The sequence below is a fragment of the Sorghum bicolor genome, chromosome 8 (genome assembly GCF_000003195.3).
Source record: "Sorghum bicolor cultivar BTx623 chromosome 8, Sorghum_bicolor_NCBIv3, whole genome shotgun sequence".
Taxonomy (NCBI): domain Eukaryota; kingdom Viridiplantae; phylum Streptophyta; class Magnoliopsida; order Poales; family Poaceae; genus Sorghum; species Sorghum bicolor.
In genome coordinates, this window is record NC_012877.2 from 5282137 (window position 1) to 5412660 (window position 130524).

At 44.9% G+C, this 130524-nt stretch overlaps 6 protein-coding genes and 3 pseudogenes across 9 annotated transcripts; 4 read left to right on the forward strand and 5 right to left on the reverse strand.

Annotated features, from left to right (window-relative positions):
- Positions 6780 to 8457, forward strand: LOC8079877 (annotated as a pseudogene).
- On the forward strand, positions 22530 to 26699 carry LOC8079879 (annotated as a pseudogene).
- On the forward strand, positions 31193 to 37984 carry LOC8079880 (putative wall-associated receptor kinase-like 16). Of its 3 annotated transcripts, XM_021446352.1 has the most exons (5): positions 31419 to 32000; positions 32107 to 33009; positions 34435 to 34908; positions 36245 to 36292; positions 36373 to 37984. In XM_021446352.1, exons 2-5 carry the CDS (start codon positions 32139 to 32141, stop codon positions 37620 to 37622), a joined length of 2643 nt encoding a protein of 880 aa, XP_021302027.1. In that variant the 5' UTR covers positions 31419 to 32000; positions 32107 to 32138; the 3' UTR covers positions 37623 to 37984. The 3 variants fall into 3 exon arrangements, with proteins under 3 accessions (XP_021302029.1, XP_021302027.1, XP_021302028.1); XM_021446354.1 differs by lacking the exon at positions 34435 to 34908 and having other exon boundaries at positions 31193 to 32000; XM_021446353.1 differs by having other exon boundaries at positions 31419 to 33009.
- LOC8079881 (CBS domain-containing protein CBSCBSPB3) lies at positions 41919 to 62297 on the reverse strand. The gene is made up of 14 exons (XM_002442845.2): positions 62012 to 62297; positions 61741 to 61900; positions 60963 to 61095; positions 54796 to 54966; positions 54212 to 54290; positions 54016 to 54129; positions 53869 to 53935; positions 53658 to 53763; positions 53513 to 53571; positions 43440 to 43549; positions 43231 to 43358; positions 43055 to 43137; positions 42640 to 42729; positions 41919 to 42534 (listed from the first exon to the last, which is right to left on the reverse strand). The coding sequence occupies exons 1-14, from the start codon at positions 62179 to 62181 to the stop codon at positions 42355 to 42357; spliced, it is 1650 nt and encodes a 549-aa protein (XP_002442890.1). The 5' UTR covers positions 62182 to 62297; the 3' UTR covers positions 41919 to 42354.
- Positions 74499 to 84421, reverse strand: LOC8058869 (annotated as a pseudogene).
- Positions 92890 to 94879, reverse strand: LOC8076279 (fructose-bisphosphate aldolase, chloroplastic). Its single transcript, XM_002442848.2, has 3 exons — positions 94513 to 94879; positions 93956 to 94426; positions 92890 to 93812 (listed from the first exon to the last, which is right to left on the reverse strand). Exons 1-3 carry the CDS (start codon positions 94660 to 94662, stop codon positions 93264 to 93266), a joined length of 1170 nt encoding a protein of 389 aa, XP_002442893.1. The 5' UTR covers positions 94663 to 94879; the 3' UTR covers positions 92890 to 93263.
- Positions 96216 to 100606, reverse strand: LOC8076280 (calcium-dependent protein kinase 28). The gene is made up of 7 exons (XM_002442849.2): positions 99371 to 100606; positions 98761 to 98904; positions 98515 to 98667; positions 98300 to 98415; positions 97240 to 97407; positions 96902 to 97126; positions 96216 to 96797 (listed from the first exon to the last, which is right to left on the reverse strand). Exons 1-7 carry the CDS (start codon positions 99978 to 99980, stop codon positions 96666 to 96668), a joined length of 1548 nt encoding a protein of 515 aa, XP_002442894.1. The 5' UTR covers positions 99981 to 100606; the 3' UTR covers positions 96216 to 96665.
- Positions 109673 to 116696, reverse strand: LOC8076281 (probable sodium/metabolite cotransporter BASS1, chloroplastic). Of its 2 annotated transcripts, XR_002446752.1 has the most exons (8): positions 115947 to 116696; positions 115711 to 115851; positions 115201 to 115356; positions 115009 to 115130; positions 114791 to 114928; positions 114619 to 114679; positions 110075 to 110262; positions 109673 to 109989 (listed from the first exon to the last, which is right to left on the reverse strand). XR_002446752.1 is itself a non-coding variant. In XM_002442850.2 (7 exons), exons 1-7 carry the CDS (start codon positions 116439 to 116441, stop codon positions 113995 to 113997), a joined length of 1302 nt encoding a protein of 433 aa, XP_002442895.2. In that variant the 5' UTR covers positions 116442 to 116696; the 3' UTR covers positions 113818 to 113994. The 2 variants fall into 2 exon arrangements, 1 of the variants encoding a protein (XP_002442895.2); XM_002442850.2 differs by lacking the exons at positions 109673 to 109989; positions 110075 to 110262 and adding an exon at positions 113818 to 114183.
- LOC8076283 (alpha-(1,4)-fucosyltransferase) lies at positions 122443 to 125687 on the forward strand. Its single transcript, XM_021466158.1, has 4 exons — positions 122443 to 123180; positions 123988 to 124161; positions 124648 to 125224; positions 125311 to 125687. The coding sequence occupies exons 1-3, from the start codon at positions 122602 to 122604 to the stop codon at positions 125215 to 125217; spliced, it is 1323 nt and encodes a 440-aa protein (XP_021321833.1). The 5' UTR covers positions 122443 to 122601; the 3' UTR covers positions 125218 to 125224; positions 125311 to 125687.

Below are 130524 nucleotides of genomic sequence, written 5' to 3' on the forward strand. Positions count from 1 at the left end.
TGTCTCAAGTGAAGGATAAGGTGGTTTGCTGGATGCGAAGCTTCAAGACGAACGCGACGATGCCAACTGATGTTCATGAGATTTGAGTAGTGTGTTCAGACTGTGTTTGGTCTGCTCTTTGTTTCTTTTAGTGCTTTGTTTGACACTGGATACCCCAGTTTGTACCCAAACTGTTTGCTTTCTTAAAAGCAGAGGTTTCCCCTCTTTTTTTAAAAAAAAAAATCATCTCGTAAATTACAGGCAAACTGTGTAATTAGTTATTTTTTATCTATATTTAATGTCCATGCATGTGCCGCAATATTGATATAACGGGTAATCTTGAAAAGTTTTTGGCTTTCGGAACAAACCAAGGCCTTAGATGCATTTAAAAACCCAAAAGTTTATAATATTCTTCATTACATTGAATCTTGCGGCACATGCATAGAGCATTAAATATAAATAAAAAATAACTAATTGTAGAGTTTAATTGTAAATCCCAAAATTAATATTTTAAACTTAATTACTTCATAGTAGACATGTATGTTAAATGAAAACAAAAGTGTTACCGTGACCTTATGCGATAGCCAGCAAAGGCACCGAGAACGAATGAAAGAAACGGACGAAACAACGCCACACTTTCGAGTCCGAGAATAATCTAGACCGTGCAAAGTTGAAGTGTACTACAAAGGTGAGGACTATGGCCTTGTTTATATCTAATTTTTTTTTGGATTTTAACACTGTAGTATTTTTATTTTTATTTGACAAACATTATCCAATCATAAAGTAACTAGGCTTAAAAGATCTGTCTCGTGATTTACAGGTAAATTATACAATTAGTTATCTTTTTTATCTATATTTAATGTTCTATGCATATACCAGAAGATTCGATCTGACGGAAAATCTTATAAAGTTTTGGATTTTTTGGTGCATCTAAACAAGCCGTGAGAACTTTGAGAGTCGTTTCGCAACATGCATCTCTACCGCTTTCTCTGTTTGACATGGGCCTAAAGACTAGTAGTGTAATTGTGAAAATACTGTTTGCTGATTAAAAAATTACAAAATATTGTTCGCTGATTTATTGTAAAAAAAATACTATTGGCTGGCAGAAAAAATACGATTTATAACACAAGCGAACGGGCTCTTTGTGACATTCTACGTGTTAGAACGTATAATCAGCTGAGAAAATATTGGTTGTTACTTTAGCTTATAAAAAAATGATTTCCACAACCTAAACTGGAAAACTGATACGGCTGGAAGACTTTTTTTTTATGAAAATTAAAGCATTCTTTATAGGCGTAAAGCACATTTTCCATGGAGCCAAAGAATCAATTTCTGAAAGCAGATCCTCCTCTATCCTGCACGATATCAGTGGCTTCTAACGCCGTTTGCTTCCTTAGAAAAAAACTACTATTTTCAAGACAAATACACTTCTAGAATTGTTTGGGAATGCTAATGCTAATAGAGATATTACATTTCTACCCCTACAAAAAAGTGTTGGTGTCCCCTGTTCTGATAGAAAGTAATGTTTGTTAATTTGTTAAAGAGAAAAATACTACTGAATTGCTGACAGATTCGGCTAATAAGCTCAAACGAACATGCTTTGGATAAAATAAAAAATTCTATTGAAACTAAGTGATCTTGTAATTTTTTTTGAAACGATCGGCAAGAGCTCTACTGAACTTGTATTGATATATAGAAGGAAATTAAATAAAGCACTGTACAAAACAATAACACAAAACAGCAAAGGAAATGAACCAAAACTAAGCTGAAGCAAGGAAGGTAGAAATGATCTCACAAAGTTTTTAGCTCCCGTTGCACACCAGAGTTTAGTCTCTTTCCTTTATCTTGCCAATGAGTGCTTCCATTGTGTTATGGCGCCGCTCCAATACTTTCATATTTCTCTCTTTCTAAATCTCCCATGCTATTAAAATGGTTAGCGTATGCACCGTCTTTGTCAGCAAGACTAGCGATGTGTCAATTGCTTGCCACCAATGATCTATAGAACGAGGATCGCTCCAGCGTGAAGTGGATGACAAGTTGCCACCTGTCCAAGTACGCACAACATTCCAAACTCGGAGGCTATAGCGGCAATGTGGAAGTATGTGAATGGTAGATTCATCCGCACTATGACAGAGGGGGCAGACCTGTTGATTAGGACAACTGCGTTTTGGAGTTGATCTGAAGTTCAAAGGTGATTTTGGAAAGGAAGTTAGGCCAAGAATTTACATCTAGGAGGGGCCCAAGTGCACCATATGAGCTTGTCGTGGTCGGTGAAAATGGATCCCAAGAATTGAGTCAAGTACGGCGAGTGTGTTGAGTATTCACCAAGTGATCTGGTCCTATAAATTTAGGTTAAGGTGAGTAAAATGGACCTTCTCCTAGAGGCTCACAAACCGGAAGATTTGGAGAACAGAGTTTATGTGTATCACATTCAAGTCTTGAATCCAAACATTTCCAGCTGCTTGTTGAACTGTTCTGCTCTTTTTCTTGCTCAAGGCAAAAATTGTGGGTGCCAGGTCATTTGGATAAATCCCATATAACCATGCAGAACGCCAAAATAAGACCTTTGCTCCATTTTCAATTGTAACTTGGTTGTTGTAATGAAAAGCCTTCTATCTGTTTTGGTGTAGGGGATCTCCATCCTAACTGAAGGCTTATTTTCAGACTTCAACTGCAAGGCATGTGAAAATTTATAGATATCTAGCACCCTAAGACCACCGAATTTTGTTGGTCGGTGCACCTGCTCTAAGCCACTTTGCATTTCCCTCCAGCTAGTCGTGTTCCATCTGTCCGTAGGAAGCAACATTGTTTGGCATTCAAACATGCACTTATTATAAATAAAATTTAAATGTTAGAAATACATTTATTTTGGGACGGTGGAAGCGTATCTTAAAAATTCTTCTCATGGGGATGAAATGGTAATCTAAGCACCAACTGAGAACTTCTTGTAACATCTCTAGCTCCAAACAAGCTAGAGCGTTACGAGCTTGTGTTGGTCGTATTTATCTTAATCTATATGTATTAAAGTAGAATAAGATAAAAAATTGTTAATTTTATATCTCATTACATGTAAGTTGAGATGAATATGAGTACACAGCTAGATGAATATGAGTACAGCTAAATAAGTCGTAATCATTTGCCTGCCGGTTAGTGTAGTGTATGTGTATCCTAGCTGACGCACTGTACCATTACAAATCTAATCATGCAGCACCAATTGCCCCATTATTATGCGCTGACGATAGTACTTGTCCAGTGTACGTGCGACCATGTTGATGGTATACGGTAGTCGGTAGGACCTTTAAGAGTGCCTGTCTCCATTTGTTAATTTGTCAAATTTAACTACAAACAATGGGGGGAAAAGCATGATCTTCATGGCTACCTACAAAAGTAGTTATATACTGTTTCAAAATAAATACGCATCTCACATTTAAAGAAGTCAACATCTTAAGCAGTTATATACTATTTTAAAATAAGTGTTAATCTGGTATCAGGAGAAGTCAACAAATCTTAAGTTTCATTAAGTTTATATAAAATTGTGATATATTTGTATTTCTTTATTATGAAAATGTATGATGTGATTAATCCAATGATATATATTTGTATCATAAAGCTTAGTGTTCTTTTTTATATGGATTTGATCAAATTAAAAATGTTTGTTCTACTTGAAGTGTGAGATGCATATTTATTTTACGACGGAGGAAGTACTAATTTAGTAATACTAATATGCTATGTCCATCCTTAAAAAAGTGTTTTTTACTTTTACAATAAATCAAACCATCCATTGATTTCTGCATAAGGAATAATTGTAGTACTAATATCGTTAGATTTATTATCAAACATATTTTTATAATAGTGTAAATTTATTTGAGATCCTATATAAGTTCATTTCTGTAAACATATTTAATCTATTATTAGAAAAGGCAAAAAAGCTAACGAGAGAAAAGGAGATAATCTTACACGCAACTGATGCATCTACCCTCTGCACACCTCATATTTCCATGCGCTATCAAGATTAATATAAATCAAATGTTTTTACTTCGTATTGGGTTTTTCTTTTGTATCTTGCTCTATGCTATCTACTTTCTCTGTTTCAAATTATAAGTCATTCTAAAAATCTTGGAGAGTCAAAACATCTTAAGTTTGACCAAAATTATAAAGAGAATTATAAAAACTTACGACAATAATTAAATAGGTATACTATGAACATATAGTTGATGAAGAATATAATGATATTTAATTGATATCAAAATGTTATTATATTTTTATATAAACTTAGTCAAACTTAAGATGTTTTGACTCTTCAAGATTTTTATAATGACTTATAATTAGGAATGGAGAGAGTAAATCTTTTTGCTAACAAGCTTGATGGATGGAAGAGACTAGGAAGGGAAAGAATCAGGGTGTTGTGAGAAATTTAAGGGCCTCAGAGTGAAATTCGAAATAGGGCCTCGTGTTGTGCCGGTCCGTCAAGTACACCGTGCCGTGCTGGCCTATGGCCCATCAAGCCGACAACAACTCATTTTCATCAACGTTTTCATCAAATATTAAAACATTTCATTATTTTCACTAATTATTCATTATTTTCACCAGTATAACAATTGACGTCGCATATATACAAGTCACAACTACACCAACAGTTAATTTTCATCAGGCCGACTGTTGGAATGGGTCGTGCCCCTGTGCCATGCCGCGTGCCTAGATGGCGGCCCATGCACGGCCTAGTCCCTTGGGCCGTGTGGCCTAGGCTCGGTGGCCACCGGGCCAGGCCATGCTCGGGCCGAGACAAATCGTCAGGCCATGGGCCGAGCCACCGAGTCGTGGGCTGCATGGCCATGTATACATGTGTGCCTTTGATTTGCCCATCCCAAGAGCCAAGAAACACAGGTAGAGCCAAGATTTGAGGCTTTGAGCGTAAGGGAGGCCAGCCGACAACAATCATGTGTGACAAAATGCATATACGATAATAGCATAGATAAGATATAAATAAAGTTTATTTTATGATGTATGTAAAAGCTAAAAAACCCTGTGAATATTACAAAGAAAAAGAGAACAAATTTTAATTAGCACTACAACGTTTCAACTTTGCATTATTTTATGGTATACATCAAAGTTGAAGTACTCGACAAGATCTACAGCTTTGCAATTAACAACTTTTTTTATTCGTGATCATTTTGAGTGTCAAATATACAATATAAGATTCAAAATAGTGTAGTTAAAAGAATAGCGTCAGATATATAGTCACATGCGTCGTGTAGCTCTGCTGGTTTGTTAACATTGAGGTGAGAAACACATATTTTCTGTGTTTTTTTACCACTTACCACTACTGGTTCTAAACCTAATAGTGACATGACTAGTTTCTTGTTGGCTCTATGGATAGAATGTGTATTTGAGCTTTGAACTCTCTTAGCTATTCCTACTGGTGACTACACTCCTTGGAGCTCAAGAACACACTCCACTCACATAAGCATACTTGATATTGCGATTTGGTGAGATTATAAGTGATCTAGTGCATTTGCATTGAGAGTTTGCATCTAGTGGCATACAAAGGATCATTATTGAAGCGAATTTCTTATTACTCTTGGTGGTTGCCACCTCTTAGACCGCTTGGAGCAGCAATGCACTATTGAGCACTGCTTGATGACTGTATGGGGGCTCTGATGGAGAAGATTGTGAAGGGTTCTCGTGCTTATGTCCCTGAGAAATGGTTAAGAACCTAGTAGAATCGAGGCTTGTTGGCGCATCTTATTGATAGACTGGTTCAAAGGTGAGCTCCTACTCATCAATTTACCAAGGTTGATGGAAAAAAAAATCTTCGCACCATGAATGGCCAGAAAGAAAAAAATGTGATCCACCAGAGGAGACTCCCCTTGGGTATTGGACTAAGCAGATACCGCACTTCTAAACCGGGCCGGCCAGGGGTTTAGTGACCACCCCTGGAGTTCAACGCTCTAACCGGTTGCACAACGAGAAGACTGTGTTTTTTGTGATTACTAAAATATTAGATATTTGTATGGTAGTTTTTTTCTATTGAAATATGAGATGAGTAGTCTATTGAAGATACTCTCACCAAGATACTTGGACATTGCAAAGACGGCTGTTCCCTTCAAGCACACTAATCAATTACGAGTACAACTCCCATTCTGTTTAACTGGTCCCATATATGGGTCATATATATAGCTCGTGTGTCGTTGTCACCTTACAATCTTTGGTATATAGCTTCCTGCTCATCATCCGTATCCAATAATCCTGGCTAGGTACATATGTACTATACCTATGTATCAGATTCTATATATAGGTACATATGTACCTAGATATCATTCATGTGCAGTGTGTAGAACTGATTGAGGCATGCCAGCATGACTTAGGCCTTGTTTAGTTCACCCCAAAAATCAAAAACTTTTCAAGATTCTACGTCACATCGAATTTTACGGAGCACTAAATATAGATGAAAACAATAACTAATTGCACAGTTTATCTGTAAATCGTGAGACAAATCTTTTAAACCTAGTTACTCCATGATTGGACAATGTTTGTCAAATAAAAAAAATACTACAGTATCAAAATCTAAAAAATTTTCAGATCTAAACAAAATAGCTATAATGCAATTCGAGCAATTGACGATAGGAGGTAGTCCAGCGTCGTACACGTACGTTGCCACACCAAGCTGATGATGCTATCTACGCCTAATTTACGCCATATTGTATTGTCATGTGAAGAAAAGGTCATCTCTACTATAATTGAAATCTTCTCTAGGCAAATCTCACCTGTAAGATCAACGACTCACAGCACATGTCCTACAGATGACGGCTCAGATTAAAAGTATCATCACAACCTTACATCCGCCCTCAAGCGTCGCCTCGCGTCATCTCCGTATCGCAACACTCGCCAAACTCCCGTGAAAAACTCCGTAACTCCGTATTCGCAGAAAACCGCGTCGGGCTGCTGCCGCAACTTGCCCATCCCGGCCGTGGAGGAAGGGTGACCGCAACTTGCCGATCCCGGCCGTGGAGGAAGGCCCAACACTCGCCAAACTCCGTATCGCGTCGGGCCGCCGAGTACGACGTCGCCGCCAACGCGTTCCGCCCGCTCTCCATCTTCACCGACACCTGGTGCTCCTCGGCCACCGTCGCCCCCGACGGCACGCTCGTCCAGACCGGCGGCTAGAACGACAGGTTCCGCAACGCGCGCACCATGCCCGCGTGCGGCGGCACCAGGGACGACAAGAGCTGCCACTGGTCCGAGAAGCAGGACGCGCTCGCCGCCAACCGATGGTACGCCACCAACCAGATCCTCCACGATGGCCGCGCGTTCATCGTCAGTGGCCGGAGGCAGTTCAACTACGAGTTCTACCCGAAGGCTGGCCCGTCGGATACGTCCATCGTCCAAATGTCATTTTTGGCACGGACGAAGGATCCCGAGGAGAACAATCTTTATCCGTTCGTGCACCTCAACATAGATGGCAACCTTTTCATCTTCTCCAACAACCGCGCCGTCCTCCTGGACTACAAGAGCAACAGGATCGTGCGGACGTACCCTGTGATGGGCGACGGCGACCCGCGGAACTACCCCAGCTCGGGCTCCTCGGTGCTGCTGCCGCTGAAACCCAACCCCAACGAGGCCGAGGTGCTGGTCTGCGGCGGCGCGTCGGCGGGCTCCTACAACTCCACCAAGGGCGGCGCCGGCACCTTCGTCCCGGCGCTGACGACGTGCGGGCGGATCAAGATCACCGACGCGGCGCCGGCGTGAGTCATCGAGACAATGTCGTCGCCGCGGGTGATGGGCGACATGATCCTGCTGCCCAACGGCGTGGAGGTGGCGATCATCAACGGCGCCGCGGACGGCACCGCCGACACCGGGTGGGAGTCCGCCAAGACCCCCGCGTACGCGCCCGTCGTCTACCGTCCCGACCACTCGCCGGGGGACCGGTTCGAGGAGCAGACCGCGACGGGCGTCGCGCGGCTGTACCACTCCTCGGTGGTGCTCCTCCGCGACGGCCGCCTGCTGGTGGGCGGCAGCAACCCGCACACCTACTACAACTTCAGCAACGTGCAGTTCCCCACCGACCTCGGCCTGGAAGCCTTCTCGCCGGAGTACCTCGACGCGTCCAACGACAAGCTCCGGCTGAGGATCCTCGACCCGTCCCCGACCGGCGCGCCGACGAGCGTGGCCTACGGGGCGACGATGACGCTCCAGTTCTCGGTCCCGGCATCGGCACGGAGGAGGCGTGGCGGGGCCGCGGGCCTCGGTGACGTGTCAGTGACAATGGTGGTGCCGTCGTTCACGACGCACTCGTTCGCGATGAACCAGCGGCTGCTGTTCCTTGACGTGACCAAGAATGTGGCGGTGCGTGGTCGAGCCGGCACGTTCAATGCGTCGGTGACGATGCCGGTGACGGCGGTGCTGGCGCCACCGGAGTACTACATGGTATTCGTGGTGAACGAGCACATCCCCAGCGAGGGGATCTGGGTCCAAATATAGACACAGCAGTGACAGCGTGCGACGGGGGAAGGGTTATAGATTTCATCCATTTTGTTTCGTTGTGCCATTCAAACTCTTCTTGCCTTGTTTAGTTGGCAAAATTTTGGTTTTTTGGCTACTGTAGTACTTTCGTTTTTATTTGACAAACATTATCCAATCACGGAGTAACTAGGCTCAAAAGATTCATCTTACAAATTTCAGGTAAACTGTGTAATTAGTTTTTATTTTTATCTTTATTTAATGCTCCATGCATGTGACCAAATTTTTAATGTGACGGAGTGTGGGGGTATAAACCCCTATACCCTCATGGGCCTATATGGGCCGCACCATCAGAGGTGGCTCAACCCACAAGATGAAGACATGCGGCGCACGACTGATCGGCGTGCACCGCAAGGCTACAAGATATTGTACCAAATAGGATACTTCGCTTGTAACTCTGTCCCTTCAGGATATATAAGGAGGGGCAGAGGTCCCCTAGAGGACAGAGCATACAAATTATCTCTGAACACAATCCAATACAACCAGACGCAGGACGTAGGTATTACGCCAACTCGGCGGCCGAACCTGGATAAAAAGCTTGTCCGTGTCTTGCGTCACCATCGAGTTCGTAGTTTGCGCACCGTCTACCGATAAACTACTACCGTGGGTATACCCCAAGGTAGACTGCCGACCAGCTTTCGTCGACAGTGGCGCGCCAGGTAGGGGGTGTGCGTACAGCTCTCCCGACGAACAAGATGGCCATCATCCCCGACTTCGCGGCCATGGCGGGCGACTTCACGTTCACCGTCAGCTTCAACAACTTCACCGCCATGACCAAGGAGTCTGCGCCAACCACTTCTTCATCGACGTCGGCGGCGGCTTCAACCACGCTGGCTACGGTTTCGACCACACCAGCAGCGTCTCCGACCACGCCGACAACGCGTCGCCGCTTCTCTGCTACAAAGGGAGGCAGATCGACGACACCGACCTGCTCAACCAAGTTGTTTGGCCTACTTGCTCTGACCACGAGTCGCAATAATAATCGCCGCGAAGAACGGCGCTACGACAACCGCGACCACCGTCACGATAACAAGTCCAAAAGCTCGAGGGGCAAACAATTTTGTTGTCACCGACCAGACTTTCATCCAAAGATAAGTACACTTCTAATATCTTATTTATTTTTAGCATAATATTTTTTATTATCCTTCAAAAACAACTTTTTGTTTAGCCACACTAGTTTTTTCTCCTACACGAGCTTTCCAGAGCCGGTACTGTCTCCGACTCCTCCCTACACGTGCACGAGATCCGCCCTCTGCGTTCCGGGTGGTCGGCAGTAGCTCTCTGGCGAGGCTGGCAATCCCACGCGTGTCTAGGTTTCGCACCTCATGCTGATTGTTGGCTAGACCAGAGCTGGTACAAGCTCTAGGATGAATTAACTACTTGTGCTAATTTTATAACAAAAAATCTAAAACTTATCTCAGTACTGATTTTTATCTAAAGTTTATTTATACATCATGTACTACCTATTCTTTATATTTATTTTTCAGGGGTTTGGCCCAGTCGACAAGCTACGCTCGGGGACTCGTCGACTATTCCCTACGCTGTGCCCGGGGACTGCTCCGACCACCGAGCACGTTTACGTTCCCAACCACGCTCGGGGACTTGTCGACTACTCTCTATGCTGTGCTCGAAGACTGTGCCGACCACCGAGCACGTTTACGTTCCCAACCACGCTCGGGGACTTGTCCACCGGTCCCTACGCCGTGCTCGGGGACTGTGCCGACCACCGAGCACTATACGCTCGGGGACTGGTCGACCACCTCACCAATTTAAGAACTTGGGGACTGCACCGACCACCGAGCACTTGATGCTCGGGGACTGGTCGCCCAGTCTATTAACTCGGATGTGAAGGACTGCACCGACCACCGAGCACTTGATGCTCGGGGACTGGTCGCCCAGTCTATCAGCCCGGAACTTCGAAAATTCCGGTGACCACTGAACGCTCGATGCCCGGGGACTGGTCGCCCAATATAGCAACTCAGAATTCTAAGGAGTGCGCTTGGTGCTTGGGGCCTGGTTGTCATACTTTTGTACACCCGGGGACTGGTCGATTAGTCTATTCAATTGCAGACGAGCATGATATGCTCGGGGACTGGTAAATTCAATTTTTTAGACCTTGCTACAAGGCTCATACTTCGCCTTCCAGCAAGCTCGGGGACTACATCGGTACGATGCATCTGGCGATGCATCTCAGTTACAGAATTTCTTTGAGGACTTTTATTTTGACCCTGGCACCACGTGCCTACGTCACCTACTACCAGGCTCGGGGACTAAGTGGGCACACTTCACCTTGCGGTGAATATGCTTGCTTTTTTGAGGTTATACTTTTCAGAAAAGTAAAGTGGGCACACTTCACCAGGAAAGAAATCTTTTTTAATTAAGAGCACCATGCATTCTTCGAACAACCTGCTTCTTCGATGTCAATGTTGATCAACTGTCTTTTGAGTTGGTCAAAATACCGTTGCAACTGTTTGGGCGACTTTCCTACTTATTGAAGACGTCAAGCCTCACTGATCGAAGAAGCTCAAGACGGCGTGTTACATCACAATACATGGTGCTCGGGGACTAGCTGTGGGGGTATAAACCCTTATACCCTCATGGGCCTATATGGGCCGCACCATCAGAGGTGGCTCAACCCACAAGATGAAGACATGCGGCGCACGACTGATCGGCGTGCACCGCAAGGCTACAAGATATTGTACCAAATAGGATACTTCGCTTGTAACTCTGTCCCTTCAGGATATATAAGGAGGGGCAGAGGTCCCCTAGAGGACAGAGCATACAGATTATCTCTGAACACAATCCAATACAACCAGACGCAAGACGTAGGTATTACGCCAACTCGGCGGCCGAACCTGGATAAAAAGCTTGTCCGTGTCTTGCGTCACCATCGAGTTCGTAGTTTGCGCACCGTCTACCGATAAACTACTACCGTGGGTATACCCCAAGGTAGACTGCCGACCAGCTTTCGTCGACACGGAGAATCTTGAAAATTTTTGCGAACTAAACAAGGCCTAATTTACAGTACTTACTCCAAAGGTGTACGTAAAAGAGAAAAAAACTCTGGTAAAAGGGTGTAAAATGCATGGTAGCGTTGACAGTCACTGACTGGACACTGTGTGTTGCTGTCGTCGACATGAGATGAGATTAGAAAGAACGAGAGGATGTCTGTAAAGCTGGTATCGGAGAGGATGGAATTTTTGGCGAACATTTTGACGAGCAAAGCAAACGAATGTTTCGACAACATTCATGAAGATGTCCAATACATGATTAAAGAATTAGACAAAATGTAACATAGATGCTCATAATACGACAAATAGCTCTATTATGCCTTGTTACATGAAAAAAATATTTTCGAACTATAATTTTTGTTTTTAGAAACATTCCAAAATTAAACCGTAGCGTTAGCACGGGCATTATACTAGTTTTCTAAAAAAAAAGAGAATGTTGTCACTCGAAGGTGCAATTATATGTCGTATGTTTAATGAGAAAGTTCATCAGATTAATTCTAAAAAAAAGGTTGATCAGATCACATCATTATTGGCGTATCCAAGATTTAGCTTTCAAGCTACAGCCTAGCTAGTACCGAAGGTGGTAGTAGTTGGAAAGAAGTACCAACAAGATTCCAACCGAAGTTTATCCAGCTAGGCCGAGGAAGATTATAACGAACTGACCACACCTCCCAACTAAAAGGCTAAACAGATCCACTACTAGCAGTAGCACGTGATGATCATAATGACTTGAACAACACACCATTCCTATTTAATTTTCCGATCAAAGCAACCATATAATAAAAAATCCAGGAGACACAATTAATCAATCTAGTTAACAGAGATTGCCATTTCAGGCGTCGCCTCTAAAATAACGAGGGAGGTCTAGGCAAATCATATATGTAAATAGTTGATTAATAGATACGGTCGTCTTAGAATGTGGTGGCCTTAGACAACGGGTTTTCTTGTTACTTTTGATAATTGCCGCCATCTAGATGGATTAGGTTAGCGAATACTCTGCGAAACACTCAATTGGATATGTGATATGCTCCGGAGGTGATTGTTAGGGGCTATTAGGTTCATTCCTGTCGCAGAGGCGAAGAACCACTTTAGTGGATATGAGGCTTGGAGAAGCACCTCGTGATCTAACCAACTGATAGACAAGAGGTCATGTTGGAGCCAACCTTGATGACTTTGTCGAGCTTGTAGAGGAGTGCGGTGATTCTTGGGCTTGCCTCAACATATATGTAGGTGATAAGCATGTCATCGAACCATAGAAGTTATATATATATATATATATATATATATATATAGTGTCATCCTCTAGAGTGGTCTGCTTACTTTGTGTTTTTACCTGTGTTCTTACAATCTTTAGTAGGACTTGTCTTATCAAGGTGTTTGTGTAGCTAGTTTGCAAGTAACTTTTAGATTTAGTTGCTTTTTTTTAGGAAGCCTTTAGCTTTAGTTGGTTATCCAACTAGTGGATTGTGCGCGCCCTGGCGCGCAAGAGCAAGCGATACAACGGTGCTTTGAGCAATGCTAAAATAAATAATGATATATGTTGAAAATATTAAATATTATAGTCATGCTTATTAACAATTATCGAGTTTGTCAACGGTATGTAGAAAGAACATGGAAGGATAAGTTATAGATTTAGAGTACTAAACATACTTGTAAGTACGAATGATCTAGAAGGATAATAGACCTTGTTTAGTTCCCAAAATATTTTATAAAATTTTTCGCATTCCCATCACATTGAATCTTGCGGCACATGCATGAAGCACTAAATATGGATAAAAGAAATAACTAATTACACAGTTTACCTATAATTTGCGAGACGAATCTTTTGAGTCTAGTTAGTCCATGATTGGACAATAGATGTCAAATACAAACGAAAGTGCTACTGTTCATATTTTGCAAAAAAATTTGGAACTAAACAAGGCCTATGTTATAAAAGTATTTTACATATGTGAACTAATATATGATATGGCATAAGGTAGAGCGGTCATCGGTTGGCTAAAAACATAGCGTTTATTTTGTGTTTCTTTTTAAGCTGCATAGAAGGATGATCAGTAATTCATGCTATGGTCGGATTCTCAGCCGCATTCATGTTCGCTTGAGTTCCGCACCGGTGAAAATCATTCTTTATCTAAAAAATATGAAACTATTTAGGAAATCTAATTGTATGATCTTACTTTTTTTTATGTCTGGGTTAGGGAGTTTGTAATACGTGCCACTTACATGTAGGCTTTGAGTATTGGTGGATAGTTTGGAAGAAGAAAGCATAGATTTAACAAGAATAAAGCTAAATAAATCTATAACTAAGTTATACCTGATCCAATGGGTACGAAACTTTTATCATAGTTTAAACATATAATAATGAGCCCACTATAAAAATTTTACCACAAATGAACAATATGAGCTACATATATGAATTATTCTTATTAATTATAGAAAAACATAGATTTAAAGCTACAACAAAAAGTTTGTACTAAGGCCTTGTTTAGTTCACCCCAAAAACAAAAAACTATTCAAGATTCTCTGTCACATCGAATCTTGCGGCACATGCATGCAGCATAAATATAGATGAAAACAAAAATTAATTGTACAGTTTACCTGTAAATCGTGAGACGAATCTTTTAAACCCAGTTACTCTATAATTGGATAATGTTTGTCAAGTAAAAACGAAAGTGCTACAGTGTTAAAATCCTAAAAAATTTTAGATCTAAACAAGGCCTAAAGTATACCATATTATATATATCAATTATGTAGATCTACTCATCAGGACCCCCAACAAAATTAAATTTTATTTTATGATTTTTCTATGATTTATTATAATTTTTAAAATATTCAGCAGAAATAAATAAATAAAAAGACAAAACTATCCTCTAAAACCACTATAAGGGGTTATTTAACCGGTTTTCAAAGTTCAGGGTGTAGAATATCCAGTTTTATAGTTTTTGTTCCACCCTAAATAGTTTGAGGGGTTATTTACTCCCTGCGTCCCATAAATAAATGCATTTCTTTGACTTCTATGATTTATGTTTGACCGTTTGTCTTATTCAAAAATTATAATAAATATTATTTATTTATGACTTGTTTTCTTGTTAGATATATTTTTATAATGATTTATTTATTTTATTATTTGCACAAAAAATTTAAATAAGGCAAATAGTCAAACATGTAGCAGTCAAAGAAATGCATTTATTTGTGGAACGGAGGGAGTAGACTTTTTATTTTTTTGTCTTTTTTTCCTCTAACCACCGCTTTGACCACCGAGAGGTTAGAAGATACCAGAAACACTCTTTTCTTTTTTTTCTATCCAAATACACATCACAGAGAGCAGCACAACGCAACATGAAAAAAAATGTAGGTGGACACGTGTGCCAATCAAACATTTGAGGTGACGTGTCCCATCTACTTTGCGTCCTTCAACCTGGCCATTGTAGAGAGTAATTATAAAATTGTGTAGTAAGTCTTTGCTTGTCACCCTAGGCTCGTAAGATCATATAGCTGGCTTAGGACACTCACAATGCAAGACTCTATTATAGAGTCCAAGACAATTAATTACATATTATTTATGGTATTTTACTGATATGACAACATATTTATTAAGAAAGAGGTAGCAAAAATAAGACTCCAAGTCTTATTTAGACTCTAAGTCCACATTGTTCGAGGTAATAAATAACTTTAGACTCTATGATAGAGTCTGCATTGTGAGTGCTCTTATTAAGTTCGAGAACTGTGTATTACGTCTATCACCCTAGGGCCTAGGCTTGTAAGATCATAGCTAGGCCTTGTTTAGTTCCGAAAAGATTTCGAATTTCGATACTGTAGTATTTTTGTTTTTATTTGACAAATATTATCAATCATGGACTAACTAGGCTCAAAAGATTCATCTCGTGATTTACAGTCAAACTGTGTGATTAGTTTTTGTTTTTGTCTATATTTAATGTTTTATGCATATGCCGCAAGATTCGATGTGACAGGAAATCTTGAAAACTTTTTGAATTTCGGGGTGAACTAAACAAGGCCCTAGTGTAGGAACCTTGTTATCTATTGGGCCATTCATCCCACTCAAGCCATCATTAAATCCTTTCACCTTTGCGCATTTTGACAAAACTAGGAACCCGGTTTGAAAACCAGCCGCGTAGCAGAGAACTTTAGTTGTCGAGGTGAATTATTTTTCCCATATAATTCGTGAAGAAAGTTTATATCTTTCAACTGTTAAGATAGACGACGGTGTAGGCACTAGGTGACACATTGGCTGTCCCTAGCTATAACCTCACCCAATTACAATTGCAGCCCCAATTCATCAGCTTAGCAGCTGAGGCCTTGTTTAGTTCCGAAAAGATTTCGGATTTCGCTACTGTAGCACTTTCGTTTGTTTGTGACAAATATTATTCAATTATGGACTAACTAGGATCAAAATATTCGTCTCGTGATTTCCAGCTAAACTATGTAATTAGTTTTTGATTTCGTCTATATTTAATGCTTTATACATGTGCCGCAAGATTCGATGTGACGGAGAATCTTTAAAACTTTTTGCTTTTTGGATGAACTAAACAAGGCCTGATCGACAAAGCAGCTTGACATGGCACCACAATATCCAATGATTCTATATATAGCGCAACTGCATTATTGGCTGGGACTTAGGAGTAGGAAGTACTACATCATTGCTTGGTTCCCATAAATGCCTAATAACATCTCCATTATCATGTTTTTGTTCAGAAAAGAAAAGCACTTGCCTACCTATTTGCCATTTATTTATAGTAAAAGATAAACGAACACTGAGTTAACGCATAGTTATTAATTAGAGCACTTTGCACTTATCATTTCCCGCAGGAATGACACTTGTTTCCTTCCTATAAGAAATTTAACAATGAGTGTTCAAGCATCGAAAGAAAAAGGACGTTGCTGCGATCCATGGGAGCAACACATATATGTAGGTATGAAAAAGTCTAGCATCATCATCATCATCATCATCATCATCATCATCATCATTGCGGCGTATATATTATCCAAGAATAATTGGCTTCCAAGCTACAGAAGTGATAGTTGGGCGTGGACAGCAAAGTACAGTGAAACTAGCTATATAGCCTATAGGCAGGAGAAAGTGCATGCAAAGATTCTAATCCAAGCCATGCTCCACCGAGTCGTCATCAACTCATGATAGCTCAGATGCATCCCAACACACAATTTTTTTTTTGTGGACCAATTGGGCTGACAAAGTCCTTCGGCCCATTTCGAGAACCTAAACCCGCTGGGCAACAGAGACAGCCCATTTCCCATGGAGATTTTCCTACACGGCAGCACCCACGGGGCCGAGACTCTGAGGGAGTTAAAATGTTTTGACTCTCTAAGGTTGGAAACAGATGGAGTATTAATAAAAAGATTAAAAGTAGATTTCAATGAAAGATCCAAACGGCCCCTTATACAGGAATTTCTGGCCCGGCCGTAGCCATTGGGCCCAATGTTTCGAGTCAGGAGTGTCTCCATCCCCGTCGCCCGGCAACTCCGTGGTTCTACGCTCGCCCGTCGCCCATCGCTTGTCGGAGTGGTGTAACACCTGGCCTATATCAAATAGGAACTGGCTGGCTTCAATAGTGGGCCGATGTGTTACCAGACAGAGCCCATGGCCCAAGTCCTCATCTCTACATAAGTAGGAACAGGAGCACGAGATGGACATCGAACAAAATATACAGAAACAAACACGGACAGAAGGAAGGAAGGAAGGAAGCGATTCTTCCTCCTCCGTATCGAGATCATCCTTCTCAGATTATCCCTGTGATTGCTCACGTCGCCGATTTGATCTCGTCGGCGGCCACGGGTGTGACACGGAGGCGCCGCTTGGCTGGCGAGCGGCGAGCTCGTGACCCGGCAAATGGCACGTACAGGTGCCAGCCAGCAGGACCGACCGTAGTCCGGCATCTCCTCGCTCCGCTGGGTGTACGAGGCTCTGAGCACTGGTAAATTCCGGTTCCCCGTTCTCCTGTCCATTCTCTCTTAAGAGGCTCTTGATTGATGTGGACTATGTACGTGTTTGGTCTGGACTTAATTCAATTACATGATTTCTATCTCACATAACTTTTCCAAGCCTGTGAAACATGGTTCTAAACTTGATGTTAACTTCATGCTTGTTGTCTTTAATTTACTCCAATTTCTTAGTGTGATATTTTTTAATGCTTCTTATTCTGGCAAGTGAGCCCTTCTCTGGTAATAATTAAATTACCTTTAGTTTCCTAACTTCATTCATGTCTCATTTTTTTTAACCAACTGTGACTTGAGAATGCAAATTGATTCTTGGGTTTCACTCTCCTAACAAATGGACCAAGTTATTTAAATCGTCTTTAGCTATTTACTTTAATTTTTTTGTAATTGTGGATGCCTATTGCAATGCTCATGGATATGAACAGGGTTCTCATTTATCTAGCTTGGGATAGCATATCTTATCTAATCACACTACGAATGTGGATCACATTCCAATTCCAAAGGAAAAAAACTTCTTGCCACCAAACATAATATTGATATTGATTAATTTATTTGGTCCTACACTACTTAATAATTTTTTCTCCAGTAAGTATATTCCCCCAACATATCAGAACTCGGAAGCAAATGCTCCAATGGACCTGTCTGAGGCTCCAGTTCTTACATCTGAATGCAATCCAAAGGTATTTTTTCCTTTGCAGTTCTGATCATAGCAGAAGTAAGTTCTCTCAAAACTTAGAGGCAGGATTACCTCATATCATAATTGAATATACCTTAGTTAACTACCGCCATATCTGAAAAAAAGTTGTTGGCGAATAGTTTCCTTGTATTACATATATACAAGTAAGAGATGTTTTTTACCTGCCATTTCTGCTTTATATATATGTATTATTATAGCTAGAATATTTGAACCATGTTTGGTGGACCAAAGTAAATTTATATTTAATTTGTGCACTATGACCTGGAATGTGACAGAGCTAAATCAATTTTCACATTTTATAGTTTGTACATATACTGATTTCATATGATATATGCGGTTTCATATATGCCTTCCATCAGTTTTGTACATTAGTTCGCTGGTATACTAACTACTGCATTCTTCAAGTTAAATTTAAGCTATGTACTATTACATAGTCAAGGTTCAATCTATTCCTGGATTTCAGTTTTTATAGCATAAAAAAGCTATGGGTTCTAAACGAACCAGGCCTGAATAGTTTTGTCGTCTTTGGTGGGTGGGTGGGGGGTTTAGGCACCAAAGAAGGAACTTCCATACATTTGTTACATCTACTTGATAATGTTTGCTCTTTTCTTGAGAAGATTCTAGGTTTTCTCTACTTATTAATTTTTTACCTTCTACATCACACAGCTTGTCTCTTTGCACCTTGTTATGGAGGTGGGTCCCTTGCGGGACCGTCATTTCTAGATCAGAATCGAATTTTTCTGGAGGCGTCAACTACATGCTCGGCCTGCGGCTATTCCACAATGTAGGCTGCAGTCGTTTTTTTAGCATTACATTTCTAGGTTACAGCACTTCTATTTTTCCTTGCATTTACATATCTCTCTCTTTTGCATGATAGGATGCAAACATAGATAATATAATAGCTAGCTGCTAGCAAAAGGTCAAAGTCCATGCAACTGGTCATCGATATGGAGTTACAAACCTTTTATTTTCACTTTCAGTTCTCCATGTGTTTTCCACCTTCACACTGTGTGTTAGCTTCGTCTTTCTTTATGGTTAAAAAAGTCCCTTTTGTTTATACAATTACCATGCCAGTAAGCTAGAAAGTTTTGCATGACATTTTGTTGCTCCAATGTAGATTCTGATGGCCATGCTTATACATAGTTGCATTTGTTCTGATGTAGTACATGGTTTCCGTCTTTTGGAAAGAAAAAAAAGGAATGTTTAATTTCTAGACCATCTTCCCATACATATGGAGCTATGATCTGTTTCTTTTAGTGACATACTTTTAAGATTAATACTTGGAGTGCAATATAGCCACGTATCTAGGTATACTGAATTATGTTACCTCTAGAATAAAAAAAATTAGGTGCTAAATACATTTACAATGCATTTTGTTGCTCCAATGTAGGTTCCGATGGCCATGCTTGTAAGACTGTCTCCAACAGCTTACCTATTACGGTACCTAAACCCAAATATGCGTCCTCGATGTTGCTTTAGGTGAAGAAGTGAGGGTCTAACAGACTACCCAAACCAAAGACACAATTTGCATCGCGGTGGAGTTGGAACCCAAATATGCATCTCTCTCTCCTCGGCCCAATTCTCTGCCACAACCGATGGTGGCCGTGAGCACTGACCGCCAACAAACCTAGCATCGCGAGGGCGAGCTCCATCGGGACCTCCATTGGACCGGCGGTGAACTTCATCGGGCGAACTCCGCACACGAGCGTTGCATCGCGAGGGCGACCTCCGTCAACGGGTCCGCGAGCGTCCGCGAGGGCGGCCGGGAGTTCCGCGCGCATGCTCTGACGGCAGCCGTGAGATCCGCTCGAGCTCGGCATTCGCTCGAGGTGGAGCCACTCCTCACGGCGGCTCACGAGCTCGGCCTCGGTGACCTTCAGGGGCGGGGCGGTGATGCAGGACGCCTTGCACACGGTGGCCTCAGCCTTGGCAAGGCGGCTGGTCTACGCATGCTGGTCGTGACGGGTGGGGACGATGGAATCTGCCGGCCATGCAGCTCCGTGCTCGGGGGCTTTTTTCCTTCCCTGTTGGAGGGATAAAGTTTTAGGTCCCTCGTTCTTTCACTGTGCAGGACCTAAATCATGAAATAGGTATTGTGTTTAGGTATCTTCTGTTGGGGATAGTCTAAGTACTTACATTTATAGTGATGCATATGGCCACCGTCTTTGCGAAAGAAAAAAAAAAGGTAGGTTTAATTCCTAGGCTATCTTCCCATAAATATGGAGTTAGAGCCTGTTTCTTTTAGTGATACTTTCTAGATTAATACTTGGAGTGCAAGAAAGCCACATATCTAGGTATACTTTGAATTATGCTACCTCTAGAATAAAAACTAATGCCTTTTTTGTTCAAAATAGAGGTAAAATAGTTTACCCATTCCTTACACCGTAACATGCTAATGCTTTTTTGTTCACACAAATATATTACACAGAAATTTTGGGGTTGCTCCGTTATGATCCCTTTTCATCGTAGTTGCTACTTGCCTTTTTTTAGGTACAAAGATTTATGTAATTCCAACAATGGGTACATGTACATCCCTTGCTTCTGGCTTTCCGTGGTGTGATATTGCAGACAATGGCTCCTCAAGAAACATCTAACATATATTTGTTGCTAGGATAGGTGAATCTCTGCAGGTTACATTGGATCTGCTACCAGTAATATTTCACATTGAAATATCTTAATAAGTGCAGGGTGCAGTACCAAGATGGCAGGCAAAGCAACTTTCCAATTCTCCAGGATGTGCACAAAAGGCAGCCTCCCGAAGTCCCAGTTATGTAGTTAGGCACAACACAATACATACCGTGCGTTTGGTTTACAGCTTTTATCGGACATTCTTTTGGTAGTACTAGAGTTTTCACTTTATAAGACATGTCCAATTATTAACTGAAATTTGTAAGGCCAAATTGTTCATAAAATGATCAAACCCTGTGGATTTGTAATTCCTGCTGTATGAATATCACATTTAATTGAATCTTGTTATTCCATATATGCACAAACTGCAAAGATGTACCAACACCGACACTGCATATAACTGCTTGGGACTTTCTCCATGTCTAACTTTTCATGTCACTACAGATGCGCGCGATGGCGCGCGGACTGCACTAGTTCTATTATGTATGACGCCTGAGCCTGGCCTGACCAAACATGTAAGCGTCCATCCACCCAATCTAGATTAACATAATTTCCTCGGATTTTTGGTATCATCGTTGTGGGTTAGTGGATGGATTCATATCGTAGATTATTGCACATAAGCTATACTTTTACATGCATAAAAGTTATGCATGTGTCTTGGTCTGTCTTAGAATACTGTAAAACTCTGCTGATATAAATCTGACATGGCAGATGCCACTGCACGTATGCTTTACTAGTTCACTTTAGGTGAGTGAATGTTGTACATTGTGGATCAGTTGATTCATAAAGATGGAACCATGTGTATGCCCTTCCACTACTTTTATATTTTTCATCCAGTTCGTTGTTGGTTATTCATTTTATTTGTCACTTTTGTTACCAATTGGTACATAAACCGGTGCTGGTGGTGATTCATGCATTTAGATAGTGGCCTTAGGAGTCAAAATCAACCAGCTCTGCTACTGTAAATTGGAATGCGGGGGAGTATATAGAAATTCTTGGAAAATGGTACAGCTGAACAAGATGTGCGTATCTAGGACGCCTCAAAGTCAGGACTGAAAATCCCTTTTCAGTAACTATACTAAGGCCTTGTTTAGTTCCAAAATATTTTACAAAATCGGTAGTGTAGCTCTTTCGTTTGTATTTGACAAATATTGTCCAATCATGGACTAACTAGGCTTAAAAGATTCGTCTCGTCAATTTCGACCAAACTGTGCAATTAGTTTGTATTTTTGTCTATATTTAATACTTTATGCATGTGTCTAAAGATTCGATGTGACGGGGAATCTGAAAAATTTTGCAAAATTTTTTGGGAACTAAACAAGGCCTAATAAAACTTTCAAGTTTTAATCATTCACAACCACTTCCCAAAATGCCAACTTTAGTTTCCACATAGCATCTAGTGCACGATGGGTACAAACTGTTGATCAAATAGTGTTTCAGTGAGGTGTGAGGACTTCATTTCCTTCTGAAATGACGTGAGAACCTAATTTCCTTATGAAATGATGTGAGAACTTTATTCTCCAATATCTCTACTGGCGTGTACCCAAAGCTTGTGGCATTGGCCATAGTGCCATTCCACCATCAAACATGGAACTCGCCACTTGTGCGTCCAAACTCTGTTTCCTGTGCTTGCAACTTAGGTTGACCAGTGGTCAAGTCTTTGGATGGATATTACTTAAAAAACTCCCATTGCTTGCACACTTTTGCTGCTAATTAATGCACTACACTATACTGCACCCCAAACATGGCATCACTTAGTTTTTCAGTTTGCATATCCATATTATTGTTGCTGATCATCTCCACCTCCACAACCGTCGTCGCCGCAGCTTCTTCACGTTCAGGCCACCCGAGCAAGCGAAATGGCAGCAGCAGCAGTGACCTCGCTGCGCTGCTAGCTTTCAAGGCGCAGCTCTCCGACCCCGCCGGCATCCTCGGCAGCAACTGGACGGCCAGCACGTCGTTCTGCCAATGGGTGGGCGTCTCCTGCGGTGGTGGTCGCGGGCGGCGGCGGCAGCGTGTGGCTGCCATCGAGCTGGCCGACGTCCCTCTCCAGGGAGAGCTCAGCCCTCACCTCGGTAACCTCTCTTTCCTCTCCGTGCTCAACCTCACCAACGCCAGCCTCGCCGGCGCAATCCCAGGCGAGATCGGCAGGCTGCGTCGCCTCAAGCTGCTCGATCTTGGCCACAACGCTCTCTCCGGTGGCATCCCGGCCGCCATAGGCAACCTCACCAGGCTCCAGCTTGTTCACCTCCAGTTCAACCACCTCTCCGGCCTGATCCCACCGGAGCTCCGGCGCCTGCGTGAGCTCCGCGCCATGAATTTCCAGAGAAACTACCTCACTGGCTCCATACCGAACGACCTGTTCAACAACACTCCTCTGCTAACTCACCTCGCCATGGGCAACAACAGCCTTTCAGGGCTGGTACCACCTTGCATCGGCTCGTTGCCACTGCTCCAGTACCTCAGCTTGCAGGTGAACAATCTCTCTGGGCCCGTGCCACCGGGCATCTTCAACATGTCTGCCTTGTGTGTTCTAAGCCTGGCCATCAACGGATTGTCCGGGGCCATACCGGGAGGTCCGCGACCAGGCAACATGAGTTTCAGTCTGCCTGCTGTGGAGTTCTTTTCAGTCTATCAGAATCGGTTCAGCGGCCCAATCCCATCCGGGTTTGCAGCTTGCCGGCGCCTCCAAAGCCTCGACCTGTCCATGAATTCGTTTCAGGGCATCGTCCCTGCATGGCTCGGCAAGCTGATGGCTGTCCAAGTCATCAGCCTGTTTGAGAATCACTTCGACGCAGCTCCAATCCCTGCTGCACTCAGCAACCTCACCATGCTATGTCTTCTAGACCTTCACTCATGTAACCTTACAGGACCCATTCCACCAGAGCTTGGACAGCTACGCCAACTTTCAGGGTTGGGTCTCTACAGCAACCTGCTGACTGGACCTATCCCTGCTTCTCTTGGTAACCTGTCTAGCATGGAATACCTGGAACTGGGACAGAACATGTTGGACGGACCATTGCCGCCAACGATTGGCAACATGAACTCGTTGACGGAGCTCTTGATCAGAGAAAACCGCCTGCAGGGGGATCTCGTCGAATTCCTGTCTGTTCTTTCAAACTGCAGGATGCTTTCAGCTCTTCAATTTCACACGAATTGTTTCACCGGACCCCTCCCAGACCACGTCGGGAACCTTTCAAGCTATCTGCAAGTATTCGACGCATCCGACAACATGATAGCTGGTAGTCTTCCAGCTTCGATATCTAACTTGACTGGTCTTGAGATTCTAGATCTCGCCAGAAACCAGTTTCAAAATCCAATTCCACAGTCGATCATGATGATGGATAGTATCCAGTGGCTTGACCTCAGTGGGAACAGGCTGTCTGGCACCATTGCCTCAAATGCTGCAATCCTCAAGAATGTTGAAATAATATACCTTAACAGTAACGAATTTTCTGGATCCATACCGAACGGCATCGGTAATCTCACCAAGCTAGAGATCCTAATATTGTGTGATAACCAGTTCACATCTACTGTACCACCGAGCTTGTTTCACCTTGATAGGCTCCTTGGCGTAGATCTATATATCTCGAAACTTGTTAAGTGGTGCATTACCAGTTGATATAAGTTTGAAGCAAATGAACATGATGGATTTGTCTAGCAACTACTTAATTGGTAGCCTGCCAGATTCACTTGGACAGCTTCAGATGATGAGCTACCTGAACCTATCACTCAATTCGTTTCATGACCCGATTCCATCCTCTTTTGAGAAGCTGATTAGCTTACAAACTTTGGACCTGTCCCATAACAATATTTCCGGGGCCATCCCGAAGTACCTGGCTAATCTTACCATACTCACTAGTTTGAACTTGTCGTTCAATAAGCTTCAAGGTCAGATACCAGAAGGAGGTGTCTTCTCAAATATCACACGACGATCCTTGGAGGGGAACCCAGGGCTCTGTGGTGATTTACGCTTAGGGTTTTCTCCATGCCCAAGCAAATCATTTACTCATCGTGGCTATGCTCACATTCTAAAATATTTACTCCCCACAATCATCATATCTGTTGGAGCTGTAGCTTCCTGCCTATGTGTAATGCTTAAGAAAGTTAAGAAGGGTCAAGGCGATTCTGCTGGTATGGTTGACATGGTTAATCATCAATTAGTCTCCTACCATGAGCTTGCTCGTGCTACCGAAAATTTCAGTGATGCCAACATGTTGGGGTCTGGAAGCTTTGGGAAAGTTTTTAAGGGCCAGCTCAGCAATGGTCTGGTGGTTGCCATAAAAGTTATACACATGCATTTGGACCAAGCTATTGCAAGGTTTGATGCAGAGTGTTGTGTGCTTCGAATGGCTCGACATCGCAACCTGATAAAGATATTGAACACCTGCTCTAATCTAGACTTCAGAGCACTGGTGCTTGAGTACATGCCCAATGGGAGCTTAGAGGAGTTCTTACACTCCAACAGAGGAATGCAACTGGGGTTCATAGAGAGGCTGGACATCATGCTAGATGTGTCGATGGCGATGGAATATCTACACCATGAGCATTGTGAGGTGGTCCTACACTGTGACTTGAAGCCTAGCAACGTGCTATTTGACGAGGACATGACTGCACATGTGGCGGATTTTGGCATTGCAAGGATTTTGCTTGGTGATGAAAATTCCATGATCTCCGCAAGCATGCCTGGAACAATTGGATACATGGCACCAGGTACGCTAGTACCTATTCTACTCCTTTTACATGTGGAATTTCATTCTGCTTGCTGTGTCAAAGGGACTAGTTACCAAATTTCTATATTAAGTGGACTAAATGCCCAATTAGTAGAAACAATAACATAGCCAAGTAAGAGAAATATAAACTTCCAGCTTGCACAGATCCTGTTGTTAATTCTCCATCCTATATGATAGCCTTCTCTAACATATGAATTGCTCCAATAGCTAAGGATGCCATTCCTTACATTGAAGTAAGAACAAAAAATGCAACCAATTGAAGCCCATGAAGAGGCCACCTGCAAGGGAAGACAACGCCATTTCATTTCAACCATAAAACTCAACATAGAATAGTATCAAACAGAAAAAATGTTTTTTACTAACCTACATCAATTCCTATTGGCCAATTCCCAAACAGAAGGAAAATACTACTCTACCTCTTCCACAGCTGTTGAATCCAGTTGATTAATCAATAATAACCATCCAGCATTAAGTTGTCTCACTATTTAATCATGTGGCATATAAGTGATGCTATTGTTCCATTCTTTTATTTATCTTTTGTGTGTATGAATTTCATGAATAGAGTATGGCTCTGTTGGAAAAGCTTCACGGAAGAGCGACGTGTTTAGCTATGGGATCATGCTCCTTGAAGTCTTTACTGGAAAGAGACCCACAGATGCTATATTTGTTGGTGAACTGAGCCTCCGGCATTGGGTCCATCAGGCATTTCCTGAAGGGCTTGTCCAGGTCATGGATGGTCGTATTCTCCTTGGTGATGCTTCTGCTACTAGCAGCATGAATGGCTTTCTTGTGGCAGTGATAGAGCTGGGTTTGCTCTGCTCGGCTGACTCGCCGGACCAAAGAATGACAATGAAGGATGTGGTGGTGACACTAAAGAAGGTCAAGAAGGATTACATCAAGATGGTTGCAATGACGCCGAGTGCTAGCTATCCACCAGCACCCAGCAGTGATCGATTGACTAGTCATTGCTTATGAAGAATGAGCACGTTGAAATGTTCTCTGTCTGCACCGTGAATTAAATTAGAATAGCATAAAGAGGATTGTCTAGTTTGGTGAACATTCACTTTTCTGTTATAGAGTGAAGGTTTTCCAAACTGAAATTAGGGGATTGCTAATTTGCCAATAAGTCCTTAGTGGGTCAAAATCAAATGTATAGCTGGATGGTGCAAAATAGACCAACTATTATGATTATTTATTTACTGTTTTTTCAATGTCTCTTTAGTACTTTTACAATGTGGAAAACGGAGTTTCAATAGATCAACTATTGGTAAAATAAGTAAATGTTTGTGTTAATTTTACAAAGGGAGTGTTTGCATGAAGCTAAGAGCTCATCATCAGTCAAGTACTGAGACAGCACGTGCCTCTCCTTTATGAATTTTAGTCACCACGTTACTCGCACGCATGAGTCGATCTGCTTCTACTTCAAGCGAACGAGAGCACAGCAGCTCAGTATTAGGCATTTTGACCTAGTCACGTAAAAAAGCTGGATGTCATAATAAATGTCATAGAACTATTCTAATTTCATACTATGATAATAGTCACTATGTCATGAGGACTAATTTATAAATATAAAAAAATTGATATAGGTTGGATGTCAAAAAAATATTTTTAGAAATATTTAAAATACTCTTGTCCATGTTGACATGTCTAATTTCCACATGGTAGTTTTTTTTTTCTCTATTTTTTTCTCAGCCTAATTTTTTGTTGCTTTTGATTTGGGCCACGCGCCTGTGCCATTCCATAAAAAATAACGTCTTAGTTAATACTGTACAGAAAAGATGTCTTAGTAAAAGATGTAACTTAAAAGCATAAAATTAAATCAACGTTGGTCAGAATTAATTATGAACTTAAATCTCCAATTAAATTTCCGGTTGGTTCCATTTAATTAGAGAACATCTTAAAAGTACAGGGTGGATCTTAAATAATTTTCAGTGAACAAATATATGTAAAACATAAACTTATAACAGAATTAAACTAATCATAAAATTACTTAACATATAAAATTTTGATGGAAATAACAAAAGAAAATAAATTCTGGAAAAAATAAAAGCTGAATTCGTCACTGGCTAAAACGGCCCAGCAACGCTCCACTAAGAAGGGTTTAGGGTTTAGGCTGCTGGCCTGGGAGGCCTGCCCAACTCCCCTCAGAGCCCAAAAGCCGGCCCATCAAGGAGCAAACCCTAGCACAGGCTCATCTCATCCGTCCAAATAAAATCGATAGTCACGATTCATTGAGACAGAAAATTCCCATATAAATAGGGTGAAACCCTAAATTTCTATCCTCAGTCTCACTTTTCTCTCCCCTTTCTCAGCCGTCAGTTTATACACAAAGAGAGAGCACGGCGCCTATCGCGAGCCGCCGTAGCTCGGCACACTGGGGCCTGCGTGCGCGTGTGACGCGGCGGCGGGGCGGCACGGCGTCAGCCCACGCGTGGCGGCCTGCGTGGGGCGCGACGGGCCCCTTCTGCGGACGCGGTGCGCTGCTCGAGCGAGCGTCTCCCTCACGCGCGGTCGCGGGCGATAGGCGCACGGCGCAGCAGCGAGCGTGGTCACGCCCGCACCCGAGGGCTCTGCAGCTGGCTAGCATGCTGCTCGCTGACCGCACCCGAGGGCTCTACGGGCCAAAATTGATTTTATGACATTTATTTTTCTGTGCCATGTCATCGTCAGGTCAGCTTTTCATCTTACGTGGCAATTTGCCATGTGGCGAGGTCTCAGATATTATGACAAATAACCAATGTCATACCTTATTTATGACAAAAAATATACAGATGTCACATGATTCATTTATGACAGTGATTTTTTGACATATAGTTTTTTTATCAACTAATTGTCACAACTCTTATGTTATGACATTATTTTCATATGTAATGACATAAATAGAAAGTCAAAAAATCACAGCGATATGTAATGACATATGCAATTTGCCATGTGGCGAGATGGAGATTGCACTCGAGGCCAGGGCGCGGGCGAGGCGTTGATCTCGCTCCAGGCCGGGGCTCGGGCGAGACGTTGATTGCACTCAAGGCCAGGGCTCGGGCGAGACAGAGATTACGCTCGAGGCCAGGGGCCCGGGCGAGTCGTAGGCTGAGGGTTTTTTCCTTCAGTTCCTTTTTGCCGCTTTTTCTCTTCTTGGTTAGAGTATCCTGGTTTATGGTACCCAACACAATGTGTTGGGCTATATGGTCTGTCAGAAATGATGTTGTTCTCAGGAACATTCAACCTTCCATTCCCCTTTGCAAGACAATTTTCAAAAGAGAGTTTGCTCAAGGTACCCTTAGAGCAAAAAGAAGTTTAGTTCCTTTGTTAACCCAATGGCTAGAAGGCTATGTGTAATTTTGTAGATCTTCTTTATTTCTTTCTTTGTTTCATGATCTTATTTGTAAAAGCTCTGTACTGTTTTGTTTATTTCAATAAAAGCACAGTAGGGGGCTCCCCCTCCCGTTTCCCTAAAAAGACATAAAACCAAGTCGAATTCAACATGTATTACGTGGAATCGCATAAGAGAAAACATGTTACCTCTTTCTTTAAGTTTAACTAAATTTATAGAAAATATTAGGAATATTTATATATCTAAATAAGTTTATTATGAAAATAAATTCAACGATATATCTAATAGTACCAATCATAAATATTAATATTTTATTATATATATTTGATCAAAGTTAAAAATATTTGTTTTCTCGCGAAGCGAGAACAATACTTATTTTGGGACGGAGTGAGTAGTCCATTAGTTATACTCAATTATCAAAACTCAAAGATGTCTTTTAATGTCTGACATAACAGCTGAGACGTTTCGTACTGTAGTAGGTAGTAAACATACAAATAAATAAATATTTAAATAGCTAGCTAATTGCAATTAAATAAATATTCAAGTAGTTTCTAAAGTTGCATATATATTTTCAAGAAAAATCTAATGCATTCCTTCTAGATGTAGAAACAATTGTAATAATTTTGTTCTTCGATTATGTCTTCAAATCAATCAATTAAATGGTATTCATAAGTCAATATCGAATAACTATCATACCAACCTCCTGAGTTCTGACCCTCCCTATTTTTTTGCTTTGCCATGACCTAAACGTCATTTAGACGCTTGCATAGGGTGCCGGGATATATACGTTTCAGTCTCCTTTAATCGTGACGTTTACACCGTCTTTTGACCACCGTTAACCGTTTAAATAGCCTTGAAGTCATCCTTTCGATTATTTGGAGCCCTAACTACATGCCAGAGCTTAAGTAAGCACACGTGTAGATGTATATATATATATGGCTCTAGAGACCAATGGAGGCATATTGGTCTACATACCAGCTAGCCGGCGATTCCACAGTTTCATTATCAGGCATCACTGCCCGATGCAATCATGCAATTGTGTGTGGTCTGGAAGGCTGGGAAAAGTAATAGCGGAAATTGACTGATGAGACATAGGCGTAAATTGGCCGTAGGTTAGTCTCAATGCATAGTTTTATGGCACAGTTACAAGACTATAAACTAGGTAACCGAGCTATAAGAGTTTTATGGGGATGAAACTCTTCTCTCATCTGATGAAACTCCTTCATTTAATGACCCTGCCAAGTCAGCAATTTTGCTTATGTAAGACGCTATTTAATGTTCATGAAACATACATTGAGACTGGCCTAAGAGGCTCTTTCATGGACAATTTCATCGATCCTAACGACTGCAGTGAAATGAGTATATACAAATACAAAAAATAGAAATACTTAAACCAGATAATATAGTAAGCTTTCGAAAAAATAAAAGAGATAGAAATATAGTACTCTTCTTTTATTAAGAATAGAAATACTTAAACCAGATAATATAGTAAGCTTTTGAAAAAATAAAAGAGATAGAAATATAGTACTATTCTTACTCTATTATTTTCGAAAGATCAATAGACTATAAATATCTTAAAAATCTAACCATTCTTTTGTCTCGTTTCCCTCTAAGTAGACAATTATACATCATTGTTCTTTCCCACTCTTTGACAAATGATTCTTTTATCTTGTTGCTCACTTTTTTTCATTTTGAGAACATTGTTCTTATTTTCCTTGATTATCGGATACAATACACTTCTTTGAGTGTCTTTATTCAAAAAAGGAAAAGAAAAAGAAAAAAGAGAGCCTCTGGTATATGAAATAATAATCTAAGTAAGTGATAATTGCCCCCCCTATAACATAGTTTACTAAGGCCAATCTTAATAGAGTTTTATAGATATTAAGTACTCCCTCCGTATCCTGTTTAGAATACGTCCTGGAGTCACACCCGGTTGCACATTTAGTAGACGTTCGGGACTACGAGGCTGAAGATGGACGCGTTTGCCCCTCCACGCGAATCGCGACTCCTCGCCCGGCTTCCCTCGCACGCCGCCTTGTCTTTAACACACGCATGGCCGCATGCAAAATAAAAAAAATTGTGGCCACCAGGGATCGACCCCGCAACCTTGATGTCTAGGACCAACTCCTCACTACAATAGCCAATCGAACTCAATTTGTTTCACATCTAGTATCCACCCACAGCTCTATTTAATAAGAGCAAAGAAGGAAAAATACCCTCCAACTAATGACTCCTTGGTAATCACACTTATGTCTTAAACGTCCTCTAATTTAGATACGGAGGAGGTATACTGATATGACACCATATTAATGAAGAGAAAGACGATAAGAGTTTCATATGAGTAGAGTTTCATGGAGATGGAACTCTTTTGCACTGTTTCCAAAATTTAGATGTGTTACAAACTGAGTCATGAAACCTCCATTGAGAATAGTCTCTGGCCTCATTTAGTGGAGCTTCAGCCTATACTGTGGCAAGAAATCATTTGTATATCTTTCTCAAGATAATTAAACTAGAAGCCTTTGAACCGATTTTTTTTTTTGCTTTACTTATTCCGGCTCCTCCATACATTGTAGCAATAACCTAGGGCCCCCGAACCAAGTCATTCGAAACGTCCATTAATCAAAAAAATAACAGAGTTCATTGGATGTGTGATGCTGCAACAAACTTTCATTCCCTTTGTTCATTGTGCCACATAAGAAAAACAAAGCATACCTACTGGATGCGAATATATAATAAAAGATTAAAAAATGGAAATGACTAATCCCTCCATTCCAAACTGTAAGACATTTTGATAGTTCTAGATACATAAATTTGCTATGCATATATCTAGATACATAGTAAAATCAACACCTTTGCTATGCATCTAGATATACACTTATGTTTTGATACATAGTAAAATCAACGTATCTAGAAAAAGCCAAAATATCTTATAATTTGGAATGGATGGAGTATAAGGATATGCACAAAGGTCCGGCACATTATCACCTTTTGGATACTTGTGGATCTCAACAAAGGCGTGCAGACTTGTCATCGCACCAACCGAAGACGAAGACGACGACGATGACCCTGTGGTCTCTTCCCGTTCCCATCTGGACAATAAAGCAGAGCAAGACCATTGCTAATTCTTTTCTGAAGTAAATATTACCTTCATCTTCTCTTTTGTAGTTCTGTGTACTAATACGAGTCCTTTGTTTGTCCAAGTACTTCCACAATACCAGCTTGCTTTTCCTTTTTCTAAAGTTTCAGAAGTTAAGAACTCTTTACTGGTGGAAATGAGGCTGCTGCTCAATTCTCTGTTGTATGTTGTGCTTGTCTTCACTGTGATTCCATCTGAGCAAGCTTCTGGTGTCGTCGTAACAAGTCAAAGTACCAGCAACACTCCTCCCGGTTGCCCCAGAAGATGTGGCAACCTCACCTTCGACTACCCATTCGGCATCGGCTCCAACTGTTTCAGGTCTTCCGACTTCAGTCTCACCTGCGACAACACCATGCAACCTCCCAGACTCTACCTTCATGACGGTACCACGGAGATTGTTGATGATATTGATGTTAGTTCTTATGGAAACACCTGGCTACTGACCAGCCTTTCCCAGGTCATGCCCATGGTTCAGGGTGTCAGCACCTACAACATGTCCTGGGAAGCTGGAGGAGCTTTCACTCTGTACGCCAAGCTAAACATCACAGGCTGTGACTTTGACATATACAGACTTCACCAAGATACAAATGAGTCCGTGAAGCTCTCTACAGTTACCTGCAGTCCTCATGCAGAGATCACGGACGAGGTGGCCAGGCAGAACTGCAATGGAACCGGATGTTACTCCATCAGGTTGAGTCGTGTTGAAGCCTTCCAGCTACAGTTTGTCCTTCACAACAGCAGGGAACTTGGCACGCACACAAACCGAAGCTCCCTATGGGAGAGCATCAATGTAACTTCAGCCTATGCAGAAATCTTGTGGAGTATTGTGGATCAGCCGACGTGTGCCAGCGCCATGGATGACAGCGACAGGGTAAACTATGCCTGTGTAAGTAACCATAGCATGTGCTATGATGGCTATGGCACACAGGATCTTGGATATATCTGCAGTTGCGATGATGGTTATGGGGGCAATCCATATATACCCAATGGCTGCTCACGTGATAAAGGTAAATCCATGCAATCAATAAATTAAAGGTTACTTTTCTACTACTCAATCTAAATATTTTCTCAATCTGACCATAGTAGAGGGTTTAGGTCCACATTTCAGTTAGATAACCCATGGTAAAAAGGAGATACAAATCTGAAATGTCAGTGCTAAAGACAAAAAAGTAATCCTAAAAATATGATGTTTTCAGATAGGTAGGCATATGGATGTCTAGACTGCATTTATGCAAATAACATGCATATATGTAGAGTGGCCATGAAGGGTACTCCGTTTCATGGCCAATCTCGATATGCAGCTCTATGTTTGCATCATCATTAAATGCCACTAGTAGACAAACTGACATGCGGTTGATCCCACCTTGTCCGTGACACTTTGATGGATTTTGCAAATACTGAATGTTATACAGATGAGAAAATAGGATTTTTGCCAGCCGAAACAGTGGGCTTCACAGATTTGCCATCCCAACCATTGGTTTCGCAGATATGCCAGCCAAAACATATGCTTCTTTCACATTTTCTCTATTTCTCTCCTTTTTCCTTTTTATCCTCGTCTGAGCCACTAGAAAGGACAAATGTGCAGGAACATCAACGTACCTAGTACCTGGAACTGAATCGACAACCATCGGCTATTCTATTCCTCTCATCGCTGCCTTCGTCAAGAGTCGAGACGCTTCGTCTCCCGCTACTTGCCCAGAAGGTTGCCGACCTCCCAACCCCATGGAGCCCACTGTTTCCGCTGGAAAAATTCCAATTTTTTTGAACTAATGAAGAATGATGTTGTGTCCTTGTTTGTTAAAAGGGAAGTGTTACATATGGAACTAGTCCAAAAAACTGCATAAAATATTCACAAACCTCTTAGGCAGATGTAGCCAAGCACTCCAAAAGGCCTTGAGATTTATTGAAATGGCTTGTAACGATTAGAAGATATGCTAGCTGATTTGAATCTTAAAAACTGTTCTAATCTCAAGGCATGTCTTACAAGATATACTGGTTAAGCACCAGTCCAGAGTTCTTTTTCATGAATCCAACTCAATGCAATGTTCTTTGAAATTAATAGAAGCTTTCATTGTCGAAGAAAATAACTGCACACATAGGTAAAAGAATATTGATAAAAAAAAAACTTTGCATGTACTCTACTTCGTCAGTCAGGTTGTGAGCGAGCTCTTCTATATGCTTTTGTAAGCTGATAACCCCAGTAGGATGTATCAAACCTATTTCCTTTCTACAAAATCCAGAACAATCCTTGATAAAGATGTACTTCTTCAGTCTTTCTGCCTACTTCATCAGCCATGATGTTTGTGAGCATCATATAGATTAGTTGTATTGCATCACCATGATTGCTCAAATGCCTAAACTTTCTTAGATGCTGAAGAATTTGAATATTCTCCAAACATTGATGACTTTTGAATTTCTTTTGTCAAAATTAGGATACAATCCAATTGAACAAAAGGAGAACTGCCAGCGATCATGCGGTAACATCAGTGTCCCATTCCCTTTTGGCATTGAAGAAGGTTGTTTTGCAAGAAAGCTATTTCAGCTCAACTGCACAAATGCAACGTCTTCCAGTCTCCAGTTTGATGACAAACATCTGGTGACATATATAGATATCAATGAGGGGCTTGTGGGCATTAAGTACACCTTAATTTACGAACAGGAGATGTTTAGGGTGTATGTATCTAAGGAACCTGGACTCTACATTAGTTCAGGGGAATCGTCCTCTGTGCAATGGGCTGTTGCCAATCTGACCTGCCAGGAGGCAATGCAGAACAAGTCGGGATATGCATGTGTAAGCATCAGTAGCACATGTTTGGGTGTCAACTCAACAGATGGTTACATTGGTTATCGATGCCAATGTCTGCACGGATTTCAGGGGAATCCATACATACACAATGGCTGCCAAGGTCTCCCTCCCCCCCTCCCTCCTCTCCGCCTTACCCTTTTTGCAATCCTACTGTTTGGTTGAAAACTGATTGCATTCTGGAGAGTACACACATGAAACAAGCACGCACCACAAATACATTTGATGCTTTTGAGATCCTAACCACATTGGTTCAACAAGGGATTGCATTTTGGAGATTACTTATAACTAAAACAGCAGTGGGTGATTTGTTTGTCTATTAATTGTTGTAATTGTAAGGCACCTCTTTCTACTCTGTTTCGTCTAATATATAAGCACTAGGGGGTAACCCCTCCTGCCATACCCCAAAAAAGAACAACTAAAACAGCAGGGAGCGATAGAGATACTCCAGTTCAGTTTCAGTTGTCAACAACAGATACATATATGTTTTCGATCTATGAAATTTTATGCTCTAAGTTGTAATTCAGATATTTTCTAGTGGCTAGTTTTATATTGTTTAAATGGAAACTATGGTTTATGCTGCATAAATTAACCAATTCTGACATCCATACCTGAAAAATACATAACCCTTCTGAAGAGATTATAATCAACACTCTCTGATTACAAACCAGAACTTTGAATCTTTTAGGCTCTCTACTGTCCAGAGAGCAGAGTGCTCCTCTGTATTCTGATTTTTGGCAGTGAACAACAATGTCTGGAAACCATAACAGGCTACACATTTTTTTCAAAAACATAACAGGCAACACATAGATAGCACTAACCAGAGTACCAGACTAAAGTCAATAGACTGGTGACCATAACTTTAAATATTAACAGGTGATTAATGTCTTTGCCACATTATGGTGTTCTCATCTTGTTGCGTTACTGTTAGAATGTATGCGCGTATATAAGGGGCTGGGCCAGGTATAGCCGGCTGGCCCTCTCTGTTTTGGTTAGAGAGATATGAGATCTCGGTTTGGTCCTGTTTCTATAAACCATGAAATCTCCTCATCCCTATATATATGTACATAGGTCTCTCAATCAATCTAAGCATTATTTCCACGCAATCCCTAATTCCCTATTGCTTTCAGTTACTAGCTTTGAGTTAGGATTTGCCTCAGCATTTTAAAGACACAACTCTGTGATAAAAACTGAAATTCACTCGATTACAGGTGAAAACAAAACTTTCCACAAATCACATTCTTGTATAAAGATGATCTTAGTGCTCCAATACGTGGGATCTTCAATATCCTTCTTTGTTTTTCAAGAATGAAATCCAACAGTCAGATTTTTCCAGATTACAATATTGTTCTGGGAATCTACCTATATCTGATCTAAGCTCAGTTGGAATAGAAAATTCTAACTCTCTTCTACTCTCCAATTAACATGGACATTTGCAGCTTTACCAATTAATGGAGCAAGTATGAAAAAGCAAAATCTTCTATTAGGTGAGCTTTGTACAGTAGTATTTGACAACTAACAAGGAGAAGATAAAGCAGAACCAGACTAAGGAACATAACTATCGCAGGTATTGTGATTGGGCTTAGCAGTGGCTTCGGGATTTTACTTCTCGGCTTAAGTGCAACAGTGCTTCTTCGCAAATGGAAAAAGGACATCCAAAAGCAACAACGAAAAAAATATTTTCAGAAAAATAAAGGCCTTCTGTTGGAACAACTGATATCATCCGATGAAAATGCAAGTGAAAAAACAAAGATTTTCACTTTGGAAGACCTCGAAAAGGCAACAAACAATTTTGATCCGACACGGATCCTTGGCCGTGGAGGGCATGGCATGGTGTATAAGGGTATCTTATCTGACCAACGTGTGGTGGCAATAAAAAGATCTAAGGACACTGAGGAAAGTGAGATCAGTCAATTCATTAATGAGGTAGCAATTCTCTCTCAAATAAATCATCGAAATATAGTGAAGCTTTTTGGGTGTTGTCTTGAAACTGAGGTTCCCCTCTTGGTGTATGACTTCATTTCAAATGGTTCATTATTCGAAATTCTGCATTCTAGTTCAAGCAGTGGTTTGTCTTTGTCATGGGATGACTGCCTAAGAATTGCTGCAGAAGCTGCAGGAGCTCTCTATTATCTACACTCAGCAGCTTCAGTATCAATCTTCCATCGAGATGTGAAGTCCTCTAACATACTCCTAGATTCAAACTACACTGCAAAAGTTTCAGACTTTGGTGCTTCTAGATCGGTTCCTATTGACCAAACACATGTTGTGACAAATGTCCAAGGTACATTTGGGTACTTAGACCCGGAGTATTACCATACTGGGCAGCTAAATGAGAAGAGTGATGTATATAGTTTCGGTGTTGTACTTGTGGAACTACTCCTGAGAAGGCAGCCTATCCTTACAAGCGATACAGGGTCAAAGCAGAACTTGTCTAATTACTTTCTCTGGGAGCTGAAGACAAGGCCAATAAAAGAGATAGTGGCTACTCAGGTCTGGGAGGAAGCAACTGAGGAAGAGATTAACAGCATTGCATCTCTTGCGAAGATGTGTTTGAGACTCAACAGTGGGGAGAGACCTACCATGAAGCAAATCGAGATGAACTTGCAGTTCTTGAGAACAAAAAGGTCAGAGTCATGCCGTGTTGATCAAGATAATGCTGAAGAGATACAACCATTGCTTTGTACAAGAGCTGAATCTAGATATGAGACGTTTTCCATTAGCTTGGGTGGAAGTTCTAATTCAGATTCTCAGTACAGCCAAAGAATCAATAGCTTGGAGCATGATTTTGAACCATCTCTTGGGGTGCCACGCTAAGGGCCTCTTTGAAGTGTCAGAATCCCACCAGAGCATCAAGAGGACAAGAAGTTTTTATGGGGTGGATATCTGCAAGTCCTACCAAAAATACTGTGTTGAGCATGAACATCTTAAGGTCATCCATATTTCTATCTGCGGAAGATGATGAACTGTCCTTTACTCTCTTGTTTTCTACATTATCATACATAAGTATGTTGTACTTATTTCCCTGCAAATTGGACTTACTCTTATCTATTGTTTTGTACCTTGATTCTCTTATCTATTGTTTGTACTTGGATCCTTGCGGTCCATACTCCATACAATGATACAATGGATATACATGTTTAAATTTTTATATCATCTTGGATAAATTAAGTTATTTATGTATAGTGTATTTAGGTACAAAAATTCATAGAACAGAACAAACACAACATTTGTTTCTCCTCTGTTTTTCAGATTCCTCATGAAACAATGTCTCTTGGAAAATTGACAACATGCCAGCATTTTTACTGGGCACTAGATTTCTGTAGCCCATGAAAAGTTCCCCCAAGCAGGAGACTATACATGTTCTATGCTATTAATTTGTTATCGCCGTTCTTGTTAAAAAAAATATATATGTTATCAGTTATCACCCTTCACCCATGATGCACATTTGTAACCACATTTTCTACACCATGATACATCATTATTATCCTATTTGAGGCAGAGAATCAGGGATGATCATACCTATACCCGAGCCATGAAGAGAAGGAAAGGCGCATGCCCAAGGGCCATGGCCACATCACACCATACAGATGCAGATTAGCAGATGCAACCCGTGGACGATGGTGGCGTTCAGTCACCTCCCCGCATGACTGAAGAGTTTAATCTGCAACTTCGCCACCAGAGAGCGACAAACCAACACATATTCGTTCTAAGAAAACGACGCACTCTCGAAGACGACCTACCGACCAAAATGGGGAGCAGCTCGGCAGGGGGCAGCGGCCTGCACTGTGCCGGCGGCGGGCGTGGAGACTCCGACTAAGGAACAATGTCCGCGGGAGTGACGGAGCGGAAACGCGGCGGCGGAGCGGTGAGGACTGGGAGCTGAGCAGCGACGGCGCCGGGGAGGTGAATCTCTCCTGGTTATAGTAGAGCAACCGACATTGGGGCTGGAGCTTTGGAGTACTTCTTTGTTCTCTCTACTTCTCAGCGCTACATTTCAGCAAAACGAATTGAAATACGATCGTAGCATGTTTTTTTCTCTTTAACTCAAAAACCAAATATCCTTTTTTTTCTTATAAAAATTTCAGCATAAGCGTTTTGAACGAATCCTGTATATACGCGGAAAGGTTTTGAACCAAATATCCTTTTTTTTCTTATATATAAAAATTTCAGCAAAACGAATTGAAATACGATCCTGTATATACGCGGAAAGGTTTTGAACCAAAGAAAAAAAATATTTCTAAGAGCATCTCCAAAAATCTCTCTGACTATCTCAAGAAAAAAGTTGTATCCAACTTGCTGTTTCTTTTTTAGGTAACGCACAAGAATTCTAATCTCCAATATAGACTAGTTAACGCCATCACTATTCTATTTGACGTGCTATCTTGTGAGAGTAAGAACAGTGACGGAGCTTGATGGGGCCATCAGCATAATTTCTTATTTAATTTGGAGTACTGTTATAAAGTATAGATCAATAGAATATGGAGTGTGAGATATGGTTAGTAATTTGATGGAGTGTGCTGAATTATATAGAGAAATTTTATGGCCTTGTTTAGATGCAAAAAATTTTTGGATTTCGCTATTGTAGCACTTTCGTTTGTTTGTGGTAAATATTGCCAATCATAGACTAACTAGAGTCAAAAGATTCGTCTCGTGATTTACAGGCAAACTGTGTAATTAGTTTTTGTTTTTATCTATATTTAGTACTTCATGCATATTCCGAAAGGTTCGATGTGACGGAGAATCTTGAAAACTTTTTAAATTTTGGTGGGAACTAAACAAGGCCTATATGGAGTGGCTACCCAAAAAAGAAGATATGAGTGTGGAATTGAGAATGTCTCTTAGAGATGCTCTTAGACTTTGTTTGGTAGAGCTCCTTCTTTATTCACTAAAAAACGGCTTCTCCTACTAAACTGTTTGGCAGGGATTCTTGACAAGAGCCGAAGCCAAGATAGGAGCCCTAGCGAACGGGGTCTCAAATTTATTCTCTAAATCATCATTTGAATAGTCACTTGAATAAAATTGTTCTCCATATTTTTGTACCCTTCAACAGGTTGTCTATATCTTATATGTGCACTCTAAGCTAATCCTACTCAATATCTTTGGTTAGAGAGAAGTTCGGATTAGAGGATGTCTCCATTTTAAAATCTACTTAAAGGACGTGTTGGATTGTTATTTTTTTCAACTGAAATCTGTACTACAAGAAATTAGAAAGGAGATAAAGAGACTTTTGGAGTTCCTCTAATCAATACATAGAGATACACTGCAAAGTTTCTTTTTTGCCTCCAAAATTTTCCTAAAAAAAGGTTTTGCTCAAAAAAATAACATCAATTTAAGCAGTGTTTAGTTCCCTACTATTTAAAAAATTATAGGTTTTGGTCCATCATTTTGTATAATAAAACTAAACAACATACAAATGTTTGGCAAAAAAGGTGGTTATTCTCCATTTTGAATTTTGGTCACAAGAGTAAAAAAAATCCCAAAAGAACCTTAAGAAGCCCTCATGAGGATAATAAATTCTATATTTTGGATCAAACTAAATGTAATCCTGAAAATTTTGGCATTTTATATTCTATTATTCCAAAGTAGTTGATATTTTGCATTTTTTAAACTAAATATCCCTTAGAGCAACTCCAACAGAGTTGGTAAAAATAGATGGTTAAACTCATGATTTAGCTAACCTTTAAAATAGAAACTCGAGCAAAAAAAAACATAAAACTCCAACGGCCTTTCCAATAAGATGAAGTTAATGGCTAGCGGCACATGCAAGCTATATCTAGCATGCAAGAATTCCGAAATACATGACTTGCTATTTTAGAAAGTCAGATATTGGATTCTCTCTTTTTTCCAAAATAGCCAAATATAAATTACACACCGTGAATAGCTCTTCTTTTGGATATGCTCTTAGTATAAAAAAAATGTGTATAAATAGTAGTCCCGATGGTGGAAGGAAGGAAATCATCCGCCATGGATGATGAAGGAAATCATCCGCAACGAACGGCATGCATTCCAAGTACGTGCTGCCCCTCAACCGGCGGGCGCGCATGGAACCCGGACAAGGGACAAAGGCACTCAGTCAATCAGTAACCGCCCGCCCGATCGCGCCGCATCTGCATCCATCGTCGCTCCGTCCGATCCGGAGGCCGGCTATAAATCCAACCGCACAGGCAAGACGCAAAGGCAGCCCATGCCGCCGCAAGGAAGGCGAGCGAGCATGGAGCTCACTACCACGTAGCTCGACCGAGGAGCAGTCTGCGCCTCGACGAGCACTACAACGGAGACGAAGTCGCCGCCGCCGCCGTCCACGTCCACCGGCAAGGACAGCCCAGGGAGGACACGGCGCCGCCCCTCCTCCGTCCCTGGGAGGGCGTGGCAAAGGCCGGGACAGCCACTACTCATCTCGCGCGCGCGAGCTTGACGACGACTCCACCACGCCCATGGGGGTCCGATGAACGGAGCTCCGTGGCGCCGCCTTTGGCCGGCCGCCAATGCTTTTTTTCCCCGGAATATTGGTCTAAGACTCTCGCTGCTCGTGGAAGAACGGATGAGAGCACCCACCCCTGCTTTTCCTTCTTTGCTTCTTCCTAACCCCTCCAGTCCAACTCTTCTAGTCTAGTCTAGTTCTAAAAACTTGGTACATCTGTCAGAGTCGGTTATCTGTTAGTTTTCTTTATGATCTTTATATTGTGTGAAATAAAGGGGCATTATAACATTCTGAATCTTGTCATTTGTCAGTGCACTGGTTTTCGTGATTTTACGTTATATCATTATCTGCAAAAATGATGATGCGCATGCAGCATCCCCTGTGTGAAATTCAGTCAAGTGGTATCAGATCATCAGGTCCACTCTAGACCTTCAGGCCTGTTTGCTTTAGCTTATCTTCTAAATCTGCCAGTCATTAAATATTGTTTTTCTCTTATAAAAAAACCATCGACAAACAGTACTTTCAGTCATGATTTTTTAGATAAGCAAACAGGCTCTCAATTTAGATATGTGACAGGCATCTCCTTTTCTTTCTAGGCGTTTATGTTACCTGCTGGAAACATGCTCTGCACACGTCAGCTCAGCTGATGTAGTTGTCACACGGAGTTGCATAATGCAGTTTTACCAAACTAAACATAAACGCCTGATAGATGAATCAGTATTAACCTCTGAAACAATAGTGTCATCTGAAACGAGTTTACTTCATCTGTTTATATCTACAAACAAGTAAATAAGTATGAACAGGGAACATATATGTAATGTTTACATATATTACACCATAGTCGTGAAACTGTCCACGTTCGTGTAGACTGAACAAAGATAGGCAGGGCGTCCTGCCCAGAAATTCACCTACTCCAAAAATCAACGAGCTTGTCCACTTGTATGAACCTTCTGTTCATCAACAGATCACAGATGTGATCTTGATTTCAGTACTTCCCGTCAGTTCTTAGCTTGTAAATGGCACCGAGTGAAGGCAAAGTTTCAGAATGCATTAGCTGATGGTAATGCTTGTCTCAGATGCCACCAATCCCACTCAAAAAAGAAGGCCATCCTCTGGTTTTGCAGATCACACCTGAGATCGTTTCAAGTAAACCATCACTGCTGCGCCACTGAGAGCGACTACGCCGGCCGTTAACCCAACATGAACCAGCGATATCCCACTACTGTGGGGAGGTAGTGCCAGATCCTGTGACGGTTTTGTCACTTCGGTATTCAAACTGGGATCTTCTATGTGCAACTTCAGCACCTGAATGGTGAACATTTGTTTTAGTCAGGTGGATTGAGCAAGTAATTGTAGCCCTGCAACCCGCACTTGGAATAGATAATCACAGAAGGCGAGAAAAAGAGTCACCTTCAACCCAGATGATTTGGCATGCAGCACTGCACCGGTAAGATCAGAATCTGTTGTCAGCAGGACTCGGTCACCTTCATCATCTTCATACTACAATAGAACAAGATCAAGTTGGTTAGTTCAGGCAAATACAAACCATCTTTTAGTTGGTGGAATGATGAATGAAACCATTTATACCATCACCCATGGTGATGCAAAGACATGGTCACATGGATGAGTTCACACTCTTGAAGTATAATGAACACAGTTAATTTTTCATCAACAGAGTAAGGGAAACTTTGGCTTTTGCTATCAGATATTGGGCACCTAATCTCTATCCTATTGGACCTTTGTAATGTTCAGAAGTTAAATGCTTATATGCCTACTAAACCATAGGACCATTCTGATGCTGAAGTACTTGATCAGTCGATCTTACCAAGAGTTGCACTGCTTCTTTTTCATCAGCAATACTCAATCTTTGTCTTACAGAAGACACAAGCTCGTCCAAGCACTCTGAGCCTGCAGTAGTGAATTGAAAAATTAACATTCAGTTATATTTGATGATGCAGCCATATCTTACATCTGCAGGTAAACTATGGAACAAGTAAATACCACAAGTGAATCTGTGCACACGGCCTTTTCGATCATGAAGCTTAAAGGAAAATGAATTGCCAATCACAGGGGGATAAACACTACTCTTCCCATCTCCAGCCTCTGACTGCAGGAGTAAGGATACCTCACTGAACAATACAAGGAGAGTTGTATTATAGCCTCATATGAGAACAGAAGAGAAATAATCCTCAAAAGACCCATCAACAAACCTACGGCTATCAAATTCCTCATCTGGAGGCTCCAATGCAAGAGCAGAGTCCCAGAACCTCTGCATTACCGAGTTTGCGACATCATTTACAGTTCCATTCCCTCCTTCAACCTACAAGTAGAGAATTAGATAGACAAATTCATGTATGGACCATATGTTGGAGTATGTGTGTAACAGGCCCATGTATCCCTAATTATATGGCACCCTAGTTAGGGTTAGCCCAACTAATGAGAAACCCTAATTCTAACATGGTATCAGACTAGGTTTTCCTTCTCCCAGCCGCCTGCAGGCAAGCAGCCGCCGCCGCCGGCCGGCCAGCTGCCTGGGCGCCGCCGCCGCCGCCATGGCAGGCCGGGAACCTCCTCCCCCTCCTCTTCCCTACTTCCAGCAGTTTCCGGCGCTCCCCTACCCGTCCTGGGCCCGAGCCGCCGCGGGTGGCCAGCCCCGCCCTCCCCTGCAGCAGCCAGCGGGCGCGGACGCCGCGGCGCGCGGGGAGGCCGCGATGCACGCGAACGCGCAGCCAGCGGACGCGGCCCGCCCTTCCCTCCTCCTGGCGGCCGTCGCGGGCGCCGAACCGGCCGCCGCCGCCGCCGCCGCGGGTGGCCAACCCCGCCCTCCCCTGCAGCAGCCAGCGGGCGCGGACGCCGCGGCGCGCGGGGAGGCCGCGATGCACGCGGACGCGGCTGCGCGCGCGGCAGCAGCGCGCGGGGCGCACCAGGACCGCGCCCCTGCGGACGGAACGCGTGCAGACGCCGCCGAGGACGCCGCGGCCGCCTCTGAGCTCCAGCTGGGCACCAACGACGACGCCGCAGCAGCAGCCTACGCCCGGGGAGCGGCTGCCGCCATTGCTGCAGGCCTTGGCATGCCCCTGGACATGACCGATCTGCCCAGGACGCTGCTCACAGCCGGGGGCGCCCTGTCCAGGGGGCTTGCTGCCGGCCCGCGTGCAGCTGTGGGCGCAGCCCCCTTCCCTGCACCGCCTCCGCCGCCTGTGATGCATCGTCCGGACTCCACACTCATCGCTGCTCTCGTCACTGCTCGGGCTGCGGCTGCGGAGGGCCGGGCCCGCGTGCGTGAGGCCGCTCTCGCTTGGGAACGCGAGCGCGACGCGGCCGACGCCTTGGCCCGCCAGATCGCCGACGCCGAGCAGTTCCTCGGCCTTCCAGCCTCGCCTGACGTTGGGACCACGTCCTCGGGATCGGCTTCGGTCGTCTGGCACGATCCGGCCGACCCCCACGTGGTGCAGCTCCACTACCAGGCAGGGGGCGTCCAGAACATCCGCCTCCTCGTCCCGGTCGTCCTCGAGCCCGAGTCGCCCTCCTACGCTCGCTGGAGGGACTTGGTCCTCCTCACCCTCCGCCGCTACGCCCTCGACGACCACGTCCTCCTCGACACCGCGGGGGCGGTCCCGACCCCCTCGTGGCTTCGCCTCGACAGCGTCGTCCTCTCCTGGATTCTGGGGACGATCTCCCTGGACCTCCACGACCTCGTCCGCAACACCCCGAGCGCTCGCGGGGCCTGGCTAGCACTCGAGGGCCAGTTCCTGGGCAACGCCGAAGCCCGGGCTCTGCGGCTCGACGCGAGCTTCCGCACCTTCGTCCAGGGCGACCTCTCCGTCAGCGAGTACTGCCGCCAGATGAAGGGTATGGCGGACTCCCTCGGCGACCTCGGCTGGCCCGTGGAGGACCGCATCTTGGTCCTCAACGTTCTCCGCGGGCTCAGTGACCGCTACTCCTACCTCCGGACGTGGATCACCCGGCAACGGCCCTTCCCCACCTTCCTGCAGGTCCGTGACGACCTTGTCATGGAGGAGCTTACTCAGGGCCTACAGCCTGGGTCCACCTCCGCTTCGGGGTCCTCGTCGTCCTCCTCGACTGCTCTCGCTGCCACTCCTCCACCTCGTCCCGCCGCCCCACCACAGTCGTCACTTCTGGGTCCTCTTCCCCCCGGGCCGAGCGGGGGTGGGGGCGGGCCGTGGCGGTCGCCGTCGTCATGGTGGGGGACGTGGAGCAGGTCGTGGGGGCAACACGACGCCGCTGCCACCTCCACGAGGTGCACCCTGGCCATCCTACAACCACCCATGGTCAGGGCGCATCTCCCTGTGGCCGTTCCAGGCTTCCGGTGGCGAGCCTCGTCCTCCGGCGGCCATGCTCGCGGGTGCTCCCTCGGGGTTCCCCTCAGTGACCCCGTGGGCGGCCCCGTTCCCCGCGTCCTCGTGGGCTACTCCACCGACGCCCTTGCCCGGGTCTGCCGGCTGGGACCAGGCGGCCTTGGCGCACTCCTTCAGCACCACGGCCCTGACACCTCCAGTCGGGCCGGAGTGGGTCGCCGACTCTGGGGCTACTTACCACACCACTCCTAACCCCGGTATACTTTCTTCTGTTCGCCCTCCTTCTCCATCTCTCCCTTCGTCCATTATGGTCGCTAATGGGTCTTGTCTTCCTGTCACCTCTGTGGGTGCTGCCGGCACCCATGGTTCCTGTAACATCCCTGATGTTACGGTTACTAAAAACGGATCATGTCATCATAAGCATTGTAAAGCATAATTGTTAAAGCACATTAGTATGCATCAACTTAAAATAAGTTTACTTTGATTGCTTGAGCTTAGGGAAGTAGACTGTGCTTTTGCTTGTGTGGTTGCTAAAACCCTAGGGTGGAAGCTTTCCGATAGGCAAAAGGGGGGAAAAACCCTGATTTCTGGATCCTAGATTTGCCCCTTTTTGTATAATTTAAAAACTAAGCAAAATTTGAGGTTGAGTTCAAAAGCAAAGTTGTAGCTCTTGGCAAGATGTACAACTTTGGTGTTTTGAGTTTTTGAAGTTTCAATACAAAATTTAAAGTAATTTTGAAAATACAGATTTCCAGAAAGTGTCCCCTTTTCCAACTTAAAACCCCAATTCAAAATCCATTTGGAATTTTGAAAAGTGGTCAACATGAAAGTTGTAGAGCACAAAAAGTTGAGCAACTTTCATGTTGGGAGTTTTTCAAGTTGTTATACAAAATCAAAAGTAATTTTGGAAATTCTGTTTTGCCCCAATTCAAAATTTTAGAATTTCTTTGATTTGAGTTTGATTTTCAAACTGTTTGGCCAAATTCACCCTGTTACACTCAAAATCGGTTCTGGACTCTTAAATATGTTTTGTAGCTTATAAAATTTGGCACAATTTTTGTTTTGGTGGAATTTGGACTTTAGTTCAAATTTTGGCTGATTTTCGCAAGGGGACAAAAGAGAGGAGATAAGGGAGAGCTACAGTGATCCAGGGGATCACGAGCTCGTCCACCCCGGTTGCAAGGCGGGCAGGCGCCGCCTCCGCGCGCGACGCCACGCAGCTGGCCACGCAGCTGCTTGCTGCTGTGCTTCGCGCGGACGGCCTCATCCACATCCCCTGTTCCGCCGCCTGGATAAAGCCTCGGACGGCCGGAGTGCTTCTTTTTCCTCCTTTGAACCTCACCGCCGACCACCACCATCCGCCGCCAAAATTCGTCCTCCTCGTTGCCTTTCCACGCGATTTGAGCACCCCAGCGACTCCGCCTTGAGCTCCGCCACCGGTTGCGCCCCCAAGCGCAAGCGCTAACCCACCAGAGCCCTTTCCCGAGCCGCTCTTCTCCAGCTCCGGCCAAAGCGCCGCCGCAAGCATCCCACCGTGGCCAGCATCGCTCAAAGCCTCTCCGCGGCTGTTTGTTGCTCGGTTGAAGTCGTGGTGAGCCTCTGTCGCTTTTGCGCTACTCTCTTCGCGCTCTACTCAAGTGTAGTGGCCGGTGTTTGCCCGGCCGAGGCGGCCGTCCGCCGTGTCCGTGGTCGCGGGGGTTAGGGGAGAAGAAAGGGGGTGAGAAGGGTATCCAGAGGTGCGCCTAGGAATGGAGAACGCGACCAGCAGGTTACGGGAAGCAGAGGAGGCACGGATGGCTCGGTCGCGGCATTGATTCGGCCGGCCGGAGGTGGAAGACGGAGCTGACAGCGAGGGCCCGCTGTCAGCGACGTCCTGAGGGGAGGCGAGGGCGCGAACGCGCACAGCGCGGGTGCGGGCCGCGCGCGTGTGGGCCGGCCTGCGGCCCAGTTTCCAGGCAGCCCGCTGCGCTGTGTTTTTTTTTCTTTTTCCTTTTTGATTAAAATTGCTTGATGTTTGAATTTATGTTATAAATTTTGTATTAATCCAAAAATGATGAAAATTTTTGTATAAACTCTTTAAAATATGTAGGATCCAAGAAAAATACTAGGTTCTGATTTCTAATAGTTTGCAAGGATACAAAAATTAGCCCTTTTAATTAGCAAATAAAACTTGTATGATTTTTAATAATTTATTTGTATGTTCAAAAATCACCAAAAATTGTGGGGAGCCTCTAATTATTATTCCCTGGCTCCACACAAAATTTGGTGGCATTTGGGTATTGTTAGATTAGAATACTAATAAACCCTTATTTAATACTTAAATAATAATTCCAAAACCATTAATCAATAATTAATTAAGTTCTCATGATTAAGGTTGAATGATTTTGGAATTGTGTGATGACCTGAGGTCATTAACCCTAATGACCTCTGGCAATTAATTATTATTTAGCCTTAATGCTTAATTGCTGTCATTAGTAATTAATTAAGAATTAATTAAGGTAAATAGGTTTAATAATTACTTAATTTAAGATAATTATGAATTAAGTAAAGTCTTAGTTTACAGATTGCAACCTCTTGGGTAAAAACATTAAGTTATTAAGCAACTTTACTTATTGATTGTTCCGTATTGCATTAAAAAGGCAAATCGTACTTAATTCGGTCCATCTTGCATAATTGCCATACGCATATCATAAGCATTCATCATCTTGCGTATAGCGTCCGTGACCGAAGGAGCGCCCGTTGAACCGAACCTCGAGGTCGGTGCTCCGTTCGAGGAAGTCGGATCCGAGACTTGGGAAGTCTCCGAGGGTCCCTCTCTGCCCTGCAACCAAGGCAAGCCCCGGATGCATTAACCCCTCCTTGGATGTTTTAAATCTTTTATCACTTATGAATTGAAAATGCTGCATTAGGTAGTTGAGAATTGGGTTAACCTACTTGCTGCATTTACTACCTTGATATCTGTATCCTGTCCTTGACACCTGTTTTATTTTAAAACTGCGTAGCGATGCTTAGCCCTGCTACTAGACAGGTTTTCAAACAAGAAAGTTTGAAGGGTTGTTGTGGGATACACTTATGATCAATGATGTTTCAATTTGAGACCGGTCGGTGGACTTGCTCTAAGAATGGAGTCTTAAAGTAGTGTCTCCGACTGTGTTGATTAAGGACCGTTCCGTTGATGGCCTGCTGGGTTGAGAATTTATAGTACTAGCCACTTACCTACGGTAAGCCCAGTCTTGTGATCCCTCGACGCGAACAGCTACTCGCGCACTGGGAGTGGAAAGATGGCGAGAGTAGTGTGTACCCACCTTACGGATCTGAGATGACCGGAAAACATCTAGATCGGCTGTAGGATGGTGGAGTACTGTGCTCTCGGGTGCCGCGAACCTGGTCAAATTTGGGGAGAGCTTGATTTGGGTTGACATATGCAAGATTTGGTTCTACATATGTCGGGTGGTTAGGAACTCCAGCTGGATTGCTAAGCGATTCGAATCGTCGTTGCTCCCCGATTGGGAGACTCAATTCCTTCGACCCTCATCGTAGCTAAATATGCAACTAAGTGATATAATGAGAAAGGGGAAAATGTCTCATGAGGTTCGGATCCCAATTCCCGGACTCATAGCGACATGAAGCTATGGCCATCAATAAATAATACTTAATGATAGGACTAGGAACTCACGGATTCGTCTGTGGGGAACAAACAGATAGACTATCCTCGAATTCCTCTGCCTCTGTGAGGGAGGAAATCGGGGTAAAACTTGAAAATAAGGATGCACTACTAGTAAGCTTTTACGCAAAACACTTTGGCTCCTTGCTCGGCCACCCCTTGTCTACCCTAAGCCTGCATCCCTAAATTCTCCTCTTTTCCCGTCGGATAAGTCTTGTTGAGTACTCCCGTACTCAGGGTTTCAATACCCCTGTTGCAGGTGAAGCACAGGAGCCGACTTGTTTCGGACCCTGTTGTGTGACCGTCGTCGAGGTTGACGACGAAGAAGAGTGAGCGTGACCCATGGGCAGGGTCTGTAAATTTGTTCTGTCTGTACTAAAGTTTCAGTTGCTCCGCTGGACCAGGCTTGTAATAACACTCTACTATTTGGAAGAACTCTTTTTGTAAATTAAGTTATGTAATACTTCCGCTGTTTCACTCTGAAATATTATTTTGGTCTTGTGTCGTTAAGTTACTGCTTTATCTTCGCAACGAATGATCCTGGTGTTAAGGTGGCCACTTGCTATCCTGTAAGGGCGAGAAGAAACAGTTCTCGTTGTTTGACCATTACCAGTGGTCAGGACGAGCCAGCTTGGTACGCCACAGGTAGCAGTGGAATGAGCGTCCAGCAATGCTCATCGGACTTCTAAAGTGGGAGGACTCCCGGCATCACCGTCAGAGGTCCTTAGGACAATGGCAGGTGTCGGTGGGCCCAAACACTTAGGAGGTTCTGCCACAGTTCCTTTCGTCTTTCTGATGTTCTTGTTGCTCCTTCTATGGTTCACAATCTTCTTTCTATTCGTCGTTTTACAGCTGACAACTCTTGTTCTGTGGAGTTTGACTCTTCTGGTCTTACTGTGAAGGATTTGGCTTCCCGGCGTCCTCTGCTCCGATGTGACAGCACGGGGCCCCTTTACACTCTTCGCTTTCCGGCTTCTGCCTCGCCTCCTTCGCCAGTTTTGTCAGCTGCCTTCGCCACCACTACCTCCAGTACTTGGCACCGGCGTCTCGGCCATCCTGGACGTGATGCTTTGATGCAGCTTAGTCGTAGTTCCAATATTCGATGTACTCGGGCTCACGATGAGCATTTGTGTCATGCGTGCCAACTGGGCCGTCATGTTCGTCTTCCTTTTTCTAGTTCTTCTTCTCATGCGGCCCGCATTTTTGATCTTGTACATTGTGACTTATGGACCTCTCCTGTCATCAGTATTTCTGGATACAAGTACTATCTTGTGGTGGTGGATGATTATTCTCATTATTCCTGGACTTTTCCTTTACGTGCAAAGTCTGATGCTTTCCCCGCGCTTGTCCACTTTTTCGCTTGGGTGTCCACACAGTTCGGCCTCACTATCAAGGCTGTCCAGTGTGACAATGGTCGGGAGTTCGACAACTCCACCTCCCGCGCCTTCTTTCTCTCTCACGGTGTCCAGTTGCGCATGTCTTGCCCGTATACCTCCTCTCAAAACGGCAAGGCTGAGCGCATGATTCGCACCACCAACGACACCGTGCGCACTCTCCTGCTCCAGGCCTCTCTTCCTGCTCGCTTCTGGGCCGAGAGCTTGCACACCTCCACTTACCTCCTTAACCGCCTTCCTTCCGCTGCTTGTCCAGCTCCCACACCCCACCACGCTCTCTTTGGTACCCCTCCTCGCTATGATCACCTTCGAGTCTTTGGGTGTGCGTGTTACCCCAACACCACCGCCACCGCTCCTCACAAGCTGGCACCCCGTTCGACTCTCTGTGTCTTCCTTGGGTACTCCCCGGATCACAAGGGGTACCGATGCTACGACCTTACCTCTCGTCGAGTCCTCATATCTCGCCATGTGGTGTTCGACGAGTCGATCTTCCCCTTTTCCACCACTACCACTTCTACTTCCACCTCGGAGCATGACCTCTCCTCTGTGTTTCCTACTGACCCGGTGGTCGAGCCACCTTTTCCGGTGTTTCCTGCAGGTACTGCTACGTCGCCTGTCGTCCGTGACACCTCGGGGCCTCTACCCTGCCCGGGTCCCGAGGTGTCACCTTCCGGCCCGGCCCCTGCGCCTGACGCGGGTCCCGGGTCGGCACCTTCGACACCGGCCCCACCGGTACGCTTCGCCCAGCCGGTGCGTGTCTACCAGCGACGTGCTCCCGACGTGGGGTCGGTACCTTCGACACCGGCCCCACCGGCACGTTTCGCCCAGCCGGTGCGCGTCTACCAGCGGCGTGCCCGGCTGGCGCCGCTGCCTCCGGCGGTGCTGGTGGCCCCCTCTTCGCCAGGGTCCCCTGCGCCATCGGCGACGTCTTCCCCACCGGCGACACCGACCCCACCGGCGACACCGACCCCACCGCCGCAGCACCCAGCTACTCGGGCCGTGACGCCGGTGTACCACCCACCGCTCCTTCACCGACACCCGCGTCATGTTCACCCGATGGTGACGCGACACGCGGCTGGGACCCTGCAGCCCCGGGCTCTTGCGGCGATGCCTGGGGACTCGCAGGTCTCACCGGTACCCTCTTCCGTCCGTGAGGCCTTGCTGGACCCTCACTGGCGCCGCGCGATGGAAGAGGAGTACGCGGCACTCCTCGCCAACCAGACATGGGATCTAGTGCCACGACCGCCGGGCTCCAACATCGTCACCGGCAAGTGGATCTGAACCCACAAGCGTCGGGCTGACGGCACCCTTGAGCGGTACAAGGCTCGCTGGGTTCTCCGGGGCTTCACTCAGCGGCCCGGTGTCGACTACGACGAGACTTTCAGCCCGGTGGTGAAGCCGGCCACCGTCCGCACGGTGCTCTCGCTGGCTCTCACGCGCGGGTGGCCCGTGCATCAGCTGGACGTCAAGAATGCTTTCCTGCATGGCGTTCTTACTGAGACAGTCTACTGCAGTCAGCCGGCGGGGTTTGTTGACTCTTCTTGTCCAGACATGGTGTGTCGGCTCAAGAAGTCTCTCTACGGCCTCAAGCAGGCCCCCCGGGCGTGGAACCATCGATTTGCTGCTTTTCTGCTGACTCTGGGGTTTGTGGAGGCCAAGTCAGACACCTCTTTGTTCATCTATCACTATGGGGCTGAGACTGCATATCTGTTACTCTATGTTGATGACATTGTCCTTACAGCCTCCAGTGAGTCCCTCCTTCGACGGATCATTGCATCACTTCAGCAGGAGTTCGCTATGAAGGATCTGGGTCGGCTCCACCACTTCCTCGGGGTCACTGTTGAGCCTCACCCTGCTGGATTACTCCTTCACCAGCGGCAGTACACTCTTGACATCCTGGAGAGAGCTGGGATGACTGACTGCAAGCCCTGCTCCACTCCGGTTGACACACAGGGCAAGCTATCGGAGGCTGAGGGTACCCCAGTGACAGATCCCACTGCATATCGGAGTCTTGCCGGGGCACTTCAGTACCTCACCTTCACCCGGCCGGATATCACCTATGCAGTTCAGCAGATCTGTCTTCATATGCATGATCCCCGGGAGCCACACCTCACCGCTCTCAAGCGGATCCTTCGCTACCTCCGCGGCTCCGTCGACTTCGGTCTCCTCCTCCACCGACGGTCGTCCTCCACCGAGCTCGTCGTCTACACTGACGCCGACTGGGCCGGGTGTCCGGACACCCGCCGCTCCACCTCCGGCTACGCCGTCTTCCTAGGGGGCAACCTGGTGTCTTGGTCGTCCAAGCGCCAGCCGGTCGTCTCCCGCTCCAGTGCCGAGGCGGAGTACCGCGCTGTCGCCAACGGCGTGGCTGAGGCTTCCTGGCTCCGGCAGCTCCTCGCCGAGCTCCACAGCCTTCTCTCCCGGAGCGCACTGGTCTACTGCGACAACGTCAGTGCGGTGTACCTCTCCACCAACCCTGTGCAGCACCAGAGGACCAAGCATGTGGAGATCGATCTACACTTCGTTCGGGACCGGGTCGCTGTCGGCGATGTTCGGGTCCTCCATGTCCCGACCACCTCCCAGTTCGCCGACATCTTCACCAAGGGCCTCCCGTCCTCGACCTTCGCCGAGTTTCGCTCCAGCCTCAACATCACCAGTGGCTAGTTGTGTCTGTGGGGGGGCTCGTGTGTGTGATTCTTTTCGAGTCCAGTCTGCAACTCCGCTGCGCCGGTAGTTCAGACTGCGGGGGGGTGTTGGAGTATGTGTGTAACAGGCCCATGTGGCTAGGCCCATGAGGCCCATGTATCCCTAATTATATGGCACCCTGGTTAGGGTTAGCCCAACTAATGAGAAACCCTAATTCTAACACCATAAGAGAGCTCAAGGAGTATGGAGTTAGGGATTACCAATTGAATAGTTGCATGGGTAAGTTGCAGGACATCCAGGCAAGCAGCAATCTGTCCATCTGTTCACAATAATGAAGACTTTAAACATGTAGCATACAAAGTAGCAGTATGATATTCAAAGATTGAGACAGAAATCAGGTGGCACCTTTGTCAATAACAGGAATATGCAAGAATTTGCCATCATGCATTATATGTAATGCATCGAGAATTGTTGTTTCTAACGTGGCACAATCTGGGTTGGCAGTCATCACCTGAAAATGTTATAATGAAGTAATGAGCACAGGTAGTGTAAAAGCAACTGGACAACTTAGACAATGAGAAAAAAAATTAGTAAATATAATGGAATATTGGAATACCTTTTCTACTAGAGTCAAGTCAGGGGAAATATTTTGTGACACAACACGCATAAGTATATCTTTTGAGCTGCGTAACATAATCATACAACATCAACAATTAGCAAGGGAATCATGGACAATACTGTTTTACTAATATAGAATGCTTACGTAAAGATCCCCTGCAATGTGTTTCCTGTAGCAACAACCACTGAATTAACCCGAAACTCTCGCATTTTTTGTGCTGCTACATACACAGGATCTGTAGGCGAGACAATTGCTACTCTGCAAGATAGCAGAGTAAGCTCAGTGTCCTTTCTATTGCTAATCATTGAAATAAAGTAGTCAGAGAAAATCAATGATATACTTTGTATTCTCTGTAACGATGGTTGACAAAGAAGGTTTGAACATCCTCTCCCTTAGAGTTTCAATGAGAGCAGAAGGAACTGTAACCACAGAAAATTACTAACTTTAAATGACTTGTAACATGATACAACGTAAAAAATGGTTTTTAAAATGTAGTTACAACAAACAAGATATAAAATATTGTTAGACAGAGGGTGCCACAGCCCTAATGGGCCTATACATCCTATTGGGCCTAGTGCCTATATGGTTAGGACAGATAGATTGATATCTATTTGGCAAGGATGCCTGCTGGTTCTGTTTCTATAAACCTAGGTCATCGTTGCCTACATATGTGTAACCTCATATCCCTGATAATAAATCTACTATCTTGTGTCTAATCTCACAAATATAAACATTTAAAGTAGAGCAGAATATGATATACCTAGCAAATTGGTATGATATGAAGTTCACTTGGATTTAGAATGATAAGGCGTTAGCATGATTACTATTTCATAAAATATACCTTATGGATTAAATCAATTTACTCATATGACCCAAATGGTTTTTGAATTGAGAATTTTGAGATATTATATGTAATGCAGAAACCTGAAAAGTTGCCTCCTAATTGACATTCGACCCCTTCAACAGCAGCTGCTATTGCACTTCCTTGTTCTGCAGCCTTTTCCAGTCTTGATATTGCGTCATAAAGGCATTTTGCAATGTCCAGCATAGCAATAACCTCACCATTCTCTACAACAGGAAGGTGTCTAAATTTCCCTAAAATATGAGAGAAAAAAATGGAAAATCTGATGTTAGTGAAGAAGGAAGCACATATCCAACTAAGTGTTGACTAAGGGTTTCTGTGCAAGGACATGAGAAAAAACAGCTTACACAGTATATACACATATATTATCATTGAAATCATGACAGAAACTCTGCATCATGACAAACAAATCCTACAAATTTAACCATACCCATGAAGAAATATTCATTTGCTACTGAGATATTGAGGACTGTGATACAATACAGCTCCCAAAAATTGTATTGTCATTGCACTTACAAAACTAGCGAGTTCAGCTGGATTGACAATGACTGATGAAATAGTATACATCACATGATACAATACATTTTTTTTCTTTTCCAACATATTAGAGAATAGTCAAAAGACTTAATAATGATTACAGGGGTGATTACACATATATATAGCAGATAGAGGCAGCCCAAAGGGCCTGCGCAGCCAGAGGTGGCGCATAGGGACTAGGAGTACAATAAATACATAATTAATTCTAACACCCCCCCGCAAGCTGATCGTCGGTAGAGCGGACGTTCAGATTGGAGCGAAAGTCGGTGAAGACGGAGGATGGAAGACCCTTGGTGAAGACATCAGCGAACTGCGACGTGGTGGGCACATGGAGGACACGAACAGCGCCAATGGCCACCCGTTCACGGACAAAGTGAAGATCGATCTCCACGTGCTTGGTGCGCTGATGTTGGACGGGGTTGGAGGAGAGGTAGACGGCGCTGACATTGTCGCAGTAGACAAGGGATGCAGTCTTCAGAGGGTGGTGGAGCTCCTGCAGAAGTTGTTGCAGCCACGAAATTTCAGCGACTCCGTTAGCGACGGCGCGGTACTCAGCCTCGGCGCTTGACCGAGAGACTGTTGGCTGCCGCTTGGATGACCAAGAGACAAGGCTGCCACCAAGGAAAACAGCATATCCGGAGGTGGAGCGGCGAGTGTCGGGGCAGCCAGCCCAGTCGGCATCGGTATACACAATGAGCTGTGTGGGTGCAGAACGGGATATGATCAAACCATAGCCAATAGTGCCCTGAAGGTACCGAAGAATCCTCTTAGCAGCAGTAAGGTGAACCTCCCGGGGGTCATGCATATGAAGGCAAATCTGTTGGACAACATAGGCAATGTCGGGCCTTGTGAAGGTTAAGTACTGTAGGGCACCTGCAAGGCTGCGGTAGGCAGTGGGGTCAGCCACAGGGGAACCAGCAGCAGCAGGGACTTTGGCACAAGTGTCAACCGGGGTCGAGCAAGGTTTGCAGTCACTCATGCCATGACGGGCAAGGATGTCCAGAATGTATTGCCGCTGAGAGAGGAAAAGAGTGTCCTTGGTGCGGTGAACAGCCACGCCAAGGAAATGGTGCAGAGGGCCAAGATCCTTCATAGCAAACTCATTCTTCATAGCTGCAATCACACGGTGGAGGAGCTGCTCGGAGGAAGCTGTGAGGACAATGTCATCCACATATAGAAGCAAGTAAACTGTATCAGTGCTCCGGCGATATATGAACAGAGAAGTGTCTGACTTTGCTTCGGTGAATCCGAGAGACAACAGGAAGGAGGCAAACCGGCTGTACCAAGCACGCGGGGCCTGCTTCAATCCATATAGAGATTTATTGAGTCTGCATACATGATTGGGAAGAGCAGCATCAACAAATCCTGTGGGCTGAGAGCAGTAGACCGTCTCTGACAGGGTGCCATGAAGGAAAGCGTTCTTCACATCAAGTTGGTGAATTGGCCAGTCCCGAGAGTGAGCCAAGGTGAGAACAGTGCGGACAGTAGCGGGCTTCACAACGGGGCTGAACGTCTCATCGTAATCGATGCCAGGGCGTTGAGTGAACCCACGAAGTACCCAACGAGCCTTATACCTGTCCAGAGAACCATCAGCATGAAATTTGTGTTTGAAGATCCATTTCCCGGTGACCACATTTGCCTTAGCTGGCCGGGGAACAAGCTCCTAGGTGCCGTTGTCCATGAGGGCAGCATGTTCTTCCATTGCCTTGCGCCAATGAGGATCGGAGAGAGCATCACGGCAGGAGCGTGGCAGAGGAGACAAAGCCTCAGTGTGCATAGCAAAGCGAGGCTGCCGGTACCCAATCTTCCCGCGGGTTGCCATACCATGAGTGTTGGCAACCGGGGGAATGGTGACAGCTCCAGGTGGAAGAGGTGGACCACTCTTGACGTAGCGCGGCGGAGATGGAACCATGCTGGAGCGACGAGGAGGCGCCCCGGCGGGGGACGGGGGTGGCGGCGGCGTGCTGGGAGCAGGGGCGCGCCGGGAGTAGACATGAACCACTGGTGGTTTTTCAAAGTGAACCACCTGGGACGCCTGCGACGCAGGAGCCTGCTGCGGGGCAGGGGCTTGCTGCGGGGCAGGGGGCGCCTCCATGGGAACCACCGGGGGCGCCTGAGGTGCAGGAGCCTGCTGCGGGGCAGGGGGCACCGCCATGGGCGCCGGATGTGCAGGAGCCTGCTGCGGGGTAGGGGGCACCGCTATGGGCGCCTGAGTCGTCACGGGCACCTGCTGTGGTGCAGGGGGCGCCGGCAGGGGCGCCTGAGCAGGGGACGCCGGGGCCTGCAGAGGCAGGGAGGTGCCCAATGATCTAGGCGCCATGAAGCCAGGAGGGGGTGCCCTTGGTACAGAACCTACAGGGGGTGAGAAAACAGCTGGCAGAGAGTCATCATTAGTGAGGAAATCAAGTTCGTGGGTAGGAGGTGAGGGCCGGCGAAGGCTGAAAGGGAATGTTGTTTCATCGAAAACAACATGGCGAGATATAATGACCCGGTTGGAGGTGAGGTCAAGGCACCTGTAGCCTTTATGATCAGGGGAGTACCCCAGGAACACGCACAGCGAGGAGCGGGGGGCGAGTTTGTGGGGAGTGGTGGCGGTGAGGTTAGGGTAGCATGAGCAGCCGAAGGCTCGAAGATCATGGTAAGAAGGGAGAGTGCCATGAAGGGCGAAGAATGGGGTGCTCATGTTAAGGGTTTTAGTGGGGAGACGGTTGATAAGGTGGGGTGGCGGTGGCGAGAGCGTCGGCCCAGTAGGAGGGTGGCATGGATGCTTGGAAGAGTAGAGTGCGAGTGACGTTGTTGGCGGTGCGAAGCATGCGCTCGGCCTTGCCATTCTGCTGTGAGGTGTAGGGACAAGACATGCGAAGGGATACACCTTTGGCAAGAAAGAAAGTGCGAGACGCAGAGTTGTCAAACTCACGGCCGTTGTCACATTGCACAGCTTTGATGGTGCAACCGAACTGCGTGAGCACGTACGAGAAAAAATTGGAAAGAGTAGTGAAAGTATCAGACTTTAGTTTGAGGAGAAAAGTCCAAACAAAATGCGAACAGTCGTCAATAATGACTAGATAATATTTGAAACCCGATACACTGACAATTGGTGACGTCCACAAGTCACAATGTATCAAGTCAAAATTTTTGGACGCTCTAGAAAATGAAGAAGAAAATGGTAGGCGAACATGGCGTCCGAGCTGGCAAGCATGACACAGGGAGGGATCACCGGGTGTGCTGCTGCAGACAATGGAGGACGTTTTGGCGAGGTGCTGGAGTGTAGATGACCCAGGGTGACCGAGACGGCGGTGCCAAGTGGTTGATGAAGGAGTGGCAACCAGGGCGCAGGGACCGGAAGGTGATGACGGAAGCTGCAGGGTGTACAGAGGGCCCGAGCTGTCACAGCGAAGGAGGAGGTTCCTGGTACGAAGATCCTTCACAGAAACACCAAGTGGGTCAAACTCAACTGAAACAAGATTATCGGAAGTAAATTGACGAACGGACAGAAGATTTTTGATTATGTCGGGGGCGACAAGGACATTGTTGAGGCGGAACGGGCCAGGGAGTGTTGAGTAGCCGGAGCCCACAACATGAAGAGTGGCACCGTTCCCTACAACAATGGAAGAAGGAAAGGAGGAGGTAGGGGACATGGTGACCATACCGGGATTCGCAGCAATGTGCGATGAGGCACCCGAGTCGATGACCCACTCCGAAGGGTTCGGGGGAGGGATGAGGGAGACCGTGCTGAACGCGTTGGCCAGTGACTCCGGGTTCCAGGGCGACCAAGCCGGAGGGGGCGCTTGTGGAGGCGCTGCATAATACGCCCCAGGCGCCGGGGGGTAGAACGTCGGGGGTGCGCCAGCCGCCATAGCTTGATGAGGCGAGCTGCCGACGTGAGGTGGGGGGCCACGCTGACCACCAGGGGTGGAACCGGGCCACATGTGAATGGACCCGGTCCACGGATTGAGGAAGGAGGGCCATGGAGTGGAACCCTGCGTGCTGCCTGGTGGAGCAGGGCTCGAGCCAGAGCCACTGGAGTTTCTCTGGCCGCGCCCGCCGCGGCGACGGCGACCACGGTTGTTGGGAGGCGAGGCCCCCCCGGTCGCCGCGGCTGCCTGAGGAGGACGCGGGAGGACAGGAGCAGACGCCTGCGTGGGAGCGTTGGTCTTGCGGGGCGCCGAAGTGACAAGGGCCGAGGGAGCCGCCGACGAAGGCGTCATGTTCAGCTCAGCCAGGCGCAGGTCAGCGCGGACGTCGGTGAACGAAGGGAACGGCCTCTGGCGGGTGACAAGCTGAGCCATGAACTGGAACCGTACGTTCAGACCACGCAGCACGTTCAAGACGAGCGTGCGATCTGGAACAGGTTCGCCGAGGTCGGCAAGAGCGTCCGCCATACCCTTCATCTTGCGGCAGAAATCGTCGATGGAGAGGGCGCCTTGGGTGAGGGTGCGGAACTCAGCGTCGAGGAGCATGGCACGGGATTCGCGATTGTTCAGAAACTGCTGCTCGATCCCGAGCCATGCCACCCGTGCAGATAGACCGTCGGGCTCATGAACAACGTCCAAGAGATCGGCGGAGATGGTGTTGAAGAGCCACGAGACGACGACGCAGTCCATGCGAGCCCACGCCGGATCATCAGGACGGGCGGCGTCGCTGAGGACGTTGTCCTTCAAAGCGAAGCGGCCGAGGATGAGCAGAATGTAGCCACGCCACTTGGAATAGTTGGAGGAGTTGAGGTCCAGAACAATGGGGATGAGGTTCTTGATGTTCTGGACAGCAGCAGCTTGGCTGTGGAGATGAGTGACGGCAGCAGCTTCAGAGGAGAAGGAGCGGGCGTCGTCCTCTTCATGGTGGTCGTCATCACGGCGGGGCTCGGGGCGAAGCCGTTCCCGGAGGTCCGCGGCCTGCCGCTCGAGGAGGTCCGCCTGGGCGCGCTCCTTTTCCAGGGCGTCGGCGGCAGCACGGACACGGTCTTGGGCCGCGGCGGCGGACTTGAGGAGGTCCGCCTCCGCCTGGAGTTGGAGGCTGCGCTCCATGTTGGAGGAGCGGAGGGAGGTGGCTTCGTCTTCGAGCTTCTGGGCGGCGGCGGCAGCTTCGTCGCGGAGCTTCGTTGCGGCGGCCACAGCAGAGGCGGCCGAGCCTGAGGTGGCGGCCATGGGGGCGCGGCGACGGCCGGGAAGGCGGCGCGCACAGCAGCCGATGGGGCGGGCGTGGCACGAGGCACCGCGCGGACGCGGAGCGAGGCGGGCGCCGAGGGAGCGGAAGGGATCGTGTTTAGATTGATACCATATTAGAGAATAGTCAAAAGACTTAATAATGATTACAGGGGTGATTACACATATATATAGCAGATAGAGGCAGCCCAAAGGGCCTGCGCAGCCAGAGGTGGCGCATAGGGACTAGGAGTACAATAAATACATAATTAATTCTAACACAACACAAGATTACGTTTAAGACAGGAAACAAAGCATAGTGGTTACAGCAAAATATAGGAGTTGCACAAGAACTTCAGGAAGTAGCCTATACTGTTAAGAAAAATGTACATGGATGGTTAGTGCAGTAAAGTACATATATCAGAGAACAGCCCATGGCACAGTTTAGTGAAAGTCACAAGCTGGCTTTCTCTACTTTGTTCCCATATTGTCCGTACAAACATTTACTTAATGAACTCTATCAAATGAAATACCAGAATCACTAGACATACCTTGAACCATCTTCTGCAAAGCCTCAATGGCAGGCGTGTCAGACATCACATAAATAGGATTCCGTGTCATGATCTTGGAAATGATGGTTTGCTCCACCCTAAGCCCCTCAGCAATCACCCTTGTAGCTATATCCTGCACCCCAATTTGAATACAAACAAAAATGAACAAGTCATACTGAAAGCAGCAAAAATAGGCCATCGTCTGCTTGGTTAAAATGCAACTTACAAGGTTTTTTACTTCAAATTACTGAGTAGAAATTATAGAACATAAAAATATGCCATCGTCTGCTTGGTTAAAATGCAACTTACAATGTTCTAGTCTTCTAGATGCCTAACAGAAGTACAGTGCAAACCATCATCATTAACCTGGACTGCTTCGATCGTTTTAGGCATAAACCAACTACTAAAACGAGTGCAACAGCGCCCTTCTGTCCCTATTCCATTTACGCAAAGGGAAAAATATGCATTGGTAAAAGGAAATTCCTATGAGTCGTCCAAGTTTGGTAAAAGAAAAGGCTGATCGAAATCTCGAAATAAAATGGAACTTTGCTTTGACAGAAACTGACAATTGCTAAGCTCAAAGCTCCAAACCAAGAATATAATCCAAACACAGATTTTCCCCACGAAGATATGTACTATGTAGCATCTTGGGCTCCTGTTACATCAAATTAAAAAAAACTCACCCTTTTCCTCATATCTCAATCTCTATAAAAGCGCACTGGAACACATGTAACCATGAAACTGAACCAGAAAATTAAGAGAAGAGAAGAGAAGCCACCTTGTCGGTGACTATGCCGGAGAGGAGGCCATGGGCGTCGGTGAGCAGCACGGCGTCGACCCGCCTCGCCGCCATCCGCCGGCACGCATCCGACACCGTCGTCCCCTCCGGTATCGTCAGCGCCTTGGACAGCCGCAGCTTCTTCACTGTCCTCTCACCCCTGGGCAAGCAAGCCCAAACCAATTCAAAATCCAACCTTTGGCGGTCCCGGCTCGAAACCGAGGCGACGAAACGGAAGGAGAAGATTGACCAAAGCTTTCCGCGCGCTTACGTGAGCTGGTTCGGGGAGGCGGGCTTGGATGCGGCCTTCCCGTTCCCATTCCCGTTGGCGGCGGCGGCGGCAGCGGCGGCCGAGGGGTCGTCAGACTTGCGGGAGGAAGCTGATGGCGGGCGGCTCCTCGTGCGGCGGCTCGGCGGCGCCGCGGAAGCGGCTGAGCTCATGGCGAAATTTGCGGCGGAGCTCCTTGAGGATAGTGACGCGGCGGCGGCGGCGGCCGGCGAGGCAGGAGCAGAAGGTGCGGTCGTGATTCTGCTCCGTTTCAACTCGCAGTCTCTGGTGCTCCTTCGTTAGCGTGTGGGAGTTTTGCGTTTCAGTCACTCCAGTTCTGGGTTATCATGAAAAATTACAGATAGTTTTGGTACTTTTTTGTGCTTTGAACATGTTTTTCACGATTCTTATCGAATTTAGGCCTGATTTATTTTAAAAAATTTAAGCTCATTCACATCGAATCTTTGGATGCATACATAAAGCATTAAATATAAAATAAAGTAAAAATTAATTGCATAGTTTGTATGTAATTTGCGAGACTAATCTTTTGACTCTATTTAGTTCATGATTAGATAAATACAAACGAAAGTACTACAGTAGCCAAAGCCGAAAATTTTCAAGAACTAAACAAAATCTTAATTAAAACTTTTGACCTTGTGCTATGTTAACCGTAATTAGATATACCTTCTATTTCATGAAGTGCACTAAGGGATAGCACAAATGTGTACTTCGCGAGGCAAAATGGAAGAGGAGGAAAGATAAGGCAGTGACACACTTTAAATTATACTTATATTTTCAATACAAGCTATGGTGAATTCTTGTCTTTTTAGAAACGGTGTTTTCTGAAATCTTTTTGCGAGTAACCATGATAGAGAACTTATGTACAATGGCAATTTGTAGTAGTAGTTTACTAAGTTGCAAAAACGCTTTGCTAGCACAATACGAATAAGGCCTTGTTTAGTTCCAAAAAATTCTAGAAAAACGACACTGTAGCACTTTCGTTTTTATTTGACAAACATTATCCAATTATGGAGTAACTAGGTTTAAAATATTCGTCTCGCGATTTACAAACAAACTGCGTAATTAGTTTTTATTTTTATCTATATTTAATGCTTCATGCATATGCCGTAAGGTTCGATGTGACGGGAAATTTTGAAAAGTTTTTGCTTTTTAAGGTGAACTAAACAGTAGCATTTGTTTGTTCCGGAGGAAAATCCTGCTTTTTTTTTATAAAGCCGAGAATAGGTACAATAGTGTTGCTTACTAGAAAGAATGTTGTGATGAAACGGTTGTTATAACACGACAGATGCAGGGCCTGATGGAAACATTTGCCAATCAACCACTACTAGTCGTAATGTCGTACTATTATTTAGTAGCAAAATATACTAATATAATTGCGCAGGCAAACAGCCAATTAAACGCGCCATTGATTGATTGATTCGCAAAGCCGCGTCGCGTGCACCACATGCCCCGCACGGCCGCAACGCCCGTAGGAGCATATACCCACCGTCCCCACAACGACCGCGTGGGCCCGGCCGCCGCAGGCTCGCGCGTCCACTCACGTGACGTGACGGTGCACCCGGGTCCTCGCAGCTTCTCACAATTTTTGAACTTGCGCCCCGCACCCGCGGGACTGGGAGGGACTGGGGAGTAGATGTGGAGTAGAGATGGCAAGGAGTAATTACCGCTGGGTATATGCCACCTATATTCTTACCCACGAGAAAATATTTTACCCGTTAATTTATCATACTTGTGCAAGGGTAAGAGTTTTGGCTCATACCTTTACCCATGCGGGTAACAGGTAACCCATAGGTTATCTTTACCCATGATTCCAAGAATACTTAAAAAAAATAAATACATATTTAAATATTTCAGGCTCCTAATTTCAACCAAAGCATCACAAGTTATTAATAAAATCATCAAATATACAAGCTCCATGAACATCTGATCAAGTAATTACTAGATATCAAGTGCCAAAATTCACAAGTTCCCGTGTTGTGCGGCCGCTGCAAGGAGATAGGGGAAAGGGGAGGGAGCAGATGGGTGAGGGTCTAGAGTTTGACAGCATTATATATAATTTTTATTGGGCTTGGGCTGTGTATGGTCATTTTGGCTCATGATTCTAACTTATTGAATTGGGTTAAAATTACCCATGGGTTAACGGGTATGGACAATGCAGTCTCATACCCTTACCCGCTTTACCCGCTGGGTAAAGATTTTTTCTCATTATCTTAACCATGGGTAAAAAAAATAGCCATACCCTTACTCTAATGAGGTAATGACCCATCGGTTTTGGGTTTCGGATAAAGATTATCATCTTTAACGGGGAGGCAGGGAGGGATGAGCGGCAAGGGCGCAAGGCCCCCTCAAACTTTGGGGTAATTTCGTGCAGGTCCCTCCGGTGGAACGCGCATGTGTGGGGCCATGGCAAGAAACCGGCGGAGGGAGCTGGGTGGCTCGCGGCATGCTATTGCTTGTTGCTGTGTCAGTCAGCAAGCGACAGGGGAGACAAAATTCTTGACGGCCAAGCCACGACACGACACGACAACCAGCTGCAGGAGGAGCACTCGCCGTCGCAGGAGCCATGCCACCTGGCGGCGGATAATCTACTGCGTTGTTTGCTCCTTTTATCCCGGTCTTCAACATTGCTCAGGCCTTGGCCTTGTTTCGTTCAAAAAATTTTAGATTTCGCTACTGTAGTATTTTTGTTTTTATTTGACAAATATTATCTAATCATAAATTAATTAGAATTAAAAGATTCATCTCACGATTTACAAATAAACTGTGTAATTAGTTTTTGTTTTTGTCTATATTTAGGGCCTGTTTGGTACAGCTCACAACAGCTTTGTGAGCTGTTTTTTTTTGCCAAACACTTATTTCCAAAACAGCTTCATGGGTGAAGCTGTTTTCCCCTCCTCTCACAAAAATATAAGTTGGGATGAAGCTGAAAAAAAGTAGCTTATTGCAGCTCTCTCTCTCATTTCTCTCTCTCAACTATGCATGAAGTAGTTTGTGAAGCTATTTTGCCAAACACTTTTTCCAAAACAGCTCAGCTTCATCTAGAAAGTCACTCATAAAGCTATTTTCTAAAAAAACAGCTTTACTAGTGAAGTTGAGCTGTGCCAAACAAGCCCTTAATACTTCATGCATGTGCCGCAAGATTCGATGTGACGGAGAATTTTGAAAACTTTTTGGATTTCGGGGTGAACTAAACAAGGCCCTTGTTTAGACACGAAAAAAATTTGGATTTTGCTACTGTAGCACTTTCGTTTGTTTGTGGTAAATATTGTCCAATCATAGATTAACTAGAATCAAAAGATTCGTCTCGTGATTTACAGGCAAACTGTATAATTAGTTTTAAATCTCCTCCAACTTTCAAGCTCGAGAGAGGTGAATCAGTTACCTAACAATTCAGGGTCCAATATATTTAATTAAAAAATTTGGAAGAACGTTTTTTTTAATAAAAAACAACTTTTTGGAAAGATATGAAACGTGTTTAAGATCTTCTCTCTAAGAGAAAGCTCTTCTTTCTTTGTGTTTTTTAGTAGATGCTCTCTTTATTTTGTTATAATTATTAGTCTACGATGATGACCCAAACTAGGAGCTAAAGTGACTTTGAGAATATTACGACTCCACAAAAGTGTTATGTAACCACCTCATGCTTCATCTTTTTAAGCATCCATGGAGTGTTACAATTTTGTGCTAATACTCTCTTGGCTCTCAAATATATCAACTCCTAAAGTGGTTTTTAAATCAAAATGAGTTCCTTACACAAGCTATACCAAGTTATATTCATATGATTACCGAGGTTGGGGTGGCTCACTATGGGGCGAAGGAGAGGTAAGACGACGTTGGGGACAAGGAATGGGGGCGGGGCTCCTCGAGGTGGCATGGCACTCCTTGAGGTGACGAGGATGAAGGTTGCGGTGCTCGTGGCCGGCGGGAAGGGGGCGTGGCTCCTTGGGGCAACATGGATGAAGACGACGACACTACTAACGGCCGATAGAGACAAAAACGGTGATGATGCTCAACAACGACAAACAATGGAGGAGATGAAATGTTGATGGCTAGGAGATAATGCTAGAGGTGGGGAGGCAAAGTTTTTGTTATGTAGGGAGGCACTTCACTAATGGAAGAGCTGTTTTGCCAAACGGTTTACTAAAATGGCTTTAGCTCCATCAATAGAGTTGTTCAAGGAGCTAAAGCCTTCAAAAACAGCTTCACTGATGAAATAAAGCCGTGCAAAATGGGGCCTATGTGTTTTAATGGTGCAAGAAGAATGCTCATGAAGATAAGGCCACGATTGAAACCAGAGCATGCTGGGGGAGTGAGTCCAGGCACCTTGGTTATTGCAAGAACTGCCCACTTGGTTGTAGGTCTGCTTCATAGTTTTGGATGGTCGTCGGGTTGTCCTTGATCTAGTAGAAAAATTATTTTAATCATGAAAAATTTAAGCTTTTGTTAGATATATTCAATAAATGGTATGAAAATTTTTATAAATTTTATGTTATACATTTTTCTTGGTTGCACGTTATATACCCATGTTTGTATGCAAACTTCAAAGTTTGACTTTCGCATAAATGACCCGTTTGGCACGGCTGGAGCTATTTTGGGGGTTTTAGCTCCATAAACAGCTATATTGGTAGAGCTAGAGCTGTTTTGGTAAATCATTTGGCAAAACAACTTCTTTTTTAAAATATGCTCTCACAAAACGTCATATAGGATGAGGTGAAGTCGGGACAAGCTACTATTTTTTTCTCCTTCATACCTAAAGGCTCTATGAGAGCACGTTTTAGGGGCTTCATCGGTGGAGTCATTTCATTTTACGCCGTTTGGTAGAAAACGGCTCCAAACGACTTTTGAAGCAGAGAAGCCCTGCCAAATGGGGTCAAAGTGTATCTATGTTGTAAATAATGTATATGCTCCATTTATTAAAGCTGTTTAAAAAGTTTACAGCAAGCGTATACACCCAAAATATGCGTGTTTTTTATTTTTTGGGGGGCCGCTTTTAGGTGGTATTAGCATTAATTAGTGGTAATCTGGACACAAAATGTTAAATTATCCTTGTAAACCAATTCATTTTTTATACTCCCTCTACCCCTAAACAAATAGATTTCTAGAGTTGTCATAAGTCAAACTTTTAAAATTTTAGTCGAATTTCTAGAAAAAAACATTAAGATTTATAATTTCAAATTAGTAACATTAGATTTACCATTAAATATATTTTCATAAGGTGCTCATTTTATATCATATATTTTGTTTCTATTTTCTATAAAGTTAGTTAAACTTAAAAAAGTTTGGTTGGTATGGATTCTAGGAATCGATTTATTTGGAGATGGGGGGTATCCGACGAATAATTAAATGAACCATATGGTCTTAAATATAATTTTTTTGTATTTTTTGAATTTTATTGGGTGCATGCAGTTTAATTTTGAATTTTTTTTGATATGCACACACAAAATTACTTTGAACTATAAAAAATAGTGTGTTATTCCAAAAATTTCTAAAACTCGCGGATAATAAAATTAGGATGCAGAGGTTTTATATCATAACAGTAATAGAGACCTTAAAAATATTACATATAGGATAACAAAGACTTTTAGAGAAAAGTTACAACATTCTCCTCACTAGACCAATGTTAGCATCGAAATCTAGAAAAACATTATATTATAGCCAACCCCATGAATATTTATCTAGCATCCAAGTGGCCGAGTGGGGTATCAAAGGTGCAAGAGCATATTGGAGCGGCGGACGAGTCACTAAGGGCGTCCCCAATAACCTTTTTAATAGCTAGTTGACCTGGAGCCCGAAAACAATTAAATAATAAAAAGTAGATAGTGGTAAAGTATGTTAGTGAGTGAAATTTTCTTGAAAAACGTGCGAGCTAAGCTCTTGGTTCATCGCTAGCGAGATGAGTTCTTCGTTTCTCTTTCTTCTAGATTGGGCAGATGTTCCTCCTAGCTAGCTGACTGTACCACCGTTGGGGACGCCCTAATGCCTCTCGCTCAAATGTGACTCCGTCTAATAACTAACCGGATCATGCTAGCATTGCTCCTAGTGCACCCTAGCTTCAGCGTGCCTCTATCTTCATGAACATTCTTCTAGTATCTGTAGTACATCATCTTGTTTTGACTATAAAGAGAAGATGTTTGTGGAGGGATTTCTCCAGAAAAAGAGTTCCTCTCTCACAGAGATCACAGAGATCACGTAGCGTAGTTTGTCCTTGTTTGGTGAAATGAAAAGGATGCCGGCACCAGCGCCATTGATGTTTAAAGACCCATCGAAGAACATTGACCAGTGATCGAAGACATCTGGAGGGGGTGGTGCGTTGAGATCTGTCCATTCTGCGATGAAACGACCAGGGCTTGAGACTTGACGGTTGTTCGACTCTAGAAGTCTAACAAAAATGGACATAGCTCCATAGCCCATTTTACAATCCTGTCGTTGGCGTCCTTGTTGCGCAGGATGTCCCCCAACGGAAAACTCGTGGTAACTAAGACGCGATGGCCATCGAAGTATATAGTGCTTCAGCTTCCTTGAGGAAATTAAGATGGCGTAGATTAATTTTTGTATCTGGGGATACCTAGTCTTAGACTCATTTAGGACTTCGCTTATGAAGTATACTAGTCTCTAGACTTTGTAGATGCGGCCTTGTTCGTCCCGCTCGACCACGAGCACTGTGGAAACGACCCGATCAGTTGCTGCTATATAGAGGAGTAGGTCCTCCTTAGATTGAGGTGCGGTGAGGACGAGTGGTGAGGTGAGGAAAGTTTTGAGCTAGGTGAATGCAGCGTTGGCCTCTTCTGTCCAGGAGAATTTTTTCGATGCTTTTAGAAGTCTAAAGAAGGGAAGCCCTTTTTCCCCAGCCTGGAGATAAACCGGCCGAGAGCAGACATGCACCCCGTGAGCTTTTGAACGTCTTTTACGTTCTTGGGTGGTCGCATATCGAGCACCGCCTTGACTTTTGAGGGGTTTGGCCGTATGCCATCGCGACTGACGACGTTGGCGAGCAGTATACCATAGGGAACCCCAAAGATGCATTTTTTGGGGTTAAGCTTCCACTTTTATTTATTTAGCACTTTAAAAGTGCGGTCTAAGTTGTCGATCAGGGTGCTTGCGTCCTTGGTTTTGACGACAACGTCATCGACGTAAGCCTCGATGAGGTCATCACGTATCTCGTCGTGGAGGCATTGCTGAATAGCGCGTTGATAGGTGGCTCCGGCGTTTTTGAGTCCGAAGGACATGGTGGTGTAGCAATACGCACCGAAAGGAGTGATGAAGGAAGTTTTGATCTGGTCGTCTTCCTTTAGCGAGATCTGGTGATAACTAGAGTAGCAGTCGAGAAAAGAGAGTAGTTCGCATCCAGTCGTTGAATCGACCACCTCGTCTATACGAGGGAGACTGAAAGGATCTTTAGGACAGTGTTTTATTGAGATCAGTGTAATCAACACACATTCTCCATTCATTATTCTTTTTTCTTACAAGGACCGGATTGACGAGCCAATCGGGGTGATACACTTCTTTAATAAACCCGGCTACTAAAAGTCGTGTAATATGTGTCCTAATAGCCTCCTTTTTTCACGAGCGAACCGTCGTAGCTTCTGCTTGATAGGTCTTGCGGTCTTCGAGACATTTAAGGAGTGCTCGATCAGGCTTCATGGGACGCCGGGTATGTCTGCGGGTTTCCTTGTGAAAACGCTCACGTTGTCCGTTAGAAAACATGACGAGCGCGTCTTCCTATTTGGCGTCCAGATTGGCTCCGATGAGAGCCGTCTTCTCTCGGCTGCCGTCGACTAGTTGTACTTCCTTATGCTCCTTGGACTTGGAGCTTTTTCTTGGAGTCTCCTGCTCGGGTAGTTGGAGCTGGTCGGGTGGGATTTCAGTGGCTTGTGCTACAGTTCCTGCCATGCGAATCGAGAGGTCAATTGCCTCGGTGATCTTGAAGCTTTCTTCTTCGCAAGTGTACACGGTGTAGACGTTGCCTCTTACGGTTAAGATGCCCTTCTCGGTCGGCATCTTGAGGACTAGGTATGAGTAGTGTGGAACTGCCATGAACTTGGTAAGCGAAGGACGACCTAGGATTGCGTGGTAGGTCCCATCCAAGTCGGCGACCACAAAGTTGACGAACTCTGTACGGAAGTGGTCTGGCGTTCCGAACTGGACGGGCAGCGTTATCTGGCCAAGGGGTACTGAACTTTGACCCGGCAAGCCGCCCCGGAACTAAGCGTCATACGGTTTCAGCTACGCCGGAGTTAGCTTGAGAGCAGGCAAGCTGTTGCGGAACAGGATATCGATGGAGCTACCCCCGTCAACGAGCACACGCTCGAACCTGACGCTGTTGATGCACGGGTCCAGGATCAACGGGAAGCGCCCTGGTTCTAGGATGGCGGCCCACTGGTCCTGCCTGTTGAAGGAAATCTCTCAGTGCAACCAGGGAGGGAATTTAGGATCGGCGATCAAACCATCAGCGCTGTCCACATTAAGGCATGCCCGCTTCAAGAGCTTTCTTTCTCGTTTTGACTCAATGGAGACTTTGTCTCCAAAGATGGAGTGTACCACGTCGGTGGGACTGACATATTGGTGCCGTGGGTCCCTATCCTGGTCATCGTCTTCGTCTTCCTGACTCCGTCTGTCCTGTTTCCCGTTTTTCTTGGCGGCATCTCCCTATGTGGTCCGCTGTGTGTAGATGCTTTTGAGGACACAACATTCTTCCATCGTGTGGTTGGACTTTGGATGGAGTTGTCACGGTCCTTTCAGCATCTTGTTGTAGTCTTCCCGGTAGTCTCGTCGTCCATTGGGACACTTGACTATGTTCACCTCGTGATCGTTGTCGCAAGGTCGCTTGCCTCTGAAATCGTCACGATTTTCACGACGCCTGTCCCACCCTTCTCGGTGGTCGCGGTTGTCACCGCGGCGAGGATTCCGGTTGTCAAAATGCCCACGGCTGTCGTCTCGGCGGGGAGGCTGCTCGGCTCCTCTTACATCTTCTCGGATGAGCTTTTCTGCGTCGTCGGCGTCGGCGTAGTTTTTGGCCGTGGTGAGGAGCTCGGCGACCGTGGTCGGCCTTTTGCGCAGTAGCTTGCTTCTTAATGCTTCGTGGAAGCGTAGGCCCTTGATGAAGACCGATATGGCCTCGTCATGAGAAATCTTCGGAATCTTGAGGCGCATATCCGAGAAGCGTCGGATGTAATCGCGCAAGGGCTCATTCTTCCTGTCCCTTATCCTCTCGAGATCGTATTTGTTTCTAGGCTGCTCGCAGGTAGCAATGAAATTATCAATAAACGCCTGGCGTAATTCCTCCCAAGAATCGAAAGAGTCTTCGAGTAGACCAAGGAGCCATTGGTGGCCAGCTTGGTCGAGGACGAGTGGGAAGTAATTTGCCATGACGTGCTCGTCCCCTACTGCTGATCGGACTGCGATCTCGTAAAGAGTGATCCAGTTTTCGGGATTCTCCTTGCCATCGTACTTTTTAAGCTTCTCAAGCTTGAAGTTGCGGGGCCATACGACTTGGCGAAGGTGTGAGGAGAACTGTTTTAGGCCGGGGGGGCCATGTGCTGCATCGTACTCGATGCGTCGCACGTTTTCGTGTACTGCTCGTTCTGTAATGCGCCTGTTGATGCGCTCGCGGACATCCTTAGGAGGGATGTTGTGTCGTAGATCTCGGTCTTGGTTCACCTCCTGACCATGTCTGCGTCTTTGTTCGTGGTAACTGTCAGCGTCCCGACCACGATTGTCGCGATGGGTGTCCTTCCTTTGATTATTGATAGGTGAACGGCTACGACGGTGTCCACCGGGTCACGGTGAGGTGCGGCTGCGATGAGTCTGGTCAGAGGTGACCTCCGTATAGGAGACGGCTTGGACCCTTTTGAGCAGAGTAGCGGTCTGTCCTATGGTCGCGATCAGATGCGCTCGTATGTTGGTACGAACGTCCTGATATTCTGGAGTATCCGGAAGTCGATCAAGATTTGCCATGGCGACGGCCACGTTGGCACTTGGTGTCTTGAACACTTGCTGATTTCCAACCATGTCAAAAGCATCGTCAAGGTTGTTTGGAGTTAATTGCCGCTCCTCATCTGCTCGCCGCTGAGCACGATCGGCGTTGCGCTGTTCGTGCTGTTGTCTTTGTTCGTCGGTTTCGCCGTTAACAACTGGTTCGTCATTGCTGACGTTGAAAACCAGATCTCCTCGTCGAGGTGGAAAGACGGGAAAGCGAGAAAAACCCGGGGGTAAGGTGGTAGATCCAAGCAGTAGTCTTCGTCCTCGTGGTGTAAAATCTCGGTAGGGACAGATCCTGTGCTAGAGTTTGTGTTGGTGGCCTTGTCGTCTGGTAGAGTTCGGATGGATACCATGTTGACAAAGTGACGAGCTGACCTACTGGTTTGCCCCGGCGACAATCCCATCTTCCCGAATAGAGAATCGGTATGCCGCGAAAATTGATTAGCCGCGTTGCTCAGACCATGAGGGAAGTTTTGGTCTGGTGAGGCTGTCTTGAACTTGACAGTCCGTCCCGCGGTGGTCGATGTTATCGTCAAGAATGTCTCCAGTCGTTCGTGCGTGGTGACACGAGTTGGTCGATGGGAGTCGAAAAAAATTTGAAGTTGCCGCTTGATCGGGCTTGCGTGAAATCGAATCCACCAGGTTGGAGGCTTCGAGAAGTTTGTGGTCGGCGCGATCGAGGGCTTGAAGAAGATCCGAGTTGTCGACTCGCTTTGCCTTGTAGCGAGGGAGCGGAGGTCGGGCCCTCGGGGTCGGCGTGATCGGAGTCGACGCCTTTGTTGTCCCAGATTGGATCTGAGTTTCTTCCAGAGTCGTGGTCGTAAGGCCGCCGTCGCGAGTTGTCCAAGTGATCTGCCCAACAGTGAACGTGAGGCCTTCAGCCACGGCCGCGGAAGTTGGGATGATGACCATCTTGTTCGTCTGGGAAGCTGTACGCACACCCCCTACCTGGCGCGCCACTGTCGACGAAAGCTAGTCGGCAGTCTACCCTAGGGTATACCCACGGTTGTAGTTTATCGGCAGACAGGTGTGCAAGCTACGAACTTGATGGTGACGCAAGACACGGACAAGGTTTTTATCCAGGTTCGGCTGCCGTGTGGGCGTAATACCTACGTCCTGCGTCTGATTGTATTGGATTGTGTTGAGTTGAGATGAATTGTCTTAGGGGGGTCCCTTGCCTCTCCTTATATAGTTCAGAGGACAGGGTTACAGATCTGGAAACTAATCCTAGTCGGTTACAATTGCCATAGATGACACGATATCAATTCCTATTCTAACCGACTAGAATCTGGTTTGATCTCCACGTCTTGTTTCCTTGCGCGAAACTCCGAGCAGCTGGATCAAGCCTCGAACTCGTCTCGTAATGGGCCAAGCCTCCTAGCCCAAGTCTGGCCGTAAGGGTATAGGGGTTTATACCCCCACAGGATTCATATGAAACTACAAGCACGGGACCTTAACTGTTTATGGAGTGGGGTTCATTTGGCTGATAAGTCATAACAAAAAGTATAGTAGACTGATAAGCTCAAACGAACAAGCTAAGGTGAATGACCACCGTCAGGTCAATTAAAAAACCAGACAGTAATGTCATTATGTCGCTGCCAGGTTAAGTACGATCAGGTATTGGTATATCATTGCCGGGTTAAAGTTCCACCGGACAGTAATAGGTGTCATCACTGTTGGGTCTCTAGGATCCACAATCATTTGCCGAATTCTAGTTCATATGACCGACCGCACAGGTCCTGTCTCCGCACTTGAATATGGACAAGCACAGACAAGAAGGTACGTCGGCTGGAAATGCCTTTATAACTGGTACTCCAAAGAGATGCTGATGTGTGACTGCTTGCTCGCTGTTATGAACTACGTATATGGCACCTTTTTGTATTGCCAATTTTTTGCTATATTCGATCGTTTGTGAGAGACAGCTACATGGCATGCCATATTATTGGTTCATTGTAAAAGAAAGATAGAGGCATAGGAAAGTTGTAATACAATCTGATAAGGGTCTTTGTCCTCCCCCCCCCCCCCTCCCCACCACACACACACCACACACACCCCAATTTATTTTCTACTGTGTTATCTTGCACTACTAACGGACAATGGCTGCAGCACCGGTCTTGACATTAGATTAAAATCCATACATCTACTAAGAATTTAGACTTACTTTCTCCGTCCACGAAAGAATCAATTTCTAAAACCTGTACTAGTCAAATTTTGTTAAGTTTGACTAACTTTATAGAAAAGAGTAACAACATCTATGAAATGTGCATCATATGAAAATATATTCTATGATGAATCTAATGATACTAATTTGATACCATAAATCTTAACATTTTTTTTCTAGAAATTTAGTCAAAGTTTAAAAAAATTGACTTAAGATAACTCTAAAAATTGATTCTTTCATGTACGGAGCGAGCAATTCATTTCTAATCAATTCAGCACTTTTTTCTCCAGTCTAGCATCGTCTTGTTCGTTGTTTTTTTAAAAAACAAACAAATTAGGCCAGAGATCAGCTCCTGCCGATTATATTAAAAAGAAGAAGCCCACATTGGTAATACAACAATGCAACATCAACAAACCTAAGACAAGTGAACGGCGACGAAACCAACGACAAAGAAAGCAACTACCAAGGTAAACAACAAGGCAACATTAACTAAACTGACAACATTAACAACGAAGCGAAGAGGAAAAGAGATCCCCGTCACAAGATCTCAGAAAGCACGACCTTTTGTACACATGAGAGCAAGTCCACTCATACAATATTTAGCTATTCACTATTAATACATGGCCCACTTATCTCTCTCATAAAGTTTCTTGGTTTTTGTGTCTAAGCTGGCTGTAAGCTTATTACAGCCTGCTTCTCCTCTCTCTCCTCCCTTCTCTCCTCCACATCAGCATTTAGCCAGCTTACAGTCCACCATAATACTGAGTGACTCAAGTGACTCAAGGAGGTCTGCTGGCAATAGTTCTTTCACACACATATTTTTGAATTGCATCATCATTGAGCTCCTTGTCATTCCTAACAATCCCCAACTCTGCATATTTGTTGCTTTTCTGGGTATACCACTGTGTCCATATTATTCTTACGTGCACGTATACAAGTGAGGGGATCATTCATTAGAATCATGAGCATCTTGTGTCGATTTGATATAATCCATTCTGATCTTCTTCAGTGTCACCACCACATTGCTCATTGTCGTTCTGTGCTCAGGCGACTCAGACAAGCAGAACAACCCCAACTGAAACACTGCCACAAGAAAGCCATCCAGATTACTGGTACAACAAGAGCCATCATGACCATGTAGTAGACCATCATCCACCACGTCAACAAGATGTCCGGGAAATGCTTGATGGACCCACTGCCTGATGCTCAATTCTCCAACGAACATACCATCTGTGGGTCTCTTCCCTGTGAACACTTCAAGTAGCATGATCCCATAGCTGAACACGTCGCTCATCCATGATGCCTTTCCAAGAGAACCGTACTCTGCTCATCAAGAAATCATAGGTATAAAAGTTGTAGCATGAATAATCGTCAATAATTTTTTTAAGACACGATCGATGACCAGGCAATTAACAAAATTGATTTAATTAGTAGAGTATAACAGCAGCAACAAGTACCTGGTGCCATGTACCCAACTGTTCCAGGCATGCTTGCAGAGATCATGGAACTATCACCACCAAGCAGCAACCTTGCAATCCCAAAATCCGCCACATGTGCAGTCATGTCCTCATCAAATAGTATGTTGCTAGTGTTGAAGTGTTCTAAATTCAACGTGATGCTTTCTCTATGAATAGCATATGTGCGTGAAGGAATTGCATGCACATTGTATGGCTATGGTTGACAAAAGAAATGTGGTTGCATGACATTCGCAAGGTCATGGTCTTCAAGAGAGATGCGTGATCTTCGTCACACTCCTTGCGCACAGCCATGGAGTAATATTGTTGGATGGCATGCATAGGCTATGAATAGTCATTTGCTCAGAATAGAGTTCCACCAAGATGACTATATATTTCATTCTCTTGTAAGCCACCGCATGGTGTTGTAACTTGTAACCCGACACTTGAAAATAGTAAGAAGAGTTGCTGGCTGGCGCCCGTGGTTTTTTCCCTTCGCATTGGAGGGGTTTTCCACGTAAATCGTGTGTCTCCGCTGTGATTGATTTCGTTTACTTTATATTTCTATACGTCGATTTCTAACAAGTGGTACCAGAGCTTTGGTTGCTATTAGGGTTCATGTCGACGTCGATGAAGTTCGATCTTCCGCTGTTGAACTACGACACACGGTTCTCGCTATGGCAAGTCAAGATGCGGGGGATTCTGGCGCAGACTCATGACTATGATGAGGCGCTGGATAATTTCGGCAAGAGGAAGGCCGAGTGGACTCCTGAGGAGACCCGCAAGGATCAGAAGGCGCTCGCACTAATCCAGCTATATCTTCATAATGATATTTTGCAGGAGTGTTTGAAGGAGAAAACTTCTGCAGAACTATGGCTGAAACTGGAACCGATCTGTAGGTCCAAGGATTTAACCAGTAAGATGCAGATGAAGATGAAGCTGTTCACTCTAAAGATGAAGGAGGAGGATTCGGTGATGACCCACATCGCTGAATTCAAGAAGATTGTGGCTGATCTAGTGTCGATGGAGGTGAAGTATGATGATGAGGACTTAGGTCTTTTACTTCTATGTTCATTGCCAAATTCGTATGCAAATTTCCGTGACACCATACTTTTAAGCCGTGATGAACTAACCCTAAAGGAAGTTTATGAGGCTCTCCAGTCTAGGGAGAAGATGAAAGGCATGGTGCAGTATGACGGGTCGTCGTCCTCCAAGGGCGAAGCTTTGCATGTGAGAGGCAGATCAGAGCATAGATACTCCAATGATAGTCGTGACAAGAGCTACGATGGAGAGGCCGTTCAAAGTCCAAGCCGCCTGGTAATAAAAAATTCTATGTTTACTGCAAGTTGAAAAATCATAATGTTGAGGACTGCAGAAAACTAAAGAATAAGGAGAAGAAAAACAACAAGTCGGCTGGTAAGGTCTCTATTGTTGCTGCTGCTGCTTCTGATGATGATTCTGGAGATTGTCTGGTAGTATTTGCTGGTTGTGTTGCAAGTCATGATGAATGGATTCTTGATTCCGCATGTTCATTTCATATTTGCACTAACAGAAATTGGTTTAGTTCATATGAGCCTGTGCAGAAAGGGAATGTTGTGCGGATGGGAGATGATAACCCATGTGAGATCGTGGGAATAGGATCAGTTCAGATCAAGACTGATGATGGCATGACACGCATACTGAAGAATGTCAGGTATATTCTAGGGATGTCTAGAAATCTTATCTCATTGAGCACGCTAGATGCAGAAGGTTACAAATATTCCGGTTCAAATGGCGTTCTAAAGGTATCTAAAGGTTCTCTTGTTTGCCTAAAAGGTGATATGAATTCTGCACATTTATATGTCCTTAGAGGGTGTACTTTACCTGGTTCTGATTCTATTGCTTCCGCTGTTACTAATGATGAACATAGTAAAACTAACCTTTGGCATATGCGTTTGAGACATATGAGTAAACTTGGTATGGCAGAATTGGTGAAGAGAAACTTGTTGAAGGGCTGCACTCCGAGTAACATGAAATTTTGTGAGTATTGTATTTTCGGGAAGCATAAAAGGGTACACTTTAACACTTCGGTTCACACCACAAAAGGTACTCTTGATTATGTTCATACTGATTTGTGGGGTCCTTCTAAGAAGCCCTCACTTGGTGGTGCTCGTTATATGCTTACAATTATTGATGATTACTCTAGAAGGGTTTGGCCTTATTTTCTGAAACATAAAGATGATACTTTTGATGCTTTTAAGAACTGGAAAGTAATGATAGAAAGGCAAACTGAAAGGAAGGTAAAATTGCTTCGTACTGATAATGGTGGAGAATTTTGTTCGTATGCCTTTAATGATTATTGCAAACAGGAAGGTATTGTTCGGCATCACACCATACCCCATACTCCACATCAGAATGGTGTGGCTGAACGTATGAATAGAACCATCATATCCAAGGCCCGTTGCATGCTGTCTAATGCCACGATGAGCAAGCAGTTTTGGGCTGAAGCTGCAAATACTGCCTGTTACTTGATAAACAGGTCGCCTTCTATTCCACTTAATAAGAAAACTCCTATTGAGGTATGGTCTGGTACACCTGCAGATTATTCACAGTTGAAAGTTTTTGGATGCACTCCTTATGCTCATGTTGATAATGGAAAATTAGAGCCTAGAGCTGTTAAGTGTCTTTTTCTTGGTTATAGCTCGGGAGTCAAGGGTTATAAACTGTGGAATCCCGATACAGGAAAGACTTTTATGAGCAGAAGTGTTGTTTTCAACGAATCTGTGATGTTTACTGACAATTTGCCCTCAGATCATGTTCCAAAAACAGAGCTGCAGTGTATGCGCATGCAGGTGGAGCATGTTGATGATGATATACACATACAGGTGGAGCATGTTGATGAGCATGATGACCATGCTAATGATGTTGCTGATGATGATGCTCATGATGATGTTCAGCAAACTCCTATTTTGCAGCAAGAGGAGGATTTACCTATTGCTCAAAGCAAGTCAAAAAGGACAGTTGTACCTCCCAAACGTCTCATTGAAGAATGTAATTTGTCTTACTATGCTTTGAGTTGTGCTGAACAGGTGGAGAATGTTCATGAGCCAGCAACCTACAAAGAGGCTGTTCGTTGTGGTGATAGTGAAAATTGGATTTCTGCTATGCATGAGGAGATGTAGTCTCTTGAGAAGAACAGTACATGGGAGGTAGTACCTTTGCCTAAGAAAGAGAAGACCATCAACTGCAAATGGATCTTCAAGAGAAAGGAGGGTTTATCTCCAAGTGAGCCTCCAAAGTACAAGGCAAGGTTAGTAGCCAAAGGATATAGTCAAATTCTGGGTGTTGACTATAATGATGTATTCTCTCCAGTGGTAAAACGTAGTTCAATTCGTACTTTCCTAAGTATTGTTGCTTCACATGATCTTGAGCTTGAGCAGTTAGATGTGAAGACTGCGTTTTTACATGGAGAGCTTGAGGAGGACATATACATGGACCAACCGGAAGGGTTCATAGTGCCTGGCAAGGAGAAATATGTGTGCAAGTTGAAGCGATCCTTGTATGGTTTGAAACAGTCCCCTCGTCAGTGGAACAAGAGGTTTGATTCATTTATGTTGTCACACAGTTTTAAAAGATCTAAATATGATAGTTGTGTATACATCAAGCATGTTAATGGATCACCTATATATTTGTTGTTATATGTTGATGATATGTTGATTGCTGCCAAGCGTAAGATTGAAATCACTAGGTTAAAGAAGTTATTGAGTAGTGAGTTTGATATGAAAGATCTTGGTAGTGCTAAGAAAATTCTTGGTATGGAAATTAGTAGAGACAGAAAATCTGGTTTGCTATTTCTAAGTCAACAAAATTATATCAAGAAAGTTCTTCAGCGTTTCAACATGCAGAATGCTAAGGCTGTTAGTACCCCTATTGCACCTCAATTTAAGTTGTCAGCTGCTCAGTGTCCTAGTACAGATGCAGAGACTGATTACATGTCAAGGGTTCCATATTCTAGTGCTGTTGGGTCTTTGATGTATGCCATGATTTGCTCTCGTCCAAATTTATCATATGCTATGAGTCTTGTTAGCAGATATATGTCTAATCCTGGTAAAGAACATTGGAGGGCAGTTCAGTAGATTTTCACGTACCTCAGAGGCACAGCAGATTCCAGTTTGAAGTTTGGAAGAACTGATAAGGGTCTCATTGGTTATGTGGATTCAGATTATGCTGCTGATCTGGACAGGCGAAGATCACTTACAGGTTATATGTTTACTGTTGACAGTTGTGCTGTGAGTTGGAGGGCTACTTTACAGTCTGTTGTTGCTTTGTCTACTACTGAAGCAGAATATATGGCTATTTGTGAAGCGTGCAAAGAATTAATTTGGCTAAAAGGTTTGTACGCTGAGCTGTGTGGAGTTGAATCTTGCATAAGTTTGCATTGTGATAGTCAAAGTGCAATTTACCTCACTAAAGATCAGATATTCCATGAGAGAACTAAGCACATTGATATCAAGTATCATTTTGTGCGTGATGTGATTGAAGAAGGTAAGCTGAAGGTATGCAAGATCAGTACTCATGATAATCCTGCTGATATGATGACTAAACCTGTCCCTGTTGCTAAGTTTGAGCTGTGCTCAAGCTTAGTTGGTTTAGTGGATTAGCCTAAGAGGCTATTTGGCGCTAGCAATATTTTTCTATGTTATGTTCAAGATGAAGGTGTTGATTTATGATACAAGATGAATTTGTCTCAAGGTGGAGTTTGTTGAAGTGTTCCAAATTCAACGTGATGCTTTCTCTATGAATAGCATATGTGCGTGAAGGAATTGCATGCACATTGTATGGCTATGGTTGGCAAAAGAAATGTGGTTGCATGACATTCGCAAGGTCATGGTCTTCAAGAGAGATGCGTGATCTTCGTCACACTCCTTGCGCACAGCCATGAAGTAATATTGTTGGATGGCATGCATAGGCTATGAATAGTCATTTGCTCAGAATAGAGTTCCACCAAGATGACTATATATTTCATTCTCTTGTAAGCCACCGCATGGTGTTGTAACTTGTAACCCGACACTTGAAAATAGTGAGAAGAGTTGATGGCTGGCGCCCGTGGTTTTTCCCCTTCGCATTGGAGGGGTTTTCCACGTAAATCGTGTGTCTCCGCTGTGATTGATTTCGTTTACTTTATATTTCTATACGTCGATTTCTAACAGCTAGGCTTCAAATCGCAGTGTAGAACCACCTCACAGTGCTCATGGTGTAGATACTCCATTGCCATCGACACATCTAGCATGATGTTCAGCCTCTCGAGAAACCTCAAATGCATACGTCCTTCAGAGTGCAGGAGCGCCTCTAAGCTCCCATTGGACATGTATTGAAGCACCAGGGCTCTGAAGTCTAGGTTAGAACAAGTGTTGAGTATCTTTATCAGGTTGTGATGCCGAGCCATCCGAAGCACATGGCATTCAGCATCAAAGCTTGCAAAGGCTTGATCCAAATGCTTGTGTATAACTTTTACGGCAACCACCAAATCATCACTCAGCTGGCCCTTATAAACTTTCCCAAAGCTTCCAGAGCCTAACATGTTGCCCTCACTGAATTTTTCAGTGGCACGAACCAGCTCATGGTAGGAGACTAAGACTAACAGATGGTTATCGATCATGCATGACGTCAACCATACCAGCAGAACTTCCTTGACGATGCTTCCTAGCTTTCTTGGTCACCATTACACATAGGCAGGAAGTGAAAGCGAGAGCTCCAACAGCTATGACAATTGCAGTTGGAAGCAAATATGTTAGCAAGTGGCGGTTGCGTCTGGGAGATTTGGTTCGGCATGGTGGAAACCCTAAGCAGGAAGCGCCACCACATAGTAGTCCGGAGTTCCCCACCAAGGACTCCAGAGTGATGTTTGAGAATACACCTCTTTCTGGTATATGACCTTGCAGCTTATTGTAGGACAAATCTAAACTAGAGAGGATGGAAAAATTGGCCAAGTACTCCGGGATTGTGCCAGAAATATTGTTATGGGACAGGTCCAGAATATGCAAGTTCGTTAGTTTGTTCAATGAGTTGGGAATCGTGCCATTGAATGAATTGACTGATAGGTTCAAATGTGTTATCATCTGAATTTTCCCTATTGAATCTGGGAGACTTCCACCAAAGCGATTGACTGAGAAATCAATAGCATCAATCTGCTTAGCTTATATCAACTGGTAATATACCACTCAACAAGTTTTGAGATAGATCTAGCTGGAGGAGGTTATCAAGATGGAATAAGCTCAGCGGTACAACCGATGTTAACTTGTTATCAAATAAGAATAGGTACTCTAACTTGGTGAGGTTACCAATGCCCTTGGGCATGGAGCTAGAAAATTCGTTGCTTTGAAGGTATAACATCACTATATATATTAGCTAACATTCCAATATTTGAGGGCATGGAGCCAGAGAATCTATTTTGACCAAGCTGGAGCAATTGGAGACTGTTTATTATCATGATTGGCTCTGGAATGGAACAATGCAACTGGTTACCATTAAGATCTAGATCAAGCAAAGAAGTTAAATTCGAAATGGCAGCTGGAATCTCACCAGTTAACTTGTTGTCACGTGCAATGAAGTATTGCAACTTGGTTGATAGGTTCCCCACAAAACCTGGAAGGCTCCCAGTGAAATAATTCCAATGAATTTCAAGGAGGATCATGACAAGTGGAAATATATCTGGAACTCGAAAGATTTCTCGGTGAAGAAAACCTACAAGCATCTTAGTGGAAACCAGAGAGTACACCCTGCCTACAACTGGTTGTGGGCATCGGCCTGTCAGTGCAAACATAAAGTATTTTTTTGGCTGCTAATGAAGGACAGAATAAGTACCAGGGAATTGCTCAAAAGGAAGAATATGGTCCTTCAAGATTTTACCTGTGTTCTGTGCAATAACAATACAGAAGAGTCTTTGCTCCATCTTTTCCTTGAGTGCCCATTTGCGGCCCAGTGTTGGGGTGCAATCAACATCCACATAGCTCAATATCCAGACCCCTTCGAGTTTCTGCTGAGCTTCAGGAACCAGCTTGGAGTTCCTTTCTTCATGGAAATAATAATTCTAATGGCTTGGTCAATTTGGAAGTCGAGGAATGATCAAATTTTTAGACAATTGCAGCCATCCTTACTTGGGGCCAAGCATTCCTTCAAAGAAGAGTTTCAGCTGCTGCTTCTTAGACTAAGGAAGGACTACCTCCCCCTTGCTGAACAATGGATAGCAAATCTAGCTTAGCTGTTCTTTTTGCAGTTTTAACACTGCTTTTCTTAGTATCTTTTTTTGTTTCTTGAGCCCCCGGTGTTTAGGCTCACTAGGACCACTAGGATCACTGGTTTCTGTTTTGCTCCTTTCTTGTACTGTTCACAAACCCTTCTTTTAATAAATGCTGTAGGGGTGAAAGCCCCTCCAGTTTAGTTCAAAAAAAAAAAGGTCCAGCAGATTTCTGCAGTTGGAAAGAGCAGACAAGAACTCTAGATCACCCTGCAAGAACCTGAAGGTACCGACACGTTGCTAGTCCAATTGGAATTTTACCAGTGAAACTATTAGAGGAGACTGAGAACCACTGCAGAAGTGGCAGGTTGAAGCTTTGGTTGCCCAGGATTGGTCCGGTCAAGCCGTTCATGGCTAGAGCAACAAGACCCAGTGTAGAAATATAATGTTGTAGATGCCTGGCAGCGCAACCCCGTAAGATTGTTCACTTGCAGGTTCAGGTATTGGAGCACTTGTAAGGAACCTATGCAACCAGGTATCGGCCCTGAAAGGCTGTTGTTGCCGATGTTCAGATAAGTTAGCAAATGTGTGTTGTTGAATAGATGAACCGGAATTGGGCCTGTGAGACCATTCCGGCGGAGATTGATGCTGCCAAGGCTGTGCAGGCCCTGCAGCTCTGTCGGAATCGGACCAAACAGCTGGTTGAACTCGAGGTCGAGAATTTGGAGCCTCGTGAGGTTTCCTAAAGTGGCTGGGATGCCACAGACAGAGCATTGCAGCCAAGATCAAGGAGCTTGAGGCGACACAGCCTTCCGATCTCGCTTGGGATTGCACCGGCGAGGCTGGTGTTGGTGAGATTGAGCACAGAGAGGAAAGAGAGGTTACCGAGGTGAGGGCTGAGCACTCCCTGGAGGGCAACACCCGGTAACTCTACAGCGGTCACGCGCCGCCGGTGCCTACTGCACGAGGACGCCAACCCAGTAGCAGAACAGCGTGCCGGTGGTCCAGTTCCTGCCAAGGACGCCGAGAGGATCCGAGAGCTGGGCCTTGAAAGCCAGCAGCTCAATGCCGTCGGAGCTGCTCCCGTTCAGATGAACTGGAGATGGAGATGCAGCACGACCATGCACAGTGGACAAGGCGATCAACAGAATGATGGGTATGCAAGCTAGAAACCCAAGCGCCATGGTTTTGGGACTTTAGTTCTGGGCTGGGTGCCAAGCATTGGCCACAAGAGAGCTTTAATAATTTACTTCACTCAAGGCCATGTACCTGAATGCAAAAGCAACTGCTGCTTTCAATGGCGAAGACTACTGCTCAGCAAGTGTGCATGAAACATTGACTGGATCAACAATAAACAGTTTCACCTTTGACAAAAGAGACCACCACAATAACACTAGTCAAAAAGAGTAGATTGTAGGTACTCAGCCCTATTTGGTTGGTCGTGGTAAAGTTTACCGCCTACCACATTGAATGTTTGAACACATGCATGAAATACTAAATATAGACTATTTATTAAACTAAAAACACAGCTAGAGAGTAATTTACGAGATAAATTTTTTGAGCCTAATTAGTCCATGATTGGACACTAATTGTCAAATAAAATAAAAATATAACCGTACCTGTTAAACTTTAACAACATTGAATCTCCAACCAAACACCCCCTAGTACATGATATGGAGATCAAAGTTGACGGACTGCTAGTGGGGATATTGTGTACTTGTTCTCCATGGCTGCCCTTGGGAGCGTCGCCGCCGTGCTGTACTCCATGGCAGGCGTGGAGGTGCTGCAGTCATGCGGCCAAGGCAAGCTTGGGACGACCATGGCGAGTGGGCCACACGGGCGACACTGGACGTTGGGGGCATGGGGAGGCGGGCGAGCGTGGGAGAGCTAGCACAGAGGGGCTCGCTGTCGATGGGAGGGGTCGCGGGTGTTGGTGGCTATGGCGCTGCCGTGGGGGTGGAGAAGAAGCGCTCGATCCGTTTTGTGCGAGCCCGTTCCGTCCAAGCGTGCATCTACGAAAGGAAAAGGAAAGGGCAAGGGTAAATGAGGCCTTGTTTAGTTCTAAAAAATTTTGCAAAATTTTTTAGATTCCCTGTCATATCGAATCTTTAGACGCATGCATAGAGTATTAAATATAGACGAAAATAAAAACTAATTGCATAGTTTGGTCGGAATTGATGAGATGAATCTTGTGAGCCTAGTTAGTACATAATTGGACAATATTTGTCACAAACAAACGAAAGTGCTACAGTACCTATTTTGCAAAATTTTTTGGAACTAAACAAGGCCTGAGTCACAAAATTTCGTTTAAGGGCATCAGATGGCATTCTAGCGGGCGTGTTTTATAATGGCAAGCTAGCAAAGCCCCATTGTGGGATAATATATCACCGAAACTCATTTTTCATAATGGTCGTGTCGAACAAGCAGCAAAGGGAACAAAGCTGACCACTAGGCTGTTTCTTGTGACCTTGTGGGCAGCTCAGCCGTGGGCTTCTGGCCCAATTAAACAATTGGATGTACATGTATATACTGTGTATATTGGTTAGCAAATGTCTAACTCACTCAAAGAAAAATATATACTATGTATATGTTGCTCAAAAATTATGTATACTATGTATAATTATTTTTTCTCCTAAAAAATATAAGTTTATTTTCCTTACTAGCAAATCCACCTTGAGTATTCCATACAATACAGGGGAATATCCCTTTCATCACTCATGCACGATAGTAGTTGGGCCCCAAGGGCCAGAATAAAATCTTAGAACATCTTCAAAAGACTCTCTATACCTTTTCTTATTGACATAAATAGAGATTTTGATGAAAAATATTATCCACTAGTTTCTTTTGTTAGATATTCAAATATTGTCATCCTGCATTTTGGACTTTCTTTGCTAGCCAAAGTTAGAGGGTGAGCTTGGCTCTCTAGAATGCGCCAGGATAGAAATCTATTGGAGAGCAAAAAGATATAAAAATGAAATTTACTCAAATAGCTCTCCAAGTGATGATTTAAACAATGAGATTAAGAGAGATCCTTGAAAATGCTCTAGCAACTGTTGGTGGCTGGATAAATGTGTTATTTTTGATCCATATGCTACCTATATGACTGGGTGTTTTGTTTGGATCCACATGTCAAAAGGTGAATGTATTGATGGAATGACGACGGTTTCTACAATGCCCTTCCTCTTATATTGTGACATTAGTAGGCGGGAGGGCAAAAGTATCTTTTGCAATTTATAGTTGTTATTAGCTGAGTTGGAATAACTAATGAGATATTTGTTAACTAGGTATCCAACTAACAATTAGCTGCTTTCATTTAGATTCACCCTAGTTGATTTTTAGCTGGTTGTATCTGCTAAAGAGGTCATAATGAAGTTGATGGAACGTGGACATGAAATTATAATGGGGAGAGAGATAGGGGAACATAAAAAATGAAGAACTTGAGAGCCATAGCACTTGCATAGCAAAGGGTACTCACTTAGGCCTGGCCAGTCAGTGAGGAGCTTTGTGATATTATTTCTAAGATTCTTATCATATATCATGAAATGAAACACCCATCAATAAAAAAAAGTTTCACTCTATGGTTTTATAAATGTTTAATTCCATAACTCGTAGAGAGTTGTATCTAGATGAAAGTCACTTCTCTCTCTCTCTTTTAAAAATATTGCTATGTCAGCAAAAATACTTATATTATAGTCTACTAAATGCGGATGAGACTCACATGAAACTGCCCACTACGATTGGCCTTATGTGGCAACTCTCCTCCGTTAATGTCCAGTAATACCCTCTAAATTAGGGCTGCAAGTTACCTAAGTATTGGCGGACTATATTTTCTAAGGTTCAGTAATAGCCCTAAATCTTAGCCACTAGCTACTTGTTTTATGATATTTGGAACCAGTTAGTCATTGCCTCATTGGATCATCCAATTCTCTCACACTGCTCTCTCTCTCTCTTCTTCCTCTTTTATCATCTCTTATCTGCCACACTTTCTCCTCACATGGTTGCGCTCTTTTCCTATTGTTTCCTCGGTTCCTCCTATGGCACCTATTGAGAACCTCATGATATATGTGGCCTAAAAACATCTTCAACATCCCCTTTCCCCTTTTACTTATTTTTTATAGGGATCACGAAAATTGAATTATAGGTTATAGGGGAAGAAAAATCCATCACCTTTATTTATATAGGACCCACATGTCAGTGACACACCTCTCATTTCTTCCTTCTTTTCTCTTTTTCCTCTCCCTTCCTCTCTGAGTGCTCGTCTAGCGCCCTAAATGCTCGGGTCAGCGGCACAGTTGGTCCGAGCAAATGCCCACCGGCTGCAGTGGGTGGTGCGGCCAGCACGAGCGCGCTCCTGCCGGCACAATAGTGGATTGGCAGCTTATGCCCTCGCCCAACTAGCACGGTAGTGGTTTTCAACGTCCCACACACTCGCAGCAGCGGCCCACATGTCCATGGTGGTGACGCAGCTCCACCCATCTTGGGGGGCCATGTCATCGAAGGAGGAAAAAAGGATTGAGAAAATGGTGGCAGATCCCCTTCATTTGAGATTAAGGTGGTATTTTGAGAGATTGAGAAAATTTTTAGGAAAAATGACATCCGCAAGAGCATGTTTTTTTCCTTCAATGCCCTTTATTGTTGTTGGTTTAGGGAAAGGATATTGGTTTTTCTCAATCAGCTGGATCTCCAACAGATCACTTACTCATCCCCAATACTAAAAATATGAAATATAAGGGATTACAGTTGCTCCAAGATTGTATATCCAATACATAAAAGTTTTAAGTAATACCTAAAATCCAACCCCTCTTCCTCGAATGTCAGTGATCCACTCTCCCTCCCCTATCTACTTTAAAGGTATTGGTAATTTGTTGAGAGAGGAGAAGAAAAGACTATGTTACTAATAATAGGAAATCGTCAATTTAGACTTCCAGAGAACATATGATAAATAATAACCCATTAGAGATGCTACTGCCCCTTCTTGATGTAGTCCATAGCAAGTTACCCATAATCTTATGGACTATCCATTGAGAATAAAAAATATTACTTTATTTTTTTTCTCCTTCCTCTCTATTGGTCTTGTACAGGACTGTAGAGATGAATAATTTTTTATTTTAGATAGAACCCACCTTATAGACTACTTGTTGGCTTAAATATCGTGGAAACAAAACCATAATTATACGCTGATTATGTTGGTCTGTATATGGATTACTTGGTCTATATATATTATGGTTGCTCTAATACCCCTTGAAAATGATACTGCGCGGCTGTTCGTTCTATCCAACACCACGCACATGGACCTATGGCCCAATTAGACCAACGCAGATGTCACCAAAGAAAGAAGATCGTGTTGGTTCCTCTGACGCCTCATCATTTCCATCGCCTCTGCATGCACCGGCCGCTCGCTGCTACGCTCGCCGCTGCTTTCGCTGCTACGCTTGCTGCTGCGCTCATTGATGCTCTCCAGGATGGACGCATGCTCGCATCCAGCTTGCTGCTACGCCTGCCTATTCGCGCTCTTTCCCTCCCTCCTCCCTCAGCAACCTCCCTGCTCCCTCATCAGACACAAGGATGACGGCGGCTCCAGCAAGATAGGTCAGGTCTTTTCTAGATTTGAGCCTCCTCCTCCTCCTTCTTCTCCTCCTCCTCCTCCTCCTAATCCTCATCCTTATCCTTATCCTCCTCCTCCTCTAGATTTAAGGGACACAGTGGTGACTAAAGGTCTGGTGAACTCCTGCTTCCTCCGGCGAGCTTGATGGTGATGGGCTAGGGGTTGGATCAGAGCCTATCCCCTTACTGTTTTTGCACGTCTTTTTTCGTTGTTTCTCCGTGTTATAATGGTTTTTTAATATTGTGATAGATGATTTTTAAATATTGTAATGAGATTCTTGGGTTCTTTCAACAGATGACTTTCGAATATTTCCTTTCCATTTTCATGGTTAATTTTGCGATGTTGCAATACTATTATTTGAGATGGTGCAACACATAATTTTGGATGGTGCAACACATAATTTTTATGTTGCAATATATGTTTTTTCGATGTTGCAGTATATATTTTTCGATGTTGCAGTACTTTATTTTTGATATTGCATCACATAATTTTCAAGTTGCAGTACATATTTTTCGATGTTGTTATATATTGTTTTTGATGTTACACTACATATTTTTATGATATTGCAACTTTTATATTTTGATGTTGCACTTGCGAATATGTTACGTTGGGGACGGGGACAGAGGCGTGATGGGGAACGGGGCCCAGTGGGGGAAAAAGGCGTGATGGAGAATGGAGTGCTGTGGGGGAACTGGGTGCAGTGGGGAACAGGGACGGGGGGCATGATGGGGAACGGGGATAGGATGCGGTGGGGAACAGAGTCAGGAGCGCGGGTGCAGAACGGGATGCGATGGAGGAACGAGATGCAGTTAGAGAGCGCTACCTGGAACGTGCGTCCGGACGCTGCCTGCATCCTAACGTCCGGGCGCTAGGTATTCCGCCCTTGCACTAGTTACCTCACCCCTAGACCCCCTCCACCAGGCCTCGCAGCTTCTTATTCTCGATCTCACTCACCAATCGCTAGCGGTCGTCGGATGCGGGATGAGCGGTAAGAGCATCTCCAGCAATCCCCCTTTCCTAACTCCCAGTGAGAAAAAATATTTATTTTAGAGATCTTATAACTTCAGCAGTTTTTCAAACCCAATCCCAATGAGAAATTTTTCTCAGTCCTTCAAATCCTAGTCTCCTACCTCTCAAATAAATGAGAGACCTTCCTCCCCTAATCCACTGTTTTTTTATTGGAGATTGGATTTTCTCATTCTGCTAGAGAAAAGACTTTTAAAAACCTTAAAAAAATGTTTTGTATCTCCTCCGATAACTAGGTCGGAATTTACTCCAACTACGATGCTCTAACTTCGTGCTCGTGCATGTGTGGGCCCCGTCCAAGAAACGGAACACACGGGTGGCTCTGGTGCCACCGCGGTGCCATCCCCATCCGGGCATGCATGCTATTGCTTGCTGCCTGTGTCAATAAGTCACAGCAAGCGACAAGGGAGCAGGGCTCTCTTCAGGAATCACAGGAGCACGAGGCGATCCACCCGCAGTACCGGACGATCACGAGCCTGTGAGTAATTTGGATGGAGAAACATCACCACGGTCTTATTTAGTTCTATTTTTTTTTGCAAAATAGACATTATAGTACTTTCGTTTGCATTTTACAAATATTGTCCAATCATAAAATAACTAGGCTCAAAAGATTCGTCTCACAAATTATAGATAAACTGTTCAATTAATTATTTATTTTATCTATATTTAATACTATATGCATTTATTGTAAGATTTAGTGTGACGAAAAATCTAGAATATTTTATAAAAAAATTTAGAAACTAAACAAAGCCCAGATCAGACAACAGTGGCTCGGTGCCACTTGGCCACTGCCAGTATGCCACCTTTGAACCGGCCGAGTCTTCGTCGGCTCTCTACGCCAGGGCTATAGATGTACATTTGGCCCGTTAAATTTAGCCCGGTCCGTGGCCCGGCCTTTTGGCCCGGTCCGTGGCACGGCCCGGTCTGGTGTTTGCGGGCCACGGGCGGCCCGGCCCGTTGCCGGACCGGGCCATGGGCCGCACCCTCGGCCCGCAGCACGGTGGTGGCCCGGTCGGCCCGTGGCCCGACACGGCCCGCTCATTTTGTTCTATATGTTGTGATTTTGTGCTCTTTCTCTTTGATATAACTTGTGAATTGAGATATGTTTTGCTTGAAACAATGAAATTGTATGCTGCTTCTTTCATATATGTTGTGATTTGTGAAAAAAATTGACCTTTGTTAAAAAAAACTGATAAATTAAGACATGAGATGCTTGTCGGGCTGTGGGCCGGCCCGGCCCGACCGGGGCGGCACGGCCCGGAAAAATGGCCCACGGGCCGGACCATGGGCCGCACCCTCGGCCCGCAGCACGGTGGTGGCCCGGCCCGCGGCCCGACGTGGCCCGCCCCGTGCCGGCCCGGTCCGGCCCGTTGTACACCTATAGCCAGGGCCTCAAGTCCTTAGCGGGATTTTTTTAATATATATGTATATATATATATAAAACTCTCTCCAACTTTGCTCAAAAGCTCGAATTTTCATGGAAAAAACCATATTTTTTTATCTCTTCAACCTCAGTCACAAGAGAAGTAGATTGGACTACATCGATAATTTGATAGCCGGCGCGGTTATACTTAATAAAAAAAGTATGGACACATTTTTTAATATCAAAACAAATTCCAAATATTTTTTTTGGAAAAGTTATGCAACTAAAACCCAAATAAGTTTAAGATCTTTTCTTAATTAAATCATGCTCTATCTTGTGGTTGGTCTGGTTTAGAAATATTTTATTTTTATATGGCCTTTTGGTGTCTTTTTCTAGTGCATGCTCTTCTTTTATGTTAAAACTAGACTATGATTATGACCTAGATTATGTAAAAGTTTATGTGACTTCGAGGACGCCACAACTCCACGAAGTGACACGTAACTAACTCATACTTGATCTTATTTAGTATGAACACATGCGTCACTTGCACATGATGCAGTAATTCAAAATTCATCGAACCTCACATCTATGAACACAAGCACACACAAACCTCATGTGTCAATTTTGTGCTAGTAATTCAAAATTCACCAAATTAAATTCATTTTTATGTTTGTAAACAAGAAACAGAAAACATGAACTATTGGTATAAGATGTTTCTTTGCAATAGGTCGATCGAGTCTACATCAACCACAGGTAGCTAGATTGCTTAATTCCCATCTTCTTGTGTCGAGTAGCGACTTGTATCCATATTAAATAGGATCAAGTATAAGATGTTTACATCAAACTTATGCAGAATGCAGTCATCAAAGTCACTTAGCTAGCTTGAACGACTTGGGTCATCAACATAGACCACAATTGTAACAAATAACGAGTGTTTTCACTAGCAAATAACCATCAAAAGAAGACCATATAAGATTCAAGTAATTCTAGGCTAGGTGCTACAATATAAACTACTACTATAAATCTTATATTAAATATTTCAACCAATAACAATTTTCAAATATATATAGGTGGTTAGTAGCGCTCCCAAAAATGGACAACAATTCTAGGGCATCTAGAAACACCAACTGCCTCTAGAAATTCTACAAACAAATTGCCCCTTGAACCATTTTAGGGTCATTCTTTTATGTAACCATAGCTAGAAAAATGAGACGCGTCTCTGTAACCGTTTATGTTGTATTGATAGAGCATGTCTCTAATAATCATCGTCGGATGATACAAATAGTCTTCTATTCCCTTCACAGTATCGTTTGGTCACACGTTGCATCATGTGACTTTAATTTCTTCACTGCCACTTGTCATTTTTGTATAATCCAGTGGCCTTCAGTTCTCCTCGGCGGATGATTCCGTGACTTGAAAGTGGACCTATCTTCATATGGTTATCATCGTATGATCAAGTGGACATATTTCACTTGATTTGGTGCTTGTTTTTGGCTTCATTTTTTTCTCATGGCCTTGTTCGTTCTTTTTACAGCTTGTTTCTTAGCATCCATAGGATTTATATAAATTTGCAAACATATCTCAACACCAATTAATGTAAGGTATATCGATTGAATAACCAAAAACCACAATAGAATATGGCACTGTGCCCCCATGTACTCCTTGCAACTAGTTTGGCAAGTTACGACGCAACGGGGAAATGATTTTACTATTTATTTTTTTACCAAAAATTTCCTATATATACGTCCTCCATCCTAAAATACAAGGGACGATTTAGAGTTTAAAATTTGTACCAAAAATACAATCTTTATAGCGAGAAAAATACTGAGATTCCTTAAACTTGACGTCATCTAAAACACTTGAACTATTCCCAGTCCAAATTAAACTTATCGACCGAATCTAACAACCATTTAACATTGTACATGCCACGGCTTTTCAGTTAAGCAAATAGACATTATAGCCATGTGTTTCGTCCGATGCATCATACCCATATAGGTTTCAGAAAACTTTATCCATCCTCTGAACGCTGAAGCGTTATCGTTGTACAGAGAGGCAAAGAATAGCCGCCAGCGAGGCAAAAATAGGACACGCGGTATGTATTTAATTATTATTATAAGGAGCCATCTCGAAACATGCATATATATATTATTTTCCCTCAGATCTCGCCGCGCCACGCATACATTATCCCAGACTTTTGCAGTAGCGAGCTTGATCTTTGCAGTAAACGACTAGCAGTAATACTACTAGTATGTATTTATGTAACAGGACACGTACGGCATCGATCAGCACCATGCATGGTCGTCCATGGATCATATCATGGCTTTCACGGGGAGATGGATCGGAGTACGTGCTTAACCATGATCATCAGTACACGTATCTCGGAGAGGGTCGTACGTCGGCGGTATTCCGGTGATGGCCGCGGCCGGCCGGGCGATTAGTAGCTGTAGTTCTTGACGAACATGCCCTCCTTGGCCTCGGCGGCCTCGCCGTCGGAGGTGTACTTGCCGAGCTGCGCCAGGGAGTTAGCCTTGGCGCGGAGCAGCAGCGCGTCCTGCGCCGCCGTCACCTTCTCCGGCTGGCCGCCCCAGGTCTTGAGGCAGGTGTTCTGCAGCGCGCGGGCGTAGGAGAAGGACACGTGCCACGGGTTGGTGCCCTGGTTCATGGCGTTGAGGTTCTGCGTCGCCTCCACCTCCGACTGGCCTCCCGAGAGGAACATGATCCCCGGCACGGACGGCGGGATCCGGCGGTGCAGGAGCTTCAGCGTGTACTCCGCCACCTGCTCCGGCGTCGCCCTGTCCTTGGCCTCCGCCCCCGGCGTCACCATGGATGGCTTCAGTAGGATGCCCTCGAACATCACGTTGTTCTCCGCCATCGCGTAGAACGTCTCCGCCCACACCTTCTGCGCCACCTCGAACGTCCGCTCGATCCCGTGCTCGCCGTCGAGGAGGATCTCCGGCTCCACGATCGGCACCAGCCCATTGTCCTGCAAGAACGAAGGTTGTCATGCAGGTCATGCCACGCATCATGTATCGTGTTTTTCTCTCACGATTATAAATCAGTGAACATATTACTTTCAACCATGACTTTTCAGATAAGCGAACAATAGCAAATAATAAAGCAACCAACCTGTGAGATGGCGGCGTAGCGAGCGAGGCCCCAGGCGGCCTCCTTGACGGCGAGCTCAGAGGGGCCATTAGGGATGCTGACGACGGTGCGCCACTTGGCGAACCGGGCGCCCTGCTGGTAGTAGGCGGCCTCGCGAGAGGCGAGGCCGTCGAGGCCCTGGCACCAGGACTCGTTGTTGGAGCCGGCGAGCGGGACGAGGCCCTTGTCGACCTTGATCCCGGGCACGATCCCTTGCTCCACCAGGATGTCGACGATCTTCCGGCCGTCGACGGCGGACTGGTACAGCGTCTCCTCGAACAGGATGGCGCCGGAGATGTACTGGCCCAGCCCCGGCGCCGTCACCAGCAGCGTCCGGTACGCCTGCCTGTTCGCCTCCGTGTTCTCCAGCCCGATCGACGCCAGCCTCTTCCCGCACGTCGCGTTCGACTCGTCCATCGCCAGGATGCCTCGCCCCGGCGACGCGATCGTTTTCTGTCGTAGATCATCATCCGATCAGCAAGCACTTGAGCTAGCAGCAGCAGGAGCGTCAGGAGGAAGAAGAAGGTATATATACGTACGGCGGTCTTGACGAGCTCATCGGCGTAGGCGGAGGCGCGGACGACGACGGAGACGGTGGCCGGCCGGGGGGAGGCGGCGGCTTGCCGGGTGGCGCCCCATTCGGACTTCTTGGGAAGGAAGGAGGACTTGAGAAGGCTAGCAGCGACCATCTCGTGTTGCTGTCGTCTCTTACACTTGTGAAGAAGACTAGTGGTATTGTATGCTAGCTAGGATCGATCGGAGCTTAGCTAGCTAGCTAGCTCACTCAGTGACCTCAGACAAGGTTCAGGTTCACACTACTTCACAGCAGCCGTCTTCTTCTGCTTCCTTGGAGTGAGAGAGCTGCAATCATCTGCCATATTTAAGCAAGAAGAAGCCAGCAGCGTACGTAAGCAGGGTGCACAAGAGCACAAGGGGATCGGATATGAGTTGTGAGGCCGAGGATGGCCTCTGGATTTCGGTGGCTGACGCGTCACGGTTGCCTGCCTCTCACTGCCTTTGGCTCCAATCCAATCCTGTTGCTGTCACCAATCACCAGCTTTTTTCTTGTCCTGATTCCTGATGCTCTAGGCCTCGTTTAGTTCCGAAAAGTGAAAAGTTTTCGGTACTGTAGCACTTTCGTTTGTTTGTGACAAATATTATCTAATCATAGACTAACTAGGATTAAAAAATTCGTCTCGTGATTTATAGCTAAATTGTGTAATTAATTTTTGTTTTTGTCTATATTTAATGTTTCATGCATGTGCCATAAGATTTGATGTGACGGAAAATTTTGAAAACTTTTTGGTTTTTAGGGTGAACTAAACAAGGCCCTAGCTATAGGCTGCTGTTGGCACACCATCTTTCTTTTCTTTTTTTTTTCCTGTAATAATTTCCATCCCATTATCCATTTTCATCTGTGCATTGTATGGTTAAAACAAAAAGGTTAAAAAAAAGCTGCAACGACGGACCCTACTGCATGCAGCTCAGCCATGGGAGTTGCTCACCTAAAAAAGGGTCGCCGGCCGGCCGGGACGGACAGAGACCTGCACCAAGTTCTGTGGACGCACCTCGCCAGCCACCGTCGCCCGTAGATCCATTCGCACGCCTGGCAATGGCCGCCACCGTAGTTTTCGTCGAATAATTCGGGAGTTTCTTGGGGGCTTGTGGGTTCTGGCGAACTGGCGATGGCAACGCCTGCTGCTGCTGCTGCTGCTGCGAGTTGTTTGTTGCCATGCCCGGCCTGTGCTTCATGTGACTCACTCACTCACTCATTCATGAAGACACAAGAATGAGCATTCAGGACAAATGTTGCGGTCCTGCCTGCAGATCATCGGTCACGGCAAATGATTCAGTGATCTTCATATACTGGAAGAAGAGGCCGAAGCCGAACTGTTCCTATCTTTCATTGATTACATACATTACATTCAAGAGATCACTGGATGGCAACACATACAACTTGCTCCTGGCAACAAGACAAGAGTAAAATATCTCTGCAGGAACACCTGGAGCACAACACTGGTTTAACCATGTCTGAACAAATGCTCTGCACATGGTAGATTCTGAATCCGCTATCCCGTTCCTTCACATGGAAGTAATGCGAAACATATAATTTACGAGTCCAGACATGATTTGTCCTAATATCACTATCATCCACAGCATATATATGAAATACCTTTCCTCATCAGTTAAGAGTTCAGAAAGATGGAAAAGCAAGTATCACACGAACAGCAGCAGGCAAGGATGAAGACAAATCATGTAACCATTCCTAATAACACTGTGATGATAACAAAAACAAGTTTTGACAAATCATCAATAATAGATAGGTTCATGAGAACATGTTTACAAATCCGTTGATACTTCAAATGGAGGAGACCTAGGTGCCTACCTTATGGACCACAGCGCATTTTACACTGACAACAAAGATCAGTAATGGTACAAACCTGAAATTACCAACAACAGTCATGAAAAAGACAACAGGACTCCGGAGTAGCATAACATGTTCATCTTCAGCACCTAAAATTTGTCACTGGTACCACAGAATGTTCTTTCCACTAACTACTAGTACCACTGAGAATTTTAACAGCTATTTTTGTGGCACTGGTACTAGATCAACTAATCAATCTGTCAAAGCTGATGAGGCACGGTAGACTTCAGATGGGAGCATCTGGAAAGCAGAATCCTCTGATAAAAACTAGGTCTCAGAAGGCTTCAAGAGTTCACCAAGATTCACATGCAAGCTGCTCCTCATGGTTCGCCTTCCTGTTCCACCAGCATTGCCCTTTCTCATCATCGCAGCAAACTCACTGTAATCAATTTGGCCATCCTGGAAAGTGATGTATAATTTAACAGCACCCAATTAAATGAAGATGAGGCAACCGACAAGTACGGAGATGGAGACGAAAAACAAGAAGGATGAAGAAGACTAACATTGTTCTGGTCCACATCTTTGATCATATCCTCAAGATGAACATCAGAAAGACCAAACTGCTCACATGCTTGTGACAGCTCATCGATTGTTATGAAGCCACTCCCGTCCTTATCGAAGAATGCAAATGCTGACACCAAGCTTTCCTCCCTCTCCAGTTTATTCATGTGCAATGTAGCCGCTAAGAACTCTCCATAATCAATGGTTCCACTGTTATCAATATCAGCCTGATACAGAGGACAAACCCAGATTACAATCTCAATGGTTCGTACAATCAAAGGGATGCTCCAGTAGAACTATTTTATTTGGAAAATACACTTGATATAATAGTAGCACTTACTGCATCCATCAAAGCCTGGATTTCAGGTTCCATCAGATCCGAGCCCACCCTTTTCAGACCATCCTTCAGTTCATCATAAGTTATCGTCCCACTATTGTCAGTATCAATCATTTTGAACAACTCCTTTAAACCCCCAATCTCCTCCTCAGATAGACTTTCAGCAATCACCTGCACAAACCAAAGAAATGCCTCTGAAAAGATCAATTTCAATGGCCATAGCATGTTGCACATGCCATTGTCACTTATCATTTATCAAGCATTTTTGCAACCTCATGACGTGCTTATTATACAAGAAACTAATTCACCTAGAGTTCTAGCAAACATTATTGCAGAACCCATAGTGGGAACCTCAGCATTACTTGTTCTAGTATTATGTCAGACAATTAAGCAAAAGCAAAAATCTCTTCTCTTCAAAGAAAAAAGAAAGGACAACACATTTTTCTGAACCTCTGTTTTGGAAGTTACCATTGTTGCCATACGTGGCATCCTGCTGCTAGTGTTAGGTGGCCTTTAACCAATGGTTCAATAGCTTTTGCTGATCGGTAGTCATAGATTACCGTGGCTGGCATCCAGGTATGGCCATAGTGCAGCTGAAGGGATTGGAGACAGAAGGGTGGGGGTACGCGGGGACTGTTCTTTTGGAAAGAAAAAAGGTTCCATGAATTATGAAAGCAGGCCAGCTTTGGCAGAACCACCAATCCCACCATAAAAAACAACAATAGGAGGTTAATATATATTTAGTTTTGACTATGCCTGGCTTCAAAAGTTTTAGTTTTAAAGCAGATGTGTATAAATTGGCCTTTCTGAAAAATAAAGGGGAGTAATATATATTTAAAGGTAAGTTCACAAAAAAAAATCTAGTTAACATGGAAAACAAGGCGAAAGAGAGAGGAAAAGATACATGCGAAGTTAACTTATTACACAAAACTAATAGTAGGATGCAAGGTAGTGTTATTGTTATAACAGAAATGAAGCATGAATCTAACATCACCATTAAACAAAGTTCTGAATTTTGTTTGCAACATAATCACATATAAAAAATGGGATAAAAATATCTTACCCTCAATGCCATCTTCTTGAGCTTGTTCATTGCAGAAAAGTTTTTCAGCCTTGACAAAACAGCAGAATCAATAGGCTTATCAGGTGCAACAGAATCATCAACAATCCATGGATGACCTGGCATAGTCAATGTTAATAAGAATGACACAGGAGCCCAAGTATGCATATGAAATATCAGACAGTGATGGAGACAAGGCATTCAGGCAGAAAACTTACATAGAACCTCATGAGCAGTCAATCTCTTCGCAGGATCCCGGATAAGCATCTTACGGACTAGATCCTTAGCACTATCAGAGATACTTGGCCATGGTTCAGATTCCAAATCAAGTTTGCCTCGCAAAATCTGCCTGAAGATCCCTGCTTCACTCTCTGAAGGGAGGGGGAAATAGGGAAAAAACACATGTAAACATGCCAAAGTAGGTGAACAGAAATGGATCTCAACCTAGCAATTCAACAGTTTACCTGCCCAGAATGGGGGTACACCACATAGCAAAATGTACAAAATCACTCCAGCGCTCCATACATCAGCTTCTGGGCCATAGCATTTTTGAAGCACCTCAGGGGCAACATAATAGGGGCTCCCAACAACGTCAGCAAACTTATCACCTGGAGAATGGAAAGGGACAACTTTCAGTGTGTGTTCTGTTAATCACTTATTAAGCAAGCAGAAGAGAACACTAAATCAACTGAAGACTTCATTAATCACTATGCATAATAACAGCTGACATTTAACACAAATCCTATTAGATGTGTACAAGAAAAGGCAGTTCTTGCCAACAACCTTGAAAGCCTTATTAGTATATTTAAGGATTAAGTGTTAGATGTTATTATAGTTTTGATGTCTGTGATAGATTTTTTTTTATGCTAGCAAATGAGATGCTATGCAAATGACACATACTTAAATAGGCTTGCTGATGTACCAAAACAACTAATAAGAGCACTACTCCCTACCAAACGCAATGCTAGCCATTTGCCCCACATATCACTAGAGTGTGAGGGGCCATATAGCAACATTATATTATACAGCACAAAATTTCAAACCAAACAGCCTAAACATTGCATAGATACGCACCGGGCTTGTAGAACACGGAGAGCCCAAAATCAGTGGCCTTGAGCGGGGCATCCTCGGCGGTGCTCGCGAAGAGGAAATTCTCTGGCTTGAGGTCCCGGTGCATGACACCGAGCGAGTGGCACCCCTGCACCACCCCAACAATCGTCCTGATGAGCTGCGCCGCGGCGCGCTCTGTGTAGTGGCCCTTGGCGACGATGCGGTCGAAGAGCTCGCCGCCAGCGCAGAGCTCCATGACGAGGTGGACGAAGAGGGCGTCCTCGTACGCGCCGCGGATGCGGACGACGTTGGGATGCTCGGAGAGGTGGTGCATGATCTGGATCTCGCGCCACGCGTCCTCGTAGTCCTCGCGGCACAGCAGCTTGCGCTTGGGGATGGACTTGCACGCGTACTCGGCGCCGTCCGCCTTGCCCACGCACTGGTACGTGGTGCCGAACTGCCCCTGACCCAGCTTCTTCCCGATGCGGTAGTGGTCCCGCACGTTGTCCGTCTTGTGCGGCAGCACCGACGCCGGCCGCCCACCCGACCCCGCCGTCACCGGCGGCGGCAGCCGCACGTGCGCATTGGCGCCGCCCGCCTTCCCCCTGCCCGGGCCTTGCGGGTCCGGCTGCATTGCCTTCGGCGGCGGCGGTCCCTCCTCGGATCAAGAACCGTAACCGAACGGACGCCCTGCCTTTCCTCGGCAAAACGTGGCGAGGCTCGACCACCGACCAGAAATGGAAACCTTTTCCAACTCCGGGGGTGATTCTAGATTACTTTCCGAGGAATTTACACCGATCGAAACCGAACAACTGAAAAGATTGGATCTCGGTGCGGGGAACCCTCGCCTGCGGGGAATCTGGGGGAATGGCTGACGAATTGGGCGCGGCAAAGGAGCTTTAGCGGAGGTTTATCGGCCTACGCACGCCGAGGAACGGAGAAGAGAAGCCAACGGCAAGGCGAAGACGCGAAGCAACGGGATTGCTCTGTTTCCCTGCTCCCTTTTGGATTGATTGATCGATTCTTGCGGGGGATTTAAAGAGAGGTCACATGCGAAGGTTGGATTTTTCCTCCATGTGAGGGTGGAAATCTAATCGGCCAGGTTTGGTGATTGCTCGGGGCTTGGATTGGGTCTGCAAATGGGAACGGATCGCTAGAGCATGTGGGGGAGCACGTCGGTGGTTATCGTCTTCGCCTCCTTGGCGAGAGGCGGAGGAGAGGGAGGGGGGGAAGACAGGACACGGGAGGAAGACAACGTGGTCGGAAACTTCCCTTTCCATTTGTTTTATTATTTATTATTGTTATTATTTAATTTGTTTTCCTCCCTTTATTATCCAAGTAGTATCTCTTGCCACTCACTTACTGGATCTGTTAAATAGATATATATACTCCTACCATAAAAAGAACTTTTAACTGCATATCCTTTATGACGAAATGGCTTTGTAGTTTCTTTTATTATCCTTTCAATCTAAAAGTCTTTATAAAGACTAACTTTGAAACTGATGGTATATTTACCTCTCTATTTAATTAGGATATTAGAGTTCTTACACCGATTTAAGACTAATTGTGATTTTACTCTTATTTTTTGTGTGATCTTACCTTGATTGTTTTTTAAAAAAATTGTAGCCACCGTTTGCCCTAGTTTCACCCTCATTAGCTAAAAGCAAATAAATGATTAGAAAATAAAAAACTATACTAACCCCTGATTTTATTCTAACTCTCCCGGCTTTCGTCAATGCTTAATTACACATGTGTAACTTGTTATAGTTTGCTTAGATTTGGAATATCTTTAAATTGATTTCATATTGAGTCAACTTTTTTTTACTATATTGAGTCAACTCCTGTTCAACGTCAATCCTTTAGGCGCTGATGGAGCTCTTTTGTAAAAAATAATAATGTTTCAAAAATATTGACCAAATTTTGATATTAAAACAGAGGTTAAAATCATAGAGAACTCAAAATACATGGGGGCGAATTCACATGGAAAATGTAGTTTTTTATGCCAAAATGACAGTAAACAGATCAAGGTAAGCTCTCCTTCATTTTGATACGAGACTTTAAACAAGGGTAAAACACAGAAGAGCCACCTTTTAATCTGATTGCAATGCCTTGACAAACTAATATTGACACGTCATGGGAAAAGTTCAAAACTATATATTCTCAAATAATTTGTTCATAAAGCTAAGGTGATATATTGGCACCCTAATCTAGTTCTAGTGTGAACTGGTACGGACTAGTTAATAAATGATGGTACGCATCGATCAACTAATTCCCTTCATTAACTTGTCCAATTTGAGGCTGATAAATTAAATTGAGAACACACTGTTAAAATCATGCCAATTCCACAATTCGGGGCCCATAATTTCATCTCCTGATTGATGATGGTAATGTAGTTCTATAATATGTGCCTTTTGTCTAATAGATATCATTCTTCATTTACAAGTCATTCTAATGCAATTCCAACAATCAATTATTGGTTTTTCTGCGTCCAAACTAGTGCTATAATATGCACGTTTCTTTTAATTAGACTAACCTCTTCAACTACATGTTATTTATTGACTGAGCTCCAGTTTCACCTGCTGCATGTATTTGCGACGCTATTATCGTACTATAGTAAAGCTATTTCTCTTGCTCTCGAAAATGAATCGAAAGTTGTTGAAGCCATTTATCTTCTTTTTGCTCTAGGTCCACTATAATGCAGAAGCTAGAGCTTGTACAAGCCTTGCAAAATGAAACTTTTTGATGAATAATTCTTTATTTTTAGATATATAAGAGCATCTTCTAGAGTTCCCCTATCCAATTTTTAGGTCAAATTAAGGTTCGTCAACAAAATTCACCCTCCAACGGTCCCATATCCATCCTCCTACATTAGTGCTATCCTAAATTATACTCTCCCTCAAATTTGAGAGGACATATTGTCTTTCCTATATGTTATTTGAGATAAGGGAATTGTTGGAGGACAAATATCTAGGAAAAAAATAGTTAGGATGCACTGCATTTGAGAATATAGGAGAATCAAGTTTAGAATGATTCTTGGAGATGCTCTGTGGAGACCATACATGTAGTTTTTTTTGGGGTTGGGGGGGGGGGGAGTTTCTCAACAATGTCTTTGAATTCTTATTTTTATTGTTGTTACTTTAAATAACAATGATCTGTAAGAAAATAAAGTTTTTCAACAATGTCTTGAATTCTTATTTTTATTGTTGTTACTTTTGAAAATGGAAGGTACTTGTGCGAGTTGTGTAAAAAAAGAAAACCTATCTGTCATACCAATGATAAATCCTGAATTACATCAAAATTTTATTTCGATAGGTATGATACTGTATATAGTGGCACATTGCATCATCAAAAATTTCTTATGACTTGCATAAAATTATTTGATGTCCCCATTTACACGTTTGATGGGTTCATGGGCGTGTTTGGTTTGCATCTATAAAGTTTAACTCTCATTACATCGAATGTTTAGACACATGCATAGAGTATTAAATATAGATTATTTACGAAACTAAAAACAAAACTAGAAAGTAATTTGTGAGACGAATCTTTTGAGCCTAATTAGTCTATGATTAGATACTCATTGTCAAATAAAACGAAAGAGCTACAGTGCCTGTTAAACTTTAACAACTCCAATCAAACACCCCCTTATGTTTTTTTACAACACACTGTTAGCCTACCAATATTCTTGACATATATTCTCATGAAAAAAAATATTTGCAAAGACGAATTGAGGAGGAAGATGTGTAAAGGAATGAACAATAATGCTAAACAAGAACACACTGGAAGCATATAAAAATAAATAAAATATGAAATGATAGTGAAAGCCGTTAATTTTTCAATGAGAACGTGCGTCCCCACTAATCACGTCTCCTTGTCACCTTTGACTTCTTGCACCAAACTCATGGGCAAGTCTTCCGATGAACCCCAAATTAAGCATTAGATTCTCCTCAACGAAAACGTCAGAAAACAAATCGCAGAAAAAATCGAGTGTTTCATGGCTCTCTCAGACTGCTGCCGTTGCTTTTTTTTGTTCTTCCACTAAAATTAAGGGGTCAGAACAGTGTTTGTGAAATTTCTTGGTAGAGTCGCATATATCAGGTTTCACGCACCGATCAAATGGACCTAAAAACTTAAGTTAATGGAAAAATATGGACAATCCACTTATATTTCAACACTCCCACTTATATGCAACCGCATATAAGATGCAAACGTGGAAATAAAAGAGCGGAGGGCTTAAATAATGCCTCTGTCAAGATTCGGACTCATCACATCATATCTGTTTTATTCATATCCACCGTGTTTTGGTTTTCCATGTTCCATTAGTCGTGATTTCATTTATTTCCATCATTATTACATAGTCAAGCGGCATGGGCAAATAATGAATCTTGATGTCAGACATTTGGACCTCATCTTGATCACCGTCCCTTCAGAGTAAATTGTAGGGTACTACCCTCTCAGTCTCTCTCACACACACAAACAAAAGAATAATTATACTGAACCGTTGATCTCTCGCTCTGTTCATCAGTACGGTTGGTACTGATATTGTTGCTGCGATCAAGCAAATGAGGAGTATGATTGTTATTGACATTGTTTTTTTTTTCAGAAGGTAAGAAAGTAATCACTGCTACAGCCATGACTGAACAATTAGTAGGAAGAAGCTAGCCGATTTATACTGTACCTAAGAGTAGAATTTAAGTATTACCAGTTCCGTCCTCTTTGATCTTGGGAAGCATCACCCCCAACTGGGAGGCAGAGACTAGTTAAATCACAGTCACAGCACATGATTCACAGACCATATGACCAAATTAAATATATATACTTGATCCCTCCCCAATCAGTGTGAGTAACTTTGTTAATCTCCACTTGAACAAGGATGGGAGACATCAGCCTCGGCAACGTAAACATAGACAAAGGGAAGCCAAGTCAGTACCCACTCCTAATCTCCTATGCAATCTCTTCTGTATTCTTACTGGTCTCATGGATTTACGAGGCACTGCAAAGAAAGATTGCCATGCATATCTCTTGGTCTCTCAGGAATCATATGCCAAGTCATATCAATGACAAATTCCTTTGGGCACATGCCTCAACAGTACAACAAAGAGAAACATCTCTCATCACAAATTGTCAAGAGCGTCAAGCCCTTGACTGGCAGGACCGCGGCTACGAAGCTCGTAGCCGTCGGCCGTCTTCTCCGGTGAGGTTATACCCCTCTACCGTAGGCTTAGGTTTTAGAAAAGAGACAGGAGACAGGAAATAATTGTTATTGCTTGTTTATATCAATAGAGTCTACAGATATTTATGTCCCTTCTACCTTACTCCTTTTTGCTAAATATCCTATTTGGGACTAATATAAATTGCTAGTACAAAGATAATTAAAGATAACTGGGCCTATGTTAGCCCCTGGACAGCTCCTGGGACTCCTGGGCCGCGCCCTCGACGCGCTGAACGCGCTCAGCCGCGCGCCTAACGTCCCGAGCCCGACGACGTCTGCTGTACGTATTACCGTACATGACATCTCTCCCCTCCTCCAGTACCAGCTCGTCCTCGAGCTGGAACGTCGGAAAACGTTCGCGGAACGTATCCCAGTCTTCCCAAGATGATGACGATAGTGGCTCGCCCTTCCAACGCACCAAGACCTGTCGCACTCCTCTTGCCAGTCGCGAACGTTCCAGTCGCTCCGGCTCTGGAACTGTGGCGCCGTTGTGGATGACGGGGAGAGGCGGGGGACTGGTTGGAGGGTCACCCTGCCACTTTTTCAAGAGCCCGATGTGGAAAACATCATGGAGTCGAGCTCGGGCCGGAAGAGCCACTCGGACGGCCACCGCGTTGATCACCTCCGTGACCTGGTAGGGCCCGAAGAAACGGGGCTTCAACTTGCCGGACGATGGTTCCAGCGAGGCGATGGGGCGGTGGCGAAGACGCAGCAGAACCCAGTCGCCCACAGCATAAGACACCTCCCGATGAGTCTTGTCATAGTGACGTTTCTGAACGGCCTGGGCTTGTTCCAAACGGAAGCGGATGTCTTGCAGAAATTCTTCCCGCTCGGCCATGGTCTTGGCCACGGCCGCCACGCGTGTCTCCCCTGCTTCATAGGAGCGTATGGTCGGCGGATCCCGGCCATAAACAATGCGGAACGGAGTGTCGCGGAGGGACGACTGATATGCGGAGTTGTAGATGAACTCAGCCTAAGGAAGCCATCGGAGCCATTGACGGGGACGGTCGCCGGTGAAACAACGCAGGTACATGGTGATCACCTTGTTCGTTGCCTCAGTCTGGCCATCTGCTTGCGGGTGAAATGCCGAAGTCATGTGCAACTTTGTTCCCATAAGCCGCATGAGTTCACGCCAAAATGTTGAAGTAAAGATAGGATCGCGATCAGACACCATAGACTGCGGCATCCCGTGAAGACGAACGATGTCGGCGAAGAACGCAGTGGCAACTGATTCTGCTGTGTATGGGTGAGCAAGAGGAATAAAATGACAATACTTGCTAAACCTGTCCACCACGGTGAGAATGACGGACTTCCCGCGAACTTTCGGGAGAGCTTCGACGAAGTCCAGTCCAATGTCGGACCATACCGACGACGGCACGGGAAGCGGCAAGAGGAGCCCCGCCGGGTGAAGTTGCTCCGACTTGAGCCGCTAACAGACTCCGCAGGTGCGGATGAAATCTTGCACGTGGTGGCGCATCCTGGGGAAATGAAAGTCACGCCGGAGTCGATGTAGGGTGCGCTGGACTCCCTCATGGCCGTCATCGTGGATAGCAGTCATGATCTCCAGGAGCAGCGGGGACGAAGGCGCGATGTAGAGGCGGCCTGCATAAGTGACCAGACCATCGCGGACAGCCCACGGTGAAATGCGGGTACCTGCCAAAATCTCTTCTCGGAGAGCCACTAGGGCCGGATCCTCGGCGTGTGCTTGACGTAGCTTGTCGATGAAGTCGAAGCGCGGCGCTGACAAGGCAAGCACCACTCCCGTGCTGTCTTCCGTGTCGCGGCGAGAGAGAGCATCAGCGACCACGTTCTGAGTGCCCGGCTTGTACTCCACCTCAAAGTCGAATCCCAAAAGCTTCCCGACCCAATGATGTTGAGGGATCGTAGCGAGCCTCTGGTCCAGCAGGAACTTTAAACTGTAGTGATCTGTGCGCACGGTAAAGTGGCGGCCCCAGAGGTATGGACGCCAATGACGGACGGCGTGAACGAGGCCGATCAGCTCCCGCTCATACGCAGCGAGGGAGCGGTGACGTGGCGCGATCGGCCGACTGAAGAACGCGATCGGGTGTTTCTCTTGCAAGAGCACTGCGCCGAAGCCATGCGTCGAAGCATCACATTCGACCACAAACGGCTTGCTGAAATCTGGAAGAGCGAGTACCGGTGCTGTGGTTACGGCCGCCTTCAATGCTTCAAACGCCGCAGCCGCCTCCCCCGACCATGAGAAACCGTCTTTTTCAATAGTGCCGTCAGAGGAGCTGCAATGGCGCCGTAGTTGAGGACGAAACGCCGGTAGTATCCTGCCAAGCCGAGGAAACCACGAACCGCGCGTGCCGACTTGGGCACCGGCCAGTCATGGATGGCCTGTACCTTGGCCGGGTCCATGGCCACGCCCGTCGCTGTGATGATGTGGCCAAGGTAGGAGACCGACGTGACGCCGAAAGCACACTTGGACCTCTTGACAAAGAGGTGCTGGCGGCGGAGTTCGGTCAAAACCACCCGAAGATGTCGAAGATGATCTGCCCACGACGCACTGTAAATGAGGATGTCATCAAAGAAAACGAGGACAAACCGACGAAGGAATGGTCGTAGGACGTCGTTCATCAAGGACTGGAATGTCGCAGGCGCGTTGCACAGGCCGAATGGCATCACCAAGAACTCATAGAGACCGTCATGCGTGCGGAACGCGGTCTTGTGGACGTCCTCGGGCTTCATGCGCACTTGATGGTAGCCCGAACGCAAATCGAGCTTGGTGAAGAAGCGAGCACCGTGAAGCTCGTCCAGAAGCTCCTCCACCACTGGGATTGGGAAGGCATCCTTGACGGTGAGTGCGTTCAACGCGCGGTAGTCTACGCAGAACCGCCAGGATCCGTCCGGTTTCTTCACGAGGAGCACCGGCGAGGAGAACGCCGATGTGCTGCGGCGTACGATCCCTTGCTCGATCATGGCTGCACACTGGCGTTCCAGCTCATCTTTGTGGGCTGCCGGATACCTGTACGGGCGCACCGCCACCGGTGACGCGCCGGGCTTGAGTAGGATCGGATGGTCACGGCCGCGTGGGGGGGAAGACCCACCGGGGCAGCGAAAACGTCCCCAAAAGAATCCAGCAGGCCCTCCAACAGTGGCTCGCCCGTGGATGCTGCTTGCTCGCGGGTGGTTGCTGCGTGTACCGTGGGCGCCGTCTTGCACGCTACTCCCGACCAACAGATAGGCCGGCCGCCGTGATGGAAGGACAGGGTGTGGGTAGCGACGTCCCAAGCGATGCGCCCTAGGGTCGCCATCCACTGGGTACCCAGCACCATGTCATATCCAGTGAGGGGCATGACGTAAAGGTCGACGTCGAACGTCATGCCCTCGATGGAGATAGGTGCGTGCCGAAGGACGCCTGGGCATGCCACCTTCTCGCCATTGGCGACTGTGGCAGTGAGCCGCGGCCGGGGTAGGATGGCGATCCCGGTGCGGTGTGCTGCCGCCTCGCCGATGAAGTTGTGCGTGGACCCCGTGTCGACCAGGGCGACGAGCGTGGCGGCGCCCAAGGTGACCCGAAGCAGGATGGGCGCGCCCACTGTCACGCCGGCCACAGCATGGAGGGAGAAAACGGGAGTCTCTGCAGCCGCGTCGTCCTCCTAATCAGCAGCACCTCCATCGACGTCATCAATCTCCACACCATCCATGAAGAAGATGCGGCGGCAGAACCTGTTATGGCCACGTGAATACTTTTCGTTACAATTGAAGCACAGACCTTGGCGGCGGCGCTCGGCCATCTCTTCCGGGGTGAGGCGGCGTTGGTTTCCTTCGACTCGGCCCTGCTGAGCAGCCGCAGGTGGTGCCGGGAGCGCCAAGAGAGGCGGTGGAGCCGGCGCGACAGCCCGCACCATGGGAGCCGGTGGTCCGCGCTGAGGTACCCGCGGTGGAGGTGGCGTCGGTCGCTCCTGCTCCATCAACTCGATCTGGCGGGCCAGGCTCATGGCGGCGGATAGGGAGTCCGGGCTGTGGATGCGGACGGCGTGGCTGAGTGGCGGTAGGAGCCCTCCTGTGAAAAGTTGGACCCGTTGTGCCTCATCCAGGCGACCGGCGCGAGGCAACAATGCCTGGAACCAATTGGCATACTCCTCCACGGTCCCTGTCCGGCGGCACTCGACGAGTTCAAACAACGGGGCGGAACGGAGGGGAGGGCCGAACCTCAAATTCAGCAGATCCTTGAAATTTCCCCATAGCGGCGTGCCATCATCTTCCTGCAGCTGTTGGAACCACAGCTGTGCGGTGTCGTCCAGATGATACGACGCCATGCGCACGCGCTCTTCTGCCATGGTTCGGTGTTGGCGAAAATAAGCCTCGCATTTGTTGAGGAACAGCATGGGATCGGTCGTGCCGTCGAAGCGGGGGAAGTCCCACTTCTTGTGCTTCGGGTGGAAGTCCTGATCGTGCAGACCCTCCAGGCGTCTGCCGTCGGCGCCACCGAACGACGATGACTCGGACTTCTCCTTCATCGAGGCCATGTCGGCCTTCAAGGTCGTCATCTCGTCGGACATAGTCTTGAGCTGCGCGAGGACATCGGCCAGGGTGGGTTCAGCCATGGTTGGGGACTGTGCAGTGGACGCTGTGGAGGGGGTCGGGAAGATGGCTGCTGGGCGAGGTGGGCGGCGGCGGCGGCGGCGGGAGGTGGAGCGGAGGCGGAGGTAGAGGATCGCCGGATAGCTGATACCAAGTTGTCAAGAGCGTCAAGCCCTTGACTGGCAGGACCGCGGCTACGAAGCTCGTAGCCGTCGGCCGTCTTCTCCGGTGAGGTTATACCCCTCTACCGTAGGCTTAGGTTTTAGAAAAGAGACAGGAGACAGGAAATAATTGTTATTGCTTGTTTATATCAATAGAGTCTACAGATATTTATGTCCCTTCTACCTTACTCCTTTTTGCTAAATATCCTATTTGGGACTAATATAAATTGCTAGTACAAAGATAATTAAAGATAATTGGGCCCGTGTTAGCCCCTGGACAGCTCCTGGGACTCCTGGGCCGCGCCCTCGACGCGCTGAACGCGCTCAGCCGCGCGCCTAACGTCCCGAGCCCGACGACGTCTGCTGTACGTATTACCGTACATGACACAAATTTTGACCGGGCAGTTTGCAACCTTATGCATGTTCATTCATATATCTTTCACATATTTTTACAAGATAGTTTGCAGATAAGCATTGAGCATAATGATGGCCAAGTGGAGGATGCTCTTATTTTTCTGGAGCAATCCAAGTGGAGGATTTTTATACAAACTTGACTTTGTTATGCCTGACGACTCATTCACATGATAGCTTCCTTTGACCATATATTATACTAAGTTGCTAGCCACTAACCAAAGATTCAGAAAAGGAGGCCTCATCTGGACATGCTACAGTGCTGATCATTCAAACTCAAAGCTTTAACATTCCAGGTCACCATTGTTGAACTGCAAGAAGAAGAAGAAAAGCTAGCTGGTAAATAGTGTTGCCCATGATCCTACAACATTGGTTGATTGTTGATCAGAGTCAGACCTTTAAAGTAAGCATTCCAGAACAGCATGATTCAGCTCCCAGAAAAAACCACTAGTGATTATCATGATTCCACAGCTGTGCAACAGATTTATGTTGCTCCGAGTCTTCAGATTTTTCCTGTGTCATGTGTGGATGGATGAGATCTGGCTTTCTGCTCTCATGGTTCCATGAACCTCACCAACCAACACCTGTGGGGCAGTGGCAAGCTTCGGTCATCATTAGTCGTTAGCACTGGCACAAGCTCATGGATGCAAATGGTACATGTCCTTGACTGATGCCGTTGCACCATGCCATCTAGTTCACCGACAAGTGACAACAACATACAGATCGAAGCAGTGGCACAGGGTTTTGTTTGCAGGCACAGCACTGCAGCAGGTAACATGCAAAAGGATTTCTCTATTTGCAGTACTGAAAAGGGACCCATATATGTTGGTGCTGGACCCCTGAACTGAAATAGGTCCTATAACTCTAATGGGGGGTCATTCAAACAAAAAAGTTATGTTGTAGAGCTAAATAGGCCCATCATGAGCTCTAAGAAATATCAGAATAGAGCTAAAGAAGGCTCATCTTGGGCTCTAAATAATATCAAATATTGGTGGATGCAACCATCCTAGGCTAAGCTTGCAGTTTTAGGACGAATCTTTCTTTAAGTAAAGTACTAAATTTGCAAGTCAATTATCCTCAAGCCAGCATTCAAGTGGTGTATGTCAACAGAAACATATAGCTTGTTCCAGAAACATGGTTATGGAAAACAGTGGCTTTAGCATGAGGTAGAACAGAGAGAAAGATAGAAAAGACCCGACGCCCGCGTCGCTCTCCCTCGAGGGTGACCGGGCGGCCCCATCTGCCGCCGCCGCAGGTCCCTCCCCAGCGCCTTCTTGGCCCGGCCACCGCCGGAGCTTGACACCGGGAATCCAACGGACGGCAAGGACGGCGGCGGCTCGGCCCTCTGCATCCTTTCTCTCCCTCTCGCTAAGCCTATGCGGGAGTTCCGACGCCGACACAGTGAAGATGGCCGGCGACGCTTCTTCGGTGTGGGTGTGGGCGGATCTGGCTCCCCCATGCCCGGATCAATGTGCAGGCAACCTCCTACCTCCTCCTCCTCCTCCTCCTCCTCCTCCTCCGCTGCCACTTCATGTTCCTCTTCTCCGACTCCGGTGAGGTTGGGGCGGCCGGTGTGCTCGTCAGGCCCAGATCTGCAGTCTCCGCACCGGTTTGCGCATCCCCTGCCTCTTCTTCCTCTTCTCTGCCGACTCCAGCAACCTCGAGTGCTCGGCGGCCGTGACGGTGTGCGGCAGCCGCCGCGCATGACGGAGGGTCTATCTGGAGATAAGATGAGACGGCGTTCCACGATGAGGGAGGATCATGACGCGGATGTTGTTGCTGCTGCATGAGCATGTTGGGTGGGGCGGACGTGTCGTTCTCATGCAGCGGCAGCCTGCTCTTCTACCTAGGTCTCAGTCCACCGTCCCCGTGTGGCGGTGGACGGCACCAACATCTCTTCACCAAGAGACCTCTTGGTCGGTGTTGGTGCGCGCCTCTGCGACGTGTGGCGGCGACTGACACTATCGGTGCGCGCCTCCCGTTGTCGTGGGCGAGTCTGCCGGTGCGCGCCTCCTGTCGTCGCGGGCGAGTCCGAACGGCTCCGCGGCATGTGGCGGCGACTGGTAACGCCAATGCGCGCCTCCTGTTGTCGCGGGCGAGTCCGAACGGCTCCGCGACGTGTGGCGGCGACTGGCACTGCCGATGCGCACCTCCTGTCGTCGCGGGCGAGTCCGAACGGCTCAGCAGCGTGTGGCGGCGACTGGCACTGCCGATGTGCACCTCCTGTCGTCGCGGGCGAGTCCGAACGGCTCCGCGGCGTGTGGCGGCGACTGGCAGCGATAGTGTGAGCCTCCCGTTGTCGCGGGCGAGTCCGAACGGCTCCGCGGCGTGTGGCGGCGACTGGTTGTGCCAGTGCGCGCCTCCCATTGTCATGGGTGAGTCCGAAAGGCTCCGTGGCGTGTGGCGGCGACTGGTCGCGCCAGTGCGCGCCTCCCGTTGTCGCGGGCGAGTCCGAACGGCTCCGCGATGTGTGGTGGCGACTGGCACTGCCAGTGCGCGCCTCCCGGCGTCTCGAGCGAGTCTGTAGGGCTTCGTGGCGTGTGGCGGCGACTGACATTGCCGGTGCGCGCCTCCCGTCGTCGCGGGCGAGTCCGAACGGCTCCGCACGACATGTGGCGACGACCGGCAGGAACACTTGCAAATATTTCTGGGCGAAAGCTCAGCTCAGATCATGTCTGGGCCAGTGACAAGATTTTCCTTCTTAAAGGTGTCGCTGAAGAACATTTAGCCGCTTCTTCTCATGGGCCATTTGTTGCAGCTTTCCGTCGGCACAAGGCTCAGGCGAAAGCCTTGCCACGCTTCTGCTTGGCTACGATGATTACGTTCTAACGTCATTCACCTCCTTGGGGGCATCGTCAAAGAGCTTTCGTGTCTCACGTGTGGTAGTCCTTGCTTTTCGTTTGTGTTTTTGTTTTTGTGGTTTTTGCCACTTTTCGCCCTAATGCTGGGGCTGTTCGGTGTTGTTGTAGTTTCTTCCTAAACTTTTGTAAAATTTATATCAAGCCGTTTTGAGCTACATTATATATTTTTAGGTGGGGAGTAATCCTCCGGTGACATTAAAAAAAACAGTAGCTTTAGCCTACCTTCCAAATGAAGATTGGAGAAGAGAGGGAGGGGGGGGGGGCAGGGCACATTAGAGTAATTTCATGAGACACTGCACATATTACAAACATAATGCGAGTTATTTCTCCACTTACCTTGCAGATAAGCATAATGCAGTTTCTGGACTGCTTGGGGGTGATACTATATATGACAGCATACCTTCTCAAGTTATTTATTACTGAGCTGACAGTGTTTTCCTGAATCCTGACTGACTTAATGCAACCTCGTTTTTTTGGAAAACAAAGCAAAACGCTAAGGGCACTCCCAATGCACAAACCATCGTGGTTTCTATAGACATTAATTATAGTGTCACCTAAGCATTTTGCTGATGTGGCAAAAGAGTTATTGAAGAGAGAGCAAAAATCATAAAAACTAGGTCTAAATTAGAAACCATGTCTAAGTTAGAAACTATGTATACACAAAATCCAAGACATGAAGTGATCTAATTGGTTAAGAATGGAGAGAGAATGAATGTGATTGGGTAAAAAAATATTCTATAGAAACTATCTATTGAGACCATAGTTTATATATATAGTGTCTATAAAAATTAATACATATTTTTTTGAGGAAACAAGAGGAGTACAGGCACTCCTACTGAAAAATTTATTAAGGAAAACTATCTATTAGGACCATAGTTTCTATATATAGTGCTATAAAAATTAATACATATTTTTTTAGAAACAGGAGGAGTACAGGTACTCCTACTGAAAAATTTATTAAGGAAACATCATTAATACATATAGAAACTATATATAGTTTTTAGCATTGGGAGTACCTAATATGCTAGGTAAATTTGGGGAAACTGGGCTAAAGCAATGACCGCTAATGACAAGCTACCGAGCTCAAACTAGTGCTCATCGTTGCCACCAATTGATTTATGCCGGAATGGCCAACACAAGATAGGAACTCCAAAGCGATACCTCCAAGGAAGTGCATGAGGCTGAAGGCCCTGCCTCGCCGTCCATAGACCAGAGTTGGGCATTCACCCATATAATTCAGACAGGTTGTCTGTATACAAGACCTGGGTCCTCCAATAATTAAGGTAGCAAGATTGTTCCAAGGCTCACAAAGCCAACATTCCAGAGTCATCAGTGATCCCAGTTCCCCAAAACGATCGAAAGTACTCAAAAGGTAAACGGTCAGGGTTTCAATGCTGCGCATATTTGAGTAGTAGATATGACAGAGGAGATTAAGCACACGACAGTAAGAGTAGATCATGCATTGGTTATGTCAGTGGTTTCATTCTCTGAAACAGAAGGGCTGATAGATTGCCATATGAGACCTAGTGTGCTACCCATCATGTTCATGATGACAGCTGAGAGTGCAGGAGGGAGGGCGACCAAGGGTGAGGAGAAATGTGCAGTTGCTAAAACTACCCCTAAGGATGAGTTTTGCATTCCTACCTGCAATCCAGAAGAAGAAAACCTATATTAAAATTTTTCATAACACCATGCACAAATTAATTCTCTTCATTGCAGTTCTGAATGAATGACAATCAAGTAGAAAGCATTGTACAGAAAAACATGGTCAAAGCAACAGAATTATTGTTGCAAGATTTCTTATCCGTCCTTGGAACTTATGAGCTTCGCTCACTACATACAATATAATAGTCTCTATGGTCAGAATACGTGATGTTTTCAGACAACATATGATCTGCAAAAATGCAGCCTTGTCTGCTGTTTGTACACCTCTTAATTTAAATGTAAGTGTGCTGGAAAACTTGCTTGATTTGTCTACTTCAGTATTCTATACATGGTTTCAAAACTGGATATATAAATCCTCCGTTTTACTGGCCATATTGATTGGGAAATGTGGTTAGATCTGGTCAGGATCCATACCTCAATAGATATTGCTCTCCTTTGTTTTTCTTTGAAACCACCAATAGCTGCTGCCGCATAACTGTTTGTCATAGAGCCATGTAAACATTTAGAAATCTGGATGACAAGTGGCGACAACTTCTGATACAAAATTTGTGAAGCGCACTACACATAATCTGTTTGTCACACTCACCCAACAAAGAAACCAGCAAAATGCAGCAAGAAGACAGAGAGCATGACAATGCCAATATCCCTGGAGAAGAAGTTCCCACTCACAGAGGATGCATCGGCAATTGTCGATCTTAGGCGCACAAAGTTCTCAGAGAAGACACTGTAACATTAAAAAAGGGTTAAAAGGATGCAGAGTTTCTGCTATTCCCAAGCCAATATGACATGGTAAAGGATCTGAACCTGCATGCCAGAAGGGATGAAGCCAAGACTGCCATCAGAGGTGCAAAAGGAGTCACAAATTGAACTACTGATGGGAATGCAGTTTGTATCGATGAACCTAATAGAATTGGGGCAACCACCACCTGAAGGGGAAAATGGTTAGAGAAAACAAGAATAACTTTTGTTATGCACAAATGGCATCAGAAATTTCACCTGCAAAGTACTGAGGGAGAGCTTCACAGCATCCACGGGAATATAAGCACCGGCAAGAATTTTTGTTAACAGAGGAGTAAGGAACACTGCAGCAAGAGTGCTGCAGACAGTCATCACGATGGATAATGGAACATCACCTTGAGCAACTAAAGTCACCTGCACCACCAAACGAAACAATTAGGTAAGATGTGTACATTTCTGCAATTCTGCTTTTAGTGCGTGTATAGGAACATCAAAACTGCTAGCTTATACTGAAGTTAAAAACAACCAAAGTACTCTACTACTATTGGCATCTCAATTCCAATGTTCAATGAACACAAGAGTGTGAACACTGAATTGCATAGTTTGGCCCTTGAAGCTTTCAGTTCACGTAAGTTTCAGTACATATATATCCAACAAAGTGAAATTTGGCCATAGGAATAAAAGAGAAGGGGACCCAAAAAAAAAAATCCCCACTCTGTAACAGAAATTGGGAGTGCGTGACAAGCTGGGTTTAGCTGACAGTGTTACCACATTGGATGCAGTTCCTCCAGGACAGCATCCCAGCAGGATTAGTCCAGCTGAGAGGGGCGGGGGAAGCCCCAGCGCGTGGCTAACGATGGCGCCAAACGCCGGCATTATGGCGTACTGCGCGGCACACCCGAACAGAATCTGCAGCAGCAAAAACCACCCTTCAGGTTGCATTGCACGGGACGGGAGGAGAGGGAGATCGAGGAGCAACAAGGGATCCGGGTCCGGTCACGTACGGCGAGGGGCCTGTCGCGGAGGAGGGCGGCGAAGTCCCTGAGCTGGAGCGCGAGGCCCATGGCGAGCATGATGAAGCCGAGCGTGGCGGTGTAGGACCCCGGCGCCAGCGCCACGAACCACCGGAACGCCTCGGGCCGCGCGACGGCCACGGAGGCCGGGTACAGCCCCGCCGCCGCGGACAGCGCCGCGTGCCACCGCGGCGTGGGCGCTGGCGCGTCGGGGCCTCCGGCGGGTGCCGCGAGGCATTGGACTTGGGCTTGGAGGGCGGGAAGGCGCAGGAGCAGGCGCCGCCTGGGGAAGGGGCGAGGGGACCGTGGCCTCGGCGCGATCCTCGAGGTGGAGCTCCCGGCGGCGGCGGGGATGGGGCGGAGGCGGAGAGGGAGAGAGAGGAGGAGGGGAGCCATGGCGGTGGCGCGATCCGGGAGGTGGAGCTCCCGGCGCGCGGTGGTTGGTTTTTGTCCCGTGCAGAGCAAGTGAAGTGTAGCGCAGATCATTTTGGCGGGCACCGTTGTAAGGCGGAGTTCCTGAAAATACGCCTTCACCTATCGAAGGCAGGTTCGTAGTGTTCAAAAGAAGAAGGTTGGTTTCGTGGCTTTTCTTTAATTTTTTTCATATATAAATTGTGTATTAGTGGCTTTTCTCAGTCGTATATCTAGGACGGTTTTGGTCATAATCTTTTTTCCTGATGTCTTTCAGCTATAATATTGTAGACCGTTTAGATGTCCGTTAGAAGAGTGTTGTTTGTATGGTTAAACTCTTCTAGCTTAATTATAATATTACATAAATCTTTTATGTATTCAAGAAAAAAGACATCGGATATTAAAAATCTTTGAGAACTATATTATTTATTGTCAACGAAGCAATGATGGGAGAAATATTTGTTTTTTTTTCTACCTATAAATGGAGAGGAAGATACTTGGACAGTTGACGCAGTGCGCGTTACGATGCTAAAAAGAAACGTCCGTACACCACCTCACCTTGATGCCGAAAACTATTTAAAGTTGCAGTTTCAGGTGGGACAACCAGCTGAAAAATACTTTCTCTTTTTAATTTTGTGACATCGATGAAAGATGACTCGAGCAGTGTGATTTTGTTCAGCATCAGCTCACCTCGATGCTCCAATGTCCTCTCTCGCGTCTTAATTTCAGCATCGATAAAAAGCAATGTTGTGTGTGGTCTTACTGAGCATTCGCAATCAGTAGTTAAATGTCCATGTTTTGGTAATGGTAGTAAGCAAAAGGATTAGGCGAGGAAAGTAGGCGTCCTATACTGTCATCTATTGCAAATATAAGATCTGTCATTTGGGTGAGGCACTACCACCACCACTACAATCTTTGTAAAGTACTCCATAGTTTTAAACTATAGGTTATTTTGGTCTTGTTCTAAATTCAACTTATATAGCTTTGACCAAGTTTTTAGAGACATATATGTCTATAATAACATATTAACATATACAAGCTTTTAAATAAATGCACTGCCAGGGCCAAGCTATATTGTTTTTTTTTTGAGGAATATGGAGGGGTTTACACCCCTACAACATTTATTAAAAAAATAAAACAAAGGTAGCATTACAAGTTCAATTACAACAAAAGGCTGGAAAAAAAATCAGCTAACAAAGAAAGACACAAGGAACAGGAGCCTGTAAATTGCCAGGCAAGTTGCTAAGGCAGATTTGCAATCCATTGTTCAATTGATGGGAAGTAGGTCTTTGCCCTTAGTAGAAGAAGGTTCATTTCCTCCTTGAAGTAGCTCGTTGTCCTGTGCACTGATGGGTTAACTCCTCTGAAGATTAGATCATTTCTGGCTTTCCAAATGGCCCACGCCATGAGGATGATTATTTTCATGAAGAATGGGACTCTGATTTGATCCTTGAAGCTTTGCATGATCTGGAAAGGCTGTAGTGTCTGACCAATCTGAATGTTGATGTATCCCCAGCTTTGAATAGCAAAAGGGCATTCTAGAAACAAGTGTGCCATCGTTTCATGTGTTACCAGATTGCAAAGAACACAGTTATAGCTGGGAAGATGCATATGTTTCCTTCTCAGCAGTTCTCTCGTGCTTAATCTGTCTCTTAGAATCAGCTAAAAGAAAACCTTGTGTTTCATTTGGCAAGAAGATGCTCACAGCCACTTGAAGGCTGGGTGAACTGTCTGATGCCCTTTAAGTTGTCTGTATGCTATGTGAACTGAGAATTTAGCCGATTGCCAAATGTATGACCACTTGTTAGGCTTAGTGTTAGTGTTTGTATTTACAAACATCTGTTGCAAAAGGATCATTTGTGAGTGAGCCTGTTGTGACAAGGGTAAATGAAACAAGCCATGTGTAGGTGTCTGATCAATAGTAGCTTTCAGAGTGATGCTTTTGTTTTTTTGCAAATGAGAATAGTTGTGGAAATTTTTGTGCAGCGACTTCATCATCCCATAAGTCCTCCCACAGCAGACATGATTCACCACTCCCCACATTGACTCTTGACATCCCTTTGAACTTGATTATCAGTTTCTGAATATCTCTCCACCAGAAGGAGCCTTTTCTTTGGTTTCCTGGAAGCTTTCCGGAGCTATAATATTTTTCCCAGATTAAAGACACCCATGGAGTGGGTTCCTTGTTGAAGAATTTGATCAATAGTGCTTTATTTTGAGCCTGTATGTCCAACACTCCTAGCCCCCCATCCTGCTTTGCAGTGCATGCAATTGTCCAAGCTACTTTAGGCTTTTATCTTGCATTGATATCAGATCCTCTCCATAAGCATAGTTTTCTAAACTTATCAATCTTCTCAATTACATTCCGTTGCAGTACGAAGGTACTCATACAGAAAGTTGGCATGGAGGTGAGTACTGCAAAGCTATATTGTAATTAGGAGGTGCAAATACATCCCCTAAAAATTATAAAAACAGTGATTAGGTCTAAAATTTCACTATATATGTATCCTCTACGGAAGATGTCTATGCACTCACAAGCTAAGTGCATCCTCCTCTAATTTACTTTAACTTCGCCACTGGATAGTTCAATGTAGTGACGAGAACAAATCTGAACTATCTTGGCCTGCATGCTCTGCTGCCCGGAGTCACCGCACATGAGGCGCCACAATGGGTCCATGGGCCAATATATGCAGATCAACTACATTGGACCAGCCAGTGCTGCCAGGGCCTCATGGGCCAATGTGTTGCATCGCGGGCTGGTTGCACACGTGATTAACCAAGGCACAATGATGGTGGTTCGGTATCTATATTTCTTCTTTATTTCAGGCTTTTTTTTATCCATCCATTCCTTTTTATGTCTTTCTAATCCTAATCTAAATAGATTCTGAGTACTCTAAATAGAACTCTTCTATATCTATACCTAATAATAAATAGGTAAAATTTCTTGCCACCTTAGATTTTGGTCCAACTCTCATCTCTATTCGGATTCTGGTTCCTTTGTCCGATAATCCTCCTTGTCCGGTAATCCTTCTTCTCAAGCTGCTAAGCCAAACTAGACACCTTCAAGGAGATGTTTGGTTGGGGGTATTAAAATTTAACAGGTAGCATTTCGTTTTATTTGATAATTATTGTGCAATCATGGACTAATTAGGTTTAAAAGATTCGTCTCACAAATTATTCTCTAGCTATATTTTTAGTTTTGTAAATAGTATATATTTAGTATTCCATGTATGTATCTAAACATTTGATGTCGTGGATGGATAAAAAGAATCACAAGTAGCCAAACGGGAGAAGTTCCTGTTGTGTCCAGCTAGGACACAAGACATGCTGCCCCACACGTCAGCTTACATCCCATATCCATGCATCAACCGACCCAACATGCATACATCATGCATATGCACGAGCACCTTAATTAGCTGCCCACTGACGCATCCACGCACGTGATCTCATGTTGCTTGCGCACACCACTTATTGCCTTCTTCGGTAACACTGTCCCAACTACACCGGCCAAAACAAACATTACACTATAGCCTACACATCTTCCATATACATCTCACAGAGTGATTGCCTTCAAGTACATTATTTTCTAGTCTAAACATCTGGATAACATTTTTGACCAATAGAACCTTAGTTCCTCGGCGACCTGAGCGAGATCAAGACGAGGATATGCAACACCAACGATACGGGGCAAGGTTGAGGAGAGAGGAGACAACGACGTGGAGGAGGCTCCTAAGTCGTTGAGGCATGCGGCTGCTGGGGCTCCATCACATGGACCTGCCAGGCTACTGAGACGCCGTCGCGTGGAGCTACCTAGGTGTTCTCGTGTTGGGATTATGTGGCCGCCAGGATGCTGTGAACAACACCCGTTAAGGCTCCATGAAGGATCAAGAGGACTAGAGGAGGTGAATAGTTTTTTTTAAAATTTATTGTGTCAGCTAACTAAAATAAGTACGGAATTAAAACTATCAGTTTAGCTAAGACTATACCTCTCTATCTAAGTTCTGTAGCATCTTGTAAAAGATCCAAAACAAGCAAACAAGGTGCTACCTTAGCAATAGCTCACCTAACCAATTCTAGAAGAAAAGTCATATAAACCTATGCCACTAGTACTTTGCAAACCGGGGGAGCTCCTACATAGCTAAGCAAAAGAACAAACCTCCTAAGCTTACTAGCAAGCTCAATAACAAGACAACTAATGCCAAATTAGAGAGCGCAACTTACTTAGCTACACAAACTAAGCAATATGACTAACAAGGTTATACAAACCATATTAGCTACGAAGGCAACTACTAGCTACACAAGTAAGAAGGTAACTAGCAAGCTACACAAGCTAACTAATTACAAGAGCAACTACATAAGCACAAGTATATGAATGTGAATACAAGCTTGTGTTAGAGATTTGCAAACCAACGAGAAGAACAATATTGAAAGATGATTTTCTTCCAAGGTTCACTTGGTTGCCACCAAGCTACGTCCCCATTGAGACAAGCTCCAAGGTTGCCACCGGTCCTCTTACTAGTGGTGACCCGCAAGTCACACTCTCCCATGTGGAGTGCTTACTGCAAGCTCTAGCACTTGACTCGGGCGGACAACTTGTCGCCCTTCACGCCTGCTCTACTAGAGTTGCTCTTCGCGATACCGCGGGGTGAGCACTGTACCCCTCACAATCTCTTCTTCAAAGCACTGCACAATCTCCTTGCGTGCTTCGACAGAGTCACAAGCCACCAAGCCGTCTAGGAGGTGAAAACCTCCAAGAGTAACAAGCACCACTAGCTTGCAATATGAACATCTAGTGTCACTCGATGCAACCTCACGATGCAATCGTACTAGAATCGCTCTCTCATTCGATCGGATGAACCATATCAAGTATGAGTGAGTTAGAGGGCTCCTAAGTACCACCACATAAGCCACCAAGATTTTAGTATGCTCAACAACCAGCCAAGGTCGGGCTCCACTTGTATTTATAGCCCTAAGGGCTAAACTAGCTATTGCCCTTTCACTGAGCAAAAGTCGTGGACGTCGGACACTCCAACGCTTTGGTGTCGGACGCGGTCCCCAGCGTTCGACGCTCACAACGCTGCCACGTGTCATTAGCCATTTGAACGCAATCGTTGGCGGCAACGACTAACTCACATACACGCGTGACACAGTCACATCGAACGCTCCGATGGTCCACACTAGACGCGGAGCCTCTGCGGACACAGAGAGGTTCAAAACCTCTCGGAGACGCGTCGGACATCCAAACCGACCACAAAAAAATTAAGACCTTGTTTAGTTCCATCCAAAAACAAAAAACTTTTCAAAATTTCTCGTCACATCGAATCTTACGGCACATGTATGAAGTATTAAATATAGATAAAAAATAACTAACTGCACAGTTTGCTTGTAATTTGCGAACGAATCTTTTGAGCCTAGTTAGTCCATAATTAGACAATAATTATCAAATACAAATAAAAGTGCTATAAGACTTTTTTTATGGAAGAAACTAAACAAAGCCTAAACAAAAGGTTAAACGATTGCGTCCGATACACTTCTTTTTCGTTCAATTGCAAACTCAGTCTAGAAGAAATGACAAATGGACGTGAAGACCTGTACCTATGTATTACATCTTTAATTAGACCTTATTTAATTTGCGAAAAGAAAATTTTTTAAATACCTTAACATATTTATAATTAAGCAATTAGTGTTCAATTATAAATTAATTATACTTAAAAGATTTATTTTGCAAAATATGTATAAATTATATAATTAATTATTTTTTATCTATATTTAATTTCGTATGTGTCTAAATATTGGATTCGATGAGACGAGGTAAAAATTTTTATATGAGAACTAAACAACACCTTAGTCTCCATGCACCATTTTTCTATCGTAAAGTCAAAGTCCGAGAAGGATAGTCAGTTTCTGAAATTAATTAGAATAGAAGAAGAAGAAGAAGAAGAATGGTCAGTTGGATACGATACGAGTACTGTCTGTCGTAGCACGGAAGTCACGAGAAAAATGGTAAACAACGGCGGCCACTCCGCCGGTCCCACGAAGACGAAACGGAAGCCCCTGCCAATTTTGCAGACAAGCCCCTCTTCATTTCACTCCCCTCCTCCGCCTCCGAGTCCGACCGATCGACTCCGTCCCACTGCCCAGCCTCTCCCGTCCCCCTCACCGACAACGAGATCTCGCGCTCCGGCGGCGAGCGGGCGCGGTGGAGGTGTTCGCGAACTGCCCGCCCCCGACCCCGATGCTCTTCCGGAAGCGCATCAACTACGTGGCCCCGATGCTCGCCTCCGCCTTCATCCTGCTCCTCCTCCTCTCGGGCTACTTCGAGCTCCCGTCCATCTCCTCCACCTCGCTCTCCACGCCATCGCCGCTCCTCGCCGCGGCGCGCTTCCCCACCGCGCTCGACTCCGTCGGCTCCCGCGACCGCGACCCCTTCACCTCCCTCCTCGAGGCCTTCGCCTCCTGGGACGCCGCCGTCGGCTGCCCCCGCATCCGCGCCAAGCTCGCCGCCACCGCGGGAGTGGAGCGGGGCCTGACACCGCCGGGCGCCGGCGCTAACGACACCGCGGCGGAGGACCCTGCGGCGGCGGCGGCGGCGGCGGCCGTCACCGGCGGCGCCGCGTGGCGGGGCGCCGCGAGGTGCGAGGACCTCGCGGCGCGCCATGTCAACGTGCTCGTCAAGGGGTGGACGTGGGTCCCCGACGCGCTCGACGGCGTCTACACGTGCCGGTGCGGAGTTAGCTGCGTCTGGAGCAAGTCTGTTGCCGCCGTCGACCGCCCCGACGCGCTGCTCTTTGAGGGCGCCACGCCGCCGCCGCAGGTATAGGAACTCTTTCCCTCTTTTCTTTGTCCTGTCGATATGAGAATATCATCTGTTCTGTTGTTCAAATGAAAATGAGGCGTCAGCTGCGAGCTGGCTCTTTGTGATGAACTGATAGCTAGTAGATGGATTTGGGGTACCTCAACACTTAGAGAGATCGAATTGGTTATGAATTCAGATCCTTGTGCAGTAATGCTTGTGTGGTGGAATCAGAGAATTGGTGTACCAAAAAGAAATGATGAAAAGGTTGGTGTGGGGGTTTTTCACCTTTTTCAAAATGTTGGTTAGGTTACAAAATGTTTTCGAAGGTCATGTGTATGCTTGATAATACTATTCAGCATTTTTTTTTGGAGCGGAGATTATGTTTCTTGTTGGAATGAGGGATGCATTCTTTATCCAAGTTCTACTTAAGAACACTGAAGAAATTGCTTCTCATTGCCTCGGTTCATTAATGGAAAATTCAGAAGTCTAATTGTTAGTTGGGTCCTCTAACCTATCTGTATAGCTATAGCAATTCTGCATTGGGAGGTTACTGTATTGTAGATTGCTTGCCTCCTTTTCCAATTGCACCTTACTTAGACTACTAGTGCTGAATGTTCTGTCAGTTAATTTGGCTGTTCTGATTGGTCATTTGGTAGCTAAGCATTTGGTTAGTGGCGTAGCTGTGGCTTTGCAAACTTTGCCAGCTTTCATTGGACTTACTTATGAATCAAACACTATTCTTCTTTTGATTAAGGGTTTTTTCCCCTGTATTCTCAACTGATATTCTCTATCTCCATTCTCACTTTCAAGTAATATGTTCTGCAGAGAATGAAAGGTCTGCCTCTGCGTGTTTATCTGGATCTGGAGGCTAGTAGGAAGCCAACTGGTTTTGAGGACATTTTTATTGGTTACCATGCCAATGATGACTTGCAAGTAACATATGCTGGAAAATCATTTCACACCAGCCGTAGTTACCATATATCAACTGAAAAGAGAAATGTAAGTGTAAAAATCTCAAATTATAAATTCCATAGTATAATAATATCAAGGCAACATTTTGCATGGCTGATCAATTAGTTGCTCTGTGCGCTACCTAACTCCAACTATGTGTCTCTTAACATGACTATGCTGTATGCCACATGATTCTATCATTCTATGGTTGCTTTCCGTCATTATTTGGAACAGAATTGATACAAAATGTAAAATCATGGCAGGATATTCTTACATGGCATACATAGTTTTAATTTGTTCTTACCAGAGTGATCCACAATTCACAAGATGGGAAATGCTCCGAGTACAACTCAAGTTGTACTCAAATAGTTCTGCATGTAAAGAAGAGTGGTCACGTGCCACGATTAACAGTTCACAACATCACATGTTTTTGCTGTCAGTGTTGTATGGTTTCAGCTATATCAGTTCTGCTGTAGTAATACTCACTTTTGCCATTTTGACCTTATTAACTGCTGATTTCCTGTCTGGTACCAGGATGCACTTATTTACTGGTCATCTTCAAGGTGCCTTCCTCATAGAGATAAGCTTGCAAAAGACTTCCTCTCATTGGTGCCTCACCATTCGTTTGGAAGATGTTTGAATAATGTTGGTGGTCCTGACATGGCCTTATCCATGTATCCAGTTTGCTCCACCAATGACAATGGCACTCCACACTGGTGGGATCACCTCCATTGTGCAATGTCACATTACAAGTTTGTTCTTGCAATTGAGAACACCAAGACTGAAAGTTATGTGACTGAGAAGTTGTTCTATGCTTTGGAGGCTGGGTCAGTGCCAATATACTTTGGGGCACCCAATGTTTGGGATTTTGTTCCTCCTAATTCTATCATAGATGCCTCCAAATTCAGCTCACTCAAAGAACTGGCTTCATATGTGAAAATGCTGGCAAATGACCCTGTAGCCTATGCTGAATACCATGCATGGAGGCGTTGTGGTGTATTGGGTAACTTTGGCAGGGCACGTGAGATGAGCCTCGACACACTGCCTTGCCGACTCTGTGAAGTAGTTAGCAAGAGAGGTGGTAAGAGTGCAGATGCATTGTGATTGATCGGTCAGTGTCCTGACTTCTGACTTAAACCATCGACTTGTACTTTACTTCTAACAATGTCTGACATAACCTTTTTTTCTTGATTCTAGGTGATTTTGTATGGCTTATATACCTTGATCTGGACATGTGAAATAGATGTAAATGGTATGCTGAAGTGCTCATGCTATTCAGTTCAGAAAAAAGTGCCTAGTGCTATTCATGTCAAGATCAAAGACTCACATTGTCGAAAGAAATAGCGCAGTTAATTTTTATTATTTTTTGACACCATCTCTCTTTTATCTTTTGAGTTTAGAGGCGTGTACAGTTTTTAGACTAGAGAGAGTTCATGTTTTTAGGTAGAAAAGTATACAAATGGACTTCCTTGTTGTTGGTATCATATGAACCATATAACCATCTGTCATACATTAATACACATCCCTTTGAGGAAAATGATGGATACACAGAAATGATGTTATCTCAAATTCTAGATGTTTCCCGTCCTCTTGCATGTGTGAGCTCCGCACTTAAATTTGTGTAGATGCCATGGTTATTTGTTCTTTGTAAGTTTTACTGCATTTCACATAAGCACCATAACTATTAGTCAATTAGGTGACATGAAGTCTGGAATCTTGACATGCAAATTTTAACAGTGTGAATGCCTTGTCAAACACTTAGAAGAATCTCCCATGTTCTGACCGAAGCTTGAAATATGGTCTGGTCCTGTGCTGCTGGTTCCTAGTGTTAATTTGTGGCCCAGCTATAGACTATTGGAATTTAATCGAAGTGCTAAATGGTACTAATATATTATCTTTATAGGCATATAAGATAAATGGAAAGAGTCCAAATTGCTACCTTAAGTTTGGCCTATGTCCAGCACTCCAGATAATCCTCTAAACTATGTTTGATTCGGTTCACTCGCCTCACCTATTTCAGATGGCCCAGTTCACTCCTTAACAAGATTTGTTTTATTTGTTTCTAAATGTTCGAGTTGACTTTTCATTTTCATTTTGAGGTCATAGGTGGCATGATAATTTATTTTCAAGAATAAATCATTATTTTTAATCATTCTTTTGACACGTTAGGACATCTAATAATAAATTAACTCTAGAATTACAAAATTTTATGAAACATAATCGTAAAAAATCATAATTTATATTTTTTAAAAAGTTATGATATCCATTATAACCTCGCAAAATTTGAAATTTAAACTCAACTTGCATGTGGAAAGAAAAAAAATCTTGTTAAGGGGTAAATTAAATCGATCGAAGTAGTTGTGGGGGACTAAATCGACAAAATGTTAGTTTTAGGGAGTTATATGGACATAAGCCAAACTTGGGGGAGTGATTTGGATATTTTCCTAAGATGAAAATTTGAGTTTCAACTTGTAACTCTGGGCACAAGTTTGCCTTTATATAGCTATGGGAAATCTTGAACAAAGCCTTATGACTTACAGTATAGGCTATTTACTTACATTTTTGAACAGTGATGGCACTGCTGAAAATGTGCCTGTAAATATCCCACTGAAACACTATCTGCAGATTCTAACATACTTAGGAAGTTAGAACTCAATAAAAATCTTGTGGACAGAACACTACATTGTTTATGAACTAAGTACTGACACTGGCTAGCTCAGTCACCTGTTGAGTCTGGTACTAAAGTAAAAATGAAGGATTGTATGCACTATTAAACCTTACTGCAACTATTTGCTAATACAGAATTCATGTATAGAACCACTCCCTCTGTTTTAAATGGCAAGTCAGGTTTTAATTTGGTCATAAGTCAAACTTGTCTAGCTTTGACGAAAACTTGGTCAAAGCTAGAGAAGTTTTACTTAGGACAAAGTTGAAATGGCTTACAATTTGGAATAGAGGGAGTACTTCAATGTGCAATTTGTCTTGTTTCACTGTGGCAAAGGGCAAACAACATGGTGTCTATCTAGATTATCCCACATAGCCACCAGAAGGGAACTTGTAAAGCCTCCAAATCGTGTCATTCATTGTGTTGGATGATATGGCATTGTCTATTTCTATCTCCTCGTTTATGTACTTTGAACTTTGTAGTGAGTATTCTTAAATCTCCACCAGAAATATTCAGAGCATGTGTTGTATATGTTGAACTGTTATGCAAAGTAGCTTGCTGGAGGAATGGTGATTGCGCCATGTGCCTGTGGGAACACCTTCTGACCTGTATGGTCTACAATGTTCCGCTGCCAATAACTTGGTGCGACATGTAAAATTTGAGCTATTATTCAAGCTTCAACTGGTTGATGGAGTAGCCGAGCAGCTGGTACGTCCTGCTGGTGCGTGGTTGGTGGTGTAATGGGGTTGTTGAATCATGTAATTGCCCTGCTTCTGCTTGTTATTTCGTGGTCTGCCCTGTTTCAGCTAATCCTCCTCTACCTGTTGCCCTGCTCACCGGCTAGATGCACAGAGAGGGCCAGGTGAAGATTGCATACCTTTTGGTATGGTAAAATGTTGAAACGGTCTTGGTCATTGCTTTTTTAGAGTAAGAATAGTAGAGCTGATGAATCGATTGCCTAGATGTCTTTGAATTGTATGGTAGTGTTGCCGATGCATCAGTTTACCAACATTGCAAATTGTCTGAATAGTATGTGGACATCTTTTTCTCTGGACGATTTTAATTAGTTTTCAATGGTAGAATAATACAGTACCACCGTGGAAGCTGTGATGGCATCAGTTTGCTTGACTGGGATCTGGAAACATGAGTGATAATCAGTGGTGCCAATGATTGATTGGACGTACTGCCTGCAACAACCTGACCGTTTCGTGAAAAACTGAACTCTGCAAGTTTGGTCAAGCCGATCACACATGCGTCCGTTGGTGCATCATTTTTTTTTTCTCTTGCCTTCGCCGCCATGCGATGCGACTGCCGGCGCTCGCTACCTGAACTTGACCTCGTATACTGTAGCTGCTTATATGAAACTTGGGGGTGTTTTGGGACTTAGTTTAGGAGGTGTCATGTCAGGTATCATATTTATTGTCACATTGGGTGTTTAGATACTAATAATAAAACTAACGACAGAAACCATGACTAATTCACCATACAAATGTATCAAACGTAATTAATCTTTCATTAGCATATATTTACTGTATCACCGCATTATTAAGTCATGAACTTATCAGCTTTAATAGATTCATCTCGCAAATTAGTTTCAATTTGTGTATATAGTTTTTTAATTAGTCTATATTTAATACTCTAAATAGTGTCCAAACCTGTTTAATGTAGTCGACTAGATATGGACTAAATTTTGGGAGATGGGAACCAAACGCTCTCTTAGATAAATCAAACAGTGCTAAGTTTAATTAAATATACTCTCTCCATTCATATATCTACATTGTTTTAGCCTTTGATGCAGTGACCAAGGAACAAAGCAAAGACACTCAGTTTACATTTAATCATTGTGGGTTGAGCGCATACAAGAAGTTATAGGCAAGGAACATCCAATAAGCAGCAAAGGGACAATAAATGCAGGTAAATCTCAAGCTAATATGAAGGAGATTTTTGAATAAAAAGTTTTTTTGCTTAGATGAAGAAGATAAATGAATGGATGAAGTATATGATACGCAACAAGAATCACCAGGCACTAGATTAATTATAGAACTTTTTATAATAATATTAATAATATTTTCTATAAAGTTGATTAAATTTGCTTCACTAGGAGGTAAAGCTCGGTAAATAACCTACCACACACCTTTACTTTATCACGATCCGCAAATAAAAGCATCTTCAATAGTTTCTCGTACGAACCTTGTTCTACACTTTTATTCTTTTCTATATTCTTCTATCTTTAGATTGACCAATAGATATGTGTGTATATATATCCACATGATGAGGTTCTAAGTGCGGAAAAATTGGGAGTTGAGTTGAGATATGGAGTTGTTGAAGAGGAATGTTTTTCAAGCTTGCCAAAAAAATCTAGATGGGAGTAGGTTTTGGAAATTCTTGGAGATGCTCTGACTTATGACCACACACCTTTTACTATATTGCGACGGTTATTATCCGATTCAATTTGGCGTTCAAGGATGTATGGTGTAGTGCTGTTTTGGAAGGGGTCGATAACTTCTGCAAACTACCCTGCAGCCTATTGTTACCAAGAAAGACTGTGTCTACCCAACGGAATTCAGATCCCTTTTTCAAACTGAAGCAGATACTAACACGAAATTATAGTAAACCCTTGCATTGGCAAGCATCAGAGTATGAATGTTCCTTTATTAAGTTCTCAAATCCATTGAAAACAGTACGATTAATCACACCACCATTATTTATGCTGGTCCATTTTAGCATTTCTATTATCATTGAAACCATCTACATCGTCACTTTACTGTACATATAGAGTGGTAGAAGTAATAATAAGGGTCACATGTCCAAACTGAGGACCTGATCTGATACAGTTAAACTGAATTTTGCCATGTTGATAGGTCATCACTTTTATAAATAATGAGAGAAACTACAACAGCTTGGCTATTTTTATTATAGAGGCTATTTTAGCATTTAAATAGCAAAAAGTAGACTCCAGCAAATGTGCTATCTGGTTTTATAAAATAGAAAATCGGCTATCTCTTGATTTTCGATGACCATATACAGTCAATCACTAACACTAGCTATCTGATTTTATAAAATAACCAGGCTATTGTGGACCTCTTCTTTTTTAAGAAGTTTTCTATTTTATAAAATGACTAAACAATAGAAAATTTGGCTACTAAATTTAGCCAAGCTCTTGGAGTTTTTGCTCCGATAGAAGTAAATTTACAAAAACCATTGCACTGACAAGTGACAAGATTAAGAATGTTATAATGTCCCTTAACTTCATCACATAATATAAAGATAATAAAGAAAACAATAAATAAGTGATTCAACAGATGTACCATGCATTTTTCTAGTCTAGAACTAGAAGAGTTGGACTGGAGGGGTTAGGAAGAAGCAAAGAAGGAAAAGCAGGGGTGGGTGCTCTCATCCGTTCTTCCACGAGCAGCGAGAGTCTTAGACCAATATTCCGGGGAAAAAAAAAAGCATTGGCGGCCGGCCAAAGGCGGCGCCACGGAGCTCCGTTCGTCGGACCCCCATGGGCGTGGTGGAGTCGTCGTCAAGCTCGCGCGCGCGTGATGAGTACTGGCTGTCCCGGCCTTTGCCACGCCCTCCCAGGGACGGAGGAGGGGCGGCGCCGTGTCCTCCCTGGGCTGTCCTCGCCGGTGGACGTGGACGGCGGCGGCGGCGACTTCGTCTCCGTTGTAGTGCTCGTCGAGGCGCAGACCGCGGCCTCGATGGAGCTACGTGGTAGTGAGCTCCATGCTCGCTCGCCTTCC

Excerpts from the sequence above, each read along its gene's own strand:
- LOC8079880 (XM_021446353.1), top strand. The coding sequence starts at position 32,139 with ATGAGGCTGCTGCTCAATTCTCTGTTGTATGTTGTGCTTGTCTTCACT. Across the intron at positions 33,010-34,434 it reads TGGCTGCTCACGTGATAAAG|GATACAATCCAATTGAACAA; the intron begins GTAAATCCATGC and ends TGTCAAAATTAG. Across the intron at positions 34,909-36,244 it reads CATACACAATGGCTGCCAAG|CTTTACCAATTAATGGAGCA; the intron begins GTCTCCCTCCCC and ends GGACATTTGCAG.
- LOC8079881 (XM_002442845.2), bottom strand. The coding sequence starts at position 62,181 with ATGAGCTCAGCCGCTTCCGCGGCGCCGCCGAGCCGCCGCACGAGGAGC. Across the intron at positions 53,572-53,657 it reads TATTCCTGTTATTGACAAAG|ATGGACAGATTGCTGCTTGC; the intron begins GTGCCACCTGAT and ends TATTGTGAACAG. Across the intron at positions 43,138-43,230 it reads TGTGCACAGATTCACTTGTG|GCTCAGAGTGCTTGGACGAG; the intron begins GTATTTACTTGT and ends TCACTACTGCAG.
- LOC8076279 (XM_002442848.2), bottom strand. The coding sequence starts at position 94,662 with ATGGTCGCTGCTAGCCTTCTCAAGTCCTCCTTCCTTCCCAAGAAGTCC. Across the intron at positions 94,427-94,512 it reads ATGAGCTCGTCAAGACCGCC|AAAACGATCGCGTCGCCGGG; the intron begins GTACGTATATAT and ends GATCTACGACAG. Across the intron at positions 93,813-93,955 it reads GCTACGCCGCCATCTCACAG|GACAATGGGCTGGTGCCGAT; the intron begins GTTGGTTGCTTT and ends TCGTTCTTGCAG.
- LOC8076280 (XM_002442849.2), bottom strand. The coding sequence starts at position 99,980 with ATGCAGCCGGACCCGCAAGGCCCGGGCAGGGGGAAGGCGGGCGGCGCC. Across the intron at positions 98,905-99,370 it reads CTCCGTGTTCTACAAGCCCG|GTGATAAGTTTGCTGACGTT; the intron begins GTGCGTATCTAT and ends TCCATTCTCCAG. Across the intron at positions 98,668-98,760 it reads TGTACCCCCATTCTGGGCAG|AGAGTGAAGCAGGGATCTTC; the intron begins GTAAACTGTTGA and ends CCCTCCCTTCAG.
- LOC8076281 (XM_002442850.2), bottom strand. The coding sequence starts at position 116,441 with ATGATCTGCGCTACACTTCACTTGCTCTGCACGGGACAAAAACCAACC. Across the intron at positions 115,357-115,710 it reads GAGGAACTGCATCCAATGTG|GTGACTTTAGTTGCTCAAGG; the intron begins GTAACACTGTCA and ends TTGGTGGTGCAG. Across the intron at positions 114,680-114,790 it reads TTTGCTGGTTTCTTTGTTGG|TTATGCGGCAGCAGCTATTG; the intron begins GTGAGTGTGACA and ends TATGACAAACAG.
- LOC8076283 (XM_021466158.1), top strand. The coding sequence starts at position 122,602 with ATGCTCTTCCGGAAGCGCATCAACTACGTGGCCCCGATGCTCGCCTCC. Across the intron at positions 123,181-123,987 it reads GCGCCACGCCGCCGCCGCAG|AGAATGAAAGGTCTGCCTCT; the intron begins GTATAGGAACTC and ends TATGTTCTGCAG. Across the intron at positions 124,162-124,647 it reads TATCAACTGAAAAGAGAAAT|GATGCACTTATTTACTGGTC; the intron begins GTAAGTGTAAAA and ends GTCTGGTACCAG.